At 38.5% G+C, this 144,179-nt stretch overlaps 3 protein-coding genes across 12 annotated transcripts; 2 read left to right on the top strand and 1 right to left on the bottom strand.

The window, feature by feature from the left end:
* The first annotated feature begins 53,366 nt into the window (after positions 1-53,366).
* On the top strand, positions 53,367-96,674 carry DEUP1 (deuterosome assembly protein 1). Of its 5 annotated transcripts, none has more exons than XM_027677441.1 (15): positions 53,367-53,443; positions 54,629-54,693; positions 58,520-58,691; positions 60,052-60,147; positions 66,667-66,801; positions 69,712-69,819; positions 71,107-71,181; positions 72,266-72,478; positions 77,141-77,286; positions 77,884-77,989; positions 79,618-79,815; positions 80,816-80,902; positions 83,435-83,634; positions 89,801-90,119; positions 96,197-96,674. In XM_027677441.1, the coding sequence occupies exons 2-15, from the start codon at positions 54,650-54,652 to the stop codon at positions 96,365-96,367; spliced, it is 2,070 nt and encodes a 689-aa protein (XP_027533242.1). In that variant the 5' UTR covers positions 53,367-53,443; positions 54,629-54,649; the 3' UTR covers positions 96,368-96,674. The 5 variants fall into 5 exon arrangements, with proteins under 5 accessions (XP_027533242.1, XP_027533243.1, XP_027533246.1 ...); XM_027677442.1 differs by having other exon boundaries at positions 53,379-53,412; XM_027677445.1 differs by lacking the exons at positions 53,367-53,443; positions 89,801-90,119; positions 96,197-96,674 and adding exons at positions 53,637-53,754; positions 87,256-87,318.
* A 7,642-nt stretch (positions 96,675-104,316) lies between these two features.
* Positions 104,317-132,504, bottom strand: SMCO4 (single-pass membrane protein with coiled-coil domains 4). Of its 6 annotated transcripts, XM_027677435.1 has the most exons (3): positions 118,289-118,426; positions 117,874-117,985; positions 104,317-105,406 (listed from the first exon to the last, which is right to left on the bottom strand). In XM_027677435.1, exon 3 carries the CDS (start codon positions 105,273-105,275, stop codon positions 105,096-105,098), a length of 180 nt encoding a protein of 59 aa, XP_027533236.1. In that variant the 5' UTR covers positions 105,276-105,406; positions 117,874-117,985; positions 118,289-118,426; the 3' UTR covers positions 104,317-105,095. The 6 variants fall into 6 exon arrangements, with proteins under 6 accessions (XP_027533236.1, XP_027533241.1, XP_027533240.1 ...); XM_027677440.1 differs by lacking the exons at positions 117,874-117,985; positions 118,289-118,426 and adding an exon at positions 132,364-132,504; XM_027677439.1 differs by lacking the exons at positions 117,874-117,985; positions 118,289-118,426 and adding an exon at positions 131,807-132,050.
* On the top strand, positions 130,949-132,707 carry LOC113964920 (translation initiation factor IF-2-like). Its single transcript, XM_027677703.1, has 3 exons — positions 130,949-131,047; positions 131,667-131,748; positions 132,010-132,707. Exons 1-3 carry the CDS (start codon positions 130,949-130,951, stop codon positions 132,705-132,707), a joined length of 879 nt encoding a protein of 292 aa, XP_027533504.1.
* Positions 132,708-144,179: the final 11,472 nt, after the last annotated feature.

Below are 144,179 nucleotides of genomic sequence, written 5' to 3'. Positions count from 1 at the left end.
GTGTTCTGGATCTTTATGGAGTAGAGGTATAGGAAAGCATCCCTTTATAAAGTCAACAGATTATAGAATCAAAGAATCATAGAATGGTTTGGGTTGGAAGGGACCTTAGAGATCATCTCATTCCAACCCCTCTACCATGAGCAGGGATACCTTCCACTAGACCAGGTTGCTCAAAGCCTTGTCTAACCTGGGCTTGAATTAGCTCAAAGAGTTAATTAGTTCATTAACTAATTACCTCAATTAGTTAATTGATTAGTTAGCTCAAGTTAGTTAATTTCATTCCAAAGAGCTCTAACTAATAACTCTGAGAATGTGTCCAGCATTTTTAACCAGTCCTAATTAGGTTGCATACCTCCTAAAGACCATGCATAAAGAAAAGCATGTGTTTTACTGAGAGAATTACAGGAAAGACTAGAGTACCATGGGTATGTAAAGAATTAATACTGAATGATTATAAGTGCATGCACAAAAAGTTGGAAATTTGCAGAGTCTTCTAGCTACTGGCCCTTAAATGCACCAAGTATCATGATTAAAAAAGTACTATTTGAAGTATAAATGGCTGAAAGAAACAAAACTACTGATTGAAAATTATATTCTAAAATTTCTAAAACTCCCTAAGGATTTACCTAATTACACTTAATTCCAAAATCAACTATTTTTTTTAACTTTGCAAATCTCGCTTGATTTATTTCTGCTTTGAAAGTTAAATGGCAGCTTTGCAAATCGATTGAACTGACTCCCAGTCTTTTTCACAACTCTTATTCTCTTCTACATCTAACATGATCTAAAGGACCTTCACCATAAGCAATCTGATCCAAAGTCTGACAAAGATAATGGGTGCCTTCACTCAACTTCAGTAATTTTAGTGTGAAGCCCTAAATAATGGCAGATCCAAAAGTCTTAAGTACTGATATGCATGGATATATCAATCAATAAAGAATCAGCAATTTTTATAAATAGTTGTATGAATAAATATATGCAGAAATAGTACTTTGAGCCAGTTAATTTTGCAATAATTTCCTGCATTGAAAGTAATGAGATCCCACTGGAATAAATATTGTCATAGCTGATCCAAGGCAGAAGCGCAATCAAGCAAGTTTGGGAAAAAAACATACTATCATCATAAATACCAACTATATTCATTTAATGAGTGATACTTCAGGCAGAGTCCCCAAATGAAATACCCTTGGAGCCCAAAGATCCTTGAATTCAGTTTCCACTAATGAATATGGATGTAAAAATCTGTAGCAGTCAAAGGCCAGAGCTAGGTCTCAGGAGAAGATGTAGTTTGGGAAAAAAATTTAAAGTATGCTAAAAATCACCATGCTATGCTTTCCTTTTTACAGTGAAATCACCGGTTCTAGAAACTCAGTTCCTCTAGACACCATGCTACAGTGGTGACCATGGTGTGACTGGTGCTGTGCCTGAGACAGAGTTTGAAGCCTCACCAGCAGTGAAGTCGTAGCTGTCTCTTCACCTCTGGTAGTAGTTTTGTGTTGAGATAGATTGGAAAATAAGAGAGATCCTTGAAGATTTCAGCAAATGATGGTCTTTAGTGTGATGTCTACACAAAGACAGCATATAGTTATCAAGCTATTTTGCACGTCAAGCCCACTGAGTTTATATCCAAGCCATATAACTTGTTAGGTGTTGAAGCCTGTCTAAATGGTACATGATTTTCTAGTTAACGATAATGCTTTTGTGCTGATGTGTACTGTAGTGTAAATATAGATAAGCAATGCTACTTTTACAGAGGAAATACATAGCTATATTACACTCTATTAACCTTTCTAACTGCCTCCAAACAATTAGCTCCAAAGACTTCTTAACTCCTTTTATCTCTATGAAGGTATTATGTCCTTAGGCTTTGTCTTGGTTACATACTTGAATAATTCACATTACACTCTTGGGATTCACTGGTCGTGTTGACACAGGAGACTACTCTATTTTTGTGGTGTAAATAGTGAGAGTAGTCTGGGAAGCAGATGTTATTTCTCTGCATCAAAACACAGTTTTCATCTGTGCTGCTTGCAGTGATGTTGTGGCAAACACAGGGCTGATAAACCATGTGTGAAGAGCTATGTACATGCCCTTATTCATGCCTTTCTTCTGTCTCTATATCAGGACAGTCAGACCAAGAGATAGGAGCAGGCAAGTAACAGCACTAGTTAATCTCCCTTCTAAATATGCTGTGCCATCATACAGAAAGATCCCTTTGCAACATCCATGCATAAACCATATAACCATCCAGGTAAAATTAGGCAATCCTGAAAAAAACCCAAAATTTTCAGGCCTTGCCTGATCTTGGAATTAGTTTCCATTCAGCAATGACTTGTCAATAATAAATATGCCACTAGTTGTATCCATTCTTGGGCTTGTAACCACTTGTTAGTTTACCTTTTAATAATCAGTAAAAATGTCTTTATCTATTCCAGTGCATTGCTGGTCTCAAAATATGGGGCACTTCTAAGCAAGGAGAAAAAAGCCTAAATATTCCTAGGCAGAGAGTACATAACTAAATACTGTTTAGATACAACAGGACAGGATAGTACCAGAATATGTTTTACTATAAGCCAAGAGTACTTCCAAAGCATGTTGTTTGAGCACTTTTCTGGAAGGAAATTAGTTGGAGGTTCCAAAGGCATTTGCATGATTGATGTTTCCTTAAATAAACGTCTGCATTTATTTAAAGGATAGTAGGGTATTTTTTGGGTTTAAATTGCTTGTATTAATGTTCAGTCATGGCTAGGCCAGTTTCTTCAATAATGGGTTTAATCCCTAGAGGAGGAAGACATAACCAAACAATAAATGGGACTGTTCACTCTTAGCTGCAATGGCTGCTTAGTAATGTTGTGCTCCTCGAGGAGTTCCTGGTTCAGGGACAGTCCTAATGAAATACTGTCATTGCTCCTATTATAGGAGTTAAACTGTAAAAATTAGAGCAAAATGGCAAATGTCTCGTGTGGAAGAGAACAGCTGCTAACAGTATTGCTCTGCAGTGTCATTTCGTGACAGCAGGAGGAGGATTGCTAAGGGCCCTGTCCTGCCATCAGTCAACTGGTGTGATTGCACAAGGGAAGTTTATCCCAAAATGCTAATGTGGTGCAGGTGGTGAACAAGACAATGACGTTCCTTTTTTTCCCCCCGATTCTTTTTTTTTGTTGGTTTTTTTTTTTTTACGAGGACAGGGGACTCAGTGGGCCATTTGGGCCGCCTGCAGTCATGGAACAGACTTGTCATTTAATGCCATAGGTTTGCAAACTTACTGAGCTCAGTCATAAACTAGTGAAATTTCTTCTCCTGCCACTTCCTCCTGGAGGATTATCCCACTCTGCTGAGTGTGAAGAGTCAAAGAGATTTAAAATCTACATCTGAGACTTTATTTCTTCGATTAGCATTTTACTGAATGCAGAGTGCAAGTAAGTCAGGATTGCCACTCCTGAAACACAAAACTCATGAAGCAGAAGGTAGGTAGAGTTCCCATAAGAGAACCTCTTCTGCCTTTCCAATCTTCTAGGAAGAAAAGAACTTCTTCAGGAATTGCCAGCATGGTAAATCTGGAGAAATATTTCCCTGGTGGGTTTACCATACACTTCCTAGAGATAGGAGATAAAATGTTCAGTTCTACTCTCAACAGTGAAAACTGTCATTCCAAATTAAGTGGGCCAAATAAATCCTGGGTTTATGACAGATTGTTATTTAATGCTCATTGAACAGAAGGTCAGCATTAGATAGGGCACAATAACTTAGGCTCTTGCCCCTGTTGGGGCAAGACTTGGACTGGAGTTGAAGGGGACATAGGGGACAAGTTGGAGATGACTGATGACAGCAAAGTCATGCAGTGGTTGTGCTCTTAAGTCCTCGGTATTATGTTTTAAAATTGCTTGTACGTTAGATATAGTCCAAATACTCCTTAAAAGTTAGGTGAGAAGCTATTTGCACAGAAATTATTTTTAAAGTACAATCTTTCAGACTTACATGGAATGGAAAGAAAGTTCTTATGCAGCTTTTGCATTTTAGTTCTGTTTGGTTCTTTCTTCCTTTCTGGAAAGCAACATATTTCTTACAACACTGGCCACATAATCATTCTTCTCTGTGCCCAGGGAGAATGCAGTTTTCACTGACTATATTTTAATTTCAGTTTATTTGCACAAAAGGTTTTCCCTCATGTGATAAGCCATGTTATTTTGCTGCACAGTCCTGAAACATTTTCAATTGAGTTCCCCTGGGGACAGAGGAATGGAGCCTTAGGACCACTAATTGTGTTTCTAAATATGTCTCACAGTGGCCTAACAGGCTATAAAGAATTCCGATATCTATAAGGAGGAACTGGACAAAAATAAAATCTTATTGACAAAAGCCAACACATTGCTAATACAGATGAATGGTGGAAATCTGCCAATGATGGCAATGTCATTTTCTTCTCAGCTATTCTTGGAGGCAATGCTCAAATTTTTTCTCTCATTGACGCCCCTTAGAAAAAAAATCTGTTTATCAACCGTATCTAAAATGGCATAAAAAGAAATTATATTGACATAGGTTAGCCTGTAGGGTTTAATTAACACCACTGAGAAGTCTGATGCCCAGAAGGCACAGCTGCTTTCATATGGTGTGAGCTGGTAGAGTCAAAGCCAGGAGGAGTGTTTGAGTGCCAGTGATGAATTCTATATATGTCAGAGCTGGGCTGCTGGAGACCTCCTGGAGTTAATCTGTAAGGTTAGCATGTGGTCCTTGCCAGAACATACCACATGGCCCACAGCCTTGTGGAGTAAAACCTCGTGTTAGGATCAAAGTGAAAATAACCAGGAAGGGAGTATTTGTGAGCGGGTCTTTTGTCTACTACAGAGAACAAGGGAAGGGCTTCAGCCTGCTTCATTGTCCATCATATATGCACATGCACACAAGACTCATTCACCCTCATCCTTCCTACTGCTTTGTTATCCAATCCCTGACTATAGTCCAAGTAACCCATCCAAGCCAATGGCTTGACTGCCAGCCAGGGACATATGAACTTATAACCCTATGAGACAGAGAAGTGTGTGGTAGGTCATACTGCTCCTTTCTGAGGAAATAAAGAATTCCAGTGGTCAGATCTTCATTTCAAGAGCTTTTCAGGAGACATTCAATGAAGTCTGAGCAGGGGTTTCGAGTAGCAAAATGCAGAGCTGCTCCCTGCATTGCAGAGACACTTTCTTACCCTTACGTATGCTTTTGTCACTTTCTTTGACCTCATTTTAGAAGAGTACAAGACAGATGTAATAGGGTACTCCTCTTCCCCCAGAGAGGAGTTACTGTAACTGAATGAATACTGACAGCCAGGTGTAATTGTGTAAACCCTTCCCTTGGAGTCCACAGGTTCAGTCTCAAAAATGTAATTCAGAGCCATGAGAGGTACCTGAGCCAGTCCTGAACAAGGCAGCTGAGGTACCAAAGGCTGCTTAACAACCCTGTTTGAGCCTGCAGCAGTCAAAGTGGAGCAGATGGAGAAGGGACAGCAATGTCCAAGGGAAAAGGGAAAAAGCCTGGAGAAGCCTGGCCAGCAACCAGCATCCCTTGTAATCTGTCTGTAATGCACAAGTTAAATTGTTTATTGAAGGTTTCATCTGTGCATGTGTACAGTGTGCTACTGTGTAGGGAGCTTTGGGGGTATAAATCCCCTTTCCGAAGGAGTAATTTGCCACTAAAAGGATATTACAAACTAATCAGAGAAAAGAATTGTAAAAGTAATGGCCAGTCTTTGCGAACGAAGATTTTTGGGAAAGGTCTTTTACCTTTCCAGCCTGCACAATGGGGTTTTTTTTTAGGTGAGACACAGCCTGCGCTGAACTGAGCCCACCCTTTAATCCTAAGGTTCATCTGCCAGGGGCAAGCAAGCTTGGACAATGGCAGTGAGGTCCTCAGGACGTAGGTTTGTTTAGAGTGACCTTCTCATAGATGGATGGCCTCACAGGGCTAACGGGCTCCATCTACCCGGGGGGACTGGGAACCAAACCTGGGTCGCAGCGGTGAGAGTCCCGCATGCTAACCACTAGGCCACCAGGGGTTCCTCTATTATTATTATTACTATATTGTAAAAGTAGCCTTTAAGCAAACTGTAAAAGCTGCCTGAAGGAGTTTCTGGGATGTCCAGATTCTCCACCCAGCATGTCAGTCAACTCACTGAAGCATACAAATTGTGCCTATGGATTGATCCAGACAAAGCAAAAGGGATCTCCATGGCTGTTTGAAATTCCCACCTGAAGAGCTCTTGTAGCAATAAGTGAAATGCTTGACTGTGACATTTGGTCCAGCCTCCAGTGGGTTCAGTTCACAGTCAGTCCATTGTCTCATCAAAGCAGAGACCAGTTGGAATGGTCCTGGGAGTGAAGAACTTCCGTGTACCCAGGTTTGCTGCAGTTTTTAACTATAGGACAAAGTCAACTTTCAACCTTGTATCTCCCTTATAACTTAAATTCTTAAGCTCTCTCCAAGATAGTGGAACACAATTTTCTGTATTGACAGTAAGAGAGAGCAAGGTTCCCCTTGGTGAGAAGGCTGCATCTCTTTGAGATGCCCAAAGGGCTCCTCTTGCAGGAGCAGGGTACTGGTCCCATCCCTGTGGCTGCCACAAACCCCACCCTACCTGGCTGAACTGGGGCAGCAATGGCTCTTCATTTCTTGATAGCTGTGAATGGACTTCAGCTATATACTATATGCCATGGCCCGGGTTCGATTCCTGGTCAGGGATACTCCCCCGGGCAGATGGAGCTCGTTAGGCCTGTGAGGCCATCCATCTATGAGAAGGTCACTCTAAACAAACCTACGTCCTGAGGACCTCACTGTCATTGTCCAAGCTCACTTGGCCCCGGCAGATGAACCTTAGGATTAAAGGGTGGGCTCAGTTCAGCACAGGCTGTGTCTCACCTAAAAAAAAATCCATTGCGCAGGCTGGAAAGGTAAAAGACCTTTCCCAAAATCTTCGTTCGCGAAGACTGGCCATACAAACACAATATAGCACATAATATATACTGTCTACTTTATATATCTTATCTTGCTATTTGAAACTATCATGGCAATAAACAGGTATGAGGTATCTAAGAGCACCTGAAGATCCAAATAGTTATTTATGTTTTCAGGCCTATAAGATTTCTTTAAAATAGGTTTTTAGATTTAGGCTTCTTAACAAATGAAGCCTGTTTGAAGTTGGAACTGGATGCAGATGTGAAGCTCTGTTTAGCACAAAAAATGAAGGAAATTTTGATACAGTTAATTTTTTGACTTGGACTAGACTAGGTGAGTCTACTGCTGCTGCTTCAGCAGCATGTCATCCAGGAGCGGAAAGCCACAAGCAGACAGCAGTAATTTGACAGTGCTTAATGAGGGGACATTTCTCACTCAGATACTAGATTTTGGCAGCTTATTTGAAGTCTTGCAGTGTTTGGGTGAGGCAGAAAACAAAGAGCATTCACAAGTTAAGCTGACACTATCCACTGGAGTTTTAAAAAGTGAAGAGCTTCAATACAGGGGCAAGATTTTATTCTTTAGAGCTTTTTTCCTTAAAATTGTTAAGCCTGTTTATTCTCCTAATTACCCTGGCAGATAGTCTGGGGTTTTGTTGGAGTCTGAAAATTCAGATACCAGAAAAAGAAACTGCTGGGTTTAAACAGAAACCTTGGGCTACAAAAGCTGGGGAAAAAAACCTGCATTTGAGGACCAGACAGGATGTCACCTGTTTGGAATGTCCTACCAAGATACCGAGAGACTATGCTATGATGTTTCAAGCGTCTGCATTAAATCCATTGTTGTTTTCCCCCTCCCTGTGTGTCCTGTGTATTCTGTAAACATTGGATATCTCTCCCCCATGTAAATCCCCAAAAATGTAATCCTAAAATAAGTGGTTTTTTCCCCATGATGTGCTAAACCCAAAAGGTGTAACTTGGGTTTTGCCCTTGCCTCATCCTTGTAAAACCCCGCTTGTAATAGCTCAGCCCTCCTATGACTATGTAGACCCCAGACCCTTAAAATATCAGCCTGTACGTCCAATAAAGGATTCCGGTTTTTTCCTCCACCTGGGATCGTCTTAGCATTGTTGACCTGCTATAGGGTTTATATTTCCATTTCTGCTAAAAATCTTCTGATACTAGTTCTGAAACTGGATTGTTTCGCACATTTGTGGGGAAAGGCATTGCCATCTGATTAACTGTGGAATTGGCAATATGAAAGAAAACAGATGAAGTAATATTTTTCTGAGCAAATTTCCCTAGACCAGACAAAAATCACTGGATTAAGTAATTAGTAGAAGATAAATGCAACAAAGATACCTGCAATATTTCCAGATGCAAATGTCTTGTCAAGTTAACACTTGATTTGATGAGGCTCTCCTGATATACAGTGATTGTGTCTATTTAATTATCACCACTCTCTTTCCCTCATTTATTGTCCTAAGAAAACTGTTGAAGAAAATTTCATTTTAAGTGTAGAACCAATACAATTAGAGATATCAATTTCAACCTTAATTAAAGTTGCCTAAAGACTTAGTATAATTAGTGGCAATTCTAAAATCAGTTTCCATTAGAGTATGGTGGGACCTGACTCTAATAGGATCAATAATTATTTTCTGGTTTTTGGTAACCAGCGTCTGGAATAACAGAAGTAAAGAAATTCAACAGATGTGATTTGAGGACTGGAGGTCTGGAATTCCCATAGAACATGTTGTCAGAGTGGTCACACTGGATATGTACATGCAACTGGTGTTTTCCAAGATTTGTCCTTGCATGTCATCTTACCCAAGACCAGACTTTCAAAATAGCTTCGCTTCCATTTAGGCCCCAAATACAGAGTCGGACTTTTTTGGTGCATTTCAAATACTGAGGTGGTTTTGAAACCTTATTTTCACAACTTTCCTGAAGCTTGAAGTGTGCAATGATTCTGATTATCGTGCTAATTCTGGTCCGCCAAAGATATTTGGAACAATTCCAGCTACCTCTCCAGCTCCCTGAGTGGATCTGGGAAGAGCTCAACCCCCAGCACAGCTTCGAAAACACTGTGTGGGTGAGACTGCACCCATTTTTGCCTGGTTCCTCCAGTGCTGCTGCAGAAAGGCTAACAGCTCCCAAGTGCCCTCAAGCCACATGTCTGACCTGGCAACAGGTAACTGCAGTTTTGTGCTATGAAGACACCACACCAGTAGGCTTAGAATCAGCCCTTACACCATCACAAACACCCCAAATGTGAGTATGCAGGAGAGTAACCTCATTGCAGGGCTACAGGGGCACCAAACGTCATCCAGAGAAGACCCATGTCCAAGTATAAGACGGTGTGGATGCAGATGGGCAACTTGCCTTCAGCTATGTGGACTTGGCCCATGGGGTCAAGGACCACATTCATTTAATCATGTAAATGTGACCTCAGCATACAGCCTGCATGGTAATGAGCTACAGGTCTCTGAACTGCAGCCCTCTTCACAGCCTGAGGACGTACTTCAGGTGTACTCTCAAGTTACTACCAAAACTTGTAGTCCACCTGCAGGAACAAAATCTACAACAATTGGATCATAAAGCATGATAAAACCGCTAAGTTAAGGCTGCATCTTCAGTTTTGGGGGTTTGTACAGTTTAACTACTTTTATTTTCAAACTTCTTCCTTGTTTAGAGGGTGAAGGTTTTTAGAGCAAGAGAATTGTTTAAGTTGTTTGGAGAACAACAGCCTTACCGGGCTGTAAGCCCAGAAATAGAGTTACTTAATATAAATAAAACACTTCTAGTAGCATCTTGCCACCTTGTTTAAAGGGTAAGATTCTTTGCCAACGCTACTGAAATAACTGGACCTGTACTGATTTACACCAGCTGTTGTTTTCATTTGTAAAAGTACAGCAATTTTTTAGACATATCCATGGTTGATGGTACAGGTCTTTTATGAGCTAGCCGATCTGGTATTAATTTTTCCTTGTGATTTTTTATTTTTAGATCTATACATTAAGTACCATTAAGTAGTCTTTAATTTTAAACTTTTATGTCCCATTATATTACTTTTAAAGTGTCAGCCAGATGATATAACAGGTAACGTGATGGACACATCCGGCACCAATTAAGACTTAAAAGCTAATAATGAGCTAAAAATATGGATGATTGGAATTACATGAGAACAATTTTATCAGAGTATCTTTAGACATGTGTAGGTCTATTATTCTAACAGTAAATGATCTTACCCTATGGCTCTCCACAAGTGCAGCTGAAGGTCAGATGGATATTCCTGCCTTGAGAGTGGAAGAGACAAGCAGAGGTTCTCTACCTAAAAGTAGGACAAATGTTCCTTCTCAGCCACCTTTGCTGCAGATTGATTGGAGACAACTGACATCAATCCTGCATGAAAAAACATAGAGCTTGGAGCAGGTAGAAAGGAGACTAAGAGATGCACACTGGGATTTCCAGCCTTTATATCTAGCGGACTTCTTCATGGGAAGCTACCAAAAGAGAAGATTTCTGGCTTGTTGGCTGAAAGATTCAGTGGAATAAAACTTCACAGGAAGTTTTAACCATTTTTCTCTTTTTTTTTCTTTTTGTTTCCTCAAACTTTATCTTCTCTGTACTCAGAAGAATTTCATTTCCCTCTTGCCAGGCTGCTTTGTTATTTTTCAATTTAACAAGTGGAAAAAATAAAACTGAAAACTGTTAGCATTGTTCATTCTGTTACATTTAATGCCAGAAGAGGAAAAGAGGAGAAAGAATGTATTATCAAAACTACGAAAACTTCTAACATATTTTGTTTCTAAAAGTTGAAAGAACAAGAGTTTGCTTGTTTAATTTTAAATATCAATAGACGTGTAATGAGGAGAGATAACGCTCCCTCAGTTGAAGGAATCCAGCTGAGAAATTAATTTCCATAAGAAATTAGGCTGATATAGAGATTCTTTTTGTGTTTTTTTTTCTCTGACCAGAATAATTTCTATAATTTCTATCCCTCCTGTTACTCTATTCAGGACTTTGCATGAGCATATGATAGTCTCTTTTTGTTAATTGGAGCTTCATTAATCTATCCAGAAATCATTCGAAGTGTTGGGCATAAAAGCCATATAATAGCTGAATAAAGAAATTTGGTCTCCAAAACTTCCTAGATGTAACTTAGGTGTTTCTCATATCTCTGCCACTATAAAGCAACTTCAAAAACCTTTCACCTCTATAAACTGGAATCATTAGATAATTAATACCTCCCACACAGCAGTAAGGGATAAAATAAGTTTTTAGGCTATTCCTAAAGAGAAAATAAAAGTAATTCTTTCCAGGAAAGAAAAAGTCTACAGCAGGAGATTTCTATGTGTGTGTGTGTGCATGTATGTGTATGAAGAAGATTCTAGTCTGACAAGAAAATTACATACTTGGCAGAGAAAAAAACAGAAATATAGGGCTTGCTTTTCTAGGTGGATCTGAATGGCTGTCATGTGTAATGTTTTGAAAGGTTTGAAATATGTAATTTTATAAGAAAGCAGGGCTTGGATCCTGCCCATCTCTAAGAAAACAACCCAAAAAAGCCCTGGGGGAAGAACTAGTAGTTGCCATTATTTGGAATAACCCTGAATTTGCCTTGTTCTATTGCAGCAGTTGCCCCCTGAGATACCAGGGATCCAGAGCCTGGATTTTGTTATGCATTAGGCAGTGGCGTTTCTATTGCTGTCTTTACCAGGTCACACTGAGCAACCAAGGAAGTAGAAAGTCTATTGGCATTTTATTCAAGAGCTGTTCTAGCAGCAAAGCTCAGAGCCCACATCTGACCGATAGTTTAGGATTGCATCTTTTCATCCATTGTCTAGTATTTCTAACACTCAATTACAAATTTCTCTGCTATTTGATACAGGTGTTAGGTAGTGTGTGTAGCAGTAAGCGTCAGGGTATATCATGGCTTGTAGGAGTGGTAGCACTGAACTGTAAGAGCAGCTCTGCTTACTAACCAAAAAGTACTTGGAGAGTCTTCATCTCTGCATGTGGCACAAGGAGACAAATGAAGATGCTGAGAAGTTGCGCCAAAGAGCTGTTATTCCCCACTCCCATTCAGCTTTATGCTTCTCTGTGGGCAAGGCTGTGTCATTCACTGGGGAACACACCAGGCATCTCCTGCCAAACCAGAGTTAAGGAGAGAAAGCAAAATGCAGGCGGTTGAGTCCCCATCACAGGTCTCAAAATAAGTTTCCCCTTAGTATCTGAAACTCATTTCCCAAGTAAAATGTCCCAATTGTGGCACTTGGCATTATTTGCTTCTGAAAACAAGGTGGAAAAATCTATCTCCAAAAGATGACTTACTATTAGAAGGGATCTCTGTGAGATGTTGTGAGACTCTTCTCTCTCCAGTGAAGGAACCCACATCCATCTCACATGGATTCATTAAAAGGCTCCTGTCAAGAGTCCTTGCCCTTGATTGTCACATGTAAAATAGGCTTGGCAGGTTTTGCTCTCCCAGTGTCGTTCAGCTGCAGTGTTAGATGAATCACGCAGCAAGGAAGTTTCACAGAAATTGTCACCAAGAAAGTTCAGACTTTAAAAAATAAATCTCAATCAAAGTTGCCTGCAAGGTAGGGCTGTAAATATTACTGCGTGTGTAATGAATGTTCTAATAAATGCTTATTTCAACCTATAAGGGGGTTTTTTGTGACTCCAGTAGGTCAATGCTTATCCACGACCACAGGTTATAAATGCTTCTGATGCACTTGTGCTTGTTTTACAACTGTAATATATTTATAATGATTAATAATACATTAACTCTTTAATAAACCTTCCATGAACAGAATATAAAGACCTAGGCAAGTTTAAAATTTTGACATTATTGGCTATGATACTTGTGTCAGAGGCTTGTAACATATTTCCCACATTCCCCAAAGAAGAAATTGTGATTCATAGAATTTTAAAAATATGTCATGCACTGCAGTCATAGAGTAATTTTAGGTCAAAAAACAGTGTGTGTCAATGTAGATGATGGACACATCATCTAGATTTTCTTGCACACACCCCACTGTTCATAACACTGTTTCAAAGTAGTGAATAAGTAATTCAGAGTTAACACTGACTAGTGCAACAGATACCTGTAGCATGCAGAAGTTACTAAATCACAAATATATGCTTTAGCAAATTTTTTTTAAAAAAGAAAAAAGTAGTGAAATACCTTTGGAAGCAGGAATTTTTAAAAGGTTTGGAGAAAGAAAGCGAGCATCATTCTCTCTGCCTCTGTCCAGTGCCTGTGGCAGTTCACCATCCCACCAACACATCCCATAAGCTCTCAAAGTCTCTGTAAAGTTAGTCCTGTAGGGAATTTGAAGCAGGTTTAAAAAAAAAAAAAAAACAGACAAGGAAGCTGGAGTGAGATGTCCATTCTGTAGGGTCTTACTTCATTACCTTGAGCCTTTCTCATGAAAAACAGATGAAGATCTGGAAAGTAACTCATAGTCTTGAATATCACTACTATTCCTGCTAACTCCTTCTGTGGCCCCTGCAGTATGTGAAACACCAGAATTCCATTTGAAAGACAAAAAGAGGCAAGAAAAGACAAGGGATTATATGCCCATCTGTTTACCTCTTCGATTTTTCTAAGAAAGTGCTTTTTATCATGGCTTTATTTTTCTAGGGTTTATGTGTTTTTTAAGGGACACAAGATGGTGGGGTGGCATATTGTTTCAAAAAGAGTAAACATTTTCAGAAAGTGACTTGTCAGGGAAAGCTGTAGGTGTGCTTTCCGGGAACTTCCAATTTCCTCCACTAAGTTTTTCTGCTCTTTCAAGCAGCAGAAATAACATGGCACCTGCAATTCCACCAGAATTAACGAAACAGAAATGTCCAAAACACATGACATTTTGGCTCTTTCCTTCAGTTCACAGAGTATATAATTTTACAATGAGAAATTAGTCTTTTTAAAATATATTACTTATCCTGGCAGGAAAATGAAGAGCCATTGAATAGCAATGGCAAACATTTCCAAGAAGATGATCACTTTTATACTAGTGTCTGATGTGATTTGAAAAATATATGTACTATTTCTGTTAGTGTAACCTTGGAGCAAAGACAAGAACAAGATGAGCCTCCATTTTGGACCTTGCAGTATGCCAAAACAGTTAAAAAAACCACCACAGTAAATTATGCAGCTGCGAGGTGAAATGTGGGAGATAGAGCTAAGAAAAGTTTACGTTTCTCTAGTTTGCCCCAAATAATATTTTCCCCCAAAGCTGATTAGGCTCTTAGGAAACACCTGCAACTAGAGACCTAATTAAAAGCCTGACTTGCCTACAGAGTAGCTGATTACCTTGCAGAAAATATTCTTTCTGTAAATCTATGTCCTTGCTGCATTTCTCTATTTATTCTCTGAAATTCTTCTCATTTTGCTTCTTTTGTGGACACCTCCCTGAAAACAATTGTAAAGTGGATGCCGAAAACTGGCTCAGCCTCAGAAATTATAAACTTCTGGCTGCTTTCTATTTGCACTCTACACTGAAATTCAGAACAAACCAGTTGTACTGAAAGCAGACAAAACTAACCTAAAATATGAAATATTCTCCCAAGCCACTGAATTTTTTAAGTAAATTTCAGGAAACCTGGTCTCATGCATAGTTACAGTGGTGGAGATTTCATCTCTTGCAAAAGACTCTGTATTTATACCTCTTGCTTTTGGAAACAAGCAGGAGCACTCCAGTTCTTGTCAGAGCTGGTCTCACCACCATTACATTTGCAATCCATATTATTACCCATACATCCAAATTATCCAAATCCATATTATTCAAATATACTTAATATTCTTTTCAAGAGCCGCGTTTTTGCCTCGAGGACTCATAGCCTGCCATTCCCCATCAGTAACAACCAGAGATCCGCTCACAGACCTGCCCGCACCCGTTGCTGTGGGCTCTGCTGCCATCAAGTGGAAAGCAGCACAAACACTAACGACCTTACCTCATAAACCCGGGGGGGCTTGTGTATTAATGCCCCCAGTGTCGCCCTGAGCCCAAGGGCATGGACAGCCCACGGCAGAGTGTGGCCAGCAGCTGCCCTTAGTTGCAGATGGTAAAGCTGGCTCCTCTAAAATGTTGTACTGAGGACTGTGCCATAGGGCAACCAGTCATTCAAGTCTGTTCTTTGTGAGAAAGGAACATCACTCATCCTCATCGAAGTGTTTGAGTCAGCAGGGTAATTTTTAACACACGAACATATACCTAAAACCAATGTATAGGTTGAGATGTCCCTCAGAGTGTCAGGCAGTGGTGTGGCAAGGGCAGGAGAGATGGGGGCTGAGGGTGACAGTGACAGTAAGGGCAGTGCCCTTCCCAACACGGTGATCATAGAATCATAAAATCACACAATGGTTTGGGCTGAAAGGGACTTTAAAGACCATCTCGTCCCAACCCTGCTGCCATGAAAAGGGACACCTTCCACTAGACCAGGTTCTCACAGTCCCATCCAACCTGGCCTTGAACACTTCCAGGGATGGGGCACCCACAACTTCTCATGTCTCATAGCACAAAGCCAGAAAAGCACAGGAGGTAAAGGGACAGGGACGAGGGTCGACCACAGCTCAAGGGCCAGACCATCCTATGGTGATAGGCAGGTCTCAGAGGTCTGCCCACCAACCTGAGCAAAGAGCACAAGTGATGCCTTCCCATCATTTCTGCTAAAGCTGAACTGCTTTGCAGGAAATTATGCACAAGCATTCAGACCAGCACAGTGATGTGCTCCTCTTTGCTTCCTCTCCCTCTGGGCACATATGTCTCATACATCACCTTTTTAGTGTAGAGAGTGACTTCTCTGTTTGTACCATTTATAGCACATGGAGGCTTACCTGGCTGACTTCTGTGTGCTACAACATTTAAAGTTACCTTCAATCCACAGTTGTGAGTAAGAAAATATGCTAAGAAAATAGCACAATAATTTCTGCCTTGTAGACTTTTTGGGCTAGTATGTATTCCACGTAGCCACTACTGAGTATGGGATGTATTTTTAAAGACAGGAAATGGTGTAAAAATCTTTTCTAGACATCATTCAATGAGTGATGAGTGAAAGGAGAGCTGCAAACAGCAGGCATTTAACTCCTTACATGGGAGCAACACCATTTCCCTTTTAGTACCAGGCACAAGGGTGACCAACTCTCCAGCACAAATCACACCACCAGCCACAGTGATCATCCAAGCACCCTAAAATGTTACATCGCTGTTCAGCTGTTATCTCTCACAATGATAATTCCAGAAGACAGCCCATCTTTGACAGCAGGTGTCACATGGGAGTCAAAGACACCTTCTTGAGCCAATTTGTAGAAACCACATCTGCAGATCAAACTAAAATTCCAAAAGTTTAGGATTCATGTTGCCAGCTAAGAGGTAGTTTGTTTTCAGCTTAGTGTAGACACTTTATAAGGCAAACCTCAACCTTTTTAGGAATGAGTCTATGTCTCAGCTTTTCTGGTTCATGTTTACCCAGGATTCAATCATCAAGGATTCAGTTCATCATGCAGATATATTTTAGCAAAATATTCATCCATGCCAATATTGATGTGGTGGGTGGGAGTAGTGCTGTCATCCTTTGACATATTTAATGCTGGATTTGTAGCAAATGAGATAACTTCTGTATACTTCCATAAAGTTTGAATAAGGCACAAAACATTCAAAAATTTCTGGGTTTTATCCTACACTACTGTATCATGTAAGTCTTTTATAAACTGATCATGTTCCATCCTAAATATATTCTTCTATTCCCTTTAGCCTCCATAAATTTGCTTCTCATATGGTTAGAAGTTTTCTTAGCTAAATTCTTTTACATGAGGTGGTTTGGGATTTTTTGCCAATTTTGTCTTTCAGTTTAAATCATCTTCACTCAGTTAATATTTTCTCCTTTCCCTGACATGTCTGTCCTTATGCATTTATATGGAGCAGCTATATTACTTGCTAACCTTTAGTTTGGAAGGTTAAACAAGACCAAGTCTTGCCAGATCTTTCTGCATTGGTAATATTAAATCAGTTTGTACTTGCCTTCCATTACATAAATGTGTGTGACCAAATAAAAGAATGACAATTGAAAATAAGGACCAAAAATATTGGGGAAAAAGGGAAGCCATTCAGAGCCCTGTAAATAGGGATGGGAACATGGCAGATGTCTCTGTTCCACAGAGACAGCCATACTGAAAAATCACAGCAGGAATTTGGTCTGAATATATATGAATATCTGAATAAATTAAGGGTTTAGTTTGGTTTTCTTTTTGCTTATCTGGTCTTTTTGTAAGCCTTGCATTCCACTTTCTTGTTTAGAAGAGAACTTTGTAGGTTTCAGATAGATAATGTCAAATACAAAATATTTCATTCTGAAAATGTCAAAATGAAATGTTTTGACATCTTCCCTATTTATCCTTCTCTTTTGCAGTCTTAACTATTTATCAGATTCGACATGACCTCACAGTTTGCTTACATGAAATGTCCTTTTTTGGCCAAGTTACTGACCCTCAGAACAGAAAATGGTCCATATCTGCCTACTAGATCTGCCTCATCTTACTCTGGATCCTGGGAAAAACAGTTTATAGTGGTATCAGCAAAACAAGTAAAATGGAGAGTATGAAGAGGTTTCAGTCATTATCTGCTTCTCCCAATAGAAAAGCTAAGAAATATCAAATGTAGTAGCAGATGGCAGGTTAAAAAGAACATTATTTTCACCATGAAATTCCTTTGCACAGAATACTATGAAGACTAAGAAGTTTACATGGACTTGAGGGATAAATTTATGAAAAAGAAACCTTAGAGAATGACTGAAAACAGAGACATCACCTCTGACTCAGGAAGCCGCCAAGTTGCAAACTGTTGAAGGCTAGAATAACATTTTGGTGAACGATTGTTGCGTGCTTTCTCTGGTCCCTGTGGATGTACCTCTGGACATTTTCTGAGGAAGGATACAGAGCCAAACAGATCCTTGATCTGACCCACTCACTATTCTGGAGCCTGTTAGTGCAAATAGCTCAAAGGAACAGAATTAATGAAAGAACCAAGCTCGGCCGCTCCGCCTGTTGAACACAGCTGTGTTTTGATGGTACAAGCCCTATTAAAAATGTCATATTTGATGTCTGCAATGCTCTTCAGAGTTCCTACTGAAAAGTGGGCAGCTGCCCATCTGGGAGACTTTAACAACCCAGATATTATCTGTTTTATTTCCCTATTGGTAAGCTTATGATAGCCTGACCTATCAAACTGTTTACTGTGCCATACTAGTCTACTTCATTTCTTTTTGTCTTATGTAGCGATTCAGAGTTGTTGAAAACAGCAGTGTCAATAAATAAGCAGAAGGCAACCTGCTAAGGTCCTCTGCCAAGAAAAGGAGAGGGGAAAAACCAACATAATTTAATTCAGACATTTACTCAACAGCTTTCAGTCCATCACACACCAATACTTTATAGTTCCCTTCACTTTGCATAAACGTTTAGCACAGCAAGGGGGCAAAGCTGCTCCTCAAACTCAGCTCTTCCCCCTCAGTGCTGATTCCATTGCATCCTTTAAAGAATGGGCTGGCAGCACTACTCTGCCTTCTTTTCTAAAATGAACAGAGAGAAAATTAAACTGATTAAACTTTTTTTTGGAGCTTTAGTCCTTTAGTGGGTTCTTAAGCATCATGGGGACAGCTGTTGGTCTCATTTGAATACGTAGCCTTGAAAAAGTACTTGAAAGTTGGCTCTGTGATTCATAAGCAGCAAGTGGAAATCACCATCAGTGGAGCTGAAGAGCCAGTGCGTGGAACACTGCAGAAAGAGTCAGGCTACAGAGAGGAAATCCCTGTATCAGCTTTTTCATTAATTATTACTCAAAAGAGTAATTGTTTTTGCCACTTTTAGAAGCATAGGAAGTATCTTCTCAAAGAAAAAGATGGTAATGTTACACAAAGTTTACAAATTAAATTGGTTCTCAAAGCCTTGACTTATGGATTACTTGCTAAAAGTTTGTACAGGTTAAAAAGAATACAGTTGGTATATTCTGATTCCCAGCTGCATAAAAAATGCAAATATTCAATATTGTCAGAATAGTATTTTGTCTGTCAACAGCTCCTGATTTCATTATTGGAATGGTGTAATCCAGCATTATCTCTGAGGCCTCTGGCTGGGTTGCTGCTTCAGGGCCTCTAACCCGAACACCTGTTTGGTTTCCCACAGTGTAATTCTGTAATTGGGAGTTTGTTGTCCATGATGGTGAAGGGCGTGACAGAGTTCACAAAAGATTACATGAATCACACACCAAAAATCAGGGTAAGGTTGCAAAAGAAACATTATGCGATGACTCATTGCTTAAGGACTATGTTAATTAAATATTCATCAGGGCCTGAAGTGTCACATTGAGAGCTCACTTCAATTTGTGGCCCCAATTACAGCTACAAACACTTGGAAATGTGCCCAATGAGACACAAAACACACTGTTGAAGCTTGAAGTACTTGGGCACAGCTCTTCAACTAGTGCATGCTACTGCATGAAGGGAGGGAAAATGAGGAAGAAAAATCAGGCGGAGATAAACAGTGGAGAATGACATGGAGCCATAAGCATTTGTGCCATAGAAAGACACTACTGTTAGAGGAATAGTAAGAGGTTGGTAGGTGTGGAGAAAGAGAGGAGGCCACTGGTAGTAGGGAAGGTGCCAGGGAAGGTGACAACCAAGAGAAAGGGTGGGCTCAAGATGAAGGAAGCCCACCACTGCCCTGCACTGCAGTAGTCTACTCTTACCTCTACCCTAGTGTTCCCATGCAGTGCCAGGCGCTTAGACTGGATATCCCCCAGTACAATCCCATAAGGCTGGGATCTGCTTTCAGCCTAAGGAAGAGTTCTAAAATACATCAGGTGTTGAAGCAACTGGGAAGCTGAACCTGGTGGTTTATTCTGAAGTGGAGGGTTGTACTGATGCAGCAGTGGCTGCTACATGGGTGTTCAAAAAGTCTCACCTGGATTCTTTATTTCCCAGGGGAAGGTCCCTTGTTTCACCTCTGTTTCTCAATTCTCACTCTGTAAAATGAGATTATCTCCCCTCCACCCTAAAGAATTTTTCAACAGTAAATACATGCCTGGATATTCTGGTAATAAAAAGCCACATGGAAAATCATGAAAGGAAATTATCTTTTTGTTTACAGAGCAGGTTTTAGAGTTTTAAAGCAATGAAGAAGAGAAGTCATTCACTGAATGAGGGTAAAGCTGATGATAAAAGACGTGCTGTAGATAAAGTATTTGATAATGCGTGTGATAATTAAAAACTATGTAATAATGCAGGTAAACAAGAAGTCTGACACAGGATTGTGCAGTGTTTCCTTTTTTAATGCTAGCCTTACAATTTTAATAACATTCATTTACTTCTGACTGGGTAGCACACATCAGAGACATCTCAGATCACCACGTGATACAGCATTCACTCCTTAATTAATCTAAAATATGCAGTAGGCCTTTGCATATAGTAAAATGCAGTTTTTTGCAAGAATTGTTTTTTTAAGGTACTATCAACTACTTCAGAGATTAGAATCTCAGTAAGCACATAAGGAATTCAAATTACTAGTTTCTTCATTGTAGCTTTGTGCACTAGGTAGCTCACAAGTATAACAACAGGGTTGATGAATCCATCTAAGTTTTTCTGATATGTATACATACATATTCAAATAGACGCACACACACATGCATGCACTTGTACACACATGCACACCCCTACCTCTCATTATAACTTTCCCTTTGTCTGAGTCTCTCTCATTGAGGGTATTTTAGAGTTTCAAAAGAACATTAGTTATGTTCATCTGCACTGTATTTCTCTTTAAAAATGTTTTCCAATGTTTGCCATTTCCCCCTGGTTTGGTGGCCTCTGCAAATTTGTGAAGAAGGCACACTGTGTCCCCTTCTCCAGAGGGTTGGTAAAGGTGTTATATGGGGCAGGTCCCAGGAAGCTACAGAGCATCCCACTTGTTAATGGTCTCTAAGGTAGAGTGTGACCCATTAAATGTGATGCTTTAAGCCAAATCATGCGCCCAGTTTTTACTCATTTTGTTTGACCCCCATGTGGATCATAGTGCCCTAACTTGTTTTATCCATTTTCCTGTACACAGCCCTATGTAACTAACACCAAAATCTTATGGTAACAAAGGTCAGTATAAGTGTATACAGGAATTTGTGTTCTCCTAGGACACAGAGTAAGTCGCACCCTAGTAAATGTCCTTACAATAACACTAAGCAGTCTTATTACTGCGATGATTATGAAAATGTTGCAAGACAGACAAAAATCCAGGTTCATATCATGCAGGAACACAACATGATGACAGTCATTAGCAGAGACATTGAAAGAAAAGAAAATGACTTAGAAAAAAGACAGTGAATACTAATTCTCTGCTGCCCATAATTATTTCAGGGAAACTGGACTCTTTCCAAAGCCAGGCACTTTGTGCATTGCTGTGCAACAATGAAAGAGCCATTTGGGGTCAGCAGTAACTGTAAAATGAATGGACAGTAAAGGAGCGCCTCATTACTCAGCTTGACTGAAGATAGAAGATGATCACTTTTATATTCTATCCCTGAAGCTGACCACAGCTAAGGCAAGCAAAAATGATGATGGTTAATGGGATGCCACTGAGATTCAAATGTTGTGTAGAATCCCACAGCAAGTGAAGTCAGAGCTAGTAACACATTTCTGTGGTCTAATTAAAAACAATAACGGAAATTTAATGAACACTGTGTTAGTGCAATGGGATACATTTGTATTAAAAGAATGGTCCTAACAAGAGAAGATGGAACATTTGTGAGAGATGAAAAATCCCAGCTGGCCAAAGGATCAAAAGGTCAGACATATTTCACCACTGTTTTTAGTTTCCTGTAGGAATTACAAACCGAAGGATCTTTGAGAAACTTAAGCAAGAAAAATAGCTTTAGCAGCACCTGAAACCATAGTGGGCAAAGGTATTTCAATGGCATTCATTGTAGCCTGAAAAGAGAAATTGCTCACTTCTCTGGGTGAAATGTATTAACCTCTAACAGGCAGTGAGTCAATAAAAATGATTTAAGACTTCTTAGTGGCCTGAAATTCTGTGAATCTATGAATACCAGATGATACCTGTGCAAAGCCAACTGCTTATCATTCACACCATGATGTTCTTTGTTTCCTCAAGTATTAAAAGGACAATGTTTTTCTTCTCTATCTGCCTACTTGCATATCTTGAAAGAGTTTGTAATGATATACCAGAGATCCTGTGAGTTGTTGCTGCCCTCTGGATGACCTATTTGGAAGCTGTGAACTTTGAATTCATGTGCAAAATTGCAGCTATGCTGCTACCAGCTCATGATAATAAGTGAGAATATGACTAGGCCCTGCTTCTTTCACTTTTACCAAATCCTTCATTCCAAACTATGGATTTCACATAAATCCTATAGCTCTCACAGCTCTGTCAGGACAGTGACTGCAGATTGTGAGCCCTGGTTTACTCCCATATCAAGACACAGAAGAAATCATGGGCATCTTTGAATAAAACAATACCTTGACCACAAAGTTTTGAGCACATGCTAACATGAAAAGATTTTCCACAAGGTAGGGAGGAAAATATAAGTGTGTCTTAGGAGCATGCAGGAGAAGGAACAGTTTTCCAAAAGACAGACAGATGGGAAGGGTGACAGGCAGATAGAGAGGGGGTTGTTTGGGAGTCCTCTCTTGGTGCTCAACCTTTGGCATTGGGGAAAGCACCCTGTGCCTCTCCCTGACTGCAGCGATCAGCTGCCTACCTGACGGATCAGAGGGGTTTTACTGCCCTGCGCTGCAGCCCCATCAGAGGAGTCTGCAACTTCTCTGATGCCAAGAGTTTTCCATCTGCACCTCTGCTGCTTTTCCCTCGCAGCACTGCAGTCTGACAGTTACTTTTCTGTGCAGCTGTGCACCTTCATACCTCAAGGGTGCTGTGGCAGAGTCTTGTACCTCTTTGTACAAAATGCTGTCATCCTGCCAGCTTTTCACTCCTGGTTCTGGACCACAGCTATGGCCATTGCATTGGATTTCTCATGAGAAGCATTTGCTAGCACTGTGTGAACCACTCTTTTTGGCTTTCTCTTCCTCTTCACCATTTGTTTTGTGGCTTTTGGTGTATAATATTATGGTAGGGAATATGAGGTGTCTGGCAGCTGCAAATAGCAGGAAGTAGCAGTGTTTTAGGTAGCCAACCAGCATTGCACAGTGATACATTTGCAAAAAGCATAGGAGACCATTAACATTGGGCAACATGTATGCAATCAAACTATGCTCTGAGCAGTATGATTAGCACACGGAATAAGGGTGAGTAATAAGGAGGTGGAGTGCATAGGGGTGGAACCATACAGTTACTCTAGGAAGAATATCTATGACAGAACACCAAAGAGGGCATAGGAGAGAAAGACTTTCTGAGAATGTCCACCACCACCACTACTTCACCTCTCAGCTAGCTGCCATGAAAAATTCCCTTTTCTATTTCCCTTTCCTTTTTCTTGTATTCCGTTTCTCCTTTCTTTTTTTTCCTTTCCCATTTCCTTTTTTCCTTTTCCCTTTCTCAAATTCATGAATTTTGTTGATCTTTCAACAAAAGGCCATTCCTACCAGAGCTGATATCCCTCAGTTTTTTATATCATCAGTCATATCCAGACACGCACTGTAAAATATCCATGTGGATGTTGGATAAAACAGCTGAGTAATCTGTCACTTCAGTAATTTATTACTGCTGCCTAGGGTGCCTGGGGTTTCCAGTTTTAGGTTTGTAACAATATCATATTAATTAATACCTAACTAGCCTAAAAGATCTTGCTTCTTCTTGTCTGTTCTTTTGCATATAAAAATACTCATCCACAAAATTCTGTACCTTTGTCTCTCAGCCAAACATTTCTTCTTTCAAATAACTGTCCTCTCTGCCTCTCTTGTTTTCATCTGATAGCCTGGAAGAATTCCTTCTGGATAGTTACCGTGTCAAGAATGCTACAGGTCATCTCTGCAAACTGTTTTGTTACTCGTTTGTGGGAGGCAGCACACAGCAGTAGACAAGGCAGTATACTGAGAGGCAAGACTGCTGGAGTCTGTTCCCATGCATGACTCCCTTGTCTGTGGTTCTTGGCGAGATACGCCACCTTTGTGCCTTAGTTTCTTTATCTGTGGCAAGGAGAGCATTGATACAAGGTTCTTACAGTTGTCTGCAAAGTACTTTGACTCTAGAGATGAGAAGGGACTTAGATAAGTATGGATGTTCTTTGTTAGATAGAGCTTGTTGACAATTAAGTCTTTATGAACTAATAAGTCCTAAAATTAGACCATTGTGAGATCAGCTTGCTTCATTGCACCAATCTAGGAACTTGGTAACAAAGGAGAAGGGAAGCTGCTGGAAAACACATGGAGAGATGACTGGTCAGGTTTTTCTACTGTTCTTTTATACAATCAGTGCAAATGAAAAATCCCTGATTTCCGGCGAACTATTATTTAGAAGTGTCACTTGTTTCACCTGTTTTACTGATATAGAAAGTAGGAATCTAGTTCAGACATCTGATTTCCTCCTACGGTTGAGAGGGAGACAGATTCCTGAAGAGCAGTCCATCCAACTGTTAGGATACTACAATGTCATCTTTATCTAGTATCTGTTTATCTACTAAACCTACTGTAACTGCAATGCCCTGGCATTATTTGTACAATGTTGTAGTTGCATGTCTTTGGTTGCTCATAATCTTTTTGTGAAAAAGCAGTCTCCTGAAATCCCTTCTCAGTTTTTTCAAGACATGTCTTCTTGGGTGACTGCAGAAATTCTTTCTACTATTCCCTAAATTCATGATTTTATATTTTTCTGCATATATGGATTTATTTTCCCATTTTCAGTACTTTGAATCTGAAGATCATCTATTTATTTATTGTGTGATAGCCTAAACTACTTCTGTACCAATAATTTCCCATAACACAATGTCATAAGCAAGTTTTCTCAGCACATTTCCACATGCAATCCTAAAATGATGTGAAAAGAGTTAAGGCATCAGTCACTGGACTACTCCTTAAGGAACTCCACTCCTGACTTTCCTCTGCATAGTACATTCCCCTTTCAAAGGCACCTATTGCTGTCTCTCCTCTATCTAATTCCTTATTCACCTGAAATTTCTTCCACTAATTTGCATCTTCTCCAATTTCCCATATGGCTGGTAGGTCACAGATGACATCGATGACATTTCTTTTGTCTAGAAAATGAGTTAGCAAAGAAGGATGTCAGGCTATTCAAATGCAATTCACATTCAGTAAACCCAAGCTGCAATTTATCTCGTTCCCAATTTTTTCATTGTTTTTGGTTTCTTTTTCCATCAAAATATGTGTCAGGGCCCTGAGGGCACTCATAGTACTTAATTGCCCGACCAGCCTTGCCTGAGGCCTCCGCCCGCCCCTGCCAGCTCCTTCGCAAACTGCCAGCAATGGTTGTTCCCTGACAATGTGTTCTTAAACTTCTCATACCTTTGGGATCAGAATAACAGGCCCGTAGTTATATAAAGAACACTTTTAACCATCCCTAAATGACATCACTGCATTTCTATGCTTTCCCTGACTTGAAATCTGCGTGTAACCACTGTTATTAGACCACTGTTATTAGAATACACCTTTGTGTATTCTCAGGTCTCTTTACAGAGAAATCTGTAATGGAGATGACACTCTGTCCCTGACCTGAACTCATCAATCTTACTGTTGTTCTTGCATGTGCCTCAGTTCTGTAATTTTTACTTCTATATTCTTAATTACAGGGTTATCCTGCCTTTGCCCATATGTTCATCATGATCATTTTTACTAACAAGTGAAATGTAAAACAATTAATGCTTCATCAGAAAAATTCTTCCTGTAGACTCCTCCTCAATCAGGTTTTTAGGTACATGCCAAACTTACAGGTCATTGGGAAAACTTGCATGTTTAAACTCTTCACTCTATTGGAAATCTGTACCCAGTTGCCAAGCTTGCTGTCACAAGATTAGTGGCATTCTGCACTTAGGCTCACATAATGTAGTCTTCAAGCATCTCAAGGAGCTGACACAGGTGTCAAGAGACACTTTCCAAGGCTAAATATTGGAGCTTGCATTTTAATACAGTACATTATTACCAGCACATATTCTCATCTAGCAGCCATGCACCATATGGTTATCTAGTTTCAAGCAGATTGCTAACCCCAGACCACCTTAATTCAAATAAATCATGGCATTCTCTTAATATATTGCAGACTGCATCTGTTATCCTGCACCTGTCACTACTGCAGCAACAGAATGATTTATGGTTCTAAACTTCAGCATGATATGAAGTGGCACATGGATAGATGCACCTGCCACCATCAGTTTGGGGACAGATGGAAGTGTAGCAGTGTCATAAACTTCAGATGTTATTTCCTGATAATATCAAAGCTGTCTGAAGGACAGTTCTTTTGAGAAACAAACCTAGAAACTGGTTACTTGCCAGCATCTGCATGTTTCTTTGATAACGGGAACTGCGCTAAACATCTGCTGGTTTAACTTGTCATATATGACAAGGTTCATTTAAAAAATTTGTCCACACTGGAGAAATGAGGATCAGTTCACAGCTTTAGAGTACAAACAAGAAAAGAACCTCTCTAACTAATTGTTTGCAATTCAATTTAAAGGTGATTTTGAAGGAACTGAGTGTGTGTGTGTGTGTGTGTGTGTGTGTGTGTGTGTGTGTGTGTGTATACACCTTAGAGAAAACAGACACCCTACTTATTCAAGAACAGGTAATGGAAAATAACTTGGTGAATAAAAACCAACTGCAATCTTGTTTTTAAGTTGCTCTTTCTTAAACGTAGGATTAATTTCACCTAACCTCACCAATCCAATATAAACGTGTGTCTCTTGTGGCCCTATGGACGATGAAGGACAATTCCACTCGTTAAAAATACATGTCAAAGATAAGTACCTCTTCAGTTAAGTGCAGAAGACTTTTTTTTTGCATCAGATGCCAAAATTTCACCACATAAAAGAAGATCAACCCCAAGACTTTTCTAAATATTAAGTATAGGAATATATTAAGGTTATAAATTAGCGTGGCTTGTTCAGATTAAATGATTAATTCATCTGTTTGCCCTATTTTTTTCACAAGCTCCTTGCCCCAGCTTCCATCTACAGTTGAACAATCATATTACCAAGAAACTCCTGCTTATGTCTGTTTTTTTTTCAAAGTGTTTAAACATACCTTTAAATATAATTTCAGTTACAGACCATTTGAACACCATGAAAATAATTCAAGTAGCTCAAAATACTACCAAACATCTTGAAGACATTTACTTGGGAGAGTTTTGGTTTTTTCTATTCTATGATTTCAGCTTTCATAATTACCCCATTTAATGCTTGGAGAGCAGCAGAACACAGCTTTCTTCATTATCACATAAGTATAATAGCTTAGACAACAAGGTGAGATGGACTAGAAATGCATTTCTGTGTAGTCTTTCTTCTCTTTTATGACCAAATTGGAGCAACTGAATTTCTAGTGCCATATAATTTTATACATCAGTACAGGCAGACTATTTTTTATTGTGTTTTTCATTCATACCAATAATCTGTAAATGACACCTGAGCTGGTCAGAAATTTTCTGTAATAAATTGTTATACTAGAGTCTTTAATTCACATTACTTTTTTGATAGTTACTTGACTGATTCCATGCCAACTTGCTTGTTTCCTCAGTAGTCATCAAGAGATGCAGAAAAACTTCAGATTCCTCAGCTTTTGAGCTCTGTGACTCCAGAGGATTAAGCAAGGCAGCTAAAATCACTGTTTCTTCAGAAAATTACTGGATGAATAATGAAAGAGCATGCATTTGATTAGTTATCTCTACATTTGTGTTCTTAAGAGCTTCATCCTGTCCCAAACAAGAAAGCTTGTTAGAGTTCCAACTTCAAAGCTCTCAGACTCTTTCATAGGCACCAATAAGGATATTGTTAAACAAGAGCCCTTGAGATCCCTGGAGTGTATCTATAGCTAGATATTGGGGAATTTTTTCTGCATTAAAACTTCTGGAGTATTAACTTCTCATCCCAGTTCTCAAAATTATTTTTTAAGCTTTTTCAGCAAGCTGTGAACTAGACACCATACACTAACAGATGTTATTATACATCTCAGTAGACATCTCACAGTTCACTAGAGTTTTCACATTTGTTTGATGCCGTGTTGCAAGATTTTGAGGGCTTTTGGATGTGCAAATTTGCAGCTAGAGTACTTAAAGGATTTTCAAATTGGCCTATAGACATCTCATTCCACTGACTTCAAACATACTTTTGCATTCTGTATAGTAAAAACAAACATTTCTGAAGTTATCATTATTGCCTCTGTGGCAAATACTTTGCAACAGAAGACAATGCTCTGTAGATTAGAGATTTTTCTAGTCTCTATACACTATGAAAATTATTGATGTTCTATAGTTGTGCTTTAGAGCTTAGGAAGTATTCAAAATGCAAAATTATTGTCAAGCTGTTAGCAAATTAGCACTGTTTACTAAAAAATGCATGTGTGGATTTCCATTCCTGAATGGAAACCGGTCTTTAAGAACACATGTAAATAAACTTTAGGACATTGGACCAAATTCTGCTTTGACATAAACACAGTAAAATCTCAGTATCTTACTGAGAATTAAGAGATTGCAAATCAAGACAGATTTTCACCAGTACCAGGCAATGGAAATGTACCAGTCTTGGAGGATATATAAGTCACAAATTTAATTTTTCTATTAAAATTGAGCTGGCTTAGACAAACCACAATTCTCAGTCAACAGCTTCACCCATACAAGAAACAAAAAATACTATGCCAACCTTATGCTTTCAAGTGAAAATACATTGTGAATATTATTAGTTATTTAAGGATGGATTCAAAACTTGTGGAAGTCTGCCATGTATTTTAATAGACTTTGGAACAAGTCTTTCAGAATCATAAACAGATTAATAGTAAATAGAAAATACTACAGAAAGCAGTCTCATTCATTGTTTTAGATCCCCTAGAGTTGAAAAACCATCTATAGAAGTTATAAACATGTTTCTGATATGAGAAACTACATATGCAGGGAAATCTGCATACAGGAATAAACATTATTTATGTTTTATGTGCTGTTTTCTACATTTTATACATAGGCTATTTCAACTTGAAACTCAGCAGAGTGAGGAAAGCAGGAAAGTTGGTAAAAATTCTGAATAAAAAAGAAAAGATAAAGAAATCATAGCTGCCTGAAACTCTATGAGAGAAAGTTCCGTTGATTTTAAAATGTTGCTGTACATTACCAACAATTATAGACAAATGGACTTATTTAGCAAATCAATGGCTTTCAGATTGATAGTCTTTATGCAAATTACTGTCACCAATTTTCTAAATTTAATGATAATTTTGGTGATTTTTAGTTCTTTTCTTATAGTTCTAGATTCTTTCAATACAATAATAATGTAGGCTTCATGAGAAGCTAAATTAAGTTTCCAGTCCCTAGAGCTAAAGAGAAAGCAGCACACCAAGGGACAAAACCAAATAGCTAACAAAAGGATCAATTAAATCTGCAGGGGGTTTTTATCCTAAATCATACTTTTTGGAACTACTATGATTTAGCAGCACTGATCTACTGTTAAGAATATAAAAAATGGTAATCTTTCATGACTTGGGATCTTATTATATTCTCATTATCTGATTATATTCTCATTCAGGCCATGTTAATCAATGTAATTTTGGGGTTGGAAGTAGAATTTGGTTGATGAGACAATTTTTTTTACTTTACTGTCAGTCCCCTTATTCCCTTCCTGAGATACATACTTGTCTCAAAACCAGACCGGAACCCCTGTCACTACCCCCAAAGCAGTCAGTTGAGCTGAAACAGTCAAAGCAAGAGCAGCAGCAAATGTTAAGACTTGATTCAGAAAATATAGTCATAGGAAGTTGAAAGAATCAGGATTGTTTAGACTAAATGAATGAAAAGATACTATGTTTGTATGCTCTTATATAAAATATTGCCAAAATGTGGAAAAGACTAACTCATTCTGCATTCCTGTGATGGACAGGACAAGAAATCACAGGATTAACATGCAAGAAGGCTCACTTAGGTTAGATATTAACAAATGTAATTTGATATGGTTCCATAATAGCCCTTTAACCTGTCCCTCACAAACCTAATATGTGTTAGGGAAAAGCAGTCTTGTAGAGAGGGTATTCCTTATATTAGTAATAACAGAAAAAAAATACAGCTTTCAACCGTAAATATGAATAACTTCCTAGATTCTTTGATTTGTGGAAAGGTAAAAGACAAAGAAGGCAGAAAAGTAGAAATTAAGTGGTGACTTACAGATGCTTTTTCCATACCCTTCAAATGTACATTTTAACATAATGAATCCATGATTATAATAACGTAAGATTATTCTCCACATGCTAGAGGAACTGTGCCATCATTCCCATTCAACTAACAAAAATAATCAGTCTATTCTTGAACCACACTAATCCAGTCCCTTTTAAGACATTAAGATCTAATGTATACACTCAATCATAAGTTTCATATAACAACACCTTGATGTAAAGGGCTCATTAAGCCAACCACTGAAATTATAAATAAACTCCTGCAAATTGCAAGTTATTTTTTCAATCCATCTAGAAAAATTATGTAGTTATATTTATTTACTCCTTTTACCTGGAGGTATCAAAGTTCTCGAGAAATTTTAATTATCCTCGCAACAATCCAAGAAGGTAGCAAATTGTTAGTGGGGCCTTCTTAAATCACAAGAAAAGAGAATGACAAAGACTAAGTCACTTTCCTGAGATCATGCAGAAAATAGCTGGCTATCATTAGAGCATATTAAATAATTCTTCTTTTCTATTTACTAGATAGTGCTTCCTCTCTAATCATGATAATGTCACAATTGCTTATTTATGGCAGAATTGTGCTGAAGTAATTCCACTATGTTGCAATAACTGATGGAAATAAAATGAGAATCTGGTCCATCAGGTGTGACATTTCTACTTCTGTTGTCATTTGCTTTTTGTCTCAATATTAACACACAAATTTTCTGTTTCATAATAGCATCTGATCAGCTCCAATTCACGGAAGCTGAAAGTAGAATACATCACTAGAGAGAACAGACTCAATGCAAGTGATTAAAGGTCAGCTGTAAGATATTCTGCTTCCTAAACTGCATATGGAAATTATACTACCCATGCAGTACATAATAGAATGGATGTCCATTAGACAAAGTAACAATGCAGAAACCTCATTGTGATAATATCGTCTTTCAATAATGTAATTACTTCATTTACGTTACAACTTCATTCAGGTTGGAAAAGACTTCCAAGATCATTAAGTCCGCCCATTAACCCAGCACTGTAAGTCCACCACTAAACCATGTCCCTAAACGCCACATCTACACGTTTAAAATACATTCAGGGATGGTGATTCCACCACTTCCATGTGCAGCCTGTTCCAGTGCTTGACAATCCCTTCCATGAAGAAATTTTGCCTAATATCCAATCTAAACTTCTTCTGGTGCAACTTGTGGCCATTTTTTCTCATTCTGTTGCTTGTTACCTGGCAGAAGAGATCGACCTCCACCTGGATATAACCTCCTTTCCGGTAGTTGTAGAGAGAGAGAAGGTCCCCCCTGAGCCTCCTTTTCTCCAGATTGAACAATCCCAGCTCCCTTCTCATCAGATTTGTGCTCCAGACGCTTCACCAGCTCTGTTGCCCTTCTCTGGACACGCTCCAGCACCTCCATGTCTTTCTTGGAGTGAGAGGCCCAAGACTGGACACAGTATTTGAGGTGTGGCCTCACCAGTGCCGAGTACAGGCACTTGGTTTCTTATGAAGTTCCCATGAGTCCACTTCTCAAGCTTGTCCAGGTCCCTCTGTATGGCATCCTGTTCCTCAGGTGTGCCAGCTGCACCACTCAGCTTGGTTTCGTCTGCAAACTTTCTGAGAGTACACTTACTTCCACTGTCTATGTCATCAGTGAAAACATTAAATTGCAGTGGTCCCAACACAGACCCCCAAGGGACACCACTCATCACTGATCTCCATCCAGCCACTGAGCCATTCACCACTACTCTCTGGATGCGATCATCCAACCAATTCCTTATCCCTGATTAGTTCATCCATCCAATTTTTGACAGAAAGATGTTGTGGGAGACCATGTCAAAGGCTTAACAAAAATCCAGTAGCTCTTCCCTTGTCCACTGACACAGTCACTCCACGGTAGAAGGTCACTAGTTTGGTCAGGCAGGATTTGTAAGGCGGGACACCTCCCTGTCCTCTATGTGCCCCTGTGTGTCTTGCTGACACTGAACCATTATGTTTCATCCCATATATTAAGCCATTTAGATTATTGCAGGTGGGAACAGATCTACAGCAGGTGAGAACAGATTATGGTTCCAAAATGAATGCTTTTCGTCTCCCTAGCAGTATATATGCAGTAGGTTTTGTCCAGCTCTGCTTTGCCTCTCCTGACATAAATTAATGTGCAAACTAGTTGTATAGAGTTATATTAATAGATCAGTGGCTTTCATTGAGTGCTCACTTAGGCATCTCTGCATTGCTTCTCATAACTTAATATGGTTAAGCAAATAGTTCACAAAAGTCTTAAACTTGCTTCAGTGAAAAGTTTTCAAGAGAAAACCATTATTATTAAATTGGATCCTTATATTCTTTTGTAACAAAACATAAAAAATCAAACGAAAAGTGAGTTAGTTCTGTGATTTTTTTTTAAAAAGTATGCCTGTAAGAACAGAAAGGTGCTATTTTATTTCTGAATTCTTCACAAAGTCTTTTTGATATTGAGATGCCCAGTTTATACTTGTGACAGCCTCTAATATCTAACAGCCGTTTAACATCTCTGTGCAATCCAGTCTCCCACATCTTTTCCCACAGTAGCAGCTATATATTCTCCCTGCCCCAAGGGCACTAACTAGTCTGTAGTTCTCTTTTTCCCTTATTTTGCTTATTTTTTCTGGGAAGACAGTATGATTAACATCTCCTTGGAAAATGTCAGGCAGCATTCACTCTGCTCTAAGTCAGCCAAACCAATTCCTTTCTAAATTTATTAAACAAACCAGTCCTTCTATTACTACCAGAACTACTATTACTCAATAGTACTGCAGGAACACTGCAGTGCCTTGGCTTCATTTTGTTAGGCACTCCAGCAACACATTGCAAATAATTGAACCTTTTCTCAGGGAGAAGAAAAAGGAGAAACAATGGATGTGACTAATAAATGGGAGGAAATGCAAACTAATCATAGGAAACATTTTATGCCAAATTTATTAGAGGGGAAAACAGAAACAATGAATGTAATTTTGATGACAGGTAGGCAAGCTACTCAGTGTATGTAACTACAAACAAATGCTCTCTTCTCCAAAATATGAACACGCCAGTCTAGAAAAGGTAGTGCATCCTGGAGCAAAGGAGTGTGAATTCTCTTTCTCCTCACCAGGCATGAAGGCTTATAGCATAAAGCAGACACCAAACCTTCAACACATTTGTAGTCTCCTTCTACCCTATATTGTGATTTTAATTATCAGATGTCTATGCACTCCTGTTCTTCATAACTAGCTTAGCATTTGGACACTATGATCTCTTCCGGGCATGAAGAGACCCTTAAATCCTTAAAAGTCCCTGTTGAAACAGAACTTCACCGGCATTACTTCCTTTCTGGAGTTCACATTTCTTTTCATATCCAATATCATCTGCCCTCTGGTGCATCCACAATTCATCTCTGAATTGTGATACGGTCATAGTGTTTGAAGGGCAGTAATATTCTGAAAACTAACACTCTGAAAAGAAACCTCAAATGGCACTGTATGGATCCAGCTTTTATTGTCTCCTTGGTGCCTCTAATGCAAGCTGTTTACTTTGGCATATATGAAAGACCACGCTGTTATTTGTCCTAAAATTTGCTACAGATTGATTTGATAATCATGCCAAGTTCTTTCCGTTTCTGATGTCTTCAGTCCTAATAATTCAACTCATTTATCAATGGCAGTAAAGGAATGGAATGCCTCTTGCTGTGCAGAGCTCGCAGAAGTACAAGTGAAAGAACTTTATCAATTTACATGTCCAGAAAGTGCTATAAAACACTCAGCATGGTTCCTATATGTTGCATTTCTGAATTCACACAACTGTAACCATTCTATTTTTCCCATTTTTCTGACTTTCACTGTATTTTCAGAGTAGTTAGTCCTTGACACAGATGGATTCAGCCTCCTGAGGACACAATGCTCTAATGTCCACACTGAAAAGCAGATCACCGGAAAGAGAGTTTACTTTCAATCCTTTGGTAATTATAAATTTACATTCTGTTTTTAAGAAATTAAATTCAAGGAAAGCTAGAAAATTATGTGATCTAGAAATCTACCTGCACATATTTCCTGCAACATTTAAGTGAATTTTCAGGGGAAATCATCAAATGTAAATAAAAAGAGTCAATGTTCCTCTGGAAAAACACAGGTCATGCTTACCATTTGCATCCACATTCAAACGTCACAGCTCCTTGATAAATTACTCTTTATATTTCCACAGACAAAATCTGAACCAGTGTGACTCATCTGCCTGTGTTGGAGATCTCGACATATCAGCAGCAGTAGGACAAGAGGGCATGATCTTAAGCTGTGCCAGGGGAGGTTTAGGTTGAATATTAGGGAAAAGTTTTTTACAGAGAGAGTAATCAGACATTGGAATGGGCTGCCCAGGGAAGTGGTGGATTCTCTGTCCCTGGAGGTTTTAAGATGAGACTGGATGTGGCACTTAGTGCCATGGTCTAGTAACCACGGTAGTGTTGGATCAAGGGTTGGACTTGATGATCTCGGAGGTCTTTTCCAACCCAGTCAATTCTATGATTCTATGATCACAACACAAGATCTCCCAATCTCAGAGTCAATACAGTGTTAATTTGGGAAAGGAAATCAGCTTGCCATGCAACAAACTTAATATGACGTGTGGATAAATTCTGAAGAGTCTGGAAGATCAATAGAAAAAAGCACTTGATTGATGATGGCAGGTCATCTGAAAAAAGGTGTGTAAAAATGAGTCACTAACACTGAAGTTTGTATTCATGGGATTTGATGTCACAATGACATCATTATATTTTAAGTTAATCATAACAGAAGATAGTTGGTTTAACACATGACAAAATAATGCAGCTATCAAGGCAGCAAATACACTTCTATAATTTGGCTGCCTTTAATATAGATACTGCATCTTACATATCTGTGTATCAAGACAACTTCTACCCTGCAGCTGTGGTAAAATCTACAGCAAATTCTTTTTTTTTCCTTTGTAGCTTCAAAAAACCTAAAAATCTGAAGAAAAACTACAAGTAAAACATGCATGCATAATTGTCTTTATTTTATATTCCTTACTTTATCTATTTATCAATTGCAGGTAATGATTTTTTTCTCTATACCCTCTAAATCTGTATGTTCATAAACCTGGAAACTGGATGCAAGTTTTACAATATTCTTAGTATGCATTTCATCATAAGCATTTGTTCATTTATTCCTTCCAGTCCTACTTCAGTACTGAACATAGATTCACATGTACAATTTGGTCCACTATAAACCACAGTGAACAGATATTTTGATGCTTTTAGGACTTAGTGAAATGAAAATGTAAATGCCTACTAAAGTTTGGGGCTGCAGCTTATATGTTTCAAATGAAAGGGAAGAAAAGAGGCGGCAAAAGACAGCTGTCATGTTAAAGTACAATGCCCCATAGGATAAGGATCCCCACAGCCCCTGCGTCCTTTGAGGAGATTCTCTTTACAAATTCAGACTGTGCCTATTAATGCTACAAATGGTCTGGTTTTATCCTTCCTGTTACAGTCTGTTCATACTCTTTCCTGCTGCAAATAAAGCATACCCTGTAATCTGTTTCTTGAACAGAAGTAAAAGTAAAATATTCAATCCCTGTAATATCCTAGTTTCTTTGATAATAGCTGAGTGGCAATATAGACTAATGACTTGTAATGAAGAAATATTCCCCACACATTCAAACACATTTGCCTGGTATGTGTACACTTTCTCCAAGTAACATGAAGAAATCCAGATAGCTTTTCTGGATAAAACAGGACTTCAAACTAGCAGGCACCAGGTAACCATGATACTAATTAGCTGTGGTTTTCTTCAAACCTTTGTCTAACTCACCTATTTAGATTGCACTGTACCATTACACTGTCTCTTCTTTTTATGGGTATACTTATATTGTAGACTCTATAATCCAGTGATAAGAAGCTTTTTGAAAGATATTTAGTCTTTAAGTCATAAAATATACAAAGACAGGCAACGAGGATCAGGATGCAAGACTCCTTTCCTCTCATCAGAGCATGTTCTCTTCTTCTGCAGAATCTATCTTTATTTTTTCCCTTTCATTTTTTTAATTTTTAATTCTTCTACATGCAGTAGCTTGATCAAGCTCCAATAAAAGTGATAGAAAGTGCACCCTACCAGAGATACTCTAAACTTTGGAAGGGTAAAATCAGTTTAGCAAATCTGGTTTTTTCTAAAGTTTTCTAATCATAAGGTTATGATGCAAGAAATATCTCACACCAGCACTGCCAAAGTCCAACATTTGGCTTTCTGATTTATGAAAGACACAGGAACTGGACATAAAACAGACACACACTCTGGTAAAGCCAGGTTCCAGTTCAGATACAGCTCCTCATCTTACGTTTCCTATTGCTTTCTCCAGTTGGACCCTTCAATGGGATAGGGAAAGTCAGAAGACTGCCAGTGTAGTGTAAAGAAATACTGTAAGAGAATTTTCATGTTAATACTTCTGGCAGTGTAGACAGGAAACTAACAGCAACATTAAATAACTGTAATAATTTTAAAATACTTCTAAAACCCTTTAATCATTATAACAATCAGTCTTTTTGGGCACAGAATTTCTTCATCAGAAATAGGAAACAATTTACTATAACCAAAATTTTAAAAATGTAGTAAAAATTTATTAAAAATAAATGTCAGCCGTTGAATAAAATGATGTGACAATGGGAGAGAAGAGGGGTCCAGCAGAGCTGGTTGATATTCAAGAATCACCCACTTCAAGCTCAAGAAAGATCCGCCCCAGTAAGTTAGAAATCAAGCAAAGGTGGCAGGGGGCCTGCATAGGTGTGAAAGGAGCTCCTGGCTGAACTCAGATATGAAGAGAAGTGTACAAGAGCTGAAAGCAGGGGTGGATTAGGAATGCCAAAGCCAGCCTGGAGTTGAATCTGGTGAGGGATGTGCAGAGCAACGAGAAAGCTTTCTACAAGTACATTAACAGCAAAATGAAAACTAGAGAAAACATGGGCCCACTGCTGAATGAGGCAGGGGAATGACATGAGAAAGGATGAGATTCTCAATGCCTCTTTGCCTCAATCTTTACTGGTAAGCTTAGTGTTCAGGAGTCCCAGGTGTCCCAGAGCAGAGCAAAAGTCTGAGACTGGAGGGAAGACACACCTTCAGAAGAGGAGGCTCAGGTGACGGAGTCCACCTGATAGGCTGCACCCACAAGTACTGAAGGAACCTGCTGATGTCACTGCAAGGCTACCCTTGATTATCTCTGAAAGGTTTTGGCAGCTGGAACAGGTTCCTGAAGCCTATGAGAGAGTAAATGACACACCTATCTTTAAGAAGAGCACTAGTAAAAATTCAGGGAACTACAGGTCAGTCAGGTTCACCTCAGTCCCCAATAAGATGATGGAGCAAATAATCCTGGAAAACATTTCCAAACTCATGAAGGACAAGAAAATGACTGGGACTAGTCATCATGGATTTACAAAGGTGAAATCATGCTTAGCCAACCTGATAGTCATCTAGCTTGATGGATGAGGCAAGAGGAGTGAATGTTGCTTAGTTCAACATTTGTAAGGCTGTTGACACTGACTGTGTCCCATAACATCCTCATCAACCACCTGACAAAGTTCAGGTTAGACAAATAGACTGACAGATGGATGGATAGATAGATAGTGGTGGGGGAGGAGGGGTGGTTTTGTAAATACATGGGTTTGTCATCATAGGAAAAACTAGTCAGAATTGTTGTATATATTATTTTATATTTTTTATTCTGTTAGCAATAAATTTTAATATTATTCCCCCACATTGAGTATGTTTTGCCTCTGTAAAACCTCTCTCACCTTTTTAGCAATTTTGTGGGGGTTTGAAAAATTGGGCCAGAGTAAAATCACAACAGATAGATAGACAGATAGATTGATAGATAGATAGATGGGTGGATTAACAACTGGCTGAACAGTTGTCGTGAGGGTTGTGATCAGCTGCAAGAAGTCCAATTGGAAGGAAGTCACTAGTGGCGTGTTCCAGTAGTCAATACAGGGGCTTATGCTTTTTATCCTTCTTTAATTAACTGGATGGTGGGGCAGAGTGCACCTTCAAAAAGTTCGCAAATAATACAAAACTGGGAGGAGTGGCTGGTAGTCCAGATTGGTATGCTGTCAGAACAGGTTGGAGACATCAGATGAGAGTAACCTCATGAAATTGAAAAGATGGAAAAGCAAAGTCCTGCCCTGGGGGAGGAATAATGCCATGCACCATCACATACTGGGGCTGACTGACTGAAAAACAGCTGACAAGGACCTGGGGGTCCTGGTGGACAACAGTGCTGACCCTGAGGCAGGAAATGTGTTGTCGTGGCAAAGAAAGCCAGCAGCTTCCTGGGCTGCACCAGGAAAAGTGCTGCCAGAAGGTCAAGGGTCTACTAAGGGCTTGTGAGGTCACATCTGGAGTGCTGAGCCCAATGCTTCCCAGTGCAAGACGGACAGGAACTTACCGGAGTGAGTCGAGAGCAGGGCCACAAAGATGACTAAGGTTCTGGAACTTGTTTCATACCAGAAGAGGCTGAGAAAGATGGGACTGTTCAGCATGGAGAAGCCTCAGGGAGATCTCATCAATGTGTATAAATACCTGATGGGAGACAATGAAGAAGAGGCAGCCAGACTCTTCACACTAGTGCCCACTGAGGCGACAAGAGGTAATGGGCAGAAATTAAAAAATGTGAAATCCCATCTGCTTTCACTCACCCTGCTTGAACAGTGGCACTGGGCTTGATCTAAAGGGGGCCTTTCCAACCTAAACATTTCTGTGATTCAATGACAAAACATCAATGAAAAATCCACTAATTTCTTCAAAAGTGACTGTGTTCATAAATTAAGACACAGTAAAACATGATGAATGCCTCATTCTCAGAAAATAAAACAGTAATTTGGTCTTACAGAAAACCTACTATTGCAAAGGACTGAAAGAAAAGCAGTGTTTCTACAGAAACACTATGTAACTCTGGAAACAAAAATCCTCTGTAGAATTATGAGTATCAGTCATTTTGAATTACATTAGAATACATTACTGTGAGGAAAGATAACAGACTTTAGAAAGTCAAAGAAAATACAAATTCTAATCTCTTTTAAAAGCCCTGCTTTCTCATTAAGAAAGCCTTAAGAAAATTCAAAGCTTACAGAACTTAGTATTATTGAAGAAGAAGATATCTAAGCGTAACTGACAAATGAAGATGGTCAGGTTGAACAGTCTCCTAAAAAGTATACATTTTAAATATATCATACCTCCTATGATGTTTGTCATTTATAAGCAAAGTGAAAAAATCTGAATTTTTAACTAGCAATATAGTTCATGCCTTCTGATTCTGTTTTCTCTGTTTCTTGAATTAAGTTTTAGAGCAGGGATCTCTGTGTGATGTCTGATAAATGAAGCTTCAGATCCTGCATGTATTCTGTAGGAGTCACTATAATGCAAATAAATAAGGATAGCATGGAGGGGACAAGGTGAAAAAGAGATAGAAAAAAATAATAAAAATAAAAATAAAACTGCCATAAATTAATCACAGACTTTCAAGGTGAAAATAAATGTCATGAAAAAATCTCTAAAAATATTACATATCTAAAACAACTGTTAACTTACTGTATGCAAAATACACAGTTTTCTCTTCTCCTTCTAACACACTTGCCCAAAGGAAAGTGTATTATAAAACATAGTCACTCTTTCTGAATGGAAAAGGAAAAGGGGTTGAAGGCTGGTGCATGAGCTTCAGGGGAGTCATAGCATGCTGGAACATCAGGCTAAACCATGGATCTGTAGAGGCCATAAATCAGAAGGCCAAAATGATCTTTTTCTCTCATTTCCAGAAGAGAAAAAAATTCTGTTGGTTCTGTTTTCTGAGAACATGCAGGAAAAGGCAGGGTTTGGCTGCCTAAACACTGATGTCTGGTACTATAGTAGACACCATAAGGTAACTGAAATATCTACTAACATATATGAAACGTAAAGGAAAATAATCAGGGGCAGAGGAACACATCCAGATGAGAAAGAAATCATTTAGGGGCGTGTACCATTGCATTATTGGTAGTTACAGAACTTCAAAATAATACAAAGCTCCTTAGACAATAAGCACAGCAGTCACAGAGGAATAATCATCTGAGAAAGCAGCATATACTCACATTAACTTTGTGCCAAAAGTAAAAGCTAATCCATAGTATTGCAGAAGATAATGATTGTTCAAGATGTTAGAAGAATATTCATGTGTAATATATGGATTCTTGAAAAAAACCCTACAGATTAGGACAAAATTATTTAAGCCCCTGATTATTGGTCTGACTGCAACCTTGGCAAAAGATCTGCCAATAATATAACATAAAGAGTTAGTGGTCCTACTGGCAAAGTTATTATTGAAAATTAACAAGTAAAGACACACAAAGAACAATGAACTGTAGAACTCTCTGATAGCTTTGTTTGATATTTCTTTTCATCCAAAATTATATAAAAGAATAAAACCTTCAGCTTCCAAAGTGAAGTATAATGAATAAAAAAGCTGAAAGTTATTTTTACTTAAAGAGAAAGTATGCCTCTCCACTCACAAATCACTGTTCTCTGAGGATAAATGGTATTCTAGAAATACTGATGTCTGAATATGATCTCTACCATCCCAAGTAAACAATACTAAGTTTGCCAGACACTCCACATCTAACTAGCAACAATTCCTGAAAGCATTAGAAAAAAGCGTGAAAACGATACAATATAAGAATACCAAAAAAGTCACACAATAATAATTGCAATACTAACTTCTTAATCAGAATTAGTTATGTGTAACTCATCTAAAAAATAACTTCCGAGTAAGGAAACCTTCTCCTTCATGACCTGCTATTTAGAAACACCCCATCTTAGATCTCAAATTTATAGAAATAAAATGTCTATGATCGTCTGACTTTGGGAGGTCTCTGAGATGTTACAGTGCTCTACAGTTAAACCAAATAAACAACACTTGAATAACTACCCTTAGAAATATCACATGGTTAATTTTCAAACAGGAATTAAGTACTTATCACTTCCCATTCCCCCCACACTCAAAATTATATTCAAAAAGCAGTCTTTTAGAAAAAGAAAACAGCAAGTCAAGGAATCAAAATTCTATTAAATAAGATCTCTCACTTTCTGAGACATTGCTTTGACAAGCTTCTCTGTACCATTTCATTAGCAGCAACATTTTAAAGAAAGAAATGTCACATTAAGTAATAGGACTATATATTCAAAATGCCTGTGTATTTTCTGCTATTCTAATTTCTTCAGATGGTGAAAAGTATCACATTGATGTGAAAAGTGATTCCTGAGTTTAAAATTCTGTTCACTTAGCTTTAGACATATAATATACAGTTTTCTATGCAAACTAGGCATGGTAACTTTCCTTTATAGTCACTGGACAGAAATAGGGACTCTAAAGGCAAGTATTAACAATCTCATTTTAGTTATATAAATTAGGAAGAGGTGAAGTGGGCCTAGAAATGCTCGTCTCTTCTCATGGACTATCAAGGGACAGAAAGTCAGAAATTTCAGCTGTATATAAGTACTATGTAGACCTTTATAGGTCTTGAGGCTTTGATTAACTTCATTTGACCTAAAATCATAGAAAAGCAGCATGATTTCTAACCAGATTTTGAGAAACCTGTTGCATATCTAAATGACATCTAGATACTTATGTTAATTGTAGATTTAAAGGTATAGGTAACTTAAACACACATATGTACCAAATATATTTTTGTGGAATACAGCTATTATAAAATTGATATAATGTAACTGAAAAAATTTCACAGCTTGTCTGTAATTTTCTTCACTTCCTACATATCATTTATCTTCTGTTCAAAAACACAGTTAAAAAAAATCATGGAATACACAGCATGCCTATCATCACTGAAATCTTTTTTTTCCCTCCTTTGTCTGTTCTTCATCTTGTTTAATATATCACTGCTCCTTCAGTAAGGTTGGACTAGATGACCCTTAAATTTACCTCCCGTTCCAAACTATTCTGTGATTCTATGATTCTATGATTCATCTCCTTAACTTATAAAATTTCTACGTGAAGAATCTCTTACCAGAAGCTTCCTTAAGTGAGGGCTAAACCAGCTTAAATTACTTCCCATTTGTTGCATATCAATAACACAAACCAGTAACACAAAAATGTGAAATTACTACAAAATTGCTGACATACTATGAACCAGCTGCTAGACAGTAACTTTTCAAAAAGTCTAAAATACCACTTGGCATCCAGAACCTACTGCTACAGAAAAGATGTTTAATGAAATGAAAATAACACAATTGAACCTTATTTGACAAAAATAAAAAATGTTCACACAATTGGCTCCAAAGAACTATAGAACAGTATTAAAATCTATGCCTGGCCTTGTGTAAACAGCTACAAAATTATTTTGCCATGTATCTCACTGCAAGGGAATATTAAGGTACAAAGGCCTGGGAAAAATCCTTAATAGCAACAGACAAAAAAAAAAAAGAAAATCCTTAGTAGCAAGAGGCAATCTGTCTTTACTGAAGCTAATAGTGCAGAGGTTATATATGCAAAATGAAAGATAACAAAAAGGGTGTTGTAACAGGAAACTGCTTAATATAGAAATAGTGTATTCTCAATTGACCAGTGATTTCTTTAGGCATTTTTCAAATGCATTTGAGTAAAATCCTCTTCTTGATCCAAAGCTTTCACCTTAGGCTGCTTCGCTCTGCGTTACACCAAGTATGCACACTATACCTTACACAAACTATGCACATACCAAATATATACCAACAATAACTGACTTTCCAGACAGTGAGAATGACGCAGAAATGTAAGCCTGAGTACACACTAAAAATGGTAGAAGATATTTCCAAATCCACCATTTATACAGCAACACATGTCAAGTTTTGTAACTATGAAAAATAACCTACTAGACCCTGAAAATATGCAGGAGGCAGAAACAGAAATGTTCGCAGATTTGGCTCCATGTGGCAGTAACAGATGACTAGCCATGTGGCTTGGAAGTGCTCTTAAAAAAAAAAAAAGGAGTAACATTCACTTCCCAAAACTTAAGGAAAGGACAGCAATGTTGTGAGTCTATTTAAAAAGCACTTTGCAATTTTGCAGATATGATTGTTCTCTATGCACTGATAAAGAATTCAACACCTCAAAAGAACACAAGCTTTTTTTTTCCCCCGGTTTGAAAAAATGCAAGGAGAACATAAAAAAAGTTTTATCAGCATGTCAGTTGATGCTTTGATCTGTGGAATTTTTTTCAGCAGAAAATTCGGTGGGAAAAATCCTTTACACTCTATAACAAAAACCATCAAAGCAACTTAATCTTAAATAGTCAAAACCAGCTGACTTTTAGCACAAAGATACTAACCTGCAACAAAGACATTTGCAATGTTTCTAAAGAAATAAATAATTATTTAAATAAATAGATCAAAAATTATATTAAAAGCCTAATTTTCAGATGTAGTAGTGCTTAAAAGCCATATAAAAATTTCCAATACCCAACCAGTTCCTGAAAATCGGAATGCAACTGCTCTGATTTCAGGGCAACTTTAGCAGACATGTCGTAAAATGAGCAATGAAATGTGTTGAACCACAGTGGAAAACAGGATGGGAATGCAGAATGCCTTTTCACTACAGCATATTAACAGAAACGTTAGTTTGGCCTAGTTTTATCTTTCTCTGTCAAGCAAGATGAAATTGCATTAAACTACTTTCGCTGAAGTGAGTAAGAAGAACAATCTTTGAATGACAAATGTATATCAATAATTAATGTCATGGACACTGAGTTATCGAATCCCAGCCATGAGAATTACTGGATGGCAGGACGTGCTAATCAAGCCAGGACCCTTTTTCCTATATATTGTATGCATAATAAACAGGAAATGTTTAGGGTCACTTATGCAACATCCAAAGATAAAGGATAGGTCAACAAATGAGAATATAATTAATGTTATCTGAATTTTCCATATATGGAAATTAATCCAAATAGTTTGCTGAAAAGTGTATGAAGCATATGACAAATTTCAGAGTTGAGTCCAGAATTCATGAGTTCAAAGAACCACTCTCCTTCTCTATTTGCCAAAAGTTATGTGTATAGATTTGGCTTAGCTAGCTTCTGTATTTGCAGTAACTGTATATAAGAAGGCCTAAAATCCACTGCTTTCAAGCATCCTCAGACAATACAGGTTGTCAGTCATCCTACTGAAGAGTTGCATTGACATAAGTGCATGGTTTTGGCACAGAGCATGAAATGTTTCGAAAAAATTGCTACAATGTAGATTTGTCTGGCCCTATCTCACTGCTCTGTAGTAGGAAGAAGAACCTCTTGGTTCAGAGATGTGAAACTAGGAAAATCTTGGACAAAGACCCAAAAAATCACATCAGCGAGCTCTATTTGCCTGTTGAAGAAAACTTCCAGAAGAATGACCCTGTTTCAGTCAATAAAATCTAGACTGGATATAAAGATCATTAGAATTGGCCTTTAAAGATCATTATGGCTTTGAGAGAAGGAGGTAATGTAGGAGGTTCTTTATAATATCGTGAATCGAGGTGGGGGGAAGCTATTTTTAGTCTTCAATTTTATATTTGGTTTTTCAATTTAAACTACTGGGAATGTGGAGAGCATAAAATATTGCTTTAATATGTCCCCAGCTGTGGACTTTTCTCTGATAAAATGGAAAATACTATTATCACCTTATATGGATGCAGCTGTCTTTGTCCCAGAGGATCCTAGAACATCGACAAGCTATTCATAAAGAAAAATATATTCACTCAATCATCGATTGCAGCAATCAGGTATTAGTCAGGAATACAAAACCAGTTAGAATAGGAGACTAAACAAGGACATTTGGGGCACTGATCTCATACACAAATCCCTGTACTTATGGCACACGATTAGGCAACTCTAAAAGTCAATAATTTAATTATTCAGCAGTTGAATTTGAAGAGTAAGCAGCACCAGAAAGGGAACAAAAATGGAGCCTTTCCTGACATGGTAGAGGATGCAGAACACACCATTTCTCGTCAAAGGTAATTTTTTATCTGAATGGTCCTAAACAAGAATAAGCAAGATGGCTGTGAAGGATACAGAAGATTTTAAAGAGATGGAACTGAAATTGTTTTAAGGCAGAGGAAGAATATTCAAGATCATGAAAGGATCACTGTAGAACAATTCCGCGGTGGCTCTAACATTAGTCAATAGTCATGTTATTTAATGACATGGTAATAACCGTGTTATTTAGTAATTGGTAATAAGTAATTAGTAATAATTTAGTGATTACTAATAACCATCTTATTTAGTTATTCAGAAATCAATTAAGTTCCTACTGAACCAAAATCTTCTCTGCAGACCTTTGTCCACACTACATCTGGTTTTAGTGCCACATTACGAGAGTAGCTAATGAAGTTCTGAAATTCCATTCAAACTTTCTCCTTCATACCTGTTGCAAAAGTTTGAAAGGAAGATTGATTCTTCATTTTGTTTTTGTTCAGTCTTCTGTTTCATGTGACCTGTAATCCTTTCCTGCTCCAGAAGCAAGGGAGCCATGAATGGCAGGAAGGACTTGACAATCAATTAAGGAACACAGGTATGTCATAAAATTGGACCAAAAAGCATAAATGTTGTATTATGGATACAATTTCTTTTTCAAATGCTCTTTTGCCCAGCATCACCAAGCAACTAGCATCCCAAACAGCTCCAAATATACAGAGGTGATTTGGGTCCTTACTGTCAGAATCTCATTCCTCTTACTTTACAGCACACTACTGTTCTCCCAACTCCTTTCCCCATGTGCTCTGTATCTACTTTGTCTTCTTTATCTACGTAGTCCTTCCTCAGCCTCTCTCACTCTTCCCTTAATTCTGGTGTTTGTCACACACCACAATAATGTGTGTAATGGACTGCTACAGGACCATTTTCATTCTGAAGTCTTGTGTTCCAGGTACTAGAAAGCAAACAGAAAATAACTCTCATTGCTCAAAGGCCAGAGACACAAATAAAACCAGGGCTGACTTCTTTCCTACTTTCTTGTCACCACTTTACATTAATGGTATCAGCTTCTAAAGTATGTACACCACAAACAAACAAACAAACAAACAAAAAATAGATCAAATGGCTGTTTCCTAGACAGAGCAATGCAAAGGATGATTTGTCGGAGGTTGAAATTCATGAAATTCAACAGTGATGTTTCCTGTTTTCTTTTTTTGCAAAATGGGCTCCAACCCTGGCCAGTTATTCATGGAAAAAACATAAAATGTGACAATGTCCAGGAGCATCAGAAAACCCTTCCCTGGATATACACTTTGCTGTTGGTATCTTCATTGCTTGGCATTAAGACCTGATCTGGGTCAGGCTGGAACTAGCAAGTAGCAGAAGGTGGCAAGTTTGAATGTACCAGTGAGGAAAAACCAAGCCCTCAATCCCAAATTGGCTCAGCCAAGTTTGGGCAGAGAGGTCAGCAAGAGCCACTGCCTTGAGAACTCTGACTTATGGCCCAGAAACGTACAACAGCAACTTAGCCAAGCTATCTCAAAGCCATAAAAGAGCAAAGGCCTGAGTCAGCTATTGTATTTTCTTGCTGCACCTACTGAGTTGGCAGATTGAATACTTCAAGAATACCCCTCCAAGAATCATAGAATCAGTTGGGTTGGAAGGGACCTCCGAGATCATCAAGTCCAGCCCTTGATCCAACACTGTCGTGGTTACTAGACCATGGCACTAAGTGCCACATCCAGTCTTATCTTAAAAACCTCCAGGGATGGAGAATCCACCACTTCCCTGGGCAACCCATTCCAATGTCTGATTACCCTTTCTGTAACTAATTTCTTCCTAATATCTAACCTTAAGCTTAAGACCATACCCTCTTGTCTTACTGATAGCTGCCTGGGAGAAGAGGCCAACCCCCACCCGGCTACAACCTCCTTTCAGGGAGTTGTAGAGAGTGATGAGGTCTCCCCTGAGCCTCCTCTTCTCCAGGCTGAACAACCCCAGCTCCCTCAGCCTCTCTTCATAGGACTTGTGCTCAAGTCCCTTCACCAGCCTTGTTGCTCTTCTCTGGACTTGCTCCAGCACCTCAATATCCTTCCTGAACTGAAGGGGCCCAGAACTGGACACAGTACTCCATATCTGTCTGACCAGTTAACCTTTTGGATAATAGAATTGTACTTACAACATTAGTACTTACAATAATCAGTGATGCCTGCAATAAAGTTGTAATGTAGTCTTATGAGGTGGTCATGTCCAGGTTGGGAAGGGAAAGTCAAGGATTAAGGCTCCACCCTTAGAAGTAATCTGATTACTCTGACGAAGAATGAGAGAGCACTCCAACCCTCATTTTCAGCTTGTCAAAAATATTTCTGTTAGCTTCAATTCCATAGGAAATCTTTGCTTGCTTTTGCTTTTACCAGAAAGCTGAAGCAAAGTTTTCATGGCTGCTGTTGCTGTTATATATCTGGATGCAGTTGGCCCTGCAAGGAGCACTCACACTTATTGAAATTTCATCACTGTAAGATGCCAACTAGTAAGCAGAACTTGATGTTCAAGTAGGTGCAGTACTTGCTCAGCTCAAACCCTGCCTTGAGCATGTAAATGCTGAGAGCAAGTGTCTGCAGAAGGCAAAGACAGCAAGCAAATGTTACGATGCTGTTATTTGCACTCTAAATAGAATTATGACTGTCAAGGTTAGAAGGTTAAGTTTAAATGTTAGACTGATAAAAAGCTGTTTTCTGTTTATAGAGAAAAGCTAGAGAGTGACACAGCCAGTATCCTATGTGCCTCTGAGTCTCCAACCTGACTGACCGAATACCTCTTTACAGTCAAGTTACAATGGGGGTTTAACCTTGCCAGGCAAGCCAAATAGCTCAGGCTTCATAATGAATTTCTGTAGAAGGCAACACATCAACACTTTTTAATTGCTTTATCACTGTACTCCAATACTAATTCTAAAAATTAGTAGATGAGTAGAAAACTAAACAGTGAACCCAAAGGTAAAAGAAATAAAGTTACTTAGGGAAGAGTACCTGATCACCCAAGCATAACCTGAAAATACCATCTTAATATAACCAAACAGTGTTGCATTCTATATTAATACATTCTTATGCAAGTGAGCAACATGGACTCCCATGACATCTCCTCAGTTGCTAACTCTGAAACCCTGGCTGACACCTTAAATGTCAGCACTGTTAATTATTTCTCTGCAAGTTATTTCAACAGAATATTCACTTAATGTACTTGCTTCAAAAAAGGAAAATCTTAAATCTATGCAAGATTACAAAACTTCCAGTTATCTACTCTTCAGTCATCAAATTTAAATGTGACCAAAAGTAGCTTCTACAGTTGTTCACACATTTTGTGCCATTGAAAATTAAATTTTAGACTTATCATAATTTAAATTCAGGATGAAAACAAAGCACAATTTGTTTCCTGTAATCCCTTCAGAAAATACAAAGTTAAATTCATGCTTCTAGAGAGCTTATATTTTTTCTGTAACTTGCCTATTTTAACCAGGATAATTTTTAACAAATCCTTATGTTGGTGTGGCACAATATAGCAACTGAAGCAACTGTGGCAGGATATATCGCAAGAGATGAAATGCACAATCTGAAGAATGTTTTCTCTTTTTTTAATTTAATTTAATTTATAAGTAAAAAGAAGTTAACCCAGAAATATTCTTGGCTATAGAGCACTAGAAACCATTCACATGCTGTTAAACCACAAAATATTGTTATGCTTCAGTAGCAATAACTACAAAGGAAAGACTATACCATACTAAAAGATGTTGCAGGAATGCTAAACATTATGAGTTTCCAGTAAAACTAAGCAGCAAACATTAAAAAACAGGTTGTCCTTTTGCACGTACAATATCTAGCATTACATAAATAAGATTCAACAAAGATCTTGTGTCACAACAACCCCATGCAACCTTCCAGGCAGAGTGGCCGGAAAGCTGCTGAGTGGAAAAGCACCTGGGGATGCTGGTTGACGGCAGCGAGTCCAGGTGGCCAAGAAGGCCAGTGGCATCCTGGCCTGTATCAACAATAGTGTGGCCAGCAGGACCAGGGCAGTGATTTTCCCCCTGTTCTTGGCACTGGTGAGGCTGCACCTCGAATCCTGTGTCGAGTTCTGAGCCCCTCGCTCCAAGAAAGACACGGAGGTGCTGGAGCGTGTCCAGAGAAGGGCAACACAGCTAGGGAAGGATGTGGAGTACAAGTCTGATGGGGAATAGCTGAGGGAGCTGGGAGTGTTTAGTCTGGAGAAAAGGAGGCTCAGGGGGGACCTTCTCAGTCTCTACAACCACCTGAAAGGAGGCTATAACTAGGTGGGGGTCGGCCTCTTCTTCCAAGTAACAAGCAATAGGAGAGAAAATGGCCTTATGTTGCGTCAGGAGTGGTTAAGACTGGGTATTAGGCAAAATGTCTTCATGGAAAGGGTTGTCAAGCACCGGAACAGGTTGCACAGGGAAGTGTTGGATACGGTGCTTAGGGACTTGTCAGTGCTAGGTTAGAAGTTGGACCCAATGAACTTTAAGGGTCTTTTCCAACCTCATTGATTCTGTGATTATATTTTGTCATCCTTAGAGATTGATACAGAACCACTAACTTGTAAGTCTCACAAAACCAGGTCTAATGGCACTTTTATCTCCTTTCTGCATTCTCCTGGAGCACTACCCTTAATTTGCAGGTTTCCTCTAACAGGATTCTTACAATTCTCCACTTTTAGACTAGGTTCCAGCCTACAGTATGACATATCAATTGGTTTACCTGGCAAATTCTACTAAATCCAAACTCTTTCTCTTCTTCCTGTCAGTGATTTCATAGGCTGCTTAAGAAAAGAGTAGTTTTCAGTTTAAACTAGAAACAAAATATTTAGAAACACTATTCTTCCTCTATGTCTGTATTATGCCAGGATTTATCAACTCCTGCCAGTAAATTAGTTAGGCCAATTCAGAATCTTCAGGCACATTTTATGCCCATCTAATTTTCACAAGTAGAAATCCCTCTTGCAAAGGTTCTTTTAAAAATGTCATTCTTCTCTTATTGCTTATGTCTTAAGGATTTTTTTGCATAGATTTAATTGCCTCTCAGTGACTTCTGCGCTGTTGTTGATTGATGGCTTATACTGAGCTACTCCTTTTCCTTTGTATAAGGAAATTAAGTTGGTATGTTCATAAACATTCAAACTGACACAGAGAATGCAATCAATAAACTATCATAGAGTTGCTATGAGTCTATCACATAAATATCACTATACCCATGTGGTTTCTATGCTAAAGAAATTAGTGTTTCTTATGAGAGCAACACTGAGCTTACTGCAACAAAATGTTCAATCAAATCTGTCATCTGAGATTGCAAAATAAGGTATGAATATGTCCTGTAAATATAAACTGTATTTAAAGTTAAATACACAAATGCATTTAGTTTTTACTGGCCATTACGTCTCATACTACAAAACCAACAAACATCTGGAAGAATTAAAGTGACAAATACCTAGGAAGAATAACCGGTAGGTATATAATCGTTTATCACTTAGATTACATTATGCTACTCTTAACGCCACCCACCACTTTCATTCTGCTCTAAAAATATGCCACATTAAATTGTGTATTATTGCTTTAGTATTAGAAATGTACCAAAATGTCACCACCCTAAGTATAGAATCCAGCATTTTGACTTGCTAAATTTCATCCTATTAATCACTGCCCAATGCTCCAATCTGTCTAGATCCTTCTGCAAGGCATCTTCCTAGCTAACGCCTAGTCCCCCTAGTTTTTATAAATATATCAGTGTTGTATCTTGCGTTGTTTGACATTTGTTCACATTCTGTTATGTTCCTTACCTGCCCTCATCTACTTTCTTCTTTTTTCTGCAGAAATGCACTTATAGCTTTTCATTTATTTTAATCTATAAACTGTTTTGAAAATAATCTGGGTTTGGGTTTGGTTTTGTTTTTTTTTTTTTCCCGGGCTTTTGTAAAGCATGTGTAAAGAATGTTCTTTAAAGTCACAAATAAAAGTTTTGAGTCTCATAAGGCAAGGCCTAGTCAAGAGATGATGTGGATGAGCTAAAGCAAATAGGAAAGGTCATCAATTTGATACTGGATTTTTCTAATATATGAGATATTTGAATGTACATCAGAGAGTTAGAAGCACAACTCTGGCTAGTGGCAGTGGAATTGTCCTTCTAAAAAGCTTTGAAATGCAGATAGGTAATTTAAAAATTATTTTTCTGTACTTTTTAAGTTGCCTCCCTCCCAGTTCTATGTATACATGACAGATGGAAGTTAAACTTCTAAATAACTGATTACCACTGAGAGGATGAGACACGAACGAAATTAAAATATATGCACAGGAAATGTGGATGAAAAGTGCTCTTCAGTTGCAGAAGATGAACAAATGGAAATTTGCTAGAAGTTACATTAAAATTATTTCTAGTACACAATACTTTAAATCATCCTAAGGTTATGTATTTAAAATAAATCATCCCAAATTTCACTATTTAAAAAATTCTCAAACCTATTTCAATTAGAAGAAATTATATTTGAAAAACTAATTCTATTACAGTAAGTAAATAATAAAGAAAAGTGTCATGAAGTATTACAGAGTGCAATGAAGAAAATTTTTTCAAGGCTCTGAGTGCAACAACAGGTCCCACAACTTTCTCCACTCTTCCCTAGGTGCCTGGCTGCCTGTCCTCCAGGCCACCTCTGACATAGTGCAGCCATTACTGGGGGTCAAGACTGCTACAGGGCTGTGAGATGCTGTTTTGGGAGCCGATGGCCTCAGCTCAGGAGCAGCATTTTGGCTCTGGGTGAAGAATCTTTTTCTCATATCCAACCTAAACCTGCCCTGACACAACTTCAGATCATTTCCTCAGGTTCTGTCACTCGTCAGAGAAGAGATTAGTATTCCTGGGATACTCCTGAAATGACACACAGCCATGAAAGAAGTGTAAATCAAAAATAAAAATATTTTAGTAATCTTTCAGAAAGGCTACAAGGGAAAATTGTCTGTTATTTTCCAGAGTGAGTAAGCAAGTTTTATCAGAAGTTCCTGTGTCACCTGCTCTACATGATCTTGCCTTGGCAGGGTGGTTGGACTAGATCATCTCCAGAGGTCCCTTCCAAACAATTCTGTAATCCTGTGACTTTCTTGAAACTCTGAATATAATTTCATTTTAGTCTCTCATTTATAAAAGGTATTTTTCATATTTCATAGCTTGAAACAGCATTTCTACTGACATGAAAACCATCTGCCTCAGCACCGTATGTAGGAACAAAATAAAATAGATTATTCCTTAGAACTGATATTAAAAATGTCGCTCACTTGGCTAATTTCAGTAAACATACTAAGTAAAACAAAGTCAAAGCCTGAAATTTAGTGTACAGAAGTAGACTAGCAGCTCCCGGAAATGGTCCATGCAATTTCAGAACAATAAGTACAAAGTGAATAGTACCATCCTGGTAGAAAAACTCACTAAACCTAAAAACCCGAAATTATTCCTATAAAAAGCTGAAGTAGCTGTGATTCCTAAAAGCATTTTATTGTTGAATAAGACAGACTGAAGGTCACAAGATTGTAAAGAGAAATGTCATCAGGTCGAGGTCGTTTGCAAAATAACCAGAAAATCATTTGAAGCCCTTTTACAAAAGCATAGTTAGTCATTCAGGAAGGAAAGAATAATATTCAGCCTTTTCAATATCTAGTAATAACAGTGTTTTAAGAGGAAGGAGAGGGGAAAAAAAGGAAGAGGAGAAAAAACTCAAACCACTTTGTCTACCCATTTCTTAAATTATGTTGAAGTACACGTTCTTTACCCCGGGCGGTATTTCCAGAGGTGAAATTCACTCCAGCTTCCTTCAAATCGATGGGCGGCTATTGGAGGGACGCAGGGCCCTGCAAAAGACACCGGGAGTGGCGCCGGGCGTGACACCGGGATACCCTGGGCGCGCCCCTCCACTCCCGGCCGGAGCCGGTGCCCGCCCTGTCCCTGCCTTCCCGCCTCGCTCGCCGCCGCGTTACCGCGTTACCGCGACGACGGCAGCGAGGAGCGGCGGGACGGGCGGCAGCTGCGGCGGGTCGGGAAGGGATGGGAAGGGACGGGACTGGGCAGGGCGGAGCGGGTGGCCGGGCTGCGGGGCTCGTACCGAGGCCATAGAGACAGGGGGTGCGGAAGGAGCGGAGAGGGAACGCGGCAGGTAACGGCAGGGGAGGGAGAGCCCTCGGGGGCCTGGGAGATGCCGTCGGTGTCCCGGTCTCGTCAGGTGTCCGAGGAACCGGAGGGTGCTGTCGGTGCCCCGGTCTCCTCAGGTGCCCGGCACAGCCATGGCTGCCCCTGTGCCTGTGTCACCTCAGGTGTCGGTCTTCTGTGGTGTCACGGGTGCTGATTCTTTGGCAGTGTCACCTCAGGTGCTGGTCCTTGTGGAGCCAGTGCACCTGTGCCTGTGTCACCTCAGGTGCCCGGTCCCTGTTGGAGCCAGGCAGTGCCCCCATGGCAGTGTCACCTCAGGTATGGGTCCCCTGTGGAGCCAGTGCCCATGTGCCTGTTTCAGCTCAGGTGTCGGTCTCCAATAGAGTCAGGGATGCTGGTCCTGTGGCAGTGTCACCTCAGGTGCGGGTCCCCTGTGCAGGCAGTGCCCCTGTGGCAGTGTCACCTCAGGTGCCTGGTCCTTGTGGAGCCAAGGCTGCAGTGCCCTGTGACAGTGTCCGCACATCCATGTGTACTGGTACCCGTGCTCTTGAGAGCTTCCACTGCTCGCTCCCACAAGGAATTAGGGCTATTTCATGCTATCCCATCACCCATAGTGTGGTTGGCTCCTGTTCTTGGATGCAGACAGGCTTGCCCCCACATCCTCGTGTCCTGCTGGACCCACAGAACTGGACTGGTCCCAGTAACAGCCTTATTCTGATCTGTCTGCTGAGATACTTGATGGCTATTTGTTTCAGACCTCATCTGCCAAGCAAAGGAGTGAATAACCAATAGGAGTCTAAAACTGTGTTTGAGAACAATTATATCCTGGATATAGCAAAGGAGCAGAAATGTTTGATGTGTGCAGCCATGGATCTATGGCAAATTTAGGTTTATGTGTTTCAGAGTGTCCCTCACGAAAATCCAGGGCTACACTCAGGCTAGCACAACCTCTAGTATGTCAGTGCTGCACCAAATGCGAGAGCTTCTGTCACAGAGCTGAGCTTATTCCAGAAGTTTACGTCTTGCCCATTCCAGCCTGTAACTAGAGCTGCATTCCCCTGTCCTTGTTGTTTGCAATGGGAAAATTACAGTGATTTAAAGGAAAGCGTAGTCCTATCCAGTATGCACTACTTGGCTGTGTAAATGCATGCATTTAAGAATCTGAATTACTTGATTTTTGGTGTTTTAACAGGTTAAAACGACAATCAGTATTATGGAGGAGGCCTTCGAATTGTTCCAGGAACAAGCTGTCACTAAGTAAGTAATGACTTAGTGTCTTGGGAGTTGAGAATATGATGGAATTGAATTATGTAGGTTTATTAAAAATGCGAAACAAAATATTAATGCTTTTAGAAGCAAACTTGATGCTCAATTTCTTTTTATTTCCATGCAAACTGGAGAGGTTACTGATAATTAAGACAACATATCTTACTGCTTTAGCTAATACTCTACTCACTGTTTCTGTTAGTTACTTAAATTTTTAAAATACCCATACCTGAACAAAAGGGAGGGAAATGAAAGCTATGTAGGTTTTTATTAAGATGTTAAGAAATGTTATTTCAAACTGTTTTAAAAAACAACTGAAGTTGCTACGCTACAGCAGTATCAACTTACATGTCACAGCTCTTAAAACATTAAAAATCTTAAAACCAAGACTATTCATTGCTAAAGCCCTAGTCTTATTTTCCACAGATAATAACCACAATTGTTCTCCCCCAGTATGAAGTGCACTTTCCATCACAATACGTCTATTTTTTTTTCCATAATCCAAGATTAGTTCTTTTAATGTTAGTCTAAAAAAATATGTCAGTACACCATAAAGTCTTTCTAAAGAAGTGAAAACACTAGTGAGGTTGAATATAGGACCAACCCAACCTCTTCAAGGAAAACAGAAATATAGGAAGTATTTCCTCATATAATAAGTTAAACAGAATATTTATCTATCATAATTTGAAAATAAACTTGTTACCTATTTTTCAAATTAACCAGTTTATTCTGTCATTAATACCAAGAAACAGTCCAAGGTAATATGATATATATTAAGTGTAAAAGTATTTCTTAAAATAATAGAAACAGGCATAATTTATCACACCTTATTCTGGCCCAAGAAAGTTTTTAATAGGATTTGAAAGTGGCCTTGTTGTACTAAAGAATAGTGGATGCACTTTTCATGATAGATAAAAATTGCTGTAGTAAAATACTATATTCTGAGCGGTGTGGCCCTTTTCTTTTGCTTTGAGTGGCATTTTTTTTGTTAGTCATGTGATTGATTGGTCAATGTAGTCATATAAAAACTTGAATTAAAAAAACTAAGAGATTGCTATTCTTTGGATACTGTTTTACAAATCAGAAGCCTATTTCAAGAGGTCAGATTCTGCCTTGCCTGAGGTCAGATTCTGCCTTGCCTGTGTTTTAATCGACACATATGAAATTTTAGGCTATTGCAGATGACTCTAGAGTGATTTGTCCCATCATAAACCAGAATTCTTGGTAGTTATTTATTTCCATTAACTATACAAAGAATCTGGAAGAGTAGTTTAGGCTACACATTCAATGAAAGGAGACATTCATTTCAGTCTATGCTGACAGTATTCCAGAGATAATGCAGAAGCTTTAAAATTTGGGAAGATGGCTGAGTAATGGTGGTGGAAATCATGACAATTATATCGCACCTGTAAGGACTCATAAATAACAAATAATCCATCCACAGATTTGTATGATGCTGTATGGTTGAAAATTCTTGAATAAATTAGTTGTAGTTCTTATAATAGAACTTTGGGATAGAAGATTCTAATGGACTATTTACAACTGATTTACATATTTCCTATTTTTAAAGCAAGTTTTACAATAATAAAATGAATTAATATTGGCTCAAGAACCTGAGTTAAATACCAAAAACTAATGAATGTTCTGTGTAAGATGGAAATATTTGTTAACTGCATAGGTTTTGCTTGCGTTTGGATAAATACGGCCATACTTATTTTCCTATTTATGAGCAAACCTGAGTAATAAGGGAAGAAGGTATGAAGTAGAAACAGACAGTCAAGACATTTCTTAAAATGGCAGTTTCTAAATTACAATTTTATTCTAAAGTGTATGGACAATAATACTCTTTCTATGTCTACTAGGAAACAGTGAGAAAAATACAGACCTATGCAGAACTCCAAAAGACAAATAAATAGGGCTAGAAAAGTCTAATAAGTGCAAAAATCATTTGTGATAAAGGCCTGGAGTGAGTAAAACTTTTAATCTGGATTTTGGTTTGTCTAAAGTTGGAAACATTTAGTTTTACATGAAGATAAATAGATACTAATAACAGCAGAATATGAATCATGTATTTTTTCAGCTATATGGAAACAGAATAAAAGAAGATTAAGAGCTTGCCTACATCACTTTAAAATGAGCTACCTTTAAGTGGTTTGAGCTGTTTCAAAGTAAATGAACCCCCCCCCAAAAAAGCTGCCTTTTGCTTAAGTACAAGTCATTACTTCCCTGTATGAGGAATCCGTTTGGTGTATGCATTCTACAAAGTGGGAATGCTGTATCCATACAGGTAAAAAAACCCAAGCATACTTCTTTGCTTTATGAGCAAATTCATTGTCTCTGTGTTTTTTTACCTGATGGCATATTAAACAAAAGAAACCACTGCATTCCACATCCAGTGATAAAATAAATTCTCATGATTTTGATACCACATGATTGGCCATATTATGAAGGGGCTAGTTAGCATTCTTTTCAAAACACTCAGTGTACTAAAAAAATAGTTACAGCAGCAAGTAGTACCTCTATGCTAGTAGGTGGGGATAGCTGCAGCACTGTTAGCAATACCAGTGACACAGTACAGAGTAGTTTTGATAGTGGAACAGAACCAGTAATCTGTAGCTTCTTCACATACAGCTGTCCTTTTGCAGCTGCAAGTGTATTAGAGGATCCATGTAAGAAATTAGAGAAAGTGAAGACAGACTGAGAAGCTGTTTCAGAAGGGATTTTTCTTTCAACATCTCCCTTTTATATATTGGTGGGTCTAGGTTCAGTAAGCATGCAAGCACCATTGAGAGAAAATTTTCTAGCAAGGGCTGAAGAATTTGCCTTTTGTGGGATGATCTGAAAGAGAGAAGTGAAATTTAAAAGGGAAAGGTGTCAGTCAGGGTCTGAAAGGGTAATCTGATGATCTAGGCTCGAAGTTGCCTTTGCACTTGCATAATATTTAGATGATCCATGTAATGCACAGTAAAGAAAGTACCTGTTTCTGAAGGCTGAAATAAGATGTCTGAGTCATTGCTGGTGGTTCACCAAGGTGTTGCCTCATGACATTACATGAGGCTGGAAGGGCACAGATCCTTATAGCAGTATCAAAGAAGAGGTAGTCCTGACGCAGTATGGCTTTGTTTTCTGTTTTCAAAAGCCTGTTTTATATTCCACTCAGAGGGTATCAAAGTTTACTGCATCATTAATGCTACTTTTGAGATGAGGTTGAGGCACTTGGATGGGGGGTAGTTTTATTTTGAACCACGAATATCACAGTGTACTACTTGCTTGCGCTTTGTTTATTATCATCCTATCTTTCATATTGAATTTCAAAATGGCATTATGGCATTGGTAACAGTTTTAACATTTAACATTAATGCCTTTTGGCATTAAGATTTATGTCTGTATTTAAAAAACCTTTCCAAGCTTAACATTGATGATGTTATAGTTTCAAGGATTTGTTGATGTAAAAGAAGTTTTAGAGAATTTGACTTTAAAAAGTCATGTAGAGTTTTAATTATGACATTACAAATCTAAAAAATTTGCTCCAATTTCCTGTAATAATTATCAAAACAAGGAATATGCACAATTTAATCACTATATAACAGATCTTTGATAAACAAATATCCATACTAAGGAGCTTTTTTTCAGTTTAGTGCAGTCAAAAGTTGAGCATTTGACTCTAGACCTACATTTGAAGGCATCATTTACCTTTCCCGTTTCTTTCTGATGTTGAAAAGTGGTTAATTCCATCAGAATTAAAATAAAGTTTTAGCAAGGTAAAGAAACATTTGTTTTCTCTCTTGAAAAAATAAAACTCTTTTTATGTTTTTAGACCTTCTCCATGTGAAGCTGAACTTCAGGAATTAGTGCATCAAATTGACATCATGGTAAACAGAATGCAACTGGAATGGGAAAGAAAGATGAGAGCTTTAGAAGCAAAGATGGATATCCAGGATCAAGAATTAGCAAGTGCCCAAAGCAAACTGGATCAAAAAGGTCAAGAGGTATTTAAGAATATCACGTTCTATAAAGGAAGTATTTATTCTGGTACTTACTTATTAGTATGCTTTAAACGCTCTATAAGGAGACCCGTTTGTTCTATTATGTAAAAATGCCAAACATCCTTTAAAGGTCACTAATTATCCTTAGTGTTTTGTTTTAAATTGTGCTTCTGTTCTGAAAAGTGATTGTAAAAATGTCATTGAAAATCTCGTATTTCTTCTGTTTCCCTAAAGTCTAAATCAAATATCCTCAGTTTAACTGTAAAAAAGATAATTTTATGTGTTTTTTCTAAATGCCAACACTTCTCGTTTCATCAGAAATTTTAAATGGAAGTGTACAGTTCAAAAAGCTTCACAAAATTATGTCTCTGTAACTCCTGTTTATACCTGATTTTCATCATTTTACATGATATACTGTTTTTGTATGACAATTTTATTCATTGTGAAGATTTGAATTGTATTACTACTTTGACTTTCTTACGAAACTGAAAGCCACAGTGTACCTGGTGTTGTCTGTACTTCACAGTCTTGTCTGCTGAGTATTCATTCAGAAGCATCAAGAAATCCTTGCATAGCATTCAGTTCAAGACAGCAGAATATAGGTGTCTACACAAGGGCATTGCTATGTGAGCTGGGTGTCTAAACTGCCAGTGGCAGTTCTGAAAATGGAGTAACTCTCCCTAATGAGCAATTAGGAACTTGCCCTTAGTCATCGTGGTCAGAGGAGCCAAGAGAATAATTCAGGTAGCCAATCCTCAAAGCCTCAATTTATTTGCCTGTACAGAGATGTTATCTGAAATACTTTAGCATATTCTGCCTAGCTTCCAGCTGTCCTTCCAGAAAAGCATAAGTGTAATGTATGCATTTGGTCATATTTCTCAGATCTCTGTGAAACTCAGTAATAATTCAAGTTTTCTCAAATGGCACTGTAGTTAGGGGGTTGAAATGAGTCTACAATGTCTTCCAATAATTTGTACATAAGTAGTGGAAAGTCTTTTATGTGATTTATTAGAGCCGTTCAAGGAAATTTTTCACAATGGGGCACAGCAGTTCATTCATATAGCTGGGTCAGAAAAACTTTCAGAAATTATCTTTTATGACAGCCTTGTGCAATATTATCATTAAATCATAACATAAGCATACACTGAGATTTTTTACTATAAAAATCCTCGATTTGATGTTGATACCACAATCTGGGTTTGTGGTATCCAGTTTTATTATTAAGTTACTGCATTAAAATATATTTTTAATATCTCTCCCTTAAGCAATGGTCTTCTTCCAAAGTGTAAAATTACTTTTCCAAAAATGACCTACTTTGAAACACTTCAGAAAAGGTACATTTGAGTGCTTATTCTAACTGTAGGTGGGACTACTTCAACAAAAATTGGAAGACTTACAGAAAACTAAATATGAAATGGCTCAGAGCTACGAAACTCAGCTTCAAGCACTGAAATCTCAAGTAAGAAAAATGTCGATTTCATTATTTTGTGATTGTATTATAAAAAGCTTATACATGCCAAATGGTATAGATGTAGTGTTATGGATTTGGGAAAGATGAATCGTGTCATACAAATGATGATGACCGCAACTTCCTCCCAGGCTCCATTATAATTTCTGTACTGTCATGTCCAAACTGCTTGGATGGATTTTGATGTGATTGTAACATCTGTTATGAAGACAGATACGTGATTTCCTGACTTCAGACTAACAAAAACTGAAAATTAGTAAAACAGATAGTTAGATTTATGCTATTAAGACTCTGATGCACATTAGGAATTTTAAGATTTATACTGTTCTTATGTCTTTGTTATACATTTTTCTGCTTTTAAGGGACTATTAAAGTGGTTTAATAGCTTTCCATAAGGTGTAGCTTTCCATAGTATCAAAACAGGAGTAAGCTAGATTAATGATACTGGGAATTTGTTTGAGCTTTATTTATTTCAGAGTGTGCTTACAGCCCAGAAAGCCAATTGTATCCTGGGCTGCATAAAAAGAAATGTGGCCAACAGGTCGAGGGAGGTGGTTCTCCCCTTCCACTCGGCTCTAGTGAGACCCCACCTGGAGTGCTGCATCCAGCTCTGGGGCACTCAGTACAAGAAAGACACGGACCTGGTTAGGGCAAGTCAAGTGGAGGCAACAAAGATGAGCAGAGGTCTGGAGCACCTCTCCTGTGAAGACAGACTTTGAGAGCTGGAGAAGAAAAGGCTCAGGGAAAGCTTAGTGCAGCCTTTCAGTAGTTAAAGGGGGCTTATTAGAAAGATGGGGACAGACTTCCTATCAGGGCCTGTAGTAACAGGAAAAGGGACAACAGTTTTAAACTGAAACCTGAGGAACAGTTTGGGATTTTTCAGTGAGGGTGGTGAAACACTGGAACAGATTGCCCAGAGAAGTTGTGGATGCCTCATTCCAAGGCTAGGTTGGGTGGGGCTTTGACCAACCTGGTGAAAGATCTCCCTGTTCATGGCAAGGGCTTGGACTAGATGATCTTTTAAAGATCCTTTTCAACCCAAACCATTCTATCGTTTTATGATTCTGTTTGTCTGTGTTTGCTCTGCCACTTGCATTTTTGTTTCTTCACTGTTTTCTACTTCAATCATAAATCAAACATTTTTATGAAACTTCAGTTGTTTCTGCCTCTCACATTTGAAGAAGTTAACATACACAATTCTGCATTCTTTTTCTGGCCATTTTCTGTTCCCTTCACTGGATTCTCCTACCAGATACTTAGTGTTATAATTTCCAGTCATCACACTTACTATATAATCATCTTAGATTGCATAAATTTGCTATCATTATTTTCGTTTAGAAGTGATAACACCACCTGAATACATCAAACAAATAAATGCATTACTTATTTTTAACGTTATGTTGTCTTCAATTTATATTTTGTTTTATATATGAAAATTGATTTGGCAAACAGTTCTGTAAGTAAGCAGTGAATGCTTTGATTGTTTTGTAATTAACACTTTCAGTCATTTGGGAGAGTAGGTAGAAATAAAAGCTGTTTTATCATTTACACAAATTACATAAAAAGAAACATCTTAGCATGATTATTGAGAAGATAAACATCACACAGTGAAAAACAGTGTGACTTTTTACGTATAAGATGTAAGCTACCTTTAGCAATGCAGAACTATCCCCCAAAATATAGTATATCTCTCTCTTGTCCTGTCCTTTTTCACATTTGCTGCAATATTTTTCACTTCTTAATGATTTTTTTTAATCACATGCTAAAAATGATTGGGTTCATGTTACATGTTATTGCTAAGATCTTCGATGAAATTGAACCTTCTGAAATTAAAACTCCAGGCCATTTTTGATACAGATTTTTATTTTGAAGCTGTGAGTTACCCTACAGGTTCTTTCCACAGGCAAATACAACATTTTCTCTTTTTTAAAAGAAAAAAAGTATCTGATATTTCCTACCTACAAGCTTTTTTCTTTGAACCTGGTTATATTTTTTGCCCAGCTCCTCCTCTGTAGTTACCACTTAGACCATCTAACCTTTCTTTGACTTTCTTGATTGCTTCTTCTTTTATCTTTATTCAGAAGTTTATATTTATAGCTCTTAAGAATATACATCATTTTCTCAGTCCATGTCTCCAAACATTTCCTCCTCTCTCAATCATCCTGTTTATTTTGACGAAAGTTTCAGCACTGATGCTCTTTCTATTTTATTTTCCGATCTCCATTCTTATCCTTTCACCAAACTATATTTCTTCATGAAATGCCCATCTTGTACACACTGACTGAAGAAGTAAACTGTTGAATGCCTCTTAGGAGGTCTGCCTGGATTCTCTGTGATAAACAGAAGTCTGCCTGTCAGAACAATTCCAAGCACCTGTGCTAGACAGGACTCTCCCACTCTGTGTCTCTAGCTTTTACACAAACTCATATCTAAAATATAGAGCTTCCTTGACAATATTAATCTTTGCCTTATCTCCTTTGACTCCCTTCTTTTGGTTCTTATCATCACTTGGAAGTTATACCACCCTCTAAACTGTATAATATTAAGAGCTACACTTTAGTTTTGCACAAATGGTATATTACTATTTACCAATAGCATTATAGCTTTCTCTGCAGATGTATTCTTAAAATTGCTCCCAGGATTTGTTCTTCCTTAATCTCACTAGAAATAGAAAGGATCACTTTTTCTAGCTATCAGAATGCCAGACTATTTCAAACAAATTTCTCTTCTGTTCTCTGTGCTTATTTTCCTTGGTACTGCTAAAACCAGTTGTTTAATGAGCAGTAGTCCCACTGAATTGATTGTGTGCCTGTTGAATGCAGTAATACCTATATTTTTCTTGTATTAGGGAAATTATTCCTAGTATGTAACCTGAAACTCCTAGGCCACACTGCTGCACTCATTCAAATGTATAACATTTTGTCATAATTCAATAGCAAAAACTTTAGAGGTTCATCTTCATTACTTGCTCCTCCTTTTTTTATTTTTATTAATGTCTCATAGCTATTCTCATTTTGAAAATGACAGAAATCTCTCAGCAAAAGAACAAGAATCTATTCTTGCTCTAAGCACTTGGCAACTAATTGCCTTGCTTAGACATTTAAAAGCTAGATGGCTACATGTGAACTACCTCAGGCTCCCTTTAGAATCAATGGAGAGAAATGGACACCCCGAGAATACAACTCATGTCAGTGTATGACAAGAATTTAAGATAGTTGAAATAACTAAGCATTTGCAGGCAGCTTTTTCTAATGCAGAGTAGCTCAGGCTTGTATATCTAACTTTCAGAAACCTGAACTTAGATTAATTCTATCCCAGAACTCACTAAAGTGCCTCATCTTTTGGTCTTTTGTTTGGTTTTTTTTTCTTTAATATGTAAAACATGCAAAGAGAACAACTTGGATGTTTTAAAGTGAATATCTAGCATTAAATGGAAGGATTCTTGGCTTTAAGTCTAGTTTCTAGTTATGATAACATCCAGAATCTAATCTGTCTGTAGTATCCTACTGTCATTAAATACTCAGACTGAATTTTCTGATTTTGGCCATTCTGTTCCATTTTAGACTGATTTGCTGAATTGATGGATCCTGTATTTCCTAACCTTTTTAGCATGAACATTCTAATACCTGTCTTGTCTGAGTTTGCTCTTCCCAGGCAGTTCACATATGCCATAATATATCAAGAGCAAAACTGTTATTTGCAAAAGGGTATCTTTCTTCCAAGGGTGTAGCGACCACGAGGTCGCTAGCCTTTATATAATAAAGAAACCATGTACGCTCTCTGTGAGATGGTAATCAAAGAGATTTTATTTGAAATCGGCGCTTCCATTTATACCCTGATAACACGTGATCTTCTAACCAATAGGATTGTCAGTCTCTGCGCATGTCCCTTGGCTTCCCTGCCCTCGGTGCCATCCTCCTGCACCTTTGGGACATGCCTCCTACACAAGGGCAATGAGTTCCATGTTGTTTGAGCCTGTATACTCTTGACTCATTTCAGATATTTTATCTTAACTGTGTTTTCTGGCAAGGTCAACTTCAAATACAGGCAGATACTCTGCAAGACTCCTGATTCGGTTTTGAAGGCAGTATCTCAGCTCTGTAAATCCATGTTACAGAATTGCTATTCAGACATTCCAAGTTGGTCAAATCTATCCATAGGCCTCCCCATTTCATGAAACTTTCTAGTCCAGAACAATCTATCTTCTTTTCAACTTTTCAATTAGTTTTCTCTGTCTGTGGTGGTTTGAGCCACCACAAAAATCCAAAATCCAATTTCCAGGCTTCCCCACCCCTTCCCACAGTTTTATCTCAACACCAAAGAGAAACTTTCAGGCAGACACCTCTATGGGGGGGCAAGGGAAGTATATACTTTTATTACTATACAAATAAGTACTGTACAAGCTAAAAGCAACTATATATATAATATTACACACTTCTATCAGTCCCTTTAAGCTTCTCCCTCAATTCAGTCCAGGAAAAGCCCTTCAGGCTGATAGGTAACTAGTCTTTCTCTTGTGGGAGTGTTCAGGTTCCCACCAACCTCCAACTGTTTGCTGAAGTCTTTTCTTCCTCACGAAGTCCAAGAAGATAGCTCTGAGTCCTTTCTCCTTGGTTCCGTGCCATCTCTGCTGTGTCATTCTCTCTCTCATACCTCGGTTCCGTGGTGCTGTAGTTTAGTTCAGCTTATCACATGTACGCGCCTTGGAATTTTCATTCCTCCTCTGAGTTTTCGGCTGTCCTCCGTTTAAATCACTGCAAGGACATCCTCCGGGCCTTTCTCTGGTCCGTCTCCAATTTCACCTGGGGTTATCTCCCTGGCACTGAGCTGCGTTCAGTCCGTCCACTTTGGCTCAGCTCCAATGCCGAGCCTCCCCTCCACTTTACAGTGAGAGGGAAAAGAAGAAGCCCCCTCCGCAGTCTAGCTGCAAAGGGGGAAGGGGGGAAGAGGGCTTGGCTCCTCTCTTCCGCTTACCTTCAGGTGTTGTGAGTCTCTTGCCTCACAAACACACACTCACTCCAATGCTGCCTCCAACCCTGGCTTAGCCAGGGCTGTGGGCCGCAGGGCCCCCCTTCCCCCTGGAGGGGAAAAAAGGGGGCCCTGCCACCCCTGGGCCTTCTCACACCCACACACTCACACAGCAGCAGACACAGCAGCAGCCAGACAGACTGATTGCCAACAACTTCTGCCGGTTGTGTATATATGATTTTTCACAGGAGTGAACAAAACGAGCAGTGATCGTCCCTCCAGGGGAGACTGCCCTGGCACCCAATCACCTCTAGGCCCCCCGGCTCCCAGGGGGGCAATTTTCAAACCATGACACTGTCCCATATTATGATTCCCAAGTTCATCTCAAATGTCTCTAGGAAGTTTACATACAATTTTTTTACTTCAGTTTCTGTATCTTTTCTAGACTTCTTTGGCCATCTTTGTTATCTGCACAAACCTCATTGTTCAGTCCGTGTTGATTCAACAGGATTCCTTTCCATTTCCAATTACTTCCTTGGAAGTAATTTCTTTTCCAAACAGTAGTTCACTTTGAGCAGTTAACAAAAATATGAGATTTTATGGATTTTGTTTGGTTATACAAAGAACTTTATGTTAGAGTCAGAATTTTTAAAGTCATATATACCTGAATTTAAAGGAACTTATCTACAAGAGACACAATCAGTAGTTACAGTTATGAGGTTCTTTTCTATTCAACATTCTTCACAAAGTTCTTTTGCTCAGCTTTCCTTAAAACTATATTTTTAGTGTTTCCTTTGTCAATATCCTTGGGTTTGCTTTTTTTTTCCAAAAACAAATGTACATATCCCTACCAGACAATGTCAGTTTTCTGTATCAAACCTTTTAACAGCCACTAGAGAGACCCTTTGCTTGTGCAGTAGAATGAACTGGTTGATCAGACCAGCTATTTTTCTGAAGGGGCTGGTACTTCCCTTGGTACCTTCCCTTCTCTACCTCTACCTCCTTTCCTCTGAGTCCTTAGTTGGATCAGTAGGCAGCGTCTTTTGTCTGTTTAGCGTCTAATTCTGTGAGACACTCTGCGGTAATTAACGATTCCAGCAGAATGCAATCATCACACATGTAACATTTCCACAATTTTCACTATAAGAAAGAAACATGCAAGTTTAAAGTAAAGTTTAATGATAATCTGTCATTCTTACTAGTGAAGCATCCTTTAAAAATGTCAACACAAGATGGCAGTAAACAAGTATAGAACATTCCATATAAACATTATAAAGGAAGTGACTCTATGGGTAACTGCTATGAAGAACTTCAGCAGAGTTAAGTAGCTGTCAAATGAACCTATTCAGTTAGTTAACATTTATGTGAGAGCTTAGTCTTGTTCATCTATAATAGATTAACTTTATTAATTGATTTTTTGTTACATTGATTAAACATTTAGAATGCTGAAGCTGCAGTTGGTGTTTCTAGTTTAAAGAAAACTTTGGCCATGTGGTCATCTTTGATAGAATTTTTCATGTTCAACTCTGGTTTTGTTTTTAGTTTTCAAAGTTGACACATAGTTATGAAAAGCTACAGTCACATCAGCTAAAACACAAAAAGGTCAACAGTAGAGAAAAATGTGAGGAAAGCCTAGTGACATCATCTGACCCAAGAAATTTGTACAAGAAACTGGAGGTAAGAATACTTTGTTATTATATTCTAATTTTAATATCCCTTTAGAACTAATCTGTGATTTATAGTTGTAAGCTTTAATTTTCTCATAATTCTACAAAATTATATAATTTTCTTGCTTTGGCAAGAAAGATGCATAGTTTAATATTAATATTAATTTTTTCTAAGAGTAACTATAAACAAATGTTACTGTTTTCCTGATTAGTATATGTGTATATGTGGATTATATGATCTCTTGAGGCATCAGACCTTTTACATATGCAGAGTACTGTCACATAATACCTACCATTAATTTAAGTTTTATAAACCTCAGGACAACCTTGACCATGTTGGGTTACATAGAAAAAAAAGATTTAGGTTTGGAAAACTGCTTGTTGCACATATATCTTGACAGCACCCATGTAGCTGAGACAATCCACAACCTTGACCTCAGTGCCTGGTTTCCCAAGGTAATGCCTGAGGAAGGATTAGGCTCTTAAAAATACATGCCACAGAATCCAGCATACTGATTTGGGGACTAGATAATAGGTGCTGAGAACAGAATCCAGTCACATTTCCTATCCCTTTGGACACAGAATGCATTGTAGTGGACCTGTTCTTGGATACAGGATGATACTTATTTCTGATCATAATTCCCAGCCTTAACTTCTCAGAGTTACAGTTTACTTTACAATCTGTGGAATAATCAAATGTTTATTGGACCAGCAGAAAAGTTAGGCAACACAGAGAACTGGCATGTAGAGAGTGTGCCTGGAAGTGGTGGCTTCTCCCCAAATACTTGTCTGGCTTCATTCACTGGTGCAGAAACTGGTATCCAGTCTCAGTTCTTATAACTGAGTGATATAATATCTAGCTGTGCTAATTTTTGCTGCTTCTTTTTTGCTTACCCAATAAATTTGCTGGTATTCTGTGCAAAGTGAAGCAACTTCAAAAGGAAGAATTCCAGAGCCTGTTAAAAAATAACATGTTTGTTGGGTAGAAAATGAACATGAGAAGATTCTACTTCAGATTCTGTCTGGAAGGATTATGAAACTGTCTTCCACATATGGGAAGAACAGTCTAACCTGTAATCTGATGAAGCATAGGAAAATCACAAAAAAAATTTGTATTTTCTCTGGCCATCCTCTATAAAGAGCATAATAAAGTAGTATATGCTTAGAGTGCTTACCAAACTCGGTCCTGTAGGTAAAGCAAGCAGAGGAATATCAATTGAAAGTGAGAGCTAGTTGCCTAGCTGCTAAGCATTGGAAAGATTTACATGTTTATGATGTAGATTTATGATGCAGATGATGTGGACACTGAGAATTTATGATCAAAAAATTACGCTGTAGTAGATTTCAAGTACTTTCGTACTTTAACTGTAATTAAGCAAGGTTTTAGGGTCTTTATTTTGGACTTGTCTGTCTTTTATGTTCTTCTATAAGGTACAGGATTAACTTCTGCAACCTTCAGGTGACTGCACCCACACAGATATCCTGGACACATTGTAGTTCTTCATGATGTTGCTGTCTCTTCCACATGGAAGTTCTTACCATCAGAAAAGCTACTACAATTTGGACTGCAGCATAGCTGCCAACAGCTGCTACTACAAGAATAATAAATCTATCACTGTCTAAATATATCACTGCTGTGAAACTGTCTGATCGAGCTAATTTGAGACTAACCTTATTCAAGATTAAAATTTGAAAATAATGTAAGACAATGCTGTAATTTGATTAATTATGCAGTATGAAAAATAAGTGCTTGGAATATATTTAGCAAATTCTAGTATTCAGGAAATAATTACTGTGTTGAAAATCTACTAAGCTCAGCAGTAAGACCTTGAACCTGAAGTCCTCATTAAGTAGTCTGAAACTCCATTTGTATCATGTTTTATAAAATAGAAAGATATTTATTGTTTTAAATGCCAAAGCAGATATTAGGAAAGCTATGAAATAAGATTTGTATTAATCTGTGTTGAAAAGCATTCAATTTTGTTTCCATAGAAAAAAAATCTTATTTTTTAAATTTGGGGAATATGCCAGTTTAGGTTAATTATAAAACATCATCTGTCTTTTTGGAACAACATTTCCATTGTGAAAAAGGACATTCTCATAACAGTTTATTAGTTTTCACTGTATAAAGGATTATACTGTTATTTTGCTAACTTTTCAAACTAAAAGAGCAACAGCTCTAGTAACTGGAGTTCTCCTGCTTATTTTGTAGTATACTGCCTTTAACATGTGAACATATAAGACCTGGTATGATCTAAAAGCAAATTCAAATATTCTATAAATATGAATGTAAGTGCAAATACAAAACCAGTATTAGATAAATCTGATGTAATAGAATTAAACAGTTTTTTGTTTAAACTAGGTGAACTCAGAACCCAAAGCAGCCATTGCAAAGAGGGCGAGAAGTAAAATTTATTCAAGGTAGCTGCTGACCCATCTGTTACAGAAAAATAAGAAGGCAAAAAGCAAGCACTCAAAACATGTGTCTGAATATTAAGGATTTGATTCCCTCTTGATTACTCTGCTTGATATAACTTTAAAGTCACAGGAACAACCATTCAATAAAATGAATATATTATGGTAATAGCCTAATACCTACAGCAATTGTTTAAAATATTTTATATATTTTATAATTTCTATAGTTTTATAATATATTTTATAATTTTTATTCAGGGATTATGTTCACCATCCATTTTTGTCAGATTAATATCCCTTAAGACTGGATTTTTTTCTGGTGGGGATGACTGGATGGCTGGTTTATATAATTGTTATTATTTTCTTCTTTCCAAAATTATGGAAAGATTGTGTATTAATTAAAAAACTAAATTTTTTTTAGAACTATACAAATTGCAAAAATATTTAGATTAAGGAAAAGAGATATTTTCCCTATGTTTTCTACTCTTGTTTTTCTGTCTTTCAGGAATTTAAATTGAGAGAAGGGGATAAGAATGGGACAATCTGCCAAAATTTTCCTGTTTATTTGGATGCTCAACAAAAATTATTGTCTGAGAAATATAATTTATTTCAGGTAAAAGTCCTACCTTCCTGCTCTAGGAAGAAAATGAACTGTTTGCTCAGCTAGAACTTATTTTAACTTAATTAAAAAAAATTAATCTTAGAGTGAATCTGATAATGCATGTCTATATTGGTCATTAATATATTGCATTAGGTAAGGCAGGCCCATACTGGAAGATCTAATGATACATACAGTTATTTTACTTTAATTTTCTCATGTAAATGAGAAAATGAATAAGTATCATGATGAAAATTACAACATTTCTAAAAAAAACCCCAAAACCTAACAAAAAACCTGCAAAATCCAGTGAATATTCCTTTTTTACTTTTAAAGTATATTGTGGAGATACTTTTATCTTCTCTGCAATTTACTGATATGCAATTAATTATGACAAGTTATTTAAAAAGTTTCTTACCAAGTAGTACGTGCCATGATTATGTTGACTCAAATATAAAGTTCCTTCCAATCTGTTAGCCTTCATTTTTTTGAAGATCATAAATATATACTAATACCGTTTATGCAGAAAAATGAATTTTCATATACTACTCCAGAATCACTCTTGGAGTTGTTTGCTGGATCACTTAACCCTTTTTTTAACATATTTTTCAGCTTTCTAGTTATGATTCAGTCCTTGGTTGACTTTGTGATTCTTTTCTACTTGCCAATTTGCTCATTACTTTTTTTATATATAGCCTATTGATCCAGCATATTTTAATTTTTTTAATTCCTTCCAATCCAGAACTAAATGTTGATTTAATGATGTCTTGATGATCTATCTTGCACTAAAAAAAAAGAAAAAGAAAATAACTCACAAATTGCCTGGGCCAAAAGACACCTTGAAAATTAAGTAAGGGGAAGCCAATTATGTTGCTGACTGGTAATTCCCTTTTCCACTGTTACTAAGCTCATTGGATCTTAATCTAGTGAAACTTTTTCTTAACGATTCCTATGAGAATCTTTACTCATATCCAGAGTTTCCAAGAATGACAATTAAGTTTTGGGTTTAGCTGCTGAGAGAATTATATTCCAACTACTGAACTTCTGTACAAATGTGTTAAAAGACCAAGTCTTTGACTAGACAAAACTATTGACTGATACATATTGATTATATAGTTAGACAAGTAAAAATAAAGTACTCAGAGTGATCATTCGCATTTTTCTGTTGAAGCTCTCATTGCCAAGAGTGAACTTTCTTTGAAGACAATTTTCTTCACAACTGTAACAGAACACCTGTTCTGATGGATTGTTACCCCTTAACTGTTTCAAAAATGTTAATTGTTCCTGTGTCTTTGGCTCAAGTTGCTCTTTTGTGAGGTCTCTGATTGCCAGTTGGAGTCTTGCACTATATTTTTCTCAGGATGTATTGACAATTTGGTTTGTCAGAGTCCATAACTTAGATGTCAAAGGGACCTTATTTTGTTATCTATAGGAATGAAACTGCAAATTTCTTTTGGCTTTTTATTTGATATGCAGCCAATGATCCATTCTGCTTAGGTTCTCAGCCAACACAAATTACAGGAACATAGTCAATAACATCAAAAGCTGTCTAAAGCATGACTTCTTGCAGTCCTTGTCAGTGAAATATGGTATTTGTAACCCTATTTATTTTTACAATATATTTTCTTGCTCAGCTTGGTGTCTGCACATGATATATGATTTTCAGATCATATTTTGTTGTCATTTTTCAACTAATTTTCAGTCTTCTGAAAGATTAGTACTGCTTGTTAATCTCCCAGTAGAGGAGTCCATGTGGATAGTTTTTTAAACAGCAAAAACGGTTACCATAGTAATTATGCTTCTTCACAATGCCTGTGAATTCAGAAATAGTGGCAAAACCAGTTTTCTGAAGTTTTGGTTTTAGGATTTTAATTAGCACAAGAAACTGAATGAAGTGTAAAATTCTACAGAATGTGCAAATAATTCTTCCCCAGGTTTAAGGATAATGGTCTCAAAGAAGTACAGTTCCTGTTGTAACTGAGCTGTTTATACATGAACTATGTAATGCTAGCCCCCTAGTCAAAGGTTAATATGTATCCTGAGGCGCACACACACGCAACAACTCCTACTGACTTCAATGAATCAAAGAGGAACATTTCTCTCAAATTATTTTCTATAGGCAACTGCTTTGAGTAGGTCATCATAATCACCTTTTTCACATTTGAGGATCATTAACATTAAGTCATAGGAAAATACACAGCACAGGAGAAAAAATCCTTGAAAAAATTCTATGCCCTTGAAGGTTTCTGAAACATATTTTTACTGAGGGCAAGGAACATGAGACCAAAAAAAAAGGAAGTATCCTTTAGAGAAGTAGTTAAAACTGTGTCAATTGTGCCACCTTTTCTAAGCAAATACTGGTGAAGATGTAAATAGCTTTATGATTTCAGTACTAACGGTTTCGTCCTAGCAATTTACATATAATTATTGAATTAATCTAAAATATTTTCTTGCTTTATAGAAGCAGACCCAGAATTATCAATTCCAAATACAAAATAAGAAAAAAACCCAAGAAGAGGTAATTACCTATGCCCAGCCTGAAAGTGAAAAGGATGATTTGATTATTGAAAAACTAAAGGCAACTGTGAATGAAATAGCAAGGAACAAGAATAAACTTGAAGAGGAAAATCTGAAGCTCCGTGAAGATCTGAAAGTGTACCAAAACCAGTGCCAGGTAGTAATAGTTTTTCATGGTAACTGTGGAATTAATGCTGGAAAATTAATTACTTAGGAGTATACTTTTAAAAGTTGTATTGAGATGCCTACATAAAAGATCTGTACATTAGGTGTATTCTTTGCAGGAACACAATGATCTGTGAAAAGTATGATTTTTTTTTAGTAAATCAGAAATAGGTTTGATTTGTAGTAGTATATTTTTTCTTGTCTGTTTATCTAGGGTTTTATAACTTTCCTATATCCATAGCATCTCCAGGAACTTAGCCTAGTTCACTTGGTTCCTTGTATTCAAATGACTTCTATGAAATCTCTTTATCTGATTTATACCTTGTTGCACACTGTGCCATATAGCTAGTAAATAAGTATATAGAGAAGTGTACAGTATACTTTGTTATTTTTGAGGGGAGATTTGCAGTCAATGAATTTTTAAGTTGCTCTCCATGTAAAGAACCATTCGTTTTTACCTTACCCCTAGTTTACTGTTTTTCAGCATAGCACTGACCTATGAAGACAGCCATTTGTGCCTCTTCTTTTGGTCTTGGTACATGAGTTCTGACAAGATTGAGATAATACAAGATCTTTACAGCCTTTTTTATTAGCTGTGTGTGAAACAAATTGGGAATGAGATTTTCGTTGCTATTTTTTTCTGGTAGCATATATCATTTATGCTTTTGCTTATTTATTTAAGCACTTCTAGGTTCAGTAATATATTGAATGGCCTCTATTAACTTCAGCTCTTTCTGGAGAAAGATCCATTTCTGCTTATAGACAGCCTCGCAGAGTTATAACAGCATATGCAATAAACTTTATAGGAATTAGCGTATATGTGGCAGAGGTTAATTTCAGATGTTGTCTGAACAGCCAATTCATGTCATTTGCACACTAGTTCACTGAGTCTTTTGCATTATACAAGTTATTGGTATACCAGCAAAACCTCTGTTTTGGTGCCTGTTAAAAAGCCTGCCACCAAAAGCAGTGGTACTAATATACAGAGTGGAACAAACCACGGCATTTGGAGCAAGTGGATAGATGCTGTAAGATGGAGAGAGTAGAAGTCAGAAAATCTTCAAACAGGAGGAATTTTGGAATCCTGAAGAAAATACAGGAGGTGTAGGAAGCACTGAAGATGTTTTAAGTAGAAGTGGAGATAGATGTACATAACATTGTTACCTAAGGGGCAGAAAGTTGCAGAATAACTGTTGGTGGTGTGGAACACTGCTGTATTAGAAAAACTGCATTCGGAAATAGCTGCATAAGGTAAACACTGATGTAATGTCAATTTATAGTGAAAAGGGGTAGCTCAGAGGAAATATTTTTTTAAGGAATGTTTGTATGAGAAAGAAGGAAGTGTGAGGGCTGCTGTCAGCCAGAAACAGTAAGCAGGTTTGCATGAAGGAGAGCTAGGTGGAGGATGGGAATAGTTGAACATGATATAGGTAAAGGAGGAAGCAGTTGATGGGAATCCTGGTGTGAAGAAGTCTGATGGCAATGAAAGCAAGACATTTATTGTGCCTCATATATCCTCTATGCCTATGACCATTTCATTTGTGCTGCTAAATACTTCTTTCACACTATTAATTAGCAAGTGATAAAGTGAAATATATGGAAGACCAGTTTGTTGGCTGTACAGAAAATACGAAGTTTAGAAAATCCAAATGGACACTGCAGTCTATTTCTCTACCTTATGAATTATCTGACAAACTTATCTGCAGCCATACATGGGAGGCAGTCTGAAAACATCACACAGGGGGCTTGGTTCTTGAAAAGTCTGCATTAAACTGCTAGACACTAATTTACATAGAAACACATCATATAATTGTATTTAAAATGTTGAACAGTGCGTTGGCATTGGGAAGGGTTTGGTAGTTGGGGTGCTCCAGGGTTGGCCTCTGTGAGAAGCTGCTACAAACTTTCCCTGTGTCTGACAGAACAAGTGCCAGCTGGCTCCAAGATGGACCCACCACTGGGCAAGGCCAAGCCCATCAGCCATAAACACCTTGGGGATAACATATTTAAGGAGGGAAAAAGAGCCCTGCACAACTACAGTCAGGAGGAAGGAGTGAGAATATGTGAGAGAAAAAGCCCCGCAGACCCACAGTCAGTGCAGAAGGAGGGGGAGGAGGTGCTCCAGGTGCCAGAGCAGAGATTCCCCTGCAGCCCATGGTGCAGACCATGGAGAGGCAGCTGTGTCCCTGCAGCCCAGGGAGGCTCATGGTAGAGCAGAGATCCACCTGCAGCCCCTGGAGGACCCCATGCCAGAGTAGGTGGATGTCCAAAGGAGGCTGTGGCACCATAGGAAACCTGTGCTGGAGCAAGCTCCTGGCAGGATGTGTGACCCCATGGAGAGTGGAATCCACACTGGAGTGGGTTTTGTGGCAGCACTTGTAACTCCACAGTGGGGGACTCACTCTGGAGTAGCCTGTTCCTGAAGAACTGCACCTCATGGAAGGGACCCACACTGGAGCAGTTCGTGAAGAACTGCAGCCCATGGGAAGGACTCACAGGAAACGTTTGTGGAGAACTATCTCCTGTGGGAGGGATCCCACACTGGAGCAGGGGAAGAGTGTAAAGAGTCCTCTCCTTGAGGAGATTTATTTTTTATTTCTCATTATCCTGCTCTGATTTGATTGTCAATAAATTAATTTCCCCAAGTTGAGTCTGTTCTGCCCATGGCGGTAACTGGTGAGTGATCTCTCCCTGCCCTTATCTTGACCCACAAGCCTTTCTCTCATGTCACTCCCCTGTCCAGCTGGGGAGGGCAGTGATAGAGTGGCTGTGGTGGGCACCCGGCATCCAGTCAGGGTCAACCCCCCACAAAACAGCACTGAATAGAACTAGAGCTGATCAGGAGATTTTTGAGGTTTCGTTTTGGTATCAAGCGAGCCAAGCTAGTCAAAGTAAAACTTTTCACAGAAGAAAAGAGAAGGTTTGGCAAATTTTTCAACTTGAAATAGACTCTTTATAAGTTGCCTTTTATTTGATGTTCTCTAAACAAAACCTGAAGTTTTCTGATTCAAAATTAATTTTAATTTTGGTGTTTTAACCAGATGCAATAAATATTTTCTAAAATAATAAGTGGTGTATATATGTATTTTTTAAGTGATATGTGAAACAGTGAAACTCTTGGCCTGAAGGACTGTTTCAATTATTATTGCAACTGCTGCTGTGACTGCTGTTCTTCCTGCTACTATTATAATTCAAAGAAGAAAATACAATTTATGTAAATATGTACGATGACTACAGTCCGCCAAAGACAATATGACTTCTGCCTGACAATTGTGCAAAATTCATTTCCTTTATCCACCCCAGAATGAAATCAGAGGGGTAACTGTCTCCCAGGTTCATATATTATAAAATAATTGTGGCTATTTCTTGAATGTTGAAGTCATGAAGATGATAATAAGCAAGTCTTGCAGACAATTTTAACAGTTCATTAAGCTTTATTTCACCTGCATATGTCCCAACTTGCATTTCAGTGTTTAAAAAAGCTCTCTTGGCCTTAATGTAACAAAGGATAAGATGAATTAATCCATATATACAGCCCTTGCAAAAAAAAACCAGCAACGTAAAAGCACTTCATATCTGTCTTCAGCAGCCCTTTCAGCCAGAAGAAAACCACAGGCTTCTTGAAAGGAAGGTCATTCTCATATGAGGCTCTAAGGAAAATAAACTTTTGAAGTTCTTTCTTGCAGTGTCATTTCTGGATTCCAGTTGTCTTTTGAAACTTCAAAGGCTTGGCTTTATTTTTGTTTTTAAAGATGGAAACTATGTTCAAATAAAATTAAGAAATTATGAGAAATACTAATGTTTTCAGTGCAATGGTTTTAAAGGTAAAGGATCAACCTCCTTGGAAAAATCCTTTTTTTTTAATCTGGAACATGCTTTTCGATCTTAGGTGACAAGAAATAAATATTCTCTGGATATTATTATTGCAAGAACTGATTATTATTGCTACTTTTTTTATTCGTGGGTTATATTTCCAAGTCCTTGTCTTTAATATGTTTTCAGTATATTTTTGTGGAATTCTGATTTTTTCTTTGAAGTTCATATTTTATTATGCCAAATGTAACATGTCTTCAGGTTGTCTATCACATTATCAATCAGAAATTAGAAGTAAAGCAGAGATATGATTTGTCAAGTCCCTAAGAAAAATCTTTTTGTGATTTTTTGAAAATTTTGTGATGTTCATTTAAATAAGCAATTAATACCATGCAGATGGACCTAGTTTTGGAGATGATTTCTATAGCATTGTACTTTTCAAGCTTATAAATTTGGAAATACCGTTAAGAAAAAAAAAGGAAGCTACTTATGGTACTAATTCCTGCATGTGAAACATGTTCTATGATGCTGCTAAAACAAGCAAACTATGTATTTTAGATGTATTTAGTACAATAAAGAACTTCTGAATGATGTTTCCTATGATAGTTTCAGAAACAGATGCATTGGAACATTGCAAGAGCTAAAGAATATTCCGCATCTGATTTTTAGATGAGATTTCTGAAGAAGGAAACTGACAGGAAAGCAATACCTTTTTCAGAAATTGAAATCATGTATGTCCTTTCATTTAAATTATACAGGTCTTGAATACAATGTGTTCCAATATAGCATTTTAAGGTGTCTAATTTTATTTAACTGTTTATGCATTTGTTTGTTTCTTTAGAATATGGAGGCAGACGTTTCAGAAATGAGACATGAGCTGGAGTCACGGGACAGTCTCTGGAGAAGGATGCAGCTGGAATGCCAGCAGTTGCATACAGAATTATTGAAAATCAAAGAGTACAAAGATACGCAGGAAATTCAAATGAAGTATGTATGTTGAAGACAGTATTTAAATTAACAAGTTCTTCTGAGCTAATAACTTTTTCCTTCATTTTATTTACATTAACTCTGTTTAAAAAGATACTCTGGATTCGAATATCAGATCCTAAACAATTTTAGGCTGAGCATTTTCATTGGTAATTATATATGACAAGATTTCAGGCAGTGGATGCAGACTTTGTTAAAAGGCTTTAATGATGCTGAGATCTTTACAAATCAACGCATTTCATATATTTCTACCAATGTGTTTACAGTCTTTCATTTTCTCAGCATTAAAACACCTTGGAAATAACCTCCTTTGAATAAAATGTTTGTGTTTTTATGGTTTGTCTAATCTGCTGTAGCCATTTGAGATTATATGAAATACCAGTCTACAAGAGCTTTCAGGATTATTTCTGTATATACTTACAGTGTCCTGAACCTCTAGACATCTCCCACCTGGTTTAGGCCAAATGTTGGTTGTGGTTTGTTTTTTTTCATCAGCAAGCAGGTGTTCCACAGTGCTAAACTGGGGAAAGGATACTGTAGGGTAAAGAGTATTGAACGTTCTGCTTGTTTCATGTTTTGTTTATTTCTTGTTTAAAGGCATCAATCATCTCCTGTTCAACTTACTGAGCAACTAGAAAATAAAAACACTGAGTTATTACTATTTGCAGAAAGTCAAGAACGCCAACAAGAAGAGCTAAACAAGGTATTTCCAGATCTTAACCGCAGTGTAGGATTTTTAGAAGAGAGGAGGGTATGTGGATACACAGAAGAGAGCAGGAGAATACACTGTAGGTTTAGGAGAGCATGGAGGTTTCATATGTGAAAAAGATTTCATATATGGTTGCTTTTCTGGAGGTATTTATGTAGATGTAAAACTGACATTCTGATTCCCGTGCAGTAACTACCTACATCTTTGAAATAATGGGAGAGAGCATGCCTAAGCATTGCTGTGATTCAGATAATGCCATGCAACTAATAAAACCTGCAAGGCTATGAGTAATTAATAGCCTATAGGAGGTAAGTTGTAGCTTGTAGGTGGTCTCATGATATGCAAACACATCAACTGATACAAGTTAGTACAGCAGATACCCACACGACTAAGCTTAATCAGGTACCTGCTATGCAGTCTAGGGCAGAGCGCTTTAGTTTGAACCACGCATCACATTGCATAGCACATTTCAGAAGCACTGTGAGCAAGCAGCCATGGCATGGCACTGTGGAATGGCGGATGCCTTGGCAGGCCAAAATACTTTGAATGTAGAGGATGCTCAGAACTCATCTAACAGGCATGTCGTGGTTTTGCTGAGTAGCAATGTGAGCAAGAGTCACAGAATCACAGAATTGTTTAGGTTGAAAGGGACCTCTGGAGATCATCTAATTCAACACCTCTGCCAAGGCAAGGTCACCTAGAGTGGATTACACAGGAATGCACCCAGGTGGGTTTTGAATGTCTCTGTTTCGATGCAGCTGACTTGGATGCTGGAATTTTGGCATGACAATCGTGATCAAGCTCTTAGGTTTTTTGCATTTACATATTTTTGTTTAAAATTCTAATATTTCTGTGCAGTTTCCATAAATAAAAATGAAATGCCATCTGTTACTCATTGCGCACAGTACTGCAAGGAATTAAAATGGGTTTAAGGGTTGTTAGGCTGGTGTTTGTAGTTTTGTTTCTTAGACAATAAAAAAAAATCTATCAGCACTAAACTGTTGGTTGTAGTAGAAAGATTATGAAAACAACCTTTGTGTTGATACTTTGAAGAACTCTGCACAGGAGACACTGCAGAAAGTTTGACCTTAAATTTTATATGTAATGGCAGGAAAATTTCTCATGAAGTGATTTACCATATATACTCTTTATTTCTAACATAGTTTCTTATTAAAGAGTCTCTAGATCAATTTATTTATATTGCTCCTGAGTTAATTTAGGTTTCATTAAACTTATTTTAAACTAACTTAGGAGCAATATAAATAAATCATACTTAAGCTTATTGAATGGATATTTTCTTGCATATTTACCATAAATTTCAATATTTTATTTTTATTACTTTCTTTTAAAACATTAATTGAAATATGTTATATTTTGTTCATTGATAATACTAAATATGCAAATGAAAGTACAAGAGAAGTGTTAAAAAAAGATGTAAAAATAAATAAAGCTCTGTGCACTGACTCATGAAGATGTTTTCTTTTACAATCTCAAAATCTCTGATTCAGTTAGAAGAGTTGGTGTCTTGGAAGCAACAGCAAAAAAAGTCACTGATAAGTAGCAAGTGATGCGATGATATTTACTGCACAACATTTTTTCTTTTTGAAATGTATTTGCTACAGATAAGAAACCACATTTATCGAGAGGAGCAGTCCCATTGCTCTGAGGGGGAAAGAATGAAGACAGAAATCTCTGACCTGACAGAGGAGCTTCATCAGAAGGAGATCACTATAGCAACTATCATGGAGAAAGCTACTCTTCTGGAAAGACAGTTAAAAATGGAGTTAGAGACAAAAGATAAATTGTTAGCAAAACAACAGGTATGCAAGCAGGCAAAACCATCTTACATCATTTTACTCCACGCTATTGATAATGACATTCATTATTGGTGAAAAAAAGACATTGCATTTCTCATGTAGTTTTCATCAGTAGTGCTGTAATATCTGTGTAGTATTACTAAAGCAGCCAAATTGACACTGGAATACAAAAGCACTAGTAAATGTCAACTGTACATCCAAATTGCAGTTTTTTCTTACTAGATTTCAACATGCAAAAGATCTTGAAAACTTCCAAGTTGTGGTTATTATATGTGCTTTATCACTAGAACTGTTTATTTGATTATCTAGAAAGTTTCTAATTTTTAGTGTTATATAAAGCTCTTTGAAGAATGTTACAAATCTGCATAGAAAATTCTTGTAATTTTAGAGCTGGAAACTCTTAAGATGACAGTGTTTTAATGGCAAATTACAGTTTTAAAAACAAATATGTTATCTTCATTATTTAGTTGGTAAACCAAAAAAACCTTTATATTTATAGGTTTCTGGTTGACTCTGGGTTTTCTGAGAGGGTCACTACATATTGAAAATTGTGATTAATGTAATAGTTTACTTTTGACAATAGGAAAGTTAGTGTTTGGGGAAGATTAGAGATGTCTATTAGTGTGTGGCACTCTTTACTAGGTCACATTCCTGATCATATCACTAAAAGAATAGATGTCATTTCTAGGCATCATGACTAGGATTTCATTCAGTTTCTATGACCTGTAAAATCTGTCCCTCTTTGTATCTCATAACCGCATGTGAACTTCCTTTTTTTCATAAGTCTTTACTTCTTTCAAAAAGGTAAATAAAATCAGAGACATTCGTAAATCTTCTATAGATGGCTTAATGCTTCTTTCTGCTTTATTGTTGCTATATTTAAAAATATTATAGTAAGTGTTGTTACTAAATTAAATAAATTAAACTGAAATATCTATATTCATTGTTATTCGAGTTAACAGTAATATTCTTGTATTTAACTAAGAATTTAATCTTTTCCTAGTTATTGGAATTCCAATACCAAGTTATCAAATCTGAAAACACACATCTAAAAGGGATGGTGGAAAACCAGGAGCATGAAAGTTGCATGGTAATTTTTTTTAATATATGAAATATGGAGAACAGTTATGTATACTTACTGTAAATGTAGATTGAGACCATGGCAGATTTAGACATTTCTGGCTTGCATAAAGTAAATAAATAAAAATAAGGTGTGCAACATAATCAGAACCAAGTGGTGTTCACGCACAGCATGAAGATGGTTATAGCTAGGAGTAGTTTCTACCTTAATTGTATTAAACAATAAGCTAAATTTTTCAATAACTGTCTAGACACTAAACAGTTTCTGGGAGCCTATTTTTTTGTAAGTGTTGTCACTTGTTTAAGTTTAGATAGTCATCCTCATAGACACAAAAATATGCCCCTTTTAATATTTTATACCTTTGTTCATATGTCATTTACCTAACAGTGTAGAAAACTGACACATTTTGCTCCACCCAACTTATTTTCAGAGTTTAGTATTTGTTTCTCTCCAAACAGGGGATGTTTAAAATTTAATTCATAAAAAGTGTGCCATAAGGTTATGTAGAACTTTAGTTTATAAAGATACCTGCTGCCTACCACAAAAACTTCAAAACACCCCCTGCTTACAGAACATCTGCAGCTACTCTATCTATCATTAAAAAAAAAACAAACACTGGAATGTTGTTTGTAAGTACTGAGGTAAATACATTTTGGGGGGATTTGTAGCCTGTTAATTGTCTTACTGTATCTGACAAATGCATGAAAGAATGTCACGTATATCCACACCCTTAAAATAGCATATATATCTGTCAGTGATTTCTTACCTATATATACATATACTCTACTATGGATATATGTGTATTTATATATGATATATTATTGTGGAAAAAAAGATGGATGTGTGCATGCATGTCTAGCTCTTCTCTACAGTGATACTCTCCTTGAAGATTGAGAAGAGCTGTCTGACAAGAATCCTTGGACGCCTCACGTGTTTTTTAAATTTTAGCAGTAAAATCCAGTTACTACATACACCAAGGTCAATATACATTTCAGTGGATTTGTGGACTTAATAATTCTTTCCTGCTTTACTAAAGTATTGTGAGGATCTAAAGAATAAAGATTGTGAAAAATTTGATATTCAGATTGTGAAATATTTGATATTCAGATTCCAGGAATTGGGGAGATTTTTATGGATGCATTTGTGCTGTACGGTGGAGCACTACACAGACCTCTCAGACTTGTGTCAGCCTAAGTCAGTATGGTGTAATGCATCATCAGGCAGGGTTACTTTCAGGGTTTAGATTTCCAAAGAAATGTAGCTGTGCCAGCTCAGTTTTGGGGTTACATGCCATTGTAACTTAACTGCTGATTCTAGATCTATTACTGTTTGGATGAGTTAGCGCTCTCCTTCTTCCTCTGTTCTGCCACTCCTCCCACTTGCAAGACATAGCTGAGCCCCTGCTCCCCCATCGTTACAAAAAATATTAATTTTTCTTATACTTTCTAGCATTTCTATTCCAGCTTGGCTCATAAGTTTCCCTTAAAAGTAGCTAAGTAAGGCAAGGTTCACAGGAAGAGGTGGCATCAAACCAGTTAATGCAAGGAATAGACAAGGTTTGAGGTGCAGGAGCGCAGTTTTGCTAGCAGCATACTAAGAACCAAACCTGTAATACTCATGAGTTACCGGGTTCCAAAGGAATAAGGTAAATCTAGAAATATATGAAAGAACAACTTAATAAAATGCAAGGGGTTTTAGTGTTTTGTATGCAATCTGATAAACATTTTGAGAATTTCCTGTTGATGACAGTATACTGTTTTGGCAAATAGATTACACAATTGAATGCAGTAGTCTGCAGAGACATAGTTCCAAAATAGCTAGCTCAGGTGTGCAGCATAGGCTTCATGGAATAAGTAACGGGAGAAAAAAAGAGCAGAGTGTCCTGGCTAGACAACTTCCAGAGCTAATCTCCATTGTCTCTTCTTGGTATCCTAGTGGATCGGCTCTAGCCCCTGGTCACAGTGCACATTGAGTATTTTGACTTGTATGCCACATGGGCTGACCCAGTGAGAAGCAGGGTTTAGTAACAGACAAAATGCACTGTGCTAATGTGGCTTTACTTTACTGCCTCTGAAACTGAAGGTGACTATCTCAACACAGGTATTAAATTGTGCCTGTGCACATACCCTCTATCTATTATAGTAATGAACTTCTCTAATTTTTCTTGTTATTTTTGGACGAATTGTTACTGGAGGGAGCAATACAGTCTGCAGCTATAGCTGTTATGGTTGCTTTTATGTCATCAGTTTTGTAAAGCAAGCGATGAATTTACAACAATAATATTTTGAATGCATGTTTATTGAGAAATTTTAATTTGTTTTATTGTGTTATAGAGGCTGTTTTTCTTTCATTTTCATTTATCTACAGTAATTCTTTTTTCTGGAGGCAATTATCTTGGTTTGCTCTAAATGTTGCGTGATTATGTATGTTATCTAGGTCTTTCTTTAGCATGGAACATTGTTTTGTGTTTGCTTGTTAAAAATACACCCATTTATTGTGGAAAAAATAACTACGTAATGATGGTTTTATCTCTTTTCACAGAATATAGATTTATGTAACAAAGAACATGGAAATTTCACAGCTTCTGTTCACAAAACGAAACATGAGAATTTAAGACTAGAAAATAGTTTTGCTAAACTACAAAATGACAGAGAAATATCAATACTGGGTTGCACAGATACATATGGAGAAACAGAGCACAACTACCAAATCCGTTCAAAGATGCAAGAAGAGGAAGAGAGGTAATGATTAGATTGTGTACATATATCAAACTTCCTGTAAGTGTTTTGGAAGCATCTATTTGGGTAAAATTGTTAAGTTTTTTCTGTTTCTGTTCATTCAGAACTCCCACCAACATAAATATCAGACCTAGTTAGTATATTTGTAAGCAGTTCCTACATTTTTCTGGGTGGCTGATGGAATTTGGCAATAAATGAAGTTCCAGAAATGTTTTATCCCTATTTTAGTATTTACCACATGAAACAACTTTAAAAACTTTTCATGTGCTGCTCAAGTTATCCTAAGTTCCAGGTTTTGCAAAACAGGACAAACGGTATTTTTACTGCCAAAAAAAAACAAGACAAGGAAAGAATATAAAAACCAACATGAGAGGTACACTGCTCCATGGGAGGTTATCTTAATAAGCAGTTTGAACTACAACCCCTGCTAAAAAGGTTGGTGTCCCCTGCTAAAAAGGTTGGTGTCCCTCCAGTTTAATTTGTTGGAAGTTTCATTAAATATATTTTAATGCCTTGTCTGGTTTTGGTGTTCCGGGGTGACCTGATTTTTAAAAGAAACATAATTTCAGATGCCCTGAGTAAGTAATTACTACAGTAAACTCCTTGTTAGGGAAAAATAATGAGACTTAAGAATACTCAGACTCACAGAAAAAATTGTAGTGATGACTTTCTTCTTATTTCCCTGTATTCAGTGAGGCACTGAATTACCTTCATGGCATTGCAGGAAAAAAAAAAGAAAACGAAGTCCCTGCTAAGCACTAATATAAAATAGTTCTGTGAAGCAAAGTTGAAATAGTTGGAGCCAAAATTGTACATATTAAGATTTCAAACTCATACATATAGTTTCTGGCAAAATATAAAATGATTTTCTTTCTGCAAAATAGAGTGCCATCACAATATATTTTTGCCTAGAAGTTCCTTTTCAAGAATGTTGTTTAGTGTTGGACATAGTATTCATGTTTATATAAATAAATAGATATATTATATGTATGTATAGATATGCATATACATAATGTGCATATATATATACATAAACAGAAGTGGCAGTTATGGCTGTTTTCCTACAACCCACTACACAAATGATGTTGAAGGTTTTGCAGAAACAAATATTTACAAACCAAGATACAGATTATTCTGCATCTGTAGGTCTCATAACTTCACCAAAATCGGTCAGTGCAATTTTTGCTCATGCTTCCACTCTTCTCAAGTGAGAAAAAATAGAATTTTTCCCATTTTTCTCATAATTTACACTTGTACATAAGGGACTGTGAAATTCCATTTATGAGAATGTACATGTATGAGACAATAGAACTATGCACGTAATTTGCAGAGTTTTGATTTCATAGCCATTGAAGACCAATGTTGAACCAAAACTGGGAGAGTTAACCTTTCCCATAGCAGAAATCTTAGCCACATTACAGAACACAATATAAATTATAATTAATATGATGAAACAGATATATTGAGCCTAGTTTTCAGGATCTAAACCACACATTTGAATTCCTAAATGAAAAGCTATCTAGCTAAATAAATACATACACAGATTTCAAAAAATGTGCAAATTTCACATGTACTCTATATGCACATCAGCCAGCCAGTCTTTTTAAGATTGGGCCCTCTCTATACTATCAGTTCTCAGTTCCCAGACAGGAGACTACCTCAAGATTTTCCCAGAAAACTAAAATTAAATTTTCAATCATCAAATGTGTGCAGATAAACCAGGGAATTGATGTTGGTTGAGTTAAAATCTGGGGTATGTTTATTTTATTGTGAGCATAAACCCTGTTATTTCTGGTTTAATTTGCAGTTCTGTTTCCATGGTAATTATGGCACTGGAGAAAGGGCACAAAAACTTTTTTTACATAGTAAAAAAATAGAAAACATGGTGTTTGTGCAAGGGAGGGGTATATATATATATTCTATGGTATTTTTCAGTCATATCTCTCAATCAGTACTGGAATCCTGGGTATGGGCACCAAGATGACTTAGAAAGGAGACCTCTAAAGAAAACACAGGAAATTCCAGGAAGTTATGTTGGCAATTTAAAAAGCAATATAATTTCTTCTTTCTTTCAGTGTACAGTGAATTTCTAAACATTACAAAGTAAGATATACAGGAATAGCATCTTTTTGCTAAAAAAGGACTGTGCCCATATTCTACCTGTAACCACTGCAATTTAATACTGTCCTCTTATATGATAATTGCATTACTTCTAATTGCCATTTACATAAGCTTTCCCCACCCTCAAGATTTCAATCCTTTATTTAGATCTTGGCCACATACAGCTGATTTATATTTTGGCATGGTTGAAGAGGACTTTCTCTGATGAAGCTGATGTGTTTAGTTTGTTTCTTCCAAAATTAAAATATGCATGTGAGTTCCCAAATGAAAAGCTACCTATTTACCATAAAAATATGCACAAAACACATAATGGGTCAAGCCAGAGTGCACTTTCATCATATGGCAAAAGTGAAGGGTAAAGGCGAGAACTGAATGGCTGCTAAGGTAGCTGGGGATCACTTAAATGATGTGTGTAGACAGTGGAGTATCTGTGCTAAGGAGGTTTTCACCACCCTTTGGCGGTCACACACTCTTAGTCACACTCACCACTGTATCGGTTATTGCAATAGATAAAGTGGAAGCAGTGAAAACAATCTCTTCATGAAAATACTTTTTATCTATTTTTAAAATGTAGCTAGCAGTTAGACTTGCAAGGTAGAAGCATCAACACAAATTCTTGAAGACATTCTGGTCATTAAAGATCTGTTGTTTTCTTTCTCAAGACTAGTTATGTCAACCAGCACAGGCTGTGCAAGGAATTTGTTTTGAAGTCATTGACCGCATAGGGACCAGGCTGATTTTATATATGAGTCTGGAAAGATGATGCCTGTTTATATAAATTCCCTTTGTCAGGACATAATTCTTTCACTTCTTGTCCCATATGTCACCATGTTAACAGTGATATTATTTTTGTGCAGTATGTGTACATGTTAAATACCCTATGAAGTAATCCCACTGAAAACATGAATTACTCAACTGCAGTTATAGTGTATTTGCATTGCTAGTGTTAACAAGTGGACAGTTTTTTAAAAATTTGCAGATATTTGCCTACTTGTACATTTGTGTAGTAGATCTCTGGTCTTGGATATTATTTTGCACTGAACTGATAGGAATTTAAACCCCATCTGTAAACACTGTGTGAAGTAAAGGCACAGTATCCATATCAAAGCACCTCAGGGTAGGTGTCATGATTTTCAAAAATACCAAGCAGCCCCAGCATGGATTACAGTAGGAAGTGGAGTTCATTTAAAAAATCAGTCCTTTTTTTGGGGGATGGGAGCGGGGGGACTCAAGGGAGCAGTATCTGTTCTACGAGCTACCATAACTGTAGGCACTCAAGTCTGAAAATTCTGGTCTTAATGAAGTAAGCTATAAGACAGCAGTAGTAATTGTTATTAAATACATAGAGAAGCAGTTCTGAAGGGAAAAAAAGAACACAGATCATACAGACTTCATATGTATATAGGTTTAGAGAGAAAATTACCTCCAAAAAGGTCAGAACACAAGATGAAAAAAAAAATCTGTGATTTTATTATTCATGCCATCTATCTTCAATTCTGGGAGGTTTTCACTGTGCCCTTCATCCAAACAATATCTGGAATGGACTTTAAAATAGGGAGGGGAAAAGAAAGCAGAAAGGTATTTTCCTGTGCCCAAAGAGCAGAGTGTGTTTATGTAAAGAGAACATGAAGGAAAGGAGAAAACTCTGCCTCCATAAAAGCAAACATTTTAGGTGATTTAGAAAACTGGAAGATTTGGTGAATAGTCTCAGAGAGTTTTATGTTAGAATGTATATTATTATTATTATTATTATTATTACCATAGTAATATAATTAATATGGCTTTGTGCTTATAATTTCCTTTCTCATAGCATTCGAGTATCTTAATCACTGCTTCTTTTATAAAAGAATATTTATAAAATATGTTCTTCATTAGTTCTCTGAGTTGTTCTACACAGTCCATTTATTGAATACTCAGTTTCATGCTTCAGGGCTGTCCTGGTTTAACCTGGCAGGCAGGTAAACACCATACAGTCGCTCACTCACTCTCCCACCCCCAGGGAAAGAACTGGGATAAAATAAAGTAAAATTTGTGTGTTGAAATACAGTTTAATAGGACAGAAAAGGAGGAGAAAATAACAATAATAATAAATGATATCAGAACATACAAAAAAAGTGATGCATGGTGTCACTGCTCACCACCCACCAACTGATGCCTAGGCAACCTTCTCCCAGCTTTTTATTGCTGATCATGACACCATACGGTCTGGAATATCCCTGTGGTCAGCTGGGATCAGCTGTCCCGGCTGAGTCCCTTCCCAACTCCTTGTGCACTCCCAGACTCCCTGCTGGTGGGGTGGAGCAAGGAGCAGAAAAGGCCTTGACTCTGTGTGAGCACTGCTCAGCAGTAATGAAAACACTGTTTTCAGCACAAATCCAAAACACAGCCCCATACCAGCTACTGTGAAGAAAATTAACTCTACCCCAGCCAAAACCAGCAAAAGGTGTATATACGAGCAGGTCCATTAAGGCTGCACAGCCACCCTCTCCTAACACCAAATAATTTAAATTAAGATTAGAAAATGATGTTGTGATCTTTCTGCAGAAAACAGTCTTTTCCCTGCACTTGGCAAGTTCTTGTTTTTATTTAAAAAGAAAAAAAAAGTATGCAGCACTGCATACTTTTGGATATTTATAACAATTATATTTTAGTGGCAGAGAACGTGCTCTTTAAAAGTTTTTATAGATGCATTTCAAATTACTGAAGTGTTTTAGGATATTTGCAATGATAGAATCTGCTCAAACAGCTATCATCTTTTAGTGGTTACCTCCCAAGATTATAATTTCATCATAAGCACAGGCCTCAGTACAATGGAAATTTTTACCTCAGTCAGAATATTGTAACAGAAATTTATAATATCTGAAATAAATTTTTTTGCATGTTTTGATATATAATACAAGGAATTATGCCATTGATAATTAGTGCAATTCAGCAGACATTTGACCAAGCTAGACTCAAAATTCTTCTTTGATCAATACCGTATCAGAATTGTTCAGTTAACTATCAGGAAAGAAGATATTTTGAATGGGAAGAAAGTAGCTGTCTTTTTTTTCTAAGTTGCTGTTAACTGTAATAATTTTTGCTTTACAGAACTGCAAACGAATACAAATGTATACATCATATATATACATATGAATACATATATATACATCATATAATACATCAATTCTGATCATTCTGATCATTCTAAGTCGAATACAAGAGTTACAGAACATCATAATAAAATACTTAAAAACTCTTTCTTAAGCTTGAAGATTTCACTTATAGCTACAAAAGCGTGTTCTTGTACAATTTTTTAGAAAGTTTATTTTAAAAATCTATTTAATTTTTTTATATTAATCTCCAAAGTGTTGTCTTTAAATTAGTGTCAAAATTAGCATTGCAGTAAAAATGCAGGATCAAATATTCCTGTAATATGTTTTATTTATTTATTCTAAATTCTAGCTATGTGAACATAGTTGTTGAAGGTGACATTAGATCAAAATTTACTAATTATCCAACCACTGATAAGAGTTTTTGTCTCTCATCTCACACTTTCATATTTCATTTCCTCTATTTGTTTGGCTAAATTCACTGTAGTTCCTATCATACTATAAGCTAGGACATGGCTGAGGAGTGCTTCCATAGTTTGTTCTACTGAAAAGCTAAAGAAATTATAACCTTTAGCAAAGGATGGGTAACAAACACTTAAGGAGTATTGGCATCTTCAATACCTGAAGAGAGTTTGTATTTTCGCTCTTGTCCTGACACAGTTATACCAGGCAAGACAAGGTTCCTCAACTTATGCTCCAGTGAAAGGGTTTAGATTAGGGTGATTTAAGTCACAGCTGAAGCAGACAGAGAATGCACATCCTGGCATTTATGGTAACTTAGGTGGAAAGTTGCTAATTTGCTGCAACTTGGTAATGCCCACAACTTTATGCATGAAGCAGTTTGAACAGCTAAATAACCAAAACTGTGTAAATAAAGAAAACGAAAACCTTTGACTTTGCTGTGATAGCTTAATAGTTTTAACTGGGTTTCATACTTTGATTTTTTTTTCTTTTAGATCATTCCAAAATAAAGATGCAGGAGAAATGGAATGTCAACAGACTGATATGCTTCCTGCCAGTGGACACCACAGAGACCGTAGTCCTGCTTTATATGGCCAAGGCAATATCACTGGGTCAAAAAGTGACAGCATTTTATCTTCTCATCCACTTCACAGAGGTCATGAAAAGAAAATAGTTTATAAATCTCCATCACCACTAGTGGGGTATCCTTTGGGCTCTGGTGGGCCATATTCTAAAATGGGCAGAACAGGCAGTTTACTGAGCCCTGCTTACAGTGGAGAAGAAATGAAATTATCAGAAGAAATCAAATTATCAGTAAGTAACTATTTAACACATACATTCTCAAAAATCCATCTGTGGACCAAGTGCAGCCTTGGAGGAGCCAAAAATTAGATCACCCTTGTTATTATTATTATTTATACAGTGCCAGCCCAGCAAAAATGGAAATATCTTACCCTAACAGAAATGTAGTTTTTCTGGAGATTAAACATCCCCTACTGAGCCATACCTCTGTTCTAATAAGGATGGTGATAATTACCTGCCATTATGTGACTGTGAGAAAGATTTCTAAATTTTAGCTTATTGGCTTCTATATTGAGGCACTTTGCATCATATTGCCTCTGTAAGAGCACTCTGCTCTAAGTGTATTTCCATAATACCTGCAAAGTTACTGCTTTAAGTGCTGTTAGACAAGTCAAGTTTCTACAGCATCTGATTGATGGATGAAATCAGAGGAATCACAGCAACTATTTTCTATATGTTAGCTATTTTATCTGAAAAGGAACAGAAATTATAACTGCTGTAATCCTTATTTTTCTTAAAATGAAAGCATTCTTTCTTTTAGTCTTCATAGGCTGGAAATTGTCAACCTCCATGACAAGTGGCACAAATTCCACTTTGCCTAGGACAACTTAAAAAAACCTTTTTGTAATTCTTTGGCTTTAGATCTCTCTTTAAATTTGAGTTTTATCCTCTTCTTTAGCATCTGCTATTCTTCCTTAGGCCTCCACTACAGGCCGCTATTTTTTTTGCACTTGAAAACTTAGCATTTATTTTCCTGACCTCAAACCACGGAACTCTACCATCATTAAGTATTGGAACTAACAAGGTAAGGAATGAACTGTTAACATCCTTCTGTCCAACTGTGATACATGGATCTTTGTAACCAGGAGGTCCTCAGCTGCAGGGCTGTGGCTGAACTTGTAGAAGAGGGAAGACTTCAGCATTTACTAGGGGGAACTTACAGGCAATTTTCTTGCCACTTGTCACCTTAAGTAGGAGCGAAGAGGCATCATGACACCAACAGTCATCTTCAAGCAGTCTGTGGTTGTTGTATCCCAGTTCTGCTGTCCACTTTGGAAGCAAACACACATCCTTTCCTATCAGAGACATGGCTGCTGGAAGACTATTTCCACATTCCAGAATCTCTCTGTTGATAGGAAGCACCATAATAATGGCCTGCCTAGGAAGTAGGGATTGCAGTGCAGCCCTTCACTGACTGTGGTCACATCATCTGTGTCCCACTAGCCTGAGAACACTGAAAACCACGTAGTCCTGAGTGTTTGACCTCACTTCCAGTTTTATATTCTTATGTTTCACAGGAGTTTTAAGTAAATGGCTTTTGGTTTCTCATGGCTTGAGAGTTTTCCTCTTTAAAGTGCTAATCATGAAAAGAATTGTTTGGACTTTTTCAGAAGAGTCTGCTAAACACCAGTTCTTTTCTGTCAGAAGTTTCAGAGATATGAGACCCCTAAGCTTCTGTTTTCAGCCAGCCTGGGAAAAATGTCCATTCTGAGACACTTTTGCAGTGAAACTCTTTCCCAACTTGCACTCAGGACAGGGTCAATGCTAAGACAATTGACTAGATTATAGGGAAAACACTTTCCAGTTGGTGTGTGGGCAAAGTACATAACAAAACTATTAAGCAAGGGATATTTCTTGTACAGAGACTAAGTCCAAATCATTGGACTTGAAGCAGGTACAGGTTCAGACCACTGAAATAAAATCATCACTCAGGTTGACATTGGATACCACAGCTTTATTGCTGAAATCATTCGAGAGTCTGTTACTCTAGAGTTCTGTGTTCAAATGGAAAGCCGTTGCATCAAGGAGAAAGAGGGAAAAAAGGATGTTGCAAACCAGAGTTCTTTGACAGAGTTTTCCGGACTTGTGGGGAAAAGGACACAGGGACAGGACCCAAGTGAAATCTCCAGTATGTTCAGAACTTCTGAAAATGTTATAAGGCACTATTTTTCTGAAGAATATTTGTAGCACAAATTGAAAACATTGGATTTCCAGGTGATGTCCTGATACATACCAAAATTACTCTTGCAGTATTGAGGGAAAAAACAGTCTCTTGGGCTTTAGACAAAGAGTTACATCTCTCCTCCTGGTAGAGAGTCTTCAGACAAAGATTAGTAAATGTTCTACTGGAACCTCTGCCCTTTCACATACTTACTTAGAGGTTACATGTGTAGAGTAATTCTTGCCTTAAAATAAACTAGGAAGCTCAGCTGGGAGTCACCGGAAATAACTCCAAAAATTCTTGTTTCAGGGATTTCCAAATCTAGGGAAATACTTTTTCTCTGAACAGCACTTTGGGCTGTGCTCTCTTTCTGAAATGAACAATTTCAGAAAATGATTGCCTCATCTTTTAGTCACAAATACCTTCTCATGTTTCTTTTCAGATGCTGGACAGATGATTTTTCTTTCTTTCAAGGCTTAGAAATAAAAGAAAGACTTGAGCTGGAGCAATGAAAATTTAAATTAGGCATTAGGCATTTCTAGCATTATTATGGGAACTTGCTTAATAAATAGATTGCAATGGAAAGTTGTGGAAATTCTACCACTGGAAATTATTAGGAATTATATTGACAGTTGTGATCCTACCGTGAGGCATGCTGTAGTCCATGCCTCTCATTCTTCGGTATTACTTTTACTTAGCTGATTAGGTACTTGGGCCCTCTAAAAGTCTTCCTATGTCACTCAGCAATTTCCTAGCCATCTCAAATTTGATTTTCATATATGAGCAGAAGCATGTTTAAGACAGGCATCTGTACCTGCTGCTTAAGCTGTATTGCAGTGTAGGGTTAGAGGAAATGACTCCCAAAAAAAACATTTAGTCACACTGAGACTAAAATTAGCCACACCAATTTCTACTTCCAGTATTACAAAATCTTTCTGGAAAGTAGGAGCATCTAAGCATAAGAAGACTATAACACTGGGGTTTGACCATTCGTGATTTGAACGCTAAATGTTAAAATATCCCAAGTGTTAAAACTTTCCTGCTGCCCTGCTGAAGGTGCATCCAAGAATGCTGGGACAACTCATGGGGCAAATGAGAGATTAACTCTCGGCAAATTAATTAGGCAGTCTTTGAGAGAGAACATCCCTTCCTGAAGGGCTTCTCCCTAGCAATTCAGAGTTAATGCATAACCACTTTGGGTAGTCTTATTTAAGGAGAAGACATATTTCATATGTAGAAATATGCATCTCTGTCAGGTGCACTTCTTCATTTCCAGAAAATAATGAGGCAAAAAGGTGGTTCTCATTACCGGTATACACCAAAGAAATACGAGATCAGCTGCAGTGTGAAAATGAAAAAGTAGAGTTCTTGTTGCCTAATTACCCAAACAAGTTAGATGGAAAGCTTACAATGAACCCATTTCTATCCAGATCCTGTTAGGAAACCAAAAAACATAAAAGAAGCGATATCTGAGGAGAAGAAATTCAAAACTAGGGACCATGAATCTCATCTGAGACATGGATTAAAGCAGCTTCTTTATGGTTTTTCTTCCTCAGATGCCAAAAGTAAAGACAATAAAGAACATAATGAAAGAACAGACCAGAGGCTTGGAAAGCAAAGCATAGTTGCTAACAAGGAATGTTGCCTTTTAGACCTGTTTAGATAAAACCTTCTCTCAAAGTGCATGAAAAACAGTGCATTAGGGACCTATCTAAAATCATAGTCTGTGATGTCTGACCCTCAGTGGGGAGCCATGACCGGCTTATTCTAAGTGATAAACATTCTTTTCTCAACTGTGAGCGAATTCAGAAATGTCTCATTTCGAGTTTACAGTGTATTTCAAGAAGAAACACGTCAAAGTAAGTACCAGTTGAAGCAAAGGACATTAGCAGTTTAGGAAGGTAGCTTGATCATGAGGCCAATCTGTTCCCAATGACAAGCCAGTAACTGTAAGCATTGTTATAATGAATCTCTAAGGATCTCTTGTAACTTGATGCAGTGTTTCCAAAGACTAGCACCTGTGTAAATCTGCTGTCCATATGGAAAAGTTCAACATGACTTTTTTTCTCTAGGTGATGACACCTATTAAATTCATATTTCAAATTGAGATTTTCCCAATTTCTCATGCTTCTCACTGCAAGTATTTGCTCAGTATTGAATCAGTGATTTCAGAGCTGGTATTCAGTAAGCAAAACACATAGTGATTCTTTAAGTAAAGCCTCCAAATCTAATGTCTTCTTCATAATACAAAAGCCTTCTTCAAATAATTTAAAATAGTACTGCCAACTCTATCAGTGAGTCCTAACATCACAAGGAGATGTATTTGTGATCCTCATGAAGGAATACATGTGCATATGGCCGTGGCATTCAGAATCTCAGAAAAAAGTCTTCATGTGAAAACACCGATAATTTATGGATGGGAAATCATGCATGGGTTTATAAAGAAAACCCTCCAGTTTCTTAAACTTCAGAAGACTGGCATTCTTTCTTATTCCTGCTAGTGCACGGATTGATAGAGGACTGTTGTGGCACATAGTAATCCAATACCTTTGAGTTTCTTACTCATACATGGCAAATTTTTCTCCCCCATCCTTGTAAAACACTAATTTGGAGGGACTGAGAAAAGGAAGATTCTGCTTTATCTGTGAATTTTATTTTAGGAGCCCTATAGATCAGGAAGCCTGTCTCATTCTAGAAGGATGGTATTAAATTCAGAATTCATTTCCTGCTATCACTTACTTGCTGTACTTCAAAAAGAAAAGGGGTTTCCTATAGGAAATCTCTAAATTTCATCTCAAAGTCTCCTGCAAAGAGTTTGAATAGAATAGTGCTTTAAAGCATTTCTCTACGTAGCATCTTTTGGACTTACAAGCTGCTAAAGGGTAGTTTTCAATGAAATTGAAAACAAAACCCAAATCTGTCTCTAGTTGCTGTGGAAATACAGAATACCCCATTTTGATACAATGGAGCCTAGAGTAAAAGCTTACAGGTGAAATAAAACTGGCCTTTAGCACAGAACATTTGAATAGCTGAATTCTTATTTGATGTGCTGAGATATTAACTCTCCTTTCTAAATTCTAGAAAAAGCAAAACCCAAGATTCCAGACTAATAACTCAATCAGTAACTAAAACTATTAAGATATGGTTTAATTAAAATTAAAAATGCCAATTATTTTTCTCAATATATGACCATATAAAGATAGAAAATAATCTTTCTTTTAATATTACAGCTGCTATACTAAGTTTTCTTCTTAGTCAAATATTAAAAATTCATGTCATAAAATTGTATTTATCTATACAAATAAGCATTGAATGAATTTAAACAAGTATAGTATCTTTAGGCAAAGAAAAACTATTTCATATTTCTTTTGATAAAGACATTCCAATGACTGCATCTTAAGTATTAGCAAAAGTATTAACAAAAATTGCTGCTTAAAAATTTAAAACTTGTGCCAGCAAAGACTCATTCAATGTCCTTTGCTTCATACAACTCTGCATCCTATAACAACCATTTTAAGGCTGATTTTTGGTATGGTTTATGTCGAAGGCTACTAAATGCTCATTAAATGGAAAGGAGATTTTTCAGCTGAATTACTTGCAGCGAATAAAATTTAGTACATTCTCCAGAATGTCAGGGCTTGGAGTTAATAGTACTGAAATGAGCATAGGTTTTCTTCCTTTCCTCAGAAAGCATCACATCACAGAAGCAGAGCTAAAATTCCAGAGGGCAGTCAGCAGTATCCAACACTAATTATATTTTGTAATTCCAAAAAAGGTTATTGTCCTCTGCATTGGTCTACATTATACAAATAACTAACATAACCTGTAGCTGATCCAAAGAATTTGGAGGTTCTGCAGCAGCACAATTCTGTCTAATGGAACCTTTAAATTTTTTATTCTAAATCTACATTCTAGTGCTGTGAATATCAGAGATAATCAAACACCATGTTCACTCGATGTCATTTAGGCACATGGATGCCTTTAAAAATTTATGCCAAATTTCATGTTTTCTTGGTGAGGTATAAAGCGTTATAGCGTTACTAGCTGCTATAGGTCAAGATGTTTTTCACATCTAGAATTTGATAATGCAAACATGTTGTAGTACTTGCTGGCTTTTACTAACCATGATTTTCTGTTCCTTTCTCAGTCTCCCCATGAGATGTCCTTCCTTGCAACAACAGAAAAGTTCCTTCAAGAGGAAGATAAACATGCAAGAGAGTTTGAAGAACGTTTAAATTTGCACCTTGAAGAGCTGCAAAGATATTCTGAAAATATTCTAAAAAAACATGCCAGGGTACAGCAAAGCAGACATACTTAAGCCAGTCACATAATTAAGAAAAGAAAACCAAGTAATGACCCATGAGTTTCTTAAAATTAAAATCTGCAACTAGTTGCTTAATGTATTTAGGCACATTGCCAATAGCATTTATTTTTAGTACCAAGTTTTCAATAAGATCATTATTATCCTATGGATTTAAATATAGCGTAACTTGACTATATTACAAAATAAACTCTGATCATATTCTAAAATATACAGGCTGGTTTTGCACAGTTAAATTGTGTGCAGCAGAGACCCTGTTGCAGCTCTGTAAAATAAGTAAGATATTAAAATTCTGTAGTGTACAGAGGGCTAATAAGTGGAATTATTCCCTTGAAATTGGAATCAGCCAAGAGAAATTCTCTAGATTGTAGAGAAGACTAATAAGGGCCTTTAGCCATGTTACAGCTCCTGGCATAAAGAGCTTATCTATGCTCTGGTTATTCTTGGCTGTGGAAGTAGCCCTTGGGACTTTGGAAATGAGAAGTTCGATCTCTTTCTTTCTTACACTCTAAGCCATGTCAGTCCATGAGGGGAACACGAATAGACAAAGTATATATTTTAAAGACACCCATACTGCCCCTTTTACCAGACCTATAGACTTCACCTGGGGCAGAGTCTGATCTTTACATTAACATTTTATAATTTTTAAATCCTGTATTCAAAAGCATCTCTTTGGGTGTTGATGTTTTGGCTCCTTGTTTAACTACACTGGAACAGGACAAAATAACTTCAGACAACTTGTGATCTGTCTTAGGTAAGGGCTTAAATTCTTTACATTTTTCTACAACATAGGAAGAGTTATATAACTGAGCAGAGCTAATTCAACTCCATGTGCTGAAAAAATGCATAATGTTGAGATTCCTTTTATTTGCAATTCATACTGAATTCTATTGCTGTGCAAGCGAAACAGAAATTACAGACACTGTTGATGAACCACCAATTTTAGTGAATGAGATACTGAAGAACTGCTTTCTAGCATATACTGTTGCCAACTTCCTGGGAAAATCTGGATAAAAATAATACCAGGCTGTCAAACTGCTCCAGTTTGTGAGTAAAAGAAGCCTCATTAATATTCAAGACCATGGCTAAAATGTAAATTCTTTTTCAATGCTATATTTCCATTAAGACAAAATACACTACATCACACTTACACAAAATACCAAGATTTGAAATACCAGTTTGGCTCAGCTTGCAATAAAATGAGTAATGAAGATGAGGACATCAAAGAACCTTTTACAGGAAAATTCAGGAAAATTACTAGACTCAGCTGGAGGAACAAGGACTGAATAAAAAGATGACGGAAGGACATCTGAACAAACTAAATATGTATGCATCCTCAACTTAAGGGGAGATGCATCTGGGAGTTGTAAAAGAACTAGTGAAGAAATTCAGGAACCTCTGAAAATGAAGTCCAATTTTAAGCCAGGCAAGATCTGTAGAAGCGAAAAGACAGTAAAATATTGTCTTTCATAACTGCAAGAGAAATAAATTAACCACTTAGCCATTTAAACATACAAGACAACAGTATGCTCCATGTCTTCAAAGAAATGTATGTGTCTGAGTCCAGTCCAGGCATGAGGATACCTCTCAAGGTATCTCATAGACCTCTCAAGGTCTATGTTATGATACAGAGTGAGTGAATGAAATTATCAAAAAGTGAATAAGATTTTTTTTTCTAAAGCTTTTTAAGATCTGGTCAAGCTACTAATTTTGGCTAATGAAATAATAGAGTTAATTTCAGCCTGGTTTTTGTGCAACGCCATTTAATAAAGTCCCTGTAAAAAGCACTGAAAACTGCAAAGTACCTGTATCTTAACAGCCTACTTGTTATTGTTATTGGCTGCTCAGAGTATATTATGCCACAAATGTGCTTAGACAGTATGGATCAAAGTGCCATTTTTTTAACACCTACCTACCGGAAAGGTCACCCTTCTCTTTCCCAGCCAAACAGCATAAGTTGCTCATCTGACAGTCCCCAATTTAAATGAGCCCTTTGCTGCCACAGTATGGTTGGAGCCACACCACTGGTTTGAATACCTTAATTGTATTAAAAGGTAGAAACTTGACTGAGCTGATGAGAGGTTTCTGAAGGAAGAGACATGTTTCTGATATTATCATGGCAAAAAAACTTTTTAAAGAATGAGAGACAGCAAAAAAAATAAAGACTGAGAAATTATACACCTTATAAACAGGGTTTGGGCATGTATGTATATTGTCATAAAAAGGAATAATCAGAAGGGTCCAAGGCTATAAATGCCTGAAAGCACCAACAAAAATGAAAAAAAAAATAAATTATTAATCATTAAGTTCATTTGACAGGACAAGGCACAATGTTCAGGAGCTATGGATTGCCCAAAACATACAGACAATTTCTATTCTACTTTGTGAACAGCCAGGCAATGGAAAATTTTTGTAAGCTGCTGGACTTTGATGATTTTTCAAAGCTTTACTGAAAAGCATTTTTTTGGCTCCCAGTTGAAAGATTTGTTTTAAATACAAAGAACAATGGTTCAGGCTGCCACCAGCTTTTGCTGAAGGAAAAACTGAGGTCATGTGCACGCAATTGCCAACACGTTTCATCAAGATGTAATTTTGAAATAGTCGGTGGCATAAGAGCTGCCAGAGCATTGCTGTCCAATTCACTCCCCAAAACTTACTCTGAGAGGCCTGAAATGACAGTAACTGAACAGAATCATTTATAAGGGCCTCACATGAAAGTTGGGTATTTAATGCATTTTCTTCCATGTCTTACTCTCTTATCTATGGGAAATTTAGAAGTGTAAGAATGGGAGTGTGTCAGATGGTGCATACTCTGAGCCATGCAGAGAGGAATGCAAACTGCAGCAGCAAAACGCAAATGCCAAATGAACGCAAAAATGAACGACCACAGGCACAGCTTTCTTGCTTTTCCAATGGGTAGACTTAAACAATGGCTTTAGCTTACCCAGTCAAAAGGCTAATAAATCTCTGCTGTGATCAGAGATACTACAGAAAGTGCCTGACTCCCCCAGTCTCACTGTTCTGGTTTTATTCTACTGGAATGGTTTATAATTCCTGATTTAACGGTGGTACAACAGTGCCTAGAATCAAGCCCACCAGCAATTAATAATTCAAAGCTAGACTAACACCAGCAGTGAGAATGAGACAGAAGCCATCAACAGAGACTGCCTAATGAGGTGAGCTTCAGGTGACTTTACAGCTGTGGTATATCATGCCAGTCATCAAAGCTTGGATTACACAGCCAGCTCAGGTATGTACTGAACTCCATTCAGTCCTGCTGCTTTCTGCTCCTGGGTCTCCCAGAGACTCAACAGCTGCAAGAAGGCAGAGGGCACTGGCAGAAGGTCCTTAGCCTGTATCATGGGATTACATTCTTGTCTGGCTTTACAACCTGTGAGAGCCAATTATAGCATTCATAAGCACATTCCATTCAGAATAGCTATGCACTAAATTTTACACTAACTGCCTTGTGCTAGGGAAGTGTTTTGGTTTTTTTTTCTCAGACACAGCAGTCTGCTGAGACAATGCTAGGCTAAGGATTGTTCAAAGCAGAGTTCGTTGGAATTGGCCAAACCAATGTGGGAACTGTGTGTTGTTTTTTCCTCACTGTAGGGATCAGATCTCAAAGTTCACTGTGTTGGAGTTTCTATTTAATCACACAGAGACCCTCAAATCCATAAATAGGCTGTAATTTAACGTAGTACATATAAATTTCTGCTAGTTGAGCAGTGCCCCTAGACACTGATATGCTGCACTGTGGTGTCCCTTCCTAAATTATCAGACTGATCAGTTTGTTCTTCTAATCTACTCTTAACCAAACTACCACAGACTTTGAAACAGATTTATCAAGAAAAAATGCCCAGTTATTTTATGTGAACATGTTTGCATGCAAAGAACAGTCCTGAACCATTCTGTCACCAAATTTCCTGTGACAGATGAAGAATTTACTTGATATTAACCCTTGTAAAATTACACATGGAGCAAGAAATCCTACTGAAGTCCCGGTCCTCAGCATCCCATGTAAGCACCATAGCAAGAATTTTTTTGGTTGAAGCTTCACCAAATAAAGGTGTTGTGCAGAAGACAACATCAACTAAGAGCTCCATCTGTAGTGATTATGAAGATGCTCAGCTGGGGCATGGATGGCTGGGCTTTGCTTTGCTGGTGCATGGCGTGTGAACTGGAATCACCTGCTCTGGTAAGAAAGTTCTCCTGGGAAGAATCATAGAATATCCTGAGTTGGAAGGGACCCACAGGAATCATCAAAGTCTAGCTCCTGGCCCTGTGCAGTACACTCTAAGAAATATCATCCAAATGCTTCTTGAACTCTGACAGGCTGTGACCACTGCCCTGGGGAGCCTGTACCAGTGCCCAACCACCTTCTGGGTGAAGAACCTTTTCCTAACATCCAACCTAAACCTCCCCTGACACAATTTCAGACCATTCCCTCAGGTCCCGTCACAGGTCACCACAGAGATCAGTGCCTGCCCCTCCTCTTCCCCTCATGAGGAAGTCGTAGACTGCAATGAGGTCTCCCTTCAGTCTCCTCTTCTTCAGGCTGAGCAGACCAAGTGACCTCAGCCAATCCTCATATGGATTTCCCTCAAGGCCCTTCACCAACTTTGTTGCCCTCCTTTGGATGCTAATAGCTTAATATCTTTCTTATATTGTGATGCCCCAAACTGCACACAATATTCAAGGTAAGGCCACACCAGTGCAGAGCAGAGTGGGACAATCCCCTCCCTCAACCAGCTGGCAATGCTTTGCCTGAGGCCCCCCAGGACATGGTTGGCCCTCCTGGCTGCCAGGGCACTGCTGACTCATATCCAACTTGCCATTGACCAGGACCCCCAGGTCTCTCTCTGCAGCACTGCTCTCCAGCCTCTCATTCCCCAGTCTATACACACATCCAGGGTTGCCCTGTCCCATGTGGAGAATCCAGCACATGCCCTTGTTAAACTTCTTAAGATTGGTGATTGCTCATCTCTCTATTTGTCGAGGGCTCCCTGCAGGGCCTCTCTGTCCTCAAAGGAGTCATCAGCTCCTCCCAACTTAGTGTCATCGTCTCTGTAGTGCTGGTCCAAATCAGAGGAAAAGTGCAGGCTCTAGTTCACCTCTTCCAGAGCTACAGGAGTGTTCAAACCTGAACACAAACAGTCTGGAAAAAGATCAGTTCATCTTCTCTGATGTATGTATTTAAACTGAACATCAGGATGTGAATGCTGGTATTGGCCTTATTAGCCACCAGCGTGCCTGTAACAAATGTGGATAGAGCCTTTCCCAAATCTTCATTCACGAAGCCTAGCCATGAGGATGTGAATAAGTAAATCTCTCTGAGCTCTTAAAGTATGTGTAGTTCTTCCTTCAGACCACAAGCAGTGCCACTGGCTTCTCTCACTTGGCTTTGGTGCTCTGGGTCCATGCGTAACACAGATGGGTACTTAGCCATTGCAAGAATGCTTGACACAATTGCTTTGTTTTCTTATCACTTTGCAGACATTTACAAAACTCTACTCAAACTTTGATGTTTGAGTATTTGACTCAGATTTGATTTATGCTTTGGAAAATTGGGTTTAAAAAACTGCTTCTATAATTTGATTTATCAGAATGCAATGGCAGGTTTTTAATGACTTCACCTGATAATGAGCACTCTTGGAAACCATATCATAAGACACTGCTGAAGAAGTATCTCAGCATGAGTTTTCTGGTAAAATGCTTGTAATAAATCATTCAGTTTTGCCCACAAGCTACTGTATGCTGGGAAAAGGTTTGAAACCCTATTTCTAAAACATTTTTGAAGGCAACTGACAGTTGGAGTAATACATACAGTTAAAAAACCAGAGACACAGTTACACCTTCGGTTGAGAAGCTCACACAAGTTGACATTTGAGCAACTGCCATTAATTTACTTCCCCATTATTACCCAGTGATTTTTGACAGTTTCTGTCTGCAGAGGCTTCATACCTTTTTTACAAATGCACATTCTCGTATTCAATACCAGTAAAAAGGAATTTGGTAGAAAATGTTAGAATCCAAGTTCACTGTTTACTAGAGAAAAAAATATTTTTTGAGTCGAACTGTGAAATCAATTCCAGCTTCTTCATAAGGAATCATTCAGAATGTGTACTGTCCTCTCGATTAGCACTCAGTATAACTGCACATCTCAGAGAATTGAAATACACAATGTCTCTTATTAGCATCAAGCTATAGGTTCATGTTAATGGACATTTGGCTCTGAAAAGATTATTATTGTGATCTGAAGAATTTGCAGATTACAAGAGACAGAGGGAATAAGAAAAAGCAGCAAAAATGAAACATCTCATTAGAGGAGTAATCATAAATGTTATCTAACCCAACTGACCTTTTACCTATTTAGTTGTTATCAACCAGTACATCAGTTCATTGCTCCCATGTGTCACAGACTCAACTCTTGTAGAAAATGAAAAGGGGGAAAAAATCACATAAGGACTCTGAACAATTTCAGGGAAAGCTCTCCAAATTATAAAATCATTGCTTGGGCTCATAAAAAAGCCCTGCAGGTGGAAGGGACTGAAATAAGCCTACTACTCAGAGACGGGAATGTCACAGGGACTTTGTTAGAGCCATCAAAAAGTATCACAGAACAAGCAGGGACAGGAAAATCTTGGTTAAGGATCTACAAAAGAGGAGGATGAGGAGGAATCTATGGAAGTGATTAGTAGAAACTCTGCTTCCATTCTAGACGCCCAAGACACCAAGTACCCCAGGACACACATATGTAAAATACACACACTTCTGTTTGTGTCTTCAGGCACAAATTTTATTCAAGCTGAACAGCTCCACTGAAAAAGGTGCAATCTACCAGAGCTCCATCTCAGCCATCCCTGACTGAGGATAAAATAAAAATAGGACAAGGATTTGGTGCCTGGGAGATGACACAGACTAAGCAATTACTTTTACAGATGCACCACTCTCCAGTTGAAGGAAGCAGTTCTCAGTGCAAAGCACAGATAATTTCAGTGTCAGCAACAGCTCACTGAGCACACGGGTTCCACAGCAGACTTCCCGCTGGTCACTCGTGGGCACACCACAATGGCCATCCTCTCCGTGTTTGTTGTGCTTATATCCCAAAAACCATGATGCAAGCTGAGCAGGGGAACAATCTAACAATTCATCCAACCTCTTCCTTTTAGCTTTCAGTGAATTTTGAATTTCAAAAACACCTCAGTTTAATTCTAGACGCTCCTGCCAGCAGTGGCACAGCAAGCATCAGGAGCCGTGGCCATCCCTGCACCATCAGGTATCTGTGTCATTCTGAGTGGAGTTGGTTTACAGCTCGCCATAGGCTCATCCCACTGAGGGAACACAGGCCTTAGGGCAAAGTGCACTACACGGACCTGCATTTCCTTGCATAAATTGGTTTTTTGTACAGTAACTCTGGCTGGCAGCAGCATTCTGCACAGCAGTACACAGGGGTAATACAGGAAGCACAGTTCATTGGAACTCTGTGAACAGTCCCATTGACTTTGCTGGGACTTATCCCTGTGCCAAAAGACAACATGTGAGGGAAAGAACCGAGGGGTCTCTGACTTTCAACACAGAAATATTTCCTGCCATGCTTCAGTGCCCTGTAGCATCACGTTCTTCCTTGCTTGGCCTGCATCTAAGCAGCAGTGAAGAGTTTTCAAATTCCCTCCCCAAAGTCTTCTGAAGGTTAATGCCTACTGAGTGCCTTAAAAGATTTGGATGAGAAAGGGCTGTAGTAGAACACAGGGTCACTGAAGCATTTTGATGAGAATGTATAGCTTGATTTACTAGAATAAAACTGCCCAAACTGTGCTCACAGCTTCCTTCAAATGAGGGGATGGGGCATGTCACAGGACAGCAGCTCACTTCAGCAAAGAGATTAGAGACGAAAGTTACACTTGTGTTACTTTTCTTTCCTTATTAAAAGAATAATCAAGAGCTGTATTCAAAATCGCCTTTTTATTGCCACTTATACAGATTTAAATATTGAACATTAAGATAAACAACTATCTGTATTTATGCAGATTGCTATTAGTTACTTCAGCGTAACCTGGCAAAATCTCCCTTTCTAAATTCTGTAAGATTCCTTCCACCAGATCCTGAAGTATTCACTTTGCATGTTGGCATCTCATACCAAAAAGATATTCTTTTTGAGTGAACTATATAGTAGTTAATGAAAAAATTATTACACAATGTAGGCTTTCACAGTAAGTCACATTTTTTGCAAAATAATTTGAAGATTCCAAGTAAGACTTCTCTCTTTTATTCAAAAAATAAATATATCCTTTCTGAATCTAAGCACTTCATATGACATTAAGTACAAAGAAGAAATGTACTTCTTTGGAAGTTCTGAAGTAGACATACAAGAGCTCATGGGAGCAACATTATCCATAACAATGATAAAAGCTGAAAGCTGATTTTTTACAAATTTATAGCAGAACACAATTTCCTTTTACAATATAGAGCTTCAAACAGATTTAAGAAAAACACCATTTTAAAAGTCTGAAAGGCACATGAACTGGGCCATAAAACGTACTGGCACATTCACTAATACGTTTTATGTTACATTCCTAAAGAGAATCCGCAGGACCCTAACCAAGAGAAAGACTGAAAATACCAGCAAGTTCCTTTGTAAAGTACTGAAAGAGTGGCAGAGAGTTCCTTTTGGCTCTTGGTAAAATTATTAATACCCCAAAGCTAGAGAGTCTGAAAAGCTGCATCATTCAGTTGTATTTGGACGAGTCGCTACATAAACAAACACAACAATCAGCAGTACTACGACAGCCAGCGTGGGAAGCACGACGGTGGTGATTTGTTGGCGAGCCTCTTGCATTGCCTGTTTTCTCTCCTTTTTATCTTTGGAGGTCTCTTTTTTGGGTTTTCCTCTTAGCTGCCTCATCCTCCTCTTCGGATCTTTTGTCTGCCGAATGTGGGAGCAAAGGGAGTGGAACAGTAGAAAATAGTCCAAGGTCTTTTGTAACAAGTGGTCGAAGAATTCCTTCTCCTTCAAGTGGTTGGCTGTGCAAGAAACTGCAAGAGAAAGAGAACAATTCATATTCCAGTTATTAAAACCATTTGCTGTTCCACTTGGTAAATCTTTCATCCAACAGACACTAATGCAGCTTCTTTCAAGGAAAGACAATCTCAGTGCGCTCACTCAGATGATCCACATAACGCTTTCCCCTTAAAAACTAGAGCAGTTCATCATGGCATATATCTGTCCAAGAGCCCTGAACTTGCACTCTGTTAAGCCAGAAACACAGCTTGGCACCATACATTTTATCCTCCAAGGCAAACAAGGTAACACACCTGAAGACTTAATGAAAATAATATGAATTAGTCTTGTGTCAACACAGGGTCACCTTGTGTCAACCAGCTGCCCCTTCCTTTAAAGAGCAGCAGACCCCTGCTCAGGGGCTGTGGCTCCCCACAAACCTGCAGAATGAGGACGGGCAAGCACACGCCCTATCGTGTTTATCACCCATGACATGTATTTATTAAAATAAAGGGTATTGTAACAGGAAGAAATGGGGAGAAAGAACTGCTTAATTTAATACTTCTGGTTCTGCTGCCACAGAACAAAGTCTAAATCATAACATGACTCAGTGCTGTCATTCTTATTGCAGCTGTCATTGATAGAAGAAGAAGAGCCCAAGTGATAACCAGCCTGCTTACAAATCACCGGTGTAGACAAGCAGCCATTAATAAAGGAGAAGGCTGTTGCTCTGAAGCATCTACTAGGCAAATGTTTAAAAGCAGAAGTATCTATAATGTGAGATTAACAAAAACACAGCATGGTACAGAAGCCTCCAAAATCAGGCTGACTGTGCAATGAGGGCGGGTGCCAGCCCTTGGTTACACTCCTCTTCACTACATTCCCCGGTTCTGCCACGGCACAACATGTGGACACAGGACACATATACCTAAACACAAATTTGGACAGTAACGATTACTGGTGTCAAATCCTGAGCTGAATTGAAGTAAATTATGAACTCACGTTTTTCCATCGCTCTAACATACTCAGAATAAAATGTATGTAGAAATTAGTGGTTACTGCAACCTCCTCTTTTCTTTCCCTCTTATTTCAAAATATAAAGATGATTTTAATGTGCTGCTGTAGGTGAGGAGCATGTGTCATCAAGCAAAACTGCAAAGCTCTCTCAGTTCACCCCAGACACAACTTCCTCTTGATGTGTTGACTCTGGTCAATGCTATAAGCTGTCTTGTGACTACTTTTTTTAAAATAACAAGAAGAGGTTTCACTGAAAATGGGATGTTTTCTGTTGGTGTTAGCACTCAATCTGATTTGTCAGCCCAACCACAAAAGCAAAACTGAACTAAAACACTCACATACCAAGCAACAATACTGACTTGTAGGTTATCTGCAGCTACAAACGAGTTTTCACCCTTGCTCATAACAGCAGCAATCTGCCTGCTCTGAATCTCATCCAGGCAATTAGGTTAGTGAGATACTGCAACATTTAAGGTAAAATGTGGAATAACTCTGCTAAATTGAACTGATGGAATCAACCAGACTATCAGAGAAAACACGTTGTACTAGAAAACCGAAAACAGACCAAACCATCAGTATTTCTGGCTTTAAATGGTCCTTCCTGGATATAATCTAAACAAACAAACAATGAAAACAACAACAAAAAAGCACCCCCTCAAAAAAGAAATCTCAAGCATGACAAGATGTCAGTGTTCGGCTGGATTCATCGATTTTGCATCCCCTGCACACACAGGCAGTTGTTTTGTGATCATAAACTTTGCAAATTCAACTTGCACTTTAATGCAAACCCTTCATTTCAGTTTTGATAAAGCACAGAAGAGAAATTTTGGTGCTTGGGATATTTTTCAAAAGAGAAAATAGTAAAGTTAAACTCTTGGAAAGAATTAATTCCTTCATTAGAATCAAAATATATAACAGATTTAGAGACCAGAAGTGGTCAATGAACTTTGGGATAGAGAGGTAGACAGGAGTTGGATGGAGAAACTAAACCAACACCCTGTATCAGTCTTTTAATCAAATGGGACTACTTACTTTTTAAACTTTCATAACTTTCTTCCCAGCAAATTATCAACTCTCTTAGTGATTCACGACAGAGCTTTTGGTATTCCACCTTCTGCGAACTATGGGTTTCTGGTTTGGTTTTGTTGTTTTATCACTTCTCTAACTAACTCCTGAATTTCCTCTGGGGCAAAAGAAATCTGTTTTACCCCTTCCATTTCCATTTCCTTTCCTCTTGCTCTGGTCACAAGCTTTATTACCAAACTCTAGAAAAACTGCTATGCAAAAAATAAAGTTTTACATTTGTCCTTTGGGATAATTAAACTACCACAGCATTTCAGGCTGTATTTTTGTATTGTTTTCTGTCTCTACTGTTAGTCTACGTCAGTGGGTTTTGTATCCAGATTACTCACAAGACCCAAGAAGTGACAGACAGTAAAAGCCTTTGGGACTTCCTGTGTACCATAGTAACAAACAGGAGTTGCCATGAAACCAATCCCTTTAACAATAAATGTATGCCTTGCTGTATGTAGCATCACTTGCTAGCCAGACATTAAAAACATCAGGATGTTTTTTAAAGTCTCTTTTGAATGAATATTTCATTCTGAGGCAAAATTATACCAAGTTAATTACATACACAGGCTAACATCTGACAGCTTAGAACAGAGAGCCTTCCCGCAAATGTCAGCACCACTTGAATTGCAAGCTGATGTTCTCCAGTTTGGGAATCTGGCATCAATCTCCAAATATGTTTCCAGTAGATTGGGTTGCTTGGCTTTGCTACTGGCAAAGATGGAGTTGCATAGAAACTGGCCCACAGTTTTCAGAGCGATGAGCCTTAGGGTTCATCTTAACTGAACCATAAAATGGAAGCGGTGAATCTCTGCAAGTTGCTGCCAGGCTCCTGCTGCCACGAGGCACCAGGCTGTGACTACCAGGATTGGGTAGTTGCTGCAAGAGACAACACTTCCCCACAGGAAAAGTCCAGGATGTTGTAGATTCTGCTATGTTCATCTTGGTAGGAAACAGCAGTGGAAAACCAGTGCTCAGTGGTATATGAGGAAATTCTACAGCCCATGTTGTACATAAGCACAGTAAGGGTGCCACAGCTATCCCCTTCTGCTGCCAAGCTTCTTGCCAGCCCCCATGGACTTCATTGACTACTAAAAATTATGGAAGGAAAGAAACAGATCCATAAAGCACATCAAGTCAGTGACAGGGACAGGATTACAACATTAGGGTCTTGCTTCCTGTGGCGTGCACAGCCCATGAGAACACATTATCTGACATTACTGAGATATGTCCTCCTTCAGCCAGCAATCACCCTGCTTGTGCACTGGGAAGGCTGAACTCAAGTGAAGAGAGGAAGGAAATAATATGGCATTGGGATGGGTGTAATTTGTTAGCACTGCCCATTTAAAACATTTCAGAGTAAGTTGCTATCAAAAGGTCCATGCGAAAGTGATGTCCCATGGGTACTTCAATCCTGTGCAAACTCTAACCCTCAAACGGCTGCAGAAGAACTGGAAACTCACCCTTCCTCCTCTAACAGAGCCTGAGAGTCTCCTTTTCATTTCAGTCTCTCCTGAACAGGAGAGGGTTCACTGCTGTAGATTGTACACATCCTTCTAAGGCTCCTTCCCATCTCTATTAACTGTTCAACTGGCCCAAGCATCTGCTGGATGCTTGATCACTAAAGTGGAATCACCAGGCTAGAAACGATCACCAAACTAGTTCAACTACTGCTTTAACTGGAAAGTCAGCAAATCCCTCAACTGAGACATAAGTAGAACCGCAACAGAAGGGATTAAGAGACTCTAGCAAAAGGGGCATATCTGTAGTCTGCAATACTGTGATAGCAGCCTGGCACTAGCCAGAGACTTTAACCCCACCTTCCTTTTATTAATTTTGCAATGTAAAATTTGACAATAAAATTGCATGGGGCGATGAGATTATTTTTAAGGTCACTATAGCAAAGTTTCCCCCAAAAGCAGGAACCTGCTGGCTAGAAATAAACAATCTTGATTGCCAAGTCAAGAAAATGAGTGTTGACTTGGTATAGTTGCTTGAAACACCCATTTCACAGAGTCTACCCCAGCTTCACACTGAAAAACTAAGGTTTCAAGCAAAACAAAACATTAAAAAGTTCAAGCTACTGAAGAGAAACCTAAAGACATCATTCTTCAAGATAATAAAAATCCACAAATTTAGTAGTCTGTCTTGCCTGCTAGAGAAATTACACTCCTCCTTGCCCATCATTCACATTGCTTTTTATATACAAAAGTGCTCTTCATTCTATCTTCTGGGTTAAGTTACTCTAAACTGTTTTTGCAGAGCTAATATCAAAACCCAAAAGCATGAATCAGTTGGACTCACTGAAGTCAATCACACCAACGTTGAAGCATTTGCCAGCATCGTAGAGCAAATCAGCTGTGGCTAAGCGGGGATAATTTTGTAGTAGAAGGCTGTAGTGGAACCTGTAGGGACTTGTATCCTTCAAAACACGTCAACAATCTTCCAAACAGAATTTATGGCAGTCTGTCATCTCCTTTTTTTGGTAAAATTAACTCTGACCCTTAGTAATCTGCAATTAAAAGCTCCTCAAACCACACATGGCTATTCCTGTGAGCCTCGAAAGGCAGTCTTGACTCTGGCTACATCAGCGCTCATGGAGTATCGCAAACCTGGAGATCATTGTAAATGCAACACATGCACAAAAGGTTTTGTTTACCTGCACTTGGTGTAACTGCATGTCTCAAAATGTCTAAAGAACTTACTATCACCAACCTTACAGCATGAACATATTAGCCGTGTGTTTTAAACTGACTAATTTTTCTCCAAATCCAAAATTACAAGTGTTTGCAAGCCAATTTGGATCAACCTGGCTTCACAATCCTGAAACCGACGCTGTAACATTTCTGGAACAGCAAAACAACTTGAAATTCAAATAATCAATCTGACAAGAATTAATTTTTATAATTTAAATTTTCCCCTGGGCCATGGATGTTACTGAGACATTAAAAATAAAACCAAACAACAAACCAGCAGACAGTCTGGACACACTGTATTCAGATTGCCTGTCAACACTAGGGAAAAAGGACACAAGACATCTAACTAGACAATACTCCTCAGATTATTTGAGCATTAAAAAGCCCACAAACCAGTAGTTCTCAATCACCAGGACATACCAGCATCAGAGTCAAGAACCCAAACCAACAAGCTTATCAGTTTGTTACTTATTTTTGCTGCCAGGCTGATTACTTCAGGGTACTGCAGCCAAAGCTGCTACACACAGCCTGGAAGAATTGGGTCTAAGAGATGGGAAGAGAAGGAGGTGGGAACTAAAGGGGCAAGAGGAAGGCTGGTTAGCAGGGAACCACTGCTCAGCATTGAGTGGTCATTACAACAGGAGCACTCCCCATCCTCATGACAAAGACCACCCTTCCCACCAGGGAAACAGGATTGTTCCTCGCAAGCTGCTGAAGCCCCAGGCCATGGCACAAAGCGCTCTCCTTGCATGGCCCCAGGAGGATGGATGCAGTAGCTCTGTGCAGCCAGAGCAGCAGTGCAGGGTCTTCTACACACCAGGTTTTAATCCCCCCTTACCTCATGCAACTTCAACTTCCTTGCAGCTGAGCCAGTGGCCAGCCAGTGAGCTGCAAGGCAGCTCTGACACAGCAGAAGGAAACCTGATATGCTGCCCCAGCCAGCACAGGGAGCCCAGAATCAACAAACTAACTGAAGTAATATTACTCTTACTTCTAGCTTTAATTAAAGTGGGGTCTAAGCAACAGAGACATGTTATTTCCTACCTCTGAAACCAGGCAAATGGCTTGGGTTTTAGTGAATGACTGAACTGCACGTTACACGAATGAATTTAATGAAGGAGAAGTCTTATTTTAGGCTACCCTATGGAACCTATATTTATTTTTTTAATCGTTACTCCATAACTGATTTTACCTCAAGGTGACATATCACATTTTGGATGAGGAATTTTTTTCCCTGCAACTCTAAGAATCTGGCCATTGCAGGAATAGCATCAGCAAGGTCACAAATTTCTAAGGTGTTTTGGCCAGCTCAGACATGCAGCTAAATGGGAAGAGTATTTCAGAAGGAGTTTGGAACAAATTTACAAACAGGAATACTGGTGCTTGGAGCTCTAGATGGAGTCTCCAGAGACGACAATCTGCACAGAGCCTTTCCGTCCTCTCAGGCCCAAATTTGTCCCTTGTTTTTTAGCTTGTGTTTCAGTTTTGGCAGGTGTAAGAAGAATAACAATCCTGACATCATCTCTGAAGAACACATTCATTACTTTGTGTGGCTGTTACTTGGGTAGGATTTGCAGGGGGCACTTGGACCAGTTCACACCCAACTCCCAAGCAGATACAGAAGCTAAACCTGCCCCTGTGTTTGAATCAGACACATAAGGCACCCAGTGCCTCGCCAAACTGGCTCTATGCAGGGGGTTCTGGAGGGAAAAAAAGCAAAAAAGCTTGGTTGTAACAGTTTTAGGCAACTGCAGTAGAGGTTGTCCACCACTACTTCCATCATATTCAAGCCCAGTTATGATACTTAATTTTAAACACTAAATCTAAAATTATAGTTTAAAAAAATCTTCATTATTTGACTGGTTCTGTGTAATCACTTGTGTGGGTGACAAAGACTAGAAGCAGAGATTTGCAAATTTGGCTAAGACAGCTGAACCATAAAGGGCAAGCCTGCCCAGAGCATTAACAAAACAATTCAATCCTAGTCTCATCCTCCATCTCTCCCCCATGCCTTCCCAGCCAAACCACTTTGAGCAACACAAAAGCAGCCCCATGATTAGGTGAATATTCCTACAGCTACAGGACAGCTTCTTTTGGTAACACAGCTGTGTGCAATCACTAAAGAAGAGAAATTATCACCTATTTAAAAAAAAACACAACTTTTAATTTGTACAAGCCATTCCGTAATAAAACAAACAACAAACTGCAACAACAGCCACACGAATAACTTTTGCTTCTGCATGGTCAAATGCTCTGGGTCCCCCATTCCTTTTAGACTGAAACTGCACAGCAGAATTGATGCATAGCTGAAGATAATGCTTGCAATGCTAAATTTGAGATCTTCTGTTTCAGTGACACTGTCACGATTTCAGAGTCTGCTACAAATGAAGAAAAGTGTTAAGAGAAAATTTTTTGCTCTGTGAAAAATGGATTTTCATGTTACAGCATGAGGCCAATTCTTAATACCATAAAAATTTACCTCAGTCTATTTGACTGTAGCAAGGAACTACAATTAGCAAATCAAAAGAACCCTGTTTTCAAGGGTAAAAGCTTTTAATTACACACGTAACAATATGGAACTATTAAGATTCTGTTTGAAGTCAGTTTAACATTATTTTTCAGTGAGAGGTGGTGGCTTTTTTTCTAAATCTGAATTGACCTGTCGTTACTGCAACATCACATTTACTGTAAATGTAGCTTTGAGAGTCTCCAAACTACTCACAGCATTTGGAAAATGAAAGCCAGCAGTGAATGCTGCCAGAGAGTCAGGGAGAGCAAGGCCGCCAAAGCAGAAAGCTATTTCAATATGATTTTCACAATTCTAAGGACTTGGATATAGCGAGCAATCTCTATTAGAAACAAAAAGCTCTGGATCTTTGCATTTGGGAAGGCATTGTTAAAAAGAGGCGAGGTGATGGTTTTGGCGCATACGGCATTACAGTGCAATCCTATTTGTCCTGAACACAGCAAAGAAACAGAGCAGAATTCAATTAAAACAAAATAAATAAAAAGACAAGTCATTTTGCTCCATGAACAGGTGGATAAATAACCCGTATTTTTCTTTGTAGATAAAGAACCAGCATCAAGACAACTTTTGCAACGGGCAGTCCAATGAAGAAATACAACTAATGTTTACTGAAAATACAAGACAAACAAACATGTAATTTCTGCCACTGCATAAATTTGATTCATAAGGGAGGCTATAAAAGAAGTGCTTGCCATTCTCCATGTCTACAGCTACAGATGATGTCGTGCACAAATGCAGCAAACCACAACACCTAGCATGTGATTTGATATTATGTGTTTGCTCAGCTGGTTTCTTAAAAAGTAATTTTCTCAGCTGCTTCTGACAATGTTCCTTTGGATGCAAAACATTTCTCTTTCCAGAGTATTTACAGAAATTCAGTCAGTTTCTAAATAGCTACACTAAATAAATAATAAACTAGTCACTGGTGTCAGAGCTCCTCAAAATTGAAGTGCTGCTTTCCTAGACCAATCCCAAGAATGTCGCAGCTGCAAGAAGGGGCAGCATCAGGAATCTGGTGTGAAAACCATGTTCCTATTCTCCAGTATAACTGTGCCAGCCCACTGAGACCTCAACTGTCGCTGCTAAGTCACACCTCTGAACACTCAGCTGAACTGTCACCAGAAGGTAGCAGCGCTCATCTTCTGAGATGATGACAACCTAGACAACACACTTTTCCTACAGTCCAGCATGCGGTCTGGTTGATACTTCTCCTGTTCAAACTACGAGCTTCCCAACACAGTCACTCTGTGAGACAGCATCACTATAAAGGTGTTGAAAACAGATCCCTGAGGCATGCGCCAGGCAGAACGCCAGTCAGTCCAAAGCCTGATGTTACAGTTTTGTAATGCAAACAGGAGAGCTGAGGGACTGTCACTGCTTTTCATTACAATTCTACTATCATTAAAGCTTTGGCACTGAAAATTCAGTCCAGGCTAAAGACTGGCAGGCAGAAAATCCATGCCCACAGCAAGAATGGAATGTTAAATCTAAAACCACAAAACCCACAAAGGCAAGGGCTGAGCCTGAGGCGGCAGGCGGTGCGCGTACGCAGGTGTGCGCACGCTGGAGAGGGGGACAATAGAGAGTGACCAAGAGAAAAGCTGAAAGAACAGTCCCAAGACACCAGGGCAACATGTAGATATGTATACTTTCTGACCACATGACAATGTGTATGACGGACTCAAAACTATTTGTGAAAGTTTGTTTCTTCAGAAGGCACAAAGGGAAATCTTGCTCTTCTAGCTCAAGACACAGAACTTTCAGCCATAGGTATAAGCAAAAGCACGTGTACCTGGGCTCCTGAAATACTCCTGAGACAGTCCTGCAGGGGAAAATGGACAGCACTGCACCAACAACTGCACTTATTTTATTTTATGCAGTAATTTGGAGGTATTCACAGTTTTAAAGCAAGCTAGATGCAATGCTGGAGCATGCTCAACAAGGGGTTCAGATCTCAAAACTCACTCCCTTCAGGGCTTGTCTGAAGTTCTGGTTTTTCAACCTTTTTTTGGCACGGATGGTTTTCCAGTAGGAGGCTGAGGAAAGACTGCTGGCAAAATGCCTGTCTCTCCCTGCTTGTACATGTGCCAGGGAAGGACTGTATGACACTAGAACGTAACTAACTCACACAAAAATTGACCCAAATACAATTGATGAAGTGGGTGCCTGTGTTACTCCCTTCCTTACTTGTTTTCCAAGCAGGGCAGATGTTTTAGAGCTTATGCAGTGCTTGGCTTTCATTCCCACCTCAGTGGTCTTCTGCATGTTCTCATTTGATCTGGGTAATCAAGTTATCAATGAATACATTACATTAGAACAGCACCAGAGGTTTAGGCTAGACCTCTTCTCTGGCAGCCAGGAAATTACAACTTTCCCAAATTCCTTTCAAATTACAGAAATGTTCTCAACATCAGTGTGACAACGATGCAATCAGGACACCTTTTCGGGGGGGGGGGGGGGGGGGGGGAAGGGAAGATAACTGAGACTTGCAACACAGGATGGGTGGGGAATTTTCTCTTCCTATTACTGGTCTCAGTAAAATCTCGTTCTGTTTACTCCCCAGCTTAAACCTGAAGTCTTCTTACATTTCACTAAGTAATCCCACATTATAATGAAGCAGTTGGCTTTCCTGCCATGATTGATAGACTTTTTGCAATTATTTAAGGAGAAGGCACATAATTACATACAGTTGGATTAGGCTGATCAAATCCTTGTTAGTGTCTGTCAATATACACGTAATAAGACAGTGTGACATTAATGTAAACTAATTTAAATGCAGAAATTTTAATTAAGACTTAATAAAATTACAGATGGAAAGAAAAAGTTTTGCACAGTCTAACCAAATACAGTTTTCCAGCAAAGCCACTCTCTAACATAATCCTATTTTGCCTCATCAGTTCTGCAACACTGGCCCTTGCACCACCTATTTATGTACTCTTATTTACACTTCTACTGCCGAGACTTTCCACCAGCTCCAAAACCTCAGAAGCAAAATGATGTGGAGCCATGTGTGTAACAAAGTCCATTACGAGCAAGCCCAGGTAGTCAGAGAAGGATGTCTCCGAAGTTCCTCTGCAACACTCAGCAAACAGCTACAGATCAGTACCACAGTTCAACCACCGTAAACTACAAGTGACCTCCTTTTATAGCACTTACCAAGACTAAAACGTGCCCTCCCCCTACGCAACAGTATTCACATTGACCCTTCTCATTTAGTCCTGTACAGCCTTCTTTTCCTCTTGGGTTGTTTTTAAAGCAATCTGCTATATTCAGAGTGCTCTCAGAGAGTCACCAATGATACACAATACTCCATTAACCCAGTAAGATTAATGCAAGATACTAGCTTCATTCCCTGCTGAATTTTTCCAAAGGTAGAGGTGCTCATGCATTGGCTAGGTTGTCTTTTTCCTGCAACTCATAAGCACATGGATGCAAGTGATTTCCTAACCATAGGTAAAATATATTAAATGCGTAGTATGGCACACCAGCCACTTTAGCTCATGTAAGCCCATGTGTGCAGTGCCAAGGAGATCTGCCTATGTTTGCCAGGAGTCCTGTTGTGTTCCCTTTTCCCCTTCACTCTGCAATAATGACTCACTTTTTCTGCATGTGCACATGTGTTATCACCACTTCTAACCTGGATGTCCTCACTGTTTCTATGCCAGCCATTTTCCAAGACAGTAACCAGATGAGAAGGGTGCAGAAGCGACACTGTGCCATTGCAGACCTTGTCACCACCAGCAAGCACGCCTGTGCTTTGCTATTAAAAAGTAGTATCATAGATCTCACATGGGGCAATTCACTGCTCCCCAAAGCACTGATTTTCCCACACTAAGATTTCCCGGTATACTCCCTGCCAAATGAAATCAATTTGAGTATCTCGTTAAAGAAAAAAACATTGCAGATTTTTATCTATTTTTATTAGTCTGCCAGTTGAGCCTTCTGCTTTAATCTGGTTTATTTGATGATTTGTTAGCTACTCTGCTCAGCCACTTCTCTGCAGAGGCCCTACAGTGTTTCAAGAATTTTAGAAAATGCTGGACAACATACAGGATCCTCATCGTGGCCTTATCCAAAAGTCAACAAAAATTCTGAACAAGTCCATTTCACAAACACAGCAAAGAATTAGGTTTTATCAGCTGGGGGAAGGAGAAAAGGCAACTAAGGAAAAACTTGACAAACGTAAGTGCTACAAAGGATTACAGTGCAATCTCCTGGAAGATATATTAAAACTCGATATCGTATTAAAATTGACAAAAAAAATTAAGCCCTCCTCTGTTCAACCTCATCCCTCCAAAGCTCTTGGCCAACCTCCCCATGTTAGAGACAAATTGCTGTTAGATAACCTTTTCTGAACAAGTCTATCACTTATTCTAGTTTATGTTCTGTTTCCTTTGGCAGCACAGCTATTTAAGTCATCCTTCTAATCCAGAGCCTCTGGTAATTTTTCTTTTCTGTTCTATGGCAGTTCTTCAAAGCATCATAAAGGCAAATTTAATAAGCACCTCAATTTGTATTGCTTTCTATTTATAATACTGCAAGCACCTGCTGCTGCTGAGATCTAAGCACACATCTATCTTACTCTGTATAGATTGATTCAGATTAATCTTAATAGTTTCATATTTTAGAGCAATTTCAAGAAACATTGCTCCAAGCTGCTGGGTAGGTTGGTTGTGGGATTGTTTCTTTTTGGGGTGTTGGTTTTTTATGTTTGGTTTGGGGTGGGTTTTTTTTTGGTTTTGTGGGTTGGATTTTGGGGGAGTTGTGGGGTTTTTTGTCTTTAATCTGGGGGTTTTGTTTGTGTTGTGGTACAGTTAGTTCTCCACCCATCCCCTCATTTTTATTAAGATGCTGCTGACCAGCTCTTTTACTTCATTGTTTATATCAGCCACATTTGATATGTGTATTATTATATATTATTTTACTGGAGTATTCAGTTGTTCCCTGAACCCCTAACAGTGGAAATCAAGTCAGCACTGGGGCCCATGGATGGTTTTGGGAACTGTGCATGTGCAGGGAACAGGTGTTTAAAGGTTCCCGCCTGTGATCCAGGGTTTGAATGTAGAGTTTGAATCATGTATTATTTGACCTTCTCTCAAAACGGGGACATATTAGTTTTTAATCTTATCAAAATGCTTGTGAACACCAAGTGACAGCTAAGGCTGCACAGAAGTTAAGTCCTACGTCTGACCTTTCAGAGGGGCTGAGGAATCATGTCCTTAGGCATTTCTTCAGAGTCAGCCTTCCACACCTTACAGACAGAGTATTAATGGCTGCACTCTGGGCTGTGGACATCCTGGTACCTACCACATCAACACCAACTGCTCTTGCTGTTATTTCCTTTAACAAGATGACAGATATGAAGTTTAATGAAAGGGGGGGGGAAGGGAAAAAGAAAGTTATGATGCAGTGTAAGTAGGTGAGCAAGACAATAAAGCCCTGACCGAAAGCGCAGCAAAGTCCCCTCAGTGTGCAAGAAAAGCAGGAAAATGAAAAGAAAGACAAACCAGTGCATGGGAGAAAAGCTGCGTGGAAGTGAAATAAAGACTGAAAGAAGTGGAAGAGTCCATCCGTCAGAGAAGACAGACATCAGTGATCAGCCTCACCTCTTTACTGTGTTTCTTTGCTTTTAGTGGCTGACAGCTGAGGTTTCTACCTCTCATCCATCTCCTACATACGTATTTAGGTGTGATATAGCACACTCCTCCACAGCCAGTCAGGAGATCTCATGGAAGACTTCACAGGACACTCTGTGGACAATATTATCTCAAGAGTGACTCTCGTTCCCTTAAACTCCTACTCCAGAGGGGCTGTGTGCCTCCCTGCAGTATTTAATACGGGCTTCATAGGGTAGGATTTTAAGTGTTCCCTTTAAAAACACCCATCTTTCTCATTGCTATATTTATTGTGCCAAGATGGCTGTTAACTTCATGACAAAAGCATGCTCATAAATGTGTAAAACAAAGTTTTCAAAACTGTTTTCAAATGCACTTGTTGGAAGATTAAGCAAATGGAAAGGCTCAGAGACACAGAAAAATGTCATTGTAAGGTACTCAGTATTATGCCCCCCCTCTTACTTATCTATCAACAACAATAGCTCAATACAGCCATTATCTTGGGAATCCATAGATTTTTAATTTTCTATTACAAGCGAGATGACGATACACATTTCCTCAGAAAATAAACGAGGCACAGAGAGACCTGACATGTCATTTATAAAGAGGATATGCCATGTATCTTTCAGCCTCTGGCTATAGCTTCCAATTTAGTGTCCCAAAACCTCTGCAACCTTCATGTACTCTCATCCTCTTCCACAATTACTTCTTATCATGTGGGGAGGTTTTGAACTTTTGCAACAGCTATACTGAGTAAATCAGCTATAAACAGACATGCTATCGATACTCCAAGCTGATAGCTAATTGTGATTTCTAGTCTTTCATGTGAATAGGACAACTTAAAATGGCAAACATTGCTCTGTCTACTCATCCATAAATTAGGAGTGACAATAGCAGATTATTACTCATTCACTCAGAGCATTTGTTCGGCCCTGAGAGAACTGGCTTTTTTCCAAGAGCTGGCAAACATTGGTTAATATACATGTAAATGTTTTATTTCTCTTGGAATAGGCAATTTCACAAAGTGAAATACCGAATTAAAGATGACCCTAGTTCTTCTGCTGATGCCTGCCTCAGCTGCAGTGCTGCTGAAAGCCTTTGCAAGTTTTTTCACACGAAGTCAACAGGGAAAAAGCCACCTTTTCTTTTCAAAGTAAGACAATTTCGCAGTGGAAACAAGAAAGCTTTTATATAAATATTAATCACCGCAGTTGTTCTGGAGTTAAGTGGATGGAGACTGGCTTATATAAGGTTGCAGTACTGAGTTGGTAATAGTGAGATGTACTGAAATGGTTTTGCAAACACTGCTCCAAACAGGCTGTTCCTCAGTACAAGAACTATGGTGCGAGAAGTAGATTAGCAACCCCAATATTTAATCTGAGGATACTATAAAATAGCACTTCACTCCTAAGAGTGAAGAAGTGGCATTTTGTCCTTTGAAGTTCTGGTGCGAGTGTAAAGGAAAAGGAAAATGTTCATTTCCTCAAAAACTGCCATTAATTTGAACTGGGAGGAAGAGGGGAGACTAAGAGGAGGGATAGAGGATCAACAAATAAACCAAATATCTGGACAGAAAACAAGACAGTGGTTTCACAGAGTCTCTTACTAACCAGTCCAAAGCCTGAATATTCTAAATAATGCCAAGTGTAATGCACCCATACTCCACAGCATGGGCTCTCCAAAAGCTATGGGAATCAACAAGCACATTCTGCACATTTCGAGGAGAGGACAATACACACCACCTCCAGAAGGATTGTCAGAACCATCTTTTTCCTACAAAGGGCTAGAGGTATCAGATCTGCTTATTCACCCTATGATATAGGCCATCAGCCATTGCTTACCCCTCTGTCCAACAGTGAGATTTCTTTTCACAAATTATCCAAGACTTGAAACCAGAATTACAACCACAAAGCAGATTTTTGAAAAAGGGAAGAGAGAAGCATAACCTTTTATCTACTGTGCTGTACCATATGTATCATCTCACTTTCCTTGAGGGTACGTTGAAGTTTCCATCAACTGGGGATGCTAATAACAGGACAGAATTTTTCATAAACCTCTAGACAGAAATGACACAATATTAATATCTTTCACAATAGTAAGTTTAGAATGAAATACAAAATAAGGTACAAAGCATGGCTAATGCTAACTAACTTGCTGGAACCCACAAGCAAAAAGCATATAACAATTAAAAAAAACCCCAACCATCATAACAGCTGCAGTCAAAATTCCCCCTCTTTGAGTGAAAGGAAAGAAGGAAGATGAACAAACACTGATGGGAAGCAACTACCAACAGATGACACCTTCAAAAGACAGAGGAGTATTTTCACATGGCAAGAGTTGATTAAAAGTTCAGTTCCCATTTGGCAACTTGTCTCGATTGCTATTGCAGTGCTCCACGGGTTTCAGCCAGATCTCTCCGTGGGCATGAACTTCTATGGATATGGAAAGAACACCAGGTCTGTATTTTATGGAGATAAATACATCAGGGACTACTGACATTAGAATTGCTCTTCCTCACATTCTCCATTTTAACAGGAAAGTGATTTAGACTTTACAGGCTATTACATTACCTAAAGCTACTTCTGAAGTATTTTTGATATTTACTTCCCAAAACTAGATGTTTCTATTTTTTTACCTGCAGAAAATTACCACTGGAGCAAGCCCACTGACTAGTACTTGACACTATATTGAAACTTGAACCTAATGCTGCACTTTTCCGTGCTGCTTTCACACAAAGCCCACTCTCCCTCCTCCTGCCTGCTACTGCATACATAGCACTTAGAGAGATCTCACAAGGAAACCTGCTGAAATGAAGGGCGACACAACAGAACAAGACGGTGCCGGCTTCAGCTCTGAAGTGGATTTTAAAATTTATTACAGGGTCTCACTTCGACACTCCGTGTTGTACGTGGCTGAAATGAATACCAATGCCTGGCGGAACTGCAAGGGAAGGCGCCTCTATAAAAGGCGACAGCACCATTACCAGATAAGCCACCAGTTAGACATCACTGATTACCACACTGGACAGAGATTTTAACTCACCTAGAGAGCAGACAGCTTATCGGATTTCTTAATGGGCTTCTCTCAGTTTCACTGGGGCTGATGCATTCTGCATATAGGATTTGGAAAGAGATTTTCCCCTGAATAGCACACACCATTCTACTAAAGCATTCTATTATCACCTTGGCTTATGCTTATATAAAATACCAGATGGAAGTTACATGAACAGTCATTAAGAGGTTAATCATTAAATTCAAGATATGCCAGAGCAGCCAACAAAGCTGACCTCTTGAATAAATTGAGCTCGGATAAAGGTAACATTGATTTTCCTAAAGAGGTTTCATTACTTAACTCTAGATTTGTGATTTCTTTTGAGAGTAAGAAGTTAAGAGCTAATCCAAATTTACTATTTCTTTTCTGCCCAAAGAGAAATCAACTCATTTAAAATGCAGACAATATGATAGACCTCCCTCCCTTTCATTGTTCTCTCCCCTCTGAGAGAAATGAACTTCCACAGGACTTCAAACCTCAGGTAAGAGGAAGGAACACACAAAAAAACCCTAAAAACTTTAAAATAAAGCAGTTCATCTTTATTCTACAAGCTTTTCCTCCAGCACTTAAAATCCAACGTGTATTTTCTTCCAACTACTCTTATCTCTGTACTGTTCTTAAAGCTTTCCTAGAAAGGAGGTTTTTTAGCACACAAGTGAGAAACTTCAATCTGATGAAGGGATGGGGACTGATTGTAGGCCAGAGTCAATAAAAAGGTACAAGGTAAACATTTGGATATGTTACATGATCCCAAGTCTGTCTTTCTAACTTGGATGCTCCTGTTTTCATTTTTTAAAAGGTATTAGAATCAACCAGCTAACTATTACAAGCTATACCATTAATCAAAGAGTTATCTCTTCCCCTCCTTCAAGTATAATAAGGATCATCTATAAGACCAAAGTGATCCCAGTTCCCCATTTCCCCCAGGTACTCTAAAATATTTACTCAGCTACTCTAAAATATTTACTCAGCTATGTAAATACTGTTTTGACTCAAATCTTTAGGAATGTGAAACTTACTTAGACCTATGAACAAATTTAAGAAAAAGCAAGGAAGATGAGAGAGACTAAATTATTAATTAAAAAATGTAAACTATATATCTTTTGCAAGGAAAGGGACAATTTCTTATGCTCCTATTTTGAAAGCCTTGCCTCTTTCATAGTTAAGCAAAGTTTCCCCAAAGCAGGCATCACCTGCATTAATTTGGAATTTTTATGCAAACTATGTTGAAATAAGAAATGGAAATCCAAAAAAGGATATTAAATTGTGGGATATATACATCCTAGAACCTTCCATGTATTTCTTCAGAGAGCAGGAACAACAACAAAAAAATTAGCCACGAAAAAGAAATAACAGCAGGCAAGAATGTGCAACATGAAAGGCTTTTTGCTTAAGGTCCCTAATGTCTTACAAATATATTAAAATATCGTGTTAGAGCACCTGAATTTCACAGAATTACTTCAGAGATGGCTCCTGTTGCAGCAGTTTCTGCTGGAATATTTCACTCTGGCTGTCAGCCAAATCTTTGCTATGCTGATGCCAAATAAATGATACCCAATTTCAACGACAGATGCTGTTGTGTTGACACATAATTGATACGTTTATATTCAGGGCTCCCTGGAATTCTAAAACAGCAACACTTTATTCACAGGAAATAAAACTGACAGCAGCATTCAAAGGGACTTGTACAGAGCTGGTGCCGCTACACTGCTGGTATTGTGAGACTGGAGGGACTGCTAACTATGCAGGGTGGTCAGGAACAGTGAAGACCACAAATTTTCCAGGGCAAGGGAAAATATGGAGAGATGGCCCAGCAGTAAAAGTTAACTTGCTCAGCCAGAAACCTACTTGCTCAGAGAAACAGGAAATCTGAAAGTTTTCAACACAAGTTGCATATCCCTTTCCTGCAGAGCTTACAACTGTGCAGGAGATGGAAGTCAGAGAAACAACACAGCACTGAATAACAGATATGTCCATAATCTCCTTTTCTCTTTGACTTCCTTGGTTTCCTAGGCAGGAAACAGATTACCAACCTTTAAAAATACATTTACCAAAGGTATGTTACAAAGAAAACATTATATACCCTATTGCTTGCATGTTCACTCTCTTGTAGACAACTTGAAATAAACTTTCATAAATAGCATTTATTTTGGAACGCAACTATATCCCTCCTCAAGCTTAACAAGCCTTTGGCATCTAATGTAATTCTTACAGGGAAAAAAATGCCGATGACATTACAATACATGCCTAGAACCTGATTTTTTTTCTGTTTTGGTAACACAGCATCATATTTTCACACAATGAGTAAAAACATTCATGGGATAGAAATATTCAGCAAAAGGTTCATACCCATTCATTTCAAAAGAAAAAAACCCAGCAACAAATAAAATTTGGCATGAAATACAGCAACAAATAAACACCATGTGGCAAAGTTTTCAGTCATTTGTCCAGATAGTATATATTGTTCAACAAACATGCAATGTGGAATATTCTGCCATGATGCTCTTTTTAACTAAAATAAGGTTAAGCTTAAGAATACTTTTGAATTGCATTATATGGGGATTATCAAATACATGCAGATGAACAGGACTCACTAACTGGAAGTCTTTTCAACCCCTGGGAAACATATTTTGTTGACTGTTTCTTAGACTGTATTTCAGAACACTGATCACAACCCAGAAAGCTTCTGCGGTGTAATACACTTCTGCTGCTTCTGAGGTCTTATCTGGCTCTCAAATATTGTCTGTGCTTCTCTACCAGCACCACAGGAAAGATTTCTTCCTCCAGTCAACTCTTTCCTTCCTTTATATGAAAAAGGGACTGATGTTAATTCTTCAGACTTTGCACACTGCAGCGCCTTCCTTTAATTCTTCCTCTCCTGTGCTTCTAAGGGTTGCTAAGGGCAAAACTGTCAGAAGACCTCTCTTCACACTGAATCTCTCCTTCAGGAGTGCCCAGCACAGAGAATACAGATAAAGTTATACGGGGGAAAAAATGCATTTATCATCAAAGCTCCTATCTCTCAAACCCCCAAATTTGTCATTTAGTTCAGTAACATGGGATATGTAAAATATCCAGGTTTATATCCTTGCAAAAGCACAAAGTAGTTGAAAAGGTCAAGGAAGTGCATTAAGTAGGAAAGCTTTAGGGACCAGTGGGTTCTTTTCACTATTCTGAGAGGCACTTGGGGAAAAAAACCCAAAAATAATCTTTGCCAAAACACATCCAGAAGTTAAAAGTTTAGCACCAACTGCACTGGTATCTTCTTCTAAAAACCCCCAAAACATCCCAAACCAACCAAAAAAACCAACCCAAACAAACAAAAAAACCAACTCTCAAAAAAGCCCATCCAAAGAAACCGCAGCCCTCCCCAAACCCCACTGAAGTTTTTCAGTCACAAAGGACAGCTAGGATTGACCTTGGGCATTTGGGCATCTCAGGAACATGTACAGAGAATCACAGATTGGTTTGGGTTGGAGGGACCTGAAAGATCATCTAGTTCCAAAGGGAAAATTTGAAAAAATAGCTAAGCCAGCTGTCAACAGCTATGATTTACCAGAACCAGTCATGGCATATGACAGGGTGGAACACCACAGGCAGACCCAAACTTCCTCACTCCTGTTCAGAGGGGATGAGATGCAAACCAGCTCCAGATGCTGTGCCTGTGCTAAAGAAGGCCAGTCTCTCAATACTGCATTTTACACTGAGTACAGCACCGAAATAAAGCTCAAAGGCTTACAGACAAGATCCTACTCCTCTCTAATTATTTGAAAGAGTGGGCAGAGAAGTGTCAGTCAGTCTGCAAGGCACAGTATAGCTATACACTGTTTGTGTTAGGAGGGGCACAATTAGTCCAAGAGGAAATCAATGTTAAGATATACAGACGAATTTGAATATTTCTATTTGTTACTGAATTTGCTCCAAAGATTTATTCCTACAGTTTTCTTTGGGTGTTTGGAACTCCCCTTACTCCTCCATTAAGCACATGCTAAATTTAATAACTTTCTATTTTAAAAAACTCCATCATATTCAATAGTAATAACCCATCCTGTTATTAACAAAGGTAAGGATTTGAAAAGTCAATTAGATTCTCACTCCTACTTCTATTGGCTTCTACATTTTATTCTGTTTGGAAACAAAACAGAAAGGTCTCACTTTCTCCCATGCAGGAAGGCAGTGCTATCGCTGGTAGACATGGGAAAAAAAAACAATAAAATTATTTTATACAAATATTTCTGTTTCTCTTCCTCACTTTATAAAGCAATTTAAAAGAAAAACAAAAGTGTGTTTGTTGGAGATTACTGTACAATGAGTTCAACATCCTAAATAAATTATGAACAGAAAGAACTAAGTCACCTTCAATTTTTAGAAATGTAAAAGACTTAGCAATAGTTCAGGCAATCAGATTTCAGATCAAATCTTACTTCTACAGACAGTTTCCTGTACTGTTAAATATTTCTCTTACAACTGTAGGACTTAAACAATGGAGGGAAACTGCTAGCTCTGCAGACTGAAATAATAATTCAGCAGCAAGAAGCAGCAGCAGGACTTCTGAATAATGGTATCAAACTCTAACATTAAGGCAAAAAGTTGACATACAGACTTTTTCTCTATGCTAAAGTACTTCATCACAAGTAACTCCAAGTCTCCAAGCCTTCAAACATACTTCATAGATTATAATAGTATAACTACAAGCCTCTCCTTTAACAATTATCAATTCAGTAAACTTGAGTTTTTCTTATGCTGTGCAGCATCAACACTGAAACCTCTCAAGCCTCTTCAGACACATGTTGATCCTTAGTTTCTGTCCTAAACTACTCTAGAGTTTAACTATATGTTCCTCTATTCAAAGTAGGCTGCATTGTGAAGGTTGAGTTGATGGCCAGACCCAGCACAGCAAGTGTACTGGTTTGTCCAAGCAGACCTAAATTTGCAAAAACAAGCAAGCAGAGGTGAATATCCCGAACCTTTCTGTGGCATGACTGCAAGCTCAGAGCCATATTTTATACTGGCACCAGTAACGTCCAATAAAAGGCTCTGGGATCTTCCATCTTATTTGTATCATGACAGCCATGTAGCTAAGCTGTGTTTGAGAGTGCATTTTTATAACTAAAAGCTGTATCCTGCTCTTTGTTATCCTTCTAGCTGGGTGTCAAAGTACAAGATCTTTCATGATGCAACAATGCTATTGACACATAATTACCAGTAAGCAGCCATGCTAAGAACAAACATTTGAGAGGCAAAACACTTCAATGAGTTTTAATAACAAATTTATGTAACACACCTCCCCTCCAGATCTGATACTAAGCACTGTACCATGGTGAGAGAACTCCTTTCTAAATATACAAACAAAGCCAAGGTGTCGGACAAAACCAAACAGACACTGGGTGAAAAAGCAGTGAGACCAATTTATAAAGCCAAAGCAGTCTGAGAAGGAGATGGGATATACATCCTGAGGTTTGGTACATCCAAGTCATGATTATCCATAGCTCTACCATGATACAAAGCCCAAAATCAACATGACCCAAACACAAGGGTTTTATACTTAGCAATTAGTAAGGCTCGAGGAGCCTTATTAGAGACTCATCGAAAGAGCCTATCTGAAGGCAGATGGTACTTCCAGTCTTAAAGTCTCCCCAGTCATCTCCTCTAATTTAACTCTTTCCCCCACCCTACGTTTACCGTCACACAACCACAGCTCTTCAACTCTTTAACTGTAGTACATCTTTACTATTCATAGTTTTTTTTACCTGTCTATAGAAAAAAAAAAATCACAGCTACATAAGTGTTCATAAACAAAAGAACCAAGGCAGTACACAGTCACAATCAAAATGGATTGGATTTGTTACTGCCAGAGTCTAAGGGTTGCCCAGGTAAGTAAATATAAGGTCACATCATTCTGCACTCCCCTCACCGCACCAGCTCATTTCAGCCTGGAGAAGTCATTTGTGCCTGCAGCAGGGCAGGCCACATTTTTACTCTTTCTGTGACACAGACACAAACACATTGGTTTAGGCAGAAGCAGCTTTTGCACTGATGCTACTCTTTATTTTCCACTCTTTTTGTGAAATACAGAGACAATTTCTGAGCAAAGCCTTTCGGGAAAGAGCTTTACTCAAAATCACTAGTTCTCTGTCTAGCACAATAAGAGCAGAGAATGCAAATTAGTTTCAATAAAAGCAGCTGGCAATCAATACGAAAGGGCTGGTCTCCAAGAGTAAAACTGGTTCCTCTAAGGATAAGAGTTAAAAGGCATAAGAAGATGAATAAAGGAAGAACAAATGTAAACAACATGGGGGGTGCACAGGAGAAAAATCTAACAATGCAATTAAAAATAAAATAAGACAAACTGACAAAGAACAGCTGGGCGTAAATAGGAAAGAAAAATACAGATAGCTACAGTGCAAAGAAAAGTATCATGAGAAAAGTCTAATGGAAAACGTGCAATCCAAACAAGATAAAATAAAAATCATGAAAGGGATCGGATAAGAGACAAGCTGGCACCAAGGCTTAGGGCACGAGTTTACGTTCTATCCTGGTTCACAGGCTTTAGTAAGTCCAAAGTCAGTTTCAGCATTCCTGCTACCACACATTTGGCCATTTCGCAAAACCTGTACACTTGTCTCCTCTGACCTTCTGCCATAAAGCAGAAAGTCAATACCCACCTGAGTGGCTCAGAACCTACCCACTCTGTATGCAGTCAGACTCCTTTTCTAAATCCGTTTACCTCCAGGTCCACAGGCACCTGCAGAAGACTGAAAGAAGTCCACCCTTATTTTTACTACCTATTTAAAGAAAAAAAAATTCCTCAAGGTTGACACTTTCACTGAATTTCTGTATTACTGTCTCATTTTTATAAGCCCAGTAGAGAATGCATTATGGTCTTGGAAGCAGCCTTCCCTTGCAGCTGTTATAGACAGGGGCAAATAGAAGTGTTGTAGCACTGTTAGCAACCTCCACTCAAGAGAAACCCAAAAATCAAGTGTCTTGCATACTGCAAGTCAGTGTCACAAATCACTTACCCTCCATGTTCCATCTACAAGCCCAGCTCCAGTTTCTGGTGTTATCAACATCTCCCACTGAATGCTTGGTTAACATGGAACTATGGTGTCCCTGTCTTGCATGTGCCTTTAATACTGCATACGACCAAACAGGAAGGCAAGCAGATACTTTGCTCAGAAGCTTTTTATCCACAAAGCATCTCACCACAAAACTACACAGTGTAACTCCTTTGACCCCCAAGAATGTAGCCCCCATCAATGACGTAGCTACTTAAATAGCATGCATTAATTACACAGGGTGGAAAGCGGTGTTTTGTACAAACACATGATACTGCAGTGGAAAGTCCTGTCACCACACACTATTTTATTTAGATTAAGTTTTGACCAGCATATTGATGGGCTAGAAAGATAAGTCTCTGTCAAGTTGCTAATATACTTAAAATTATACTTGCATTTTCAAAACTTTAATACTTTGATTGGGGCATGCCCTATATTTTGAGAAATTCTACAACATTTCTAATGACAACAGGCAACAGAAACTTCTAGGTACATTGACACCCAAAAGCACAGAGCTTGGACTTTTAAGAGAGAAAGAAGTGACTAACTTCTTTGCACCTAAAACCGGTGTACAAGACAAAAAACAAAGAAGGATGAAAACAAACAAAAAAACCTCACCAAACCTAAACAACCCTGAAATTAAACTAGTGATAGGGCAAAAGACAACAAAGAGAATATCAACACACATTCTCATCCCCTCAAGATACAGGTGTGCCTAAAGGACTCAAATACCTGACCTCTGGCTGTTTGCCCCACTCAATATACAAAGCCTGGTTCCTCTGTTGCCTACAGCAATTATTTTAGGGTTTGTCTTAACAAATAAAAATATCTCTCTCCATCAAAAAAAAAAAAAAAGGCAGGGTTTTACATCTATGAATTCATGGTCTGTCACTACTGCTAAGACAATTAGAGCATTTTAACACCACATTTCCGTTAGGTAGGGAGCAGTTAAGACCTTTATATACTGAAAGAGATGCCCTTCCACATTAGCATGGCCTATTAGCCACAATCAGGATTAAGAGCTCAGCAAATCCTCACAGAGCCCACATCTGTTAACATAACTCTTTCCCATAATGAGCAAAAATGAAGGTAACTTCTCAGTTTTATGGAGCACTTACTCTAAAGCTGTTACTGCTATAATTAAAAAAAACCCCAAACAAACAAAACAAAACAACCAAAAACCAAAAAGGCAGCAACATAAAACAACACAGTCATGGAGACGTCTCAGGATCTCTCACCCTGTGAAAAACAACCTCATCTGGTTACAGAACTTGTGGTCTTACAGCCCTGCCACTGCTCTGGTGGCCCTGTACAGCAATCAGCCCCAGGGGAATCTCCAGAGAAGACAACAGTCAAGATCTCTTTGTTGGACATTTCTCCAAGCATGACAGGATTTCCATAATCAGTTAAAAACTAGAAAAATTCATACTGGCATGCAACACAAATTGCATGTCATGGACAACAATCCACCCATAAGACATCAATCCACTCATAGATGTTTCTTTCAATCCATGATGGAGAGACTAGTATAGAAATAAAGATCATTTTATTATGGAGCACCTGCACCAAAGTAGCTGAATCAAGAGATGCCAGATCCATTCTTGAAGGACTCACATGGCTTTGGGAGTAGCTGGAGCACAGCTGTAGCTGTACAAGCAAAACTCAGCCCACTTCAGCAGAGAGAATTAGTGGTCAGTTTCCTCAAACCCTGATACTACTGTAAAAGATCAGTGTATCTCTCTCTGAGTGCAGTCCCTATGACAGCAGTGCTGCCTGCTGAATCTGGACTTCTGTGACTCCTCATGGAGAAATTCCTTCATCATCTCTTCACCACTGCTTCTTGGTGGGACCCCACCACCAAGACAAGCCTTGTTGAGCTTCAAGGTGACAGGCAAAGGAGAAAGACAATGAAGGAGGAAAATTTGTAACAAAAACGAACAAGGAAACTGCACTACATTGCCATGATCAAAGATTTTAGTGTATAGTTTAGCTACCATCCAATAAGAACATAGGTCATATGACCTAATCAGCATGTATATCTTATATATATGCAAAAGCATTTCCCTGTTCATTTAATGCATGAAAAAACATGATTTGATTTTTAAAAACATATTGAAGTTATTTTGCTAGCATATGGATATAGCAGCAACCAGTGAGCATATAGTCCTCTCTCGCACTATTACTGCACGCACACATCCAAACAAGCAGCGAGGAGCCCGTGATCAGCTAGGGAGCATGACGAAGGGTTGTCACCTCACACAGGCCAACTTCCACCTGTGTCTGATGCTCTGGGGTAGCTACAAAGCTCTGATAGTGTTCCACAAACAGGAGGTGTGGACATGCGGCCACTGCTAAACATCTTACTTCTCACACAAACTAGACCCATCAGTCATATCGCAAAAGGGTGTTATGTGTGCTAAGGACTCCCTAGGAGAGCTTTCCAATGTCCACCCCGGCAGCATCTGAAAATGCCCAGCTCTGCTAATGGCTTGTCTTTTTTTCTGTATGTCTGCCAGCGCTGTCCAAGCTGTTCTGAGCCACTATGCCTTTCTTTAGAGCCAAGAGCTCCACCAAAAACCCTCTCAAAGAGCAGAACAGAGACCTGTGCAAGTCCACGCTGGAAAAAGCAATAAAGAAACAGGTAGTTCCTACTTCCCCCAAAATATTGGGGGGTATTTGACAGCTGCACCCAAAATTCCTGTTGGTGGATGTCCTTTCTATGTTTCCCACAAAGCATGAGGGAAACTAGGGGCTAAAATTGCTATGACAAGGAGCAGTTCTTTTTTCTGACACAGATCAGTAAAATCAACAACAGTTAAGAACAATCTAAAATCAGCTTTCTTCTTAGCTTCAATTTAGGAGTCCTGTATGTTATAAATAGGCCACTAAAAGGCAATTAAGAGAGTGAAGGAGAGCAAAAAGTTATTAAAAATGTACCAATGAGAAACTCATTTCACTTTTTTTTAACAGGGCATCAGGGAATTCCTATAAGACTTCTAGTTCATTTGAAGGAGGAAGTTCTGAACAAAGCTAAAAATAATTGACAATCAGATTTTCAAAACTGAGAGAAATACGGAAACCCCAAGAGGTCCAGCCCAGGGTGGTACTACACAGATTGATAAAAATATCATACAAATTTCAGGCAGGACAGGGACCACGGAATGTAAATCTCTGTGACACAAGAAAATTTAAAGCAGTAGAGAAAATAAAGCTATGAACCATTATTGACTTATAAACAGCAGAAAATAAATTTTTTTAAGGTAACCAACAATAAAGAGAACCAAAAAACTATGCACCGAACTCACGTCAGCTCATCGCAAGGACAAAACACGCACAAAGAAGGTACAAACCCCACGTTTTTACAATCAGAACAGATTGTTTTGATTCTATCCTGGGTCACCTTTTAATGCTTTCCTGAGATTTTTTTTTTTCCAACACGCTGCTTAAACACAGGTCTCGGTCGTTTCCCGGCACAACTGTACTCGCGACTGGGAACCGAAATTAGGAATATTTAAAAAAAAAAAAGGGGGGGGCAAAACCATACAAATCCCGAAAGTCTTCTGTGAGTCATCTGAACAGCTACTTTCCTCATTAACCTCTCAGCGGTGCTTCTCGGGGGCTCGGCAGCGTGGCCCGGCGGCGGCTCCCGCCCGCCCGCGCCGAGCCAGGCTGGCTCCCGGCTCTCCGCCGCTGCACTCAGCCCGCCCACCGCCTTCCAAAACTTTCCGGGCTTAACCGCGACGCCCTGGCCGCCGGGACGGAGCGCTCGGAGCCAAAGTCCGCGGGAAGTTGTCCCGCCCTGGAGCAGAGCCCGCTGCCCCGCGGCTCCCCCGGGACACCGCGGGCTCGACCCGCGCCCCGTCACAGCGCTCCCCGCCGCCCCCTTCCCAGCGCCTCCCGCACCCCCCGGCCTCTCCCGGGACAGCGGGCGGGAGCGGGGCCGTCGCGCGCCCTTACTTGGAGTTGCGCTCGCCCGAGGGACGGGGAGGGACGGGCAGCGGCGGGAGAGGGGCAGAGTCTGCAGCGCCGGCCACCGGCAACTTCCCCGCTCCGCCGCCACACGTGGGGCTGAGGCGCGGGCTGGCGCTCCCCGCCCGCCGCTCGGCGCCGAGGACGTGGCAGCTCCAGCCCTCCCTCCTTCCCTCCGTCCCTCCCCGGCCGCGCCGGAGGCTCCTCCCGACCCTGCTCTGCGGAACGCGGGGCGCCCTCTGCCGCACACCGAGGGACCCGCCGGCCCCGAGCCGCGCCCCGGCCCCGTCGCACGCCGGGGGAGCGCGGCGACAGGTTCTCCTGGAGGGTAGCGCTGCGAGTCACACCCGGTCCCCTCAGGTGTCGGCCCGCTGGCTGTGTGGGGCAGGCGCGCAGGAGGGGTTAGAGAGGTTAAAAAGGAGGATGCCAAAATAAGGTGACATCACAAAGGTTGCCTTCTTGCAATATCAGCAGGATGGAAGCGCCTGTTGAGTTGATCAATCTGCGATAATGGGCCTAAAATAAAAATGGAGAGCAGGCCTCCAGGAACAGGGACTTGCTGAGGAGCCCCATCGAATGCAGCCTGAGTTGCTGTTACCTTTGTACCAGCAAGACCTCAAAACACCTGCAGCTGCTTTCCAGTTCAGGCTCACTCCATCACAGAGACAGTCTGCTTTCTTACTTGGGAGAAAAATCTCACTGTGTTCCTAAAACAGACAGTAGCTATAACTGGTAGAAAAATAGAAGACCTCAGACATCTATTTGCGTTTTCCTCTTGTCAGGATTACACATTTTGAAAATAAAAGACATTACTTGGGCTTCATAGTTGCAGAGTGCCTGACACATAGGTTTTCACTGAAAAGGTCAGCTGATAGGAATCTCACCCTTCTTCCAGGTTAATAATAGCTACAAAACTGTTTCCAAGCCTAGTGGTTTTTGTCCTTTAAGTGTTTCCTGCGAGAGTGTTCATGACAGGCACCTTAGTGTAGCCTTAATATACCTTGTAATTGAGTGATATTAGACTGTTGTGTTGTTAACTTCTATTCTTTCTGCTGAAAACATCCATTTCTTACAGTGCTGGGCAGATTTTTAATCTTGAGGTGCATTGCCAATTTGAGGTTAGAATCTGACTTTGAAGTCGTAAAGAACTGCTGTTGCTGATGTTCAAATAATGCTGAACTGCTTAGGGCTAAAGCAGAGAAGAAATAAAACTGTGTTTTTCTAAAACATCTCTCACACTCTGGTTATCTCAAAGGGCTTTATGAAGTAATGTCAAGTAAAGGTGCACCTTTAAGCATACCAGCCATTCCATGCACAAATGTACCTTTGAATGCAGAAAATGTTGGCATTAGAGCTATCTACTCATTTAGTAGGGCTATTATGTATGTTTAATGATCACTTGCAGCACCATGAGAAATGTCCAGTAATGGTCCCCGATTAAAACCATTAAGGAAAGATAAATTATGTGTATATATTAAATTCCTCCTTGGGCTGACTCTAGGTAAGAAAATGCAGCCAAGTAGATTTAAAGTGAATCTTTGCTACATATTCCAGTAAAGCTGCTAAACTTACAAAGTATGTAATTTGTTGGCTATTAAGTATGCTAAAATACTCCAATAACAAACTATACCTGAATTTAAGTTTGAGCAACAGATCTGCCTAATGCTAGCTGGCACACAGTTGATTGCTACTGATCACTCCAGCTTCAGTGACGCTCAGCAACAGGATGTTGCCATTTAGGAAACACAAATTCATTTCTAAGCTTTAAGCAGAAGGCAGTACGTGGGCCGTATAGGATTTTCCAATCTACATCTGTCCAGAATAGATATGATTAAGTGCATTTTTGTTTAGCTATTGATTTATTCACCTGACTTCCTCAAATGTCAGATATATGTATGTTTCTTGTCCAAGAAAAATAGGGCTCTTTGGAGTATTGATTGCAGCAGTGGAGTCTGCAGAACACCTCAGTAAAAGGTTTGGTTCACATTTAAGACATTGAACTGTTCTTTAATAAACTGTGGTGGGTTGACCTTGGCTAGACGCCAGGTGCCCACCCAGCGACTCTATCACTACCCTTCTCAGCAGGACAGGGGAGAGAGTAAGATGGAAAACAACTCGTGGTTTGGGATAAGACAGTTTAGTTGAAGCAAAAGCAAAGCGGAAGCTTGCACATGCAAAAGCAAAGCGAAAGATAACACGGTTTATTCTCTACTTCCCAAGAGCAGTGATGGTTGCCCCCCCCCCCCCCCCCCCCGAGAAGCAGAGCTTCAGCACGCGTGACGGTTTCTCAGCAGGCAGCCATTGGAGACAATGAATGCCTACTTTCCTGCTCCTTGCCTTAGCTTTTTTATCTGAGCTGATGTCATATGGTATGGAATATCCCTTTGGTCAGTTTGGATCAGCTGGCCTGCTTGTATCCCCTCCCAGGATCTTGCCCTTGATTGAGGAAGTGAGTGCTGATGCTGTGCTCAGCAATAGCTAAAACACTGGTGTGTTATCAACACCCTACAAGAGCCCTATGAGGCCCTTTCCCTTGAGAAATTTTTCCTTCTCTGAGAACTTGGAAGGCAAAACCTTCCAGGTTATATCTTTCCCAATTTGCAAAACATTTCCTGATAATACAAAACAAATGTTATTTGCCAAGACTCTTTGGATTTGTGATTTTCATAAACTCCAGCAGTTCTGGACTTCTTTTTCTCAAATGTGTGCTGGAGCCACAGCACTCTTACCACAGATACTTTCCACATCTGTGCAGTTGTACCTCTGAGTTTTGCTAGTGTCTTTGCCTATTAAGAACTCCTTTACCTTTCTTTGATTTCTTTTTGGATCTACGCTTTCTTCATATTTACTCTGGACTCTTGTTTTCATTATTTTCTGTTCACACCATACTTCAGTGGGACGTCTCCTAAATCTCATCATCAGTCTTCTTTTTCTCATGTCAAATAGAGAGATTTAACTTGGAAATCTCATATACAGTTACTTCAAACACTCAGACTAGATGATCTGTCAAGTTTTGGGTGGGATGGATATGCCACGAAAGTGCCTATTTATCTTTTACTGACCAAAAAAAATACATAAAAAGTAGATCAGATTTAGATATTTAAAGCAGGGTGAGATGAATTCCATCTTACAAGACTTCTCGGTTGCCAATGAAGTCAAAGACAAATTCTGAGTAATTTCAGTACTGAAAGATAGGGCTCAGAAAATTTTATGTCCTGTTAGCAATGGTACCTGAGATGATGGACAATTAATGCCTTCTTTTCTAGCTCAGCAGCTACTTCAGAAGACAAGTGACAATTAGTTATTACTGTCTGAAAGTAGTTTGGTAGTCTTGGAAAAATGAGAAATCCACTTGGCTCTTAACCTATGTTCTCAGAGATGGCTTCATGATAGATGTCACTCACTGAACGGTCCCAGAGACTATAATACTCTTTCTCTTCTGGAGAGAATATCTTTGGAGCTTAATCTAACTATGATAGAACAAGTGTATCAAAGAAATGCTTTAAGGAGCTCAGCAGCTATGAACTGGAAGTAACTATGTAGAGAACAAGGTCTTAGGAACAGACTATTTAACTAAAGTTAAAGCTCAACATTTTCACACTAAGAATGAGATTAAAAGCATGCAAGCAAATAAACAAGGAGAGTAATATACATCTGATATGACTTAAAATTTGTCAATACTAATAATGGCTAAATTGAGACAGGATGCTTTCCTGATTTGGGCCCAGAAATTATGATGACCTCTATATATACAGAAAACAAGAGTAAATGATCACAGCACTTTCTTCTGACTTTACAAACTATGCCATATTGACAAGGTTATAAAGTTGGTTTGTACCATCACCATCCTGCAGAACTTTTTTTTTTCTGAACTCTGGATAACAGTTTCACAGTCACAACAGTTTGCTCAGTGTAGAGCCTCAAATAAGTGTTAGAAGAAAATGTGAGTTTTTATAGAAAACAAAAAACTGGATTCATCTGCTGCTGTTAACTAGGCATTTGAAACTAAGACTAAAATGCACTAAGACACCGTCCTTTTTCCCTAGTATTCCAGATCACAGCAGAACTCTTGGACTTCAGAATTCCTTTTTCAGCAGGACATGATGTATAACATTCTGAAAGACATTACAGAAATGCAAACTTTGCCTGATCTTACCTGGAAAAATATAAAAATAATATTCAGAAACTCCTGACAGGAAATTTACATTTTGTATGTTGGATACACTACAGTAACTATTATATTTTGCAGGCTAATTCTGTAGTGCAAGTTTAATCTTTTTACATTTCATCCGCTGTCACAAGTGATTAAATGACAGATAAAAAATTTACTTGATAATAATTGAGTGTGTCATCTGCTTTCAAAGGCTCACAGTTCCAAAACTGAGAAAGACTGAAAAAGGAGAAATGTATAGTGTCTCATTATACTTTATCTTTCAGGTAGCTAAATATTGTGACTAAAAGTCAGATTAGACAGCTTCATCTAGTGTCATGTTTTACAGAAGTGGAAAGATAAGTCACAGACATTGACAAAGCTTTCTTCAGTACAGACTATTGAAAAAAATGCTTTAGTAGATCTGCTTGTAATTTTTCACGCTGTGTCCTGCTCTGGCACTGAACCATATGAAATTTACAAAAGCAACACCTGCAGCTCTCTAAATCACAGCCATTTGGAAAGCTGATGTCTACATATAACATTCTCACATTCAATCAACCTAAATATGTTAACAGTTAGGTGATTTATGGTGAATCCCTGAAGACATACGCTTGGGAAGAGATTTTCTTTGTCTCAAGATGTCTTTCTCTCTGAAGAACCTGTCATACCAGTCAGACTTTCAAACTCTGCACTATAAACACTGTGGTGTAGTGCTGAGCAACTTCCTGGAAGTTACTAAATGCTTTCAACTCTTATTATCTTGTAGGAATTGAAGGAAGTTGACTATTTACAGGAAGAGCTGAGACCTTTAAAGAATAAAGTGAAAATTAATTCTATTAGCTTACATGTTTGTAGTTACTTTTAGGTATATTTTGACATTTTCTCTTTTTATTTCTTGACATAAAAATATACTTAGCTAGCAAACACTTGCTGTCACTTCCTTTAAGATTCTCACACCAGCCATCAACTTCTTCTGTTGCTGTTGATGTTAGAAGACAAAATGTTTTGGAGGAACTTATGTGTAAAAAGCTTTAGTTCTAAAAGTTAATGTGAAGCTCCATGTATTTCAGCAGATAATTTGCCTTCCTTATGCATATAAATGTACTAATGGTGTAAGCTCTTTTATATTTTTCAAAATCATAGCAGCCAGATATCCAAAGGACCAATTCGGTAGTGGACTTTTCTCTAAACAATCAACCTGTTTCCAGACCAGAGTTGTTGACTCCTCAATGATCTGTTGAAAGATTCAGTAGCTTTTGGCACGTAGATGCTTACAGCATGTCCTTTATTCTTTCTGGCGTATAATAGAGTCTTCTGCTTGCTCCTGTTTCCCTGATTATCACCTTACAGTGACTGGGGAAGTAAAATAATATAATTAAAGGGAGTGTGGGTATCTCCAGGTATCATTAGAAAATCACATGGCAGTATATTATTCACCTTTGTGCTTAGCATGTTTAGCAGAAACATGGGTCCTGTGCTTTTTTGACATAGGTGTCACTATAATTCTTTGTGATGGGTCTTCACATTTGATGACATTGCAAAAGCTGAGTGGAATAGATTCAACCTTGAAATAAAATGCAATCTGAGAAGCGTTTCCATTCTTTGTGGATCATGGCATAGTGAGCAAAATTGTGTCCACAGTCCTTGCTTTGCTCATATTACTTGCAGTTCTGTAATAGACCAATGTCTGTCATTAAATGTCATATCTCAGTGCTTCAGAAGATTTTCTGAAGTGATTAGGAAGTCTTCTCTTCCTTGCCTCTCACTTGCCTGGGCAAAACTGGACAGATGTACTTTTATATATCTTTTCCTCCACCAAAACCATCAAAAGTGAGATGCTGGATAGCGTGGGCTGGTGGCTAGAGACAGTGAAGATTTTGGACTGGCTGGTGGAATGTCTTATTCACGAGCCAGCTTTCAGCCTAGGAAGAGAGATCAGTCAGGCTTGGACCGTAAGGTGGATGTATGTGTTTATGTCAGAAGGGAAGGGTTGGAGATTTATGCTTACAGTTGGGCAGAGGAGTGGAGTAGATTCTGGCTGTGGATCAGCTGGTTCCAGTAATATCATTAATGATGGCACTATAAAACATTTCCATACATAACATGATAAAAAGAGAATGTTTTTTTCCTGTTTACCTGTCACTGAAAAGAAGTTTGTAACTTGGCTATAAAGACCTTCCCAACTACTACATTTCTTGAAAGCTTAAGCAGTGTGAGGGTTAAGAGTGTGAGGGTTATATTGCCATGCAAACTGAACTAGGCAGTAAAGACCTGTCCCTTATAAAACTATGTAAATTTAATTCCACCCCCAAACCTTTTTATTTATTAATATCAGACTTGGAGATTTTAGGAGAAGCACAAGAAACCGTCTTGTATAAGCAGTTCTTTCTGGGCTCAATTCCAAAGTCTTTCTCCACATTCTATCCGTGCATATAGTATCTAATATTGTATCTGTGGCCATTCTTAATAATTCAGTCCTGTGGACCCCAGAGGCCATGTTCATAACTTTTTTTTTTCCCCTCAAAGTTCTATACTTATAATGCAGAGATACATATTGCACTTCTTTTATTTCAGTGTTGTGATGTAGGGGGCGTGTCCAGGGTACAGGGGGACGTACCGGGGCAGGGATGCCCAGGGGAGCATGCGCAGAAATAGACAACCCTATTGGTTAAGGAGGTCACATGGTTCTGGGGGATAAAAGGGAGCGCGAAATTGAAATAAAGTCTCTTTGATTACCATCTCACAAGGAGCAGACTGCATTTCTTTATTATATAAAGACCAGCTACGACACGTGACCCTACATTGTGAGAAGTGAAGGGAGGAGATACTCTTACCCCCTTCTCCTTCAGTCTGATAACTTCCATGAGCAGGTGCTACTCAGCATGAGGGACAACAGGAGCAATCTCACCAAGCTGAGGTGGGCATGAAATTCTGTTTTGAGACTGGACCCACATGGAAGCCCAGACTCAGGAGTGGGGATATTTGAAATAGTACATTCCTAATGGCTTGAGATTTGGAATTCTAGCTTTGGATCTTTTCCCAGTGGAGATAAACCTGATTATGCACCCTAGCAGTTCAAATAATCTCTAGTTACATATGGATTCACTGCTATGTATGTTTCATACTTCCTCTCATATAAAATATTAGGGATTAGTTCTCTTCACCTCCATCTATGTAGCTGGCTATTTTTCCTATAAAATTCAATAAGAAGAAAAAATCCAATGCATTTATACTCACAGAAAACCAGTCATGCAAAGCATTCATTTATGAAAGAGAGATGGTTACACTGAGTCAATACTAGTACAATTACCTACTTGAACATGCTCAGCTACACAATGCATTACCTAATGCGGCCTTTTGAGATTCTTGCTGTTTTGGTTTTTTTTCCTGTAAGGTTCTCTTTCTGTATTCTCTTATTCTTGTGTTTTCAAGAACCACCAGTAGCTGGAAATGTAGAAGTACACACTGTTGTCATGGAAAACCTGACTTACCTAGACAGATACCTTACCATCACTGTAAACAAAAAAACAGATGCAAGATTTGCAAGCTGTATTTACAGCTCTGAGACACAGTAGTCTATTTGGTAGAGCTGGCTGGAAAATATTTTTTTCAGTCTGTGAAAATCCTGAAATAACCTTTTCTTATTCCAAATGGGACAGAAGTTTTCCTTATTCCAAGTGGGACAAAAGTTTCTTCTTTTTCTGATGGGCAGGGAGATGAGTGGGATAAGAATTGTCTCTGTTAAATTTTTAAATTAAAAAAACCATTCTAGATGACTTCCCATGTTTTACTGTACTGTATTCCAAATATTTTGTTTCAATTTAATTTTTTTATATGACCTTCATCACTAAATGGCATACAGTATTGAAGTCAAACATTTCTAATTTGGAGAATACCGAAAGAGGAAAGTTTTCACTATTTCCTAATAGAAATTGTTTTGAAATTGATAATTCCACACAAACCCCCCACCTCTGTAGAAATGGTGCTTTCCAAGCAAAATTTGGAAATTGTTTATATTAAAAAGTGTGACTAGTCTAGTTTATCAATGATTCTTTAAGGTGAAGACTTTTGGTTTGAAGTCATTTCTGTGACCCTCTGAAATTAATGAGAATATTCTTCTAATGTCCACTGATTGTATTAATCATTTTTTCATAAATGTTATGTGTTAAGATCATTTAAAAAATACCATAACAACTGGAAATAGGTTTCACTTCATCTTAGAGACCTACTGAAGCTTGCCATATCTTGACATTGTTTCCCAGCAGTGGAACAGGAGCTGATTTAAATGACTGCACAACCCTCTCTGCATCCAAGGAGCATGGAGTTGCCTGGTTCTTCCCCTTTAGTTGTAGTTTGAGGAAAATGCTCCACTGTGCTACACCTGTATGGTTGCACTTGATCCTCCAAACATTTGCATTACCTCAGAGTATTGCAGTGATCACAGTTTGAACTCACTTCAGAAGGCACCAGAATCCAATGGTGATCCACATCAGAGAAGTGAGTGGTAAAGATGCTCCTTTACCATAGCAATTCACCTTTGAGTAGTGTTATGAACAAATTTAAGAGTGTGTCATTGTACATTGCCTGCCTAGCATTCATCTTAAACTTTCAATAACATACTTACTAAATTAAAGCTCATATACTCCCTGGAGAACAGATAAGAAACCCCATCCTGTCTCTAGTGCTCGCCTTAATCACTAAGTTACAAGCCATACTCTCTCAGGTCCCTGTTAATATCAATTATTCTACATACAATGGAATAGCTTCAGCAAAGGTGGTGAGACATTCAGATGGCTCTCTTAATTTTGACATTGTGGCACTTCCAAGGGAAAACAAGCTCAAACCTCTAAGGCAAAAGAAGCAACTGGCGCACTTCTGTCCTGGGCTGGATTCAAACTTGAATCCTTATCAGTGAGCTGTTAGGTAAAACACTTATCAGGAGCATCCAGCAGGCACAGCAGAGCTTAGCCTTGAACTTAATCTAAAGCAGTTTGTAGCAGTACAGTCATCACATCATATTAGTATGCCTTCCTCTGGTGTTAATCGTTATTTAGAAGAAATCACTGCGGTGGTTTGTGTTTTATTCATGCAGAAGGAATAAGGGTAGATCAGCCCTAACACTCTCTGTGTCACGAGGGGAATGTGAAGCAGTAGCTCTTTAGGAAAGCATACTTCCAGAATTCTGCATCGGCTCAATCACTCTGCAGTTTACCATGGTGAAATGGCTGGTTTTGTCAAGCTTATCAGCAATGTGCATCATTCAATTGGCAACACAGAAAGCTGGGGTTGGCTCATGCACAGCAATTTCCAGATGATGAGTAGGATCAATTGATACATTCATTTTAGGAGATACCGTAGGAATATTCCCAGTTTGAGCAAGGCTACACTGCATGAGTATCTCCCTCATTGAAAACAGAGACGATGCCTGCATACAAGACAGGGCATGATTAGCAGGAGGGAAAAGAAAGAGAAGTAATATGTCTTTTGGAGGGAATTGTTTCATTTATTTTTTCTTGATCTTTTTGAAGGAGATTTTTTTTCTTTTATTGTCATGTATCCCATTTGAAGCCAATGGGAGTCTATGCTTCCACCCTTTCCCCTTTTTCCACATAAACTGCATAGATTGCACAGCTATGGGTGTAACTTAACAGTTGTGCACAGACTGTGATTCTTCTCTAAAGAAGAGGTCCCATTACTTTGCAAATATAGAATTAAAGACTTAGGAATTAATTACTCTTTTTGAGTGCAAAAGAAGTGCAGCTGGACATAGGAGGGGATCAATCCCTATAAGGTTACAGGATACCAAGAGCAAAATAACAGGAATAATGGATCAGATGCCTAGCAGTAAGCTTCACTCCATTGCTTAGATTCTGAGCCTTCTGGAGCACAGCAGGTTGTTTAGGGTTTTTGTGATATTGCATGATATAGTATAAGTAAGAGCAATTCATGGTTCAGTACTGCTCTTCTAGATAGTACCTAATCTTTTTTGGTGCAGGGAAACAATGAGCTCTTGGCTTTTTTTTAATTTTTTTTTTATATGATGTGCATAGAAGGAATTCTTCATGTTTTATATATTCAGTTGCTGCTAGTTTTTTTCTGCCACTGGCATTCAGTCTTCTTTGTTGTTGCTACATTTGCCACAGGTCTAAATGCATCATAACAATGCAATAGATATTAGCAAAAATATAGTGACCTGTCACTGTATAACTTGCTGCTATAGCTGCTGCAAGAACAGTTTTCTCTTCCTGTTTCTGCTCTGGGAAGAAACCGTTCACCAGGCCCAAGGGATTGTCCCAGATATTGTAGCTGATGTCATCTTCCAGTTGGTACAGCTCTTCCACTCTTGTATCTTTCCACTGGGTCAACTCTTTGACTCTCACATCTTCTACTTTGTACAGAGTTATGTGCCACTGGTAGCCTTGCAATCCTGCAGTATTAATCAAACCATCCAAACAAAGGGCTTATTTTGTACAGATACAGATCCTTAATTACTCCAGTATTGTTTTAACTACCTCAGCAAATTCTTAGCTGTTTTGTTGCACTTCATTGCATATTACACATTTCCAGTTGGAGACTTGACAGGAGGCAGAAGCAATCAAACCACATTGTCTTGCATAACAGTGGGGAGATTGCCATGTCTCTCGTGCAAAAGATTAATCATACACTGTGTGCTGTCTTTGTAAAACAAAAACGTCTCGCTTAAACAGCTTAAAAGTTACATCCTGTGTGATGCTGTCAGTGTAGGGACCAAAAGTCAGAGATCTAAAGGAGTCTAATCTTTGAAGGAGCAGCTTTTTATTTTCCTTGTAAATCATACTGTAAGCTCCTGCAGTTGATCTCAGAGCACGATGTTTACACGAGACTGTTGCTGCAGATAAGAGGGGAAGGGACAAACTGTTGCTGGGCAGATTAGTGGGGAAAGCCACAAGTACTACAGGAGAAGGAATAGCCTGCTATTGCCAGGCGAGGGAGCTGTTTAGGTGCAAGCTTGAATTTTAGATCCAGACATTATCTCTGGAATATAAGGAACCTAACTGCATTACTGCTGCCCTAAAATACCTGTGAGGGCCAGGCACTTAATTGCTATGTCTGACAACAGCTTGGAAAAACCTACATGGATGCTGTCTCCCTCTTCACTATGTTTAATTTGAGGAGGTAGGAATATGTCCAGAATTATTAACTGGGAAAAACAGGAGGAGTAGCAAGACTTTAAGAACAGGCAACAAAAGTTTGTTTGGGAGTCCTATTCACAGATCCACTAAGAAATACTTTGGAAATACATGAAGTCATTCTAGGGACTGATTTTCAATCCATGAGTATAACTACTCCATATTGCATTTACTGTGATCCATCTTGTCATAAAGATCTGAACTGAAAGTAATGCAGCACAGAAGCACTGGATTTTATTAATCTCACCAAAGTACAGGGAAATGGCTAAACACAAAAAAATTTGCAGGTGGTGGGGAGAAGGCAAATAGAAAGTCCCTGGTGCAAGGATTTACCCTATGCTTGCAGGGAATGTATAAACTTCATTAAAAAATTCAAAGCCTGCTTGGCGTGGATCCTAGCTGTGTAGTGGTTTGTTTAGTGATGATGGAAAGCTCACTCTACAATAATTCCTAATGGTTTATTGCAAAATGTTCTGTAATGA

The sequence above is a fragment of the Neopelma chrysocephalum genome, unplaced genomic scaffold (assembly GCF_003984885.1).
Source record: "Neopelma chrysocephalum unplaced genomic scaffold, ASM398488v2 Primary Assembly neopelma1_43, whole genome shotgun sequence".
NCBI lineage: Eukaryota > Metazoa > Chordata > Aves > Passeriformes > Pipridae > Neopelma > Neopelma chrysocephalum.
This window is presented reverse-complemented; position numbering and strand designations above follow the sequence as displayed.

Bases quoted from the DNA above. Each gene is read 5' to 3' on its own strand.
- LOC113964920 (XM_027677703.1), top strand. From the start codon at position 130,949: ATGCCTTTCTTTAGAGCCAAGAGCTCCACCAAAAACCCTCTCAAAGAG. The intron at 131,048-131,666 runs GTAGTTCCTACT...AATTTTTTTAAG, and splicing joins AAAAAGCAATAAAGAAACAG to GTAACCAACAATAAAGAGAA. The intron at 131,749-132,009 runs GTACAAACCCCA...TTAACCTCTCAG, and splicing joins ACAAAACACGCACAAAGAAG to CGGTGCTTCTCGGGGGCTCG.
- SMCO4 (XM_027677440.1), bottom strand. From the start codon at position 105,275: ATGAGGCAGCTAAGAGGAAAACCCAAAAAAGAGACCTCCAAAGATAAA.
- DEUP1 (XM_027677441.1), top strand. From the start codon at position 54,650: ATGGAGGAGGCCTTCGAATTGTTCCAGGAACAAGCTGTCACTAA. The intron at 54,694-58,519 runs GTAAGTAATGAC...TTATGTTTTTAG, and splicing joins CAGGAACAAGCTGTCACTAA to ACCTTCTCCATGTGAAGCTG. The intron at 66,802-69,711 runs GTAAGAATACTT...TCTGTCTTTCAG, and splicing joins ATTTGTACAAGAAACTGGAG to GAATTTAAATTGAGAGAAGG.